The sequence below is a fragment of the Poecilia reticulata genome, chromosome 11 (assembly GCF_904066995.2).
Source record: "Poecilia reticulata chromosome 11, P_reticulata-male-v2, whole genome shotgun sequence".
NCBI lineage: Eukaryota > Metazoa > Chordata > Actinopteri > Cyprinodontiformes > Poeciliidae > Poecilia > Poecilia reticulata.
Window position 1 is genome coordinate 1,670,209 of NC_088840.1, and position 144,179 is coordinate 1,814,387.

The 144,179-nt window shown below is 39.2% G+C and overlaps 6 protein-coding genes across 13 annotated transcripts; 3 read left to right on the forward strand and 3 right to left on the reverse strand.

Annotated features, from left to right (window-relative positions):
• Nucleotides 1-1,639: 1,639 nt before the first annotated feature.
• glcci1a (glucocorticoid induced 1a) lies at nucleotides 1,640-25,877 on the reverse strand. 3 transcript variants are annotated; one of them, XM_008421227.3, is made up of 7 exons: nucleotides 25,580-25,877; nucleotides 20,603-20,742; nucleotides 13,210-13,344; nucleotides 11,422-11,571; nucleotides 11,115-11,325; nucleotides 4,345-4,465; nucleotides 1,640-4,266 (listed from the first exon to the last, which is right to left on the reverse strand). In XM_008421227.3, the coding sequence occupies exons 1-7, from the start codon at nucleotides 25,617-25,619 to the stop codon at nucleotides 3,978-3,980; spliced, it is 1,086 nt and encodes a 361-aa protein (XP_008419449.1). In that variant the 5' UTR covers nucleotides 25,620-25,877; the 3' UTR covers nucleotides 1,640-3,977. The 3 variants fall into 3 exon arrangements, with proteins under 3 accessions (XP_008419449.1, XP_017163108.1, XP_008419450.1); XM_017307619.2 differs by having other exon boundaries at nucleotides 11,422-11,574; nucleotides 25,580-25,875; XM_008421228.3 differs by lacking the exons at nucleotides 20,603-20,742; nucleotides 25,580-25,877 and adding an exon at nucleotides 14,274-14,826 and having other exon boundaries at nucleotides 11,422-11,574.
• Nucleotides 25,878-26,875: 998 nt separating this feature from the next.
• umad1 (UBAP1-MVB12-associated (UMA) domain containing 1) lies at nucleotides 26,876-32,527 on the reverse strand. 6 transcript variants are annotated; one of them, XM_017307285.2, is made up of 4 exons: nucleotides 32,262-32,527; nucleotides 32,038-32,125; nucleotides 30,339-30,424; nucleotides 26,876-28,853 (listed from the first exon to the last, which is right to left on the reverse strand). In XM_017307285.2, the coding sequence occupies exons 2-4, from the start codon at nucleotides 32,117-32,119 to the stop codon at nucleotides 28,578-28,580; spliced, it is 444 nt and encodes a 147-aa protein (XP_017162774.1). In that variant the 5' UTR covers nucleotides 32,120-32,125; nucleotides 32,262-32,527; the 3' UTR covers nucleotides 26,876-28,577. The 6 variants fall into 6 exon arrangements, with proteins under 6 accessions (XP_017162774.1, XP_017162771.1, XP_081468465.1 ...); XM_017307282.2 differs by having other exon boundaries at nucleotides 30,339-30,439; XM_081612339.1 differs by having other exon boundaries at nucleotides 32,221-32,527.
• A 111-nt stretch (nucleotides 32,528-32,638) lies between these two features.
• On the forward strand, nucleotides 32,639-34,389 carry rpa3 (replication protein A3). Its single transcript, XM_008421229.3, has 4 exons — nucleotides 32,639-32,869; nucleotides 32,980-33,054; nucleotides 34,007-34,118; nucleotides 34,204-34,389. The coding sequence occupies exons 1-4, from the start codon at nucleotides 32,771-32,773 to the stop codon at nucleotides 34,284-34,286; spliced, it is 369 nt and encodes a 122-aa protein (XP_008419451.1). The 5' UTR covers nucleotides 32,639-32,770; the 3' UTR covers nucleotides 34,287-34,389.
• Nucleotides 34,390-44,118: 9,729 nt separating this feature from the next.
• On the forward strand, nucleotides 44,119-93,015 carry col28a1a (collagen, type XXVIII, alpha 1a). Its single transcript, XM_008421231.2, has 35 exons — nucleotides 44,119-44,320; nucleotides 45,185-45,317; nucleotides 49,070-49,635; nucleotides 49,761-49,781; nucleotides 49,911-49,970; nucleotides 53,444-53,497; nucleotides 53,597-53,641; nucleotides 55,935-55,961; nucleotides 56,242-56,286; nucleotides 56,382-56,426; nucleotides 61,047-61,100; nucleotides 61,196-61,264; nucleotides 61,833-61,901; nucleotides 63,795-63,863; nucleotides 63,950-64,018; nucleotides 64,109-64,177; nucleotides 64,273-64,341; nucleotides 73,927-73,995; nucleotides 74,075-74,146; nucleotides 77,804-77,872; nucleotides 78,231-78,302; nucleotides 80,163-80,231; nucleotides 82,914-82,982; nucleotides 84,096-84,164; nucleotides 84,259-84,327; nucleotides 84,451-84,519; nucleotides 84,626-84,694; nucleotides 84,893-84,961; nucleotides 85,071-85,151; nucleotides 85,370-85,405; nucleotides 85,482-85,518; nucleotides 85,755-86,309; nucleotides 87,574-87,719; nucleotides 88,750-88,999; nucleotides 90,484-93,015. Exons 1-35 carry the CDS (start codon nucleotides 44,309-44,311, stop codon nucleotides 90,654-90,656), a joined length of 3,519 nt encoding a protein of 1,172 aa, XP_008419453.2. The 5' UTR covers nucleotides 44,119-44,308; the 3' UTR covers nucleotides 90,657-93,015.
• Nucleotides 93,016-93,018: 3 nt separating this feature from the next.
• On the reverse strand, nucleotides 93,019-101,813 carry c1galt1a (core 1 synthase, glycoprotein-N-acetylgalactosamine 3-beta-galactosyltransferase 1a). The gene is made up of 3 exons (XM_008421232.3): nucleotides 100,926-101,813; nucleotides 97,732-98,402; nucleotides 93,019-95,981 (listed from the first exon to the last, which is right to left on the reverse strand). The coding sequence occupies exons 1-3, from the start codon at nucleotides 101,074-101,076 to the stop codon at nucleotides 95,814-95,816; spliced, it is 990 nt and encodes a 329-aa protein (XP_008419454.2). The 5' UTR covers nucleotides 101,077-101,813; the 3' UTR covers nucleotides 93,019-95,813.
• A 3,818-nt stretch (nucleotides 101,814-105,631) lies between these two features.
• Nucleotides 105,632-117,670, forward strand: sdhaf3 (succinate dehydrogenase complex assembly factor 3). Its single transcript, XM_008421233.3, has 2 exons — nucleotides 105,632-105,933; nucleotides 117,269-117,670. Exons 1-2 carry the CDS (start codon nucleotides 105,757-105,759, stop codon nucleotides 117,461-117,463), a joined length of 372 nt encoding a protein of 123 aa, XP_008419455.1. The 5' UTR covers nucleotides 105,632-105,756; the 3' UTR covers nucleotides 117,464-117,670.
• The last annotated feature ends 26,509 nt before the right edge of the window (nucleotides 117,671-144,179 follow it).

Consider the following 144,179-nt stretch of genomic DNA (forward strand, 5'->3'; position numbering starts at 1 on the left):
TGATGTGGTTCCAGACGCGTCATCAATTATTTAGAGTTTGAAAAATAATCTGCACACTTAAAAAAACAAACAGCTGAGTGATTCATTATAAAGATTCACGATTAATGGTTAAGTTATAGAGTACAAATACTAAAAAAAGAAAAGACAATTGAATTTTTAGGTTCTATTCTGGGCTAATTTTAGTTGGAAAGTTTAGTCTTTAATCAGATTAGGGAGGTTGCCCCGCAACGATTCTTGTGAATCCAACTAAGAAAAGGAAAAACTTCAACATGAAGATCAAATCATCTCTTCCATTCATCATAATGATCAGGGGTCATAGCTCTGTCTCTGACTGTACAACCAGATTTAAAGAATTAAATATTTAAAGAAGAGCGGCAAAAACAAATGAGGTGGATCAGCAGAGCTAGCCAACAACTGATGGAGTCATCCAGGACATACTACTGCGGAATATTGTTGGAATATTAAAAGCATGTGTTGTCTAACAGTACAACTTTGTTCCTGTTAGACAAACTTCCTCTAGTTTTAAATTTCATCAATCAGTTCTCAATATTACCTTGTCTAAAATGTTATTTAAAGGAATGGAAGTTGTTGTTGGTTCGGATGTTTAATTCAAATTCAATTTACAATAAAAAAGGCCAAATATTTAGGCATAAAAGAAGCAGAAACTATCTGTTAACCTTAGATTTGAATATTGTTAAAATGTAGTGTTTAAATGAATTTTAAGGAGTTGGTTGAAAACAGAAAACAGAATGGTGGAACACAATGGAGACGTTAGGCACCAACAGTTCAAAGTACATGACGGCACATTAGGGCCATAGTAAACAGAAAAAAAGGAGTGAAAATGTTAAACTTTTGAAAATCTGAACGTTTTTTTCTAGAACACAAAAAGATTAATCTCAAAATTTCTGAGTTTTTTGACAGAAATGTACTCATCTTTTTTTCCCATCAACAATGGCCCCAACATGTCAATGTAAAAGAACTTCTGGTCTGTGTTCTCTGGAAAACTTCAGTCTAGTCCTCAGCTCCTCCTTTCATAAGCTGCCTAAAAGTTATGCTTGTCCATTCTCTCTCTAACTGCACAAGTTTCACATTAAACGCAGGTCTGCTGATGATATTTCAGTTTTTCTGTATTCTTCGTTTGGCGTCTTGTGGTCCAGGCCATGCTGGCAGTTGTTTTCAATTTCCTTCACTGTGACCCTATTGCTGGTCAGTGAAATGGCTGATCAAATACCTCCTTCTGGCAAGTCAAGTCATAATAGTGTTTACTCTCTCTGTGAATGTATGATCAGAGGGAACCAGAGTTGAAGTGACCAGAGAGGAGATGGTGACAGGAGGCTGAAGAAGCCAAGCAGGGGAAACATCTGAGAGCAACTAGAAGTCAGTGTCAGACAGCAGGCCTTCAATCACATCAGCACATGCTGATACTTTCTCATGAAATTGATGTTGAATTAATTATCAGTGTTCTTAAAACTCATACTAAATATTAATTTGCCTAACGTGTTTATATAGCTGTAAGCTGAATCTGGAAGGAATCCCATGGTTTTCATTGCTTTAATTGACTTTTACTGAATTCATGTCACTTTGCTGTTTTATTTGCCAGAAGATCAAAGCCCTCAACACACACACACACACAACACAGTTGGGCAAAACAACCAAGATTTTATTGCCATTGTGCGTGAACTTTGACACTGCAGGTTACACAAGGAAGTATCATGTAGTGAGTTGAGGAACGCCCTTGCCTGCCGGTGATGTGCTCTGGTCACTCGCAGTGCTGGTCTTGTAGATGGCTTTAGCAACAAGCTGCTTGCTGATACAGCCTCTGAACTCAACACCAAAGCAATGCAACATGTCAAAGAACGGGCAACATCCTGGATGACACCACCTCTGTTTTTCTGTTTGTTTTTCCCTAAAATTATTGCACACACTTGTTTACCCATGTCAAGCATATGTGGGATACTGGGAAAGCTAAAGCTCTTGGTAAGGTGCTGAAATGTCCTTATAAACCACAACATTGCATTGAGCCTCTTCGAAAGCCACATATATACAAAATAGGAATGGAACATCAATGCAGGGAGTCAACAAGCATACCAGATAGTAAAATAAATGCAGGTTATGATTCACTCTTGTACAGAATAAATAAGATGCTGAGAGGGTTTGGTTGCTTGGCGGCAGCATCACTGCAGTAACAGACAGACGGTGAGAGGGAGGCAAGCCAGCAGGTTCCTTTAATCTGATGAAGGTGCTGCTGCATCTTCAGAAAATCATCTCTCACATCTTCATGTCACGATTTCACAGCGATGGAATCCAATGGCTGAGAGGAACTTCAGGAATGAATCATCTGTATTTGGGATGGTCAAATCTCAGGAATGTCACTCATGGATCAGGATTGTTCTGGAAATAGAATGAAGACTGGAGGTATGCTCAGCACAAACATTTATTTATTATGCCTACAGTGTATCTAAAAAAAGCAAAAACATGATCCGCGTTGCTTTTTTTCCTTTGTTAAATAAAGGAAATTTCAGATTAAAGTTCCGTGTAAATTTTTATTTAGAGTAAAAGAAATGCACTGATCAGACTCTTCCTGGATAGTTTTTAATATATTTTATCTTAAGATAAGAGAAAAAAAAGTGTTGCAGTTTTTTATTTATATAAATCCAGAGGAAATACAAGCTGATATATACATCACAGCTCAGTTCCCTGAACTTTATCTGTTTCTAACTTTAAAAAGATCATCAAAGGTCTGGCCTATAATAGGTGGGAATGTAGACTGAAAACAGCAGGGTCTTATGTTTGATACATTTAATGACATTTTTTTTAAATCATATTTTTCTGTCTGACCTGCTGAGTAACTGAAACTGGTCTGATTGTGATCTCAGACACGCCGATGGCTGCTTGTCTGGTTAAGAGACAGAGGCCATTCTGTGGAATCTTAATAAACTTAATCTTAGATTAGATAGACAAAAAGGCTTTCCATACATACCAGTGGGAATTCCTCATTTATCCAACTTTAAGATATTCTCATCAACCTCAAAAGGTTATAAGCCTATGATAAGCTATAAATCAGAATAAATGTTTGCATATTTACACGTCCAGTCTGCATTCCTGCAGGACCAACTGTCTGGGTTTGATGTGACGGCCCACCGTCAGCAGGGGGTCCACTACACTCTCAGACACAAAAAAGACCCTTGCTGCATTTTCCAAATCTTGGTTGAAACGCTTTCATCAGTGTGGTCCCTACAGTGCTCCAGCTGCGGGCTGGGAACCAGTCCGGCCCTGGAGCGGGCCCTGGGACGCTCGGAGCGATCCGTCTGGGAATGGAGAGAAACTAGGAATGACATGACAGGGAATCGTTCTGCTTTGTGGAGCTGCAGATACTTTGTATGGACACACATTCCAATTTACCTGAGTATAGAATCTGATTGTGAAACACCTGAAGCCACGCCCAGATGCACACACAGTGCAGTGGCTGTGGTAACAGTTTTCTGTGGTCTAGGCTCTAATTGTGTTCTGTTGGAGTCAGGGGTTCCTGTGAACTGACAGTGTAAACAGAATCCTGAAGTGCAGCGGATTGTTCCGGTTCGTTCCGTCACAGTAAACCAGTCCAGAGGTTTCACCGAGCTGTTCCTGTCTTTCATAGAGCTATGTGTGTCTGGATATATCTGTGGATACGTTTACAGCTTATTCATACTGTGAATGTTGAAACAGAACACAACACATAATTTAATCAGAAATCTACTACCAGTTTAAAATGCATGCCCCTCCCCCCCCTCCATGATGCTGGGGTGTTCTCGGGGACGCCTGGGTGGGGCCTCTCCCCCGGCGGCTCCCTGCACACGGCTCCGAGCGTCTGTCTGGGTGGAAATGAAGGGACATTGTATGTCATGCAGTGATAGGATGGGGGTGGAGGGGGTCAGCACAGAGAGACGAAGCCCTCCAGGTGGGACAGTCAGTGGTGGTGATGGCAGCCCCACCCAGCTCTAGCTGTCTGTCTGGGGGTCTGCAGTCTCTGACAGGGACCCTGGCTCCTCCGGTGGGTCATCTGTGCTGGTGCTGGTGGAAACCTGAGTGGGGGTCCCGTAGAGCGAGGCGGCCCCCTGGCCGGCCCCGGCATTGCTGTCATCCTCCTCGGGCCCCGAGGAAGGGGCCAGCTGCAGGGAGCCGGGCAGCTTGACGGGGCAAAACGCTGAGCCCGTCGGGATGAAGTTGACCTTGTTTTTGTCGGGGCAGGAGAAGAGGGGGGCCGCTGCTGCCACCGCCTGCCGGGAGCTGCAGGGGAACAAGCACAGTGACTGAGGGGGGAGCATTCATTAAGCGGATGAATATGGGCGTGAAACGGGTCTGCACCTCATCTCCTCAAAGGCTTTGATCTTCTCACAGCCTTCTGGCGGTTCACGCTTGAACATGTAGCTGTTGTTTGGTTTGGGCGAGGAGGCGAACTTTGGGAGCGGAGAGCTGCTGCCACTGTCTGAACACACACACACACACACACGCACACGCACACACACACACACACACACACACACACACACACACACACACACACACACACAAGAAGAGGCCTTCATGATCCCAACCAACACAGTGGCAGCTCTGCCTGCTTCAACACCTTAGATGTCAAGGGTAGGAACGTTCAGAGAAGATTTAAAGGGTTTCACATCCAGATTCACTATGAACTTAGACATGTTTACAGTTAATACAATTTAAATTCTAATTTAATTCAAAAATATTTTATACATGTTTATAAATATGTGTTTACTTAAGATATGCATTTAGAAAAAAAAAAATATATATATATATATATATATCACCAGGCAACCCCGACGCCAATTACAACGGTTGAGTGAAGTACCATCAGAAAGTCTCATTGAAGATGTGAATGCAGCATTGAGAACTATCCCTGCCAACACCATAACAGAAACCAATGAGCTTATATACAACTTAGCATCAGTGATCCTTGAGATGCTTGGTTATAAGAGCAACCATGAGACCATGGAAAAGACGGTTAGAGGCTAAGATCAAGATAACTAGGAGGGAAGTGAGTCAACTGTCAGAGCTCCAAAGGGGTGCAATGAAAAGATCAGTACCTAAGAAGTACAGCCAGATGCCCATACCTGAAGCACTCGAAACTGCTAAACAAAGGCTCCAAGCCTTGACCAGCCGCCTAAGGAGATACACAAGAGAGAATGAAGCCAGGAGGATTAACCGGCTCTTCTCCACCCAACCAGCTAAAGTGTACTCTCAATGGCAGGGTAATAACAACAGAGCAGACCCACCAAGGCTGGAGACTGAACAATACTGGAAAGGTATATGGGAAAGGGAGGCGTCCCACAACAGCAATGCACAGTGGCTAACCTTTCTACAAGAGGACTACAGCAACCTCCCTGAACAAGCCCCGGTAACCATCACTGTGGCAGATGTCCAAGACAGAGTCTCAGGTATGAAACACTGGACAGCACCAGGACCTGACATGATCCATCCCTACTGGCTGAAGAAACTCACTGCCCTCCATGAAAGCCTATGACTCAATGCCACACACTTGGATCATTGAATGCTTAGAGATGTACAACATCAATAGTGTCAGGAATGATGGTGTTGACAGGAACCACGAGGCCTTCTCCGTCTTGTCATAATTAAACCTTTACTCTTCATTACAGTTCAAGATATTTCAGGTCAGACTCACCGGAACACAAACGTACAAAACTCACGTAGAGCGTAGAGGATACTCAGACCAGGAAACCCAGACCAGACTGCCGAGACACACCTGCGCCGCGTCAACCATAAATAGCTAACAAAACAGGTGAATCAAATTACTCATTAGTGGACAAAGGAAAACCGGCAGTACTCAAAACTAAACACTTGAAACCTAGAAATCAACCCAAACTAAACGGAGAACACAGAAAAACCCACACAAAAAATCCCAACATATGACAAATAGGACCCTTCATTGCAAACTCAATGGGGCTGTGGAAAACCAACCATGAAGCCAACTGCAAACCACTTACACAAGTGTCCATCAAAGGAGATGCTCTGTCCCCACTGCTGTTCTGCATAGGTCTGAACCCCCTCAGCCAAATCATCAACAAGACTGGCTACGGATACCGACTCAAGAATGGGGCCACGATCAGTCACCTCCTCTACATGGATGACATCAAGCTGTACGCCAAGAGCGAACGAGACATTGACTTACTGATCCACACCACCCGGATCTACAACACTGACATTGGAATGTCATTTGGACTAGAGAAGTGTGGTTGGATGGTTACAGAGAGAGGGAAGGTCGTCCACACAGAAGGGGTCTCACTCCCAGAAGGAACAACAGCAGACATAGAGCACAGCTACAAGTATCTGGGAATACCACAAGCAAATGGCAACCTCGATGAGGCCACCAAGTGGTGGGCATAGTGTACAGAAACATCTGTGCAGAATATGGACTGGAAGCCCCAAGATCAAAGTGGGGAACACCCCCTAAGGTGGTGGAGAATGACCGAGCTAAAATCCTGTGGGACTTCCAGATCCAGACAGACAAGATGGTAATGGCGAACCAACCGGACATTGTGGTGGTGGATAAAGAACAGAGGAAAGCCGTTGTGGTGGATGTAGCAATACCAAGTGATTGTAACATCAGGAAAAAGGAGCATGAGAAACTGGAGAAATACCAGGGCCTCAGGGAGGAACTGGAAAAGGCCTGGAAGGTGAAGACCACAGTGGTGCCTGTGGTCATCGGGGCCCTCGGGGCAGTCACCCCCAAACTGGAGCAGTGGCTCAAACAGATCCCAGGAACAACATCAGACATCTCAGTCCAGAAATGTGCAGTTCTAGGCACAGCCAAGATACTGCGCAGAACCCTCAAGCTCCCAGGCCTCTGGTAGAGGACCCGAGCTCAGAGGATGAGAGAGACCACTCGCGGAGGGTGAGAAGGGAATTTTTTGAATTTTTGAATATATATATATATATACACACACACACACACATATATATATAGTAGAGATGTGCCGATCAAGTTTTTTCCTGCCGATTTCGATTCCTATCACCCATGAGGGCCGATCACCGATACCGATCACATAATTATTATTTTTTTAATCATAAGCACTACCGGTTACACCATGTGGAAAAAGGAACCATGAATTCACCTTAAATTAGACAAAAACTTGTTTTTATTAACTTTTTCCAAGAAAAAAAAAACAGGCATTGTGCAAATTGTACTGCTATTGATAATACTATCTTTAACAGACTGAAAACATATGGAGGCTCTGAAGAGGCTAAATAATAATAAGAGTCAAAATAAAACCTCTCAACATTGCCAAAAAATTAAAATATAAAACTTAACATTCAAAGGGAAATACAGGTTCCATTACAATAAACAATCCAGAGTTACTGAATGAAAACTTTCTGATAGCATGGCGGCTAGCTGATTACTGCTAGTTCTGATTGGCTGTTTCTGACTGAGAGGAGAACAGGGAGGAGGCCGAGAGATTGATTATTTTTTCAGAGATTATCTGTCTCATGTTAGGACAGCAAAAGTTTTAATATGTATGTAAAATTAATTTTTTTAGCTTAGATCCTGCAGCTGCAGAGGTTTGGTGTGAGAGTTCACTACCAGGTGGAGCAGAAGAGGTGCTCCGTCTGCGGTTCAACAGCGAGAACAGAACCAGCGTCTTACATCGCAGCTCGATGACTTAAATAATTTTGCGCGTTATTTATTTGGCTTTCTGACCGTCATGCTAATCCGGGTGAGTGTTTGTAGCTGCGCGCTTCTTTACCTGCTATCTGATCCTCCATATGTCTTTTTAACTGCAGTGAGCCTCGATGTAGTCAAACTCCGTCAAGTATGGCATTGTTTTTATGTCATATTAGATTCGTTGTGTTGATGCATTTTGACCTGCTTCACCCCACGTGCTTCAATTTTCCGCCACAACACGCAAACTTCCCCAGTCACTCAGTGCGTTATAGTTCCACACCACATCGTTTAGGATTTGTTGCTACGCGTTTAAGCAGAGGAGACCAGCTGCACAGGCAGGCTGAGAAATGAGAAGCAGGTAATCGGTTTGTGTGATCGGCAACAAGAGACCGTGATCGGCGATCACCGATCATGCACAGTGGCGCAGTTGGTAGAGCTATTGCCTTGCAGCAAGAAGGTTCTGGGTTCGATTCCCGGCCTGGGGGCTTTCTGCATGGAGTTTGCATGTTCTCCCTGTGCATGCGTGGGTTTTCTCCGGGTACTCAGGTTTCCTCCCACAGTCCAAAAACATGACTGTCAGGTTAATTGGCCTCTCTAAATTGTCCCTAGGTGTGTGCATGGTTGTTTGTCCTGTGTGTCTCTGTGTTGCCCTGCGACAGACTGGCGACCTGTCCAGGGTGACCCCGCCTCTCGCCCGGAACGTTAGCTGGAGATGGGCACCAGCAACCCTCCCGACCCCACTGAGGGACAAGGGTGAAAGAATATATATACAGTGGGGCAAAAAAGTATTTAGTCAGCCACCAATTGTGCAAGTTCTCCCACTTAAAAAGAGGAGAGAGGCCTGTAATTTTCATCATAGATGTACCTCAACTATGAGACAAAGGGAGAAAAAAAAATCCAGAAAATCACATTTTTAAAGAATTTATTGGCAATATATGGTGGAAAATAAGTATTTGGTCAGCTACAAACAAGCAAGATTTCAGGCTCTCACAGCCGTGTAACTTCTTCTGTAAGAGGCTCCTCTGTCCTCCACTTGTTACCTGTATTAATGGCACCTATTTGAACTCGTTATCAGTATAAAACACACCTGTCCACAACCTCAAACAATCACACTCTAAACTCCACCATGGCCAAAACTAGAGAGCTGTCAAAGGACACCCGAAACAAAATTATAAACCTGCACCTAGCTGGGAATACTGAATCTGCAATAGGTAAACAGCTTGGTGTAAAGAAATCAACTGTGGGATCAATTATTAGAAAATGGAACACTTACAAGACCACTGATAATCTCCCTCGATCTGGGGGTCCACGCAAGATCACACCCCGTGGGGTCAAAATGATCACAAGAACGGTGAGCAAAAATCCAGAACCACATGGGGGAACCTAGTGAATGACCTGCAGAGAGCTGGGACCAAAGTAACAAAGGCTACCATCAGTAACACACTACGCCGCCAGGGACTCAAACCTGCAGTGCCAGACGTGTCCCCCTGCTTAAGCCAGTACATGTCAAGGCCCGTCTCAAGTTTGCTAGAGAGCATTTGGATGATCCAGAAGATGACTGGGAGAATATCATATGGTCAGATGAAACCAAAGTAGAACTTTTTGGTCAAATCTCTACTCGTCGTGTTTGGAGGAGAATGAATGCTGAGTTGCATCCAAAGAACACCATGCCTACTGTGAAGCATGGGGGTGGAAACATCATGATTTAGGGCTGTTTTTCTGCCAAGGGACCAGGACGACTGATCCGTGTAAAGGAAAGAATGAATGGGGCCATGTATCGTCACATTTTGAGTGAAAACCTCCTTCCATCAACAAGGGCATTGAAGGTGAAACGTGGCTGGGTCTTTCAGCAGGACGATGATCCCAAACACACCACCCGGGTAACGAAGGAGTGGCTTCGTAAGAAGCATTTCAAGGTCCTGGAGTGGCCGAGCCAGTCTCCAGATGTCAACCCCATAGAAAATCTGTGGAGGGAGTTGAAAGTCCGTGTTGTCCAGCGACAGCCCCAGAAGATCTGCATGGAGGAATGGGCCAAAATACCACCAACAGTGTGTGAGAACCTTGTGAAGACTTACAGAAAACGTTTGATCTCTGTCATTGCCAACAAAGGGTATATAACAAAGTATTGACATGAACTTTTGTTATTGACCAAATACTTATTTTCCACCATATTTTGCAAATAAATTCTTTAAAAATCAGAAAATGTGATTTTCTGGATTTTTTTTCTCCTTTTGTCTCTCATAGTTGAGGTACATCTATGATGAAAATTACAGGCCTCTCTCATCTTTTTAAGTGGGAGAACTTGCACAATTGGTGGCTGACTAAATACTTTTTTGCCCCACTGTATATATATATATATATATATATATATATATATATATATATATATATATATATATTTCATTCTGTATAAAATATTGAACAAAAACTGTAAGGAACTAAGAAAGAAAGCCATGGATGACTGGGTAAATTCTAGGATGCATGGGAATAAAACAGCTATTTCTGTGTTAAAACATCTTAAAAGTTGTATGACTATTTAATTATATTTTCTAGGAAGATATTGTTAACAATGATTAAGCACACACACGGAGTCTTAAAAATGCAAAAACAAAATATCAAATTGAAATAAAATACATTTTTTCCACTAGTAATCAGCCAACTGATCTTAAAACAAGACATTTATTGCTTGTCGACCCAAAACATAAGCAAACTAAGTAGCTGCCGAATTCCTAAAATTTTAACACTGATCATAGATCTAGAATTTATATAGATTTTTATTGTTAATTTGCTATTAAGTTTGAGGTAATGGTTTAGTAGTGCTTTAGTAGTAGTTTAGTAGAAATAAACACCAAACATTATTCATTGTCTACAAAGATTTGCGCACTCACATCCGCCTCAATGTGCGTTCATTGTAAACCCCTAAGCGTGATAATATGATAAATAATATTTGGGTGACTGTAAGTCAATTAAGTAGATTAGCTTTTATTTTTGATGCCTACCTCGGTTCAGTACTCTAAAAATGAGCCTCAGTGGGTTCATATAAATACTAGTAGAGGTGAACCTGCTCTGCAATAATGTCTTCCAAATGGTCCAGTTTGAGTTAAAGGCAGCGTATGTGATCTGCACCGAGGTAAACTACAGAGTCACCACAACACACGAGGCAGCGCTCAGTGGTGTGAACTGTTGCTGTGCGGACCTGATTTTTACCAGCTGGCATTTTTGATCAATGATGTCTGAATATGTTATTACATCTGGATGAAAACACATTCCACAGTCTAACTGTGGTTGTTAAACAGGTACTGGAAAATATAGAAATCCATAGAAGTGAGAATAAGATCTGACCCCGTTTGGTTCTATTTCAGTGATACCTCAATGCTTCAGGTCAAGCCTGGGTTTGGACTGAGACATTAATGTTTTTAATGCTGCTGTTCCTGACCTTTATCCCGGTCATACAGCAGATCCTCTGTGGAGTAAGGACTGCCATCATGTGACCCTGGAGGACAGGCCGGTGAGGGACAAGGAGACAGGCTGGAGCAGCTGCTGGACCGCCCCGGGGCTGAAGGAGTCTGGGTGTCCACGCTGCGAGAACTACTGCTCCGCTGCTGGGGAGGGAAGGGTGCCCGACGTCCATCCGGAACCTCCAGAGACTGCAGAGCAGGAGAGGATGGAAACAGAATGTGAATGAGCTCTGAGACACAACGATCTGGCAGACACAGGACAGAAGCAACTCAACAGGGACGAACCTTGAGCTCGTCCTTCTCTCCGTTGTCTTTGATAAAGACTTTCTCCAGCTCATGGTTGATGCCCTCCATGCTGCTGGGAACCCTGGAGATGGAGGGTTTTGGCACCGTGATGTTGGACAGCGGCATCTGGGCCGACTTCGACATGGAAAACTGCTGAAGTAAACACACACACGAACACACGGATATTAGGGCTGTATAAATAAATCGATTCGGCGATATATATCGATATTTTCTGACCTCGGAAAGTATCGATTTTCCATCCGCGAGTATCGATTTTTTTATCTGCGAGTATCGATCCGTTAAACAATAAGGGTCCATAGCCTTATAGCTCTTTTTAACGTCTAGTTTGTTACAGCGTAGCAGCAAGACTCCGCCTCCCTCAGTCTCACTTTCAACTTGAGCTAAAAGTGCACATTATAAATTACACAACAGTTTTTAAATTGTGTTAATAGGCCAAGTATAACCGAGTTATGCTAAAATTAGTAAACCATATTTTTCCGAAAGTCAGAGAAATGTCAAAAGCGCCGCCATTCCCCGGTTTTTCTGATTATGTGCGAGAGAATGAGCTTCCAAACGTACAAAACGAAATGAAACATTAGATTCTTGTGTTTTTGGAAATGTAAAATCTTCAATAAATAACGATGGGCTGTATTTTGTTGCTGAAAAACGAAGTAAAGTTGCGCAAGTAACCGTGAAAGAGAAGCGGAAAGGAGCAGCGGCAAAAGCAGTGAGATCGCAAAATTAATGCAAATTTCGACTGGTAGCATTCACTTCGTAATTAGTTTTTAGCTTAGCGGTTTCTGTTATTTATATAAAAAATTACCTGAAGAATGAACATGGGTTGATAACATCCAAAGCGGGCGCGCAACGGCGCTGTGTTTTGAGCAGGAAAAAACCCCACCCGGAATCCGCGGCGCAGTGAGGATTTCCATGGTAACAATGGCTGATCGATCATTTTTATTAGCAACAGACAAAGAGTATCAGAGACTGAGAGAACGATGAGATCCTGGCAGTCTGAGAGGCAGCTACTCAGAGATCCAAGCAAGGGAATAGCGGCGCTGCGTAGCTGCAGGGAGTCGATCACTACGGGGTGAGACGGAGCCACGACTTTAGCAGTTAGAAGAAAGCAGCTTACAGCCACGGCTAACTCCGGGAGCCAAGGTGGAAAAGCCTTTTTCCCCATAGTCCAAAAGACTGCATTTGTGGCTGCATTTTTACTCCAAAATGCAGCCACAGTGTCCAAAAGAGAAAACATCAATTCAATCATTTGCATATTGAGAGTCTACACAGGCTGATAATCTCTCCACTCTGCTCCTGGATTACTGTTTAAACTTTTGAGGTTTATGTCAAATCCACATGAATTAAATGACAGAAACTAATTCTCTCACTGCATCTTTGATTCATTTTGTCCAGCTACAGACTGTTAGACTGTCCAATCAGAGTCAGATATTGTGTAGTTGGTGCTTTTAATCAGTTTTCAGTTAACTAAATTCAAGTCTATGGAACACAAAATGTCACTAAAATCACTTTGTCCTTCTAAAATCTTTCAGAAAATTGTAAAAATGCACTGAATTGTATCGATTTGTATCGCTCAACAAATATCATGATACATATCGTATCGTGACCAGAATGCCGTAGATCGTATCGTGAAATTATTGTATCACTACACCCCTAACGGATATGCACATTTCCTTTAATATAATCATGATATCTGATTAATGGTTTCAACCCCATGCGGCACAATATACAAAATGAATGAAGTGAAGCTCCAGGTATTGGTGCAGGTACCTGAATGTAGCAGGCTGCTGTGCAGGTGTGGCTGTTACAGCTAGACAGGAAGGAAGCTGCTCTTCCACTGAGGGAGGAAGGCTGCTCTTCTTCCTCTGGATCACCTTCCTGTCTCCTGGCTTCCAGCTGCTGATCCTGTGAGCAGAACACATGAAAATCAGATGTTTGGACAAATTGGTGGTTTAGCAGCACTCACTTGACAGGCCCACTTGTTTATGGACTACTACACTGAATGATTTGTAAGGAACAACATGATGCATTATATAATGTTTGGTTTGGAACCTATTATGCAGTGGAAATTAACATACACTTAAAACATGTAGAACCTTTTTTCTCTGACATTGTATCAGATGAAATCTCTTCTACTTTATTAATCTCAAAGAGAAATAAATTTAGTTCTACTCATATTAATTAAAATTCTTCAAAGAGTTATTGTAGATAGTGATGGCTGTTGGTAGATCTACTGTAGCAGTCTGTATTACAGTGACTTTGTCTCATCAGTCTCATGAAGAAATGATCAGGGTTGTCCATAATGTTCTTGATTTTATGAAGAATCATTTTCTGCACCATCATATCCAGAGGTTCCAAAGTCGTCCTCATAACAGAACCAGAACAGAACTAGAACAGAACCAGCCTTCTTTATCAGGCTGTTGGGCCTTTTCAGGTCCCTGGTTCTGATGCTGCTGCCCCAACAGATGATGGCAGAAAAGATGAAACTCTCAACAGACTTATAGAAGATCTGCAGCATCTTGCTGCAAACCTTGAAGGATCTTAGCTTCCATAAGAAGTCAGCCTGTTCTGTTCCTTCTTATAGACGCTTCACTGTTACTCAGGTACCCTGAGAGACAAAAACCAAACCTTTTGGACCGGTGTTCATTATACTGAGTAAAACTAACACAAAAATATTTTGTAAAAGTCTTGTAGTTATAGAAACATCACCAAACCTAAGTAAACATTAATTAAATGAAAAGAGCTATGGTAAACATTTTTGAAAAAAACAAAAAACATGATGAAATTATTAGAGAATCCATCTATGAATCCATCTATCTGCTGTGTATACCCACATATCCATGGCTGATAAGCGGCGGCAGGGCCCACTGCTTGTCCTGCTGAGCACCGCCTCCTGGCGCAGGAGAAACAACAACCTTTTCACAGAGCCTGTCCTCCCCACCCATTCTGCTGTCAGATGATGCCAAACCAGATCAACACCATAAACACAGGAGCATTCCACAACATGCATGGAGCAGCGTTACCGACGGAAACCAGTCAAAAATACACACAGGCCAGTTGACTGTTCTGATATCAGATTCGGAACATACAGGGCACTGATCCCAAAATGGACCTAAGTTTAATACATTTTTTTTTTATTTCATTTTCCTTTGGGATCAATAAAGTATTTCTGAATTAAATTGTATTGAATTGATGGTGTAGTTTCCAAGGCAACAGTGCCTCGCCTTCTTGTATAACTGGTCCTGAAAATACTGCTGTTTCTTTAAATCTCCTGTAGGCTTCATGCTCTTCAGCTGTCAGGAGCGTTGTTGGTATCAACTCCATTTAGCTTCACTTCTGTGTGACGATACAGTAGTTACACCTGTCGCAATAAGCAATAAATCCATCCATCCATCCATCCATCCATCCATCCATCCATCCATCCATCCATCCATCCATCCATCCATCCATCCATCCATCCATCCATCCATCCATCCATCATTTTCTATACACCCTTGTCCCTTAGTGGGGTCTCTCACACACACACACACACACACACACACACACACACACACACACACACACACACACACACACACACACACACACACGCACGCACGCACGCACGCACGCACACACACTGACACCGAGGAAAAATTTGGAGAAGCCAATCAACCTGACACCATGATTATTTGCATGATATATCAAATATATTAAAACAAGCTCAGATTTTTAAAATAGATTTTTAATTTCCATTTTTTTTCTTTTTTCTTTCTACCAAAAACTGGACAATGAAAATCTTCAGTGTAGTGCTTTGGTCTCAACTAGCCACATTTTTCAATGCACAATTAAGCTTACAGACTAAAGCGTCCATTTTATTTGTTGTTTCTGTTGTTGTTCTGTTTATTTATTTTGCATATTTAAAATGTCTTGCAGTTCCAGTGTTAAATGTTCCTGAGAATTTAAAGATTATTGATCTATAAAAATGTGTTCTTGCATTATAATGCCATTACCATTATGCTAGTTGGTCTCAAAAAACAATATTATTGTTTATCACGATAACTTCTGGGATATTTATTATCCAGTTAAATTTGTTACAGTAACTGGCCCATAGTTATCCTCCAGAAACCCTATTTAAAGTTTAAAATGGCTTTCACAGTATTTGTGACAGGCATTTCACTGATACTTGGGACTTAAATAAATCAATTTATTGTTCAGATAGAACATGTCAGATGGGAATGATGAATGTGCAAATCTTAAAAAGAAATCTGATCACATTAGTTTTTTAAATTGATCTTTATTTCTGAGTTTTAGTTTTTGAAATTGTAGTCAAAGAAAAATCTAAATAGTGTTTAAAGGTTTATCTGTGTATTAGTGCATTAAATGTAACTCCATTCCAGCTCAGAATGAATATTCTTTGTCACTTTGTCTGTGAGTAAAACTAGACTAAAACACACAATGTGACTCAAACTAAAATCCCAAAAATTGTCAAAAGTCTCCAGACTAAAACTCTATGAAAATTGTGCTGTAAGTATTTTGAAGACATGTTCTGTGGTCTGAGAACATGTGTGGGTGATGTTGCAGTTTGGACACAGATGGGAGTCCTGAGTGGACAAAGTCCCTCAGAACCACCAAGTGAGTCCAAAATGGCTTAAATAGTGGTGCACCGACTGCAGATTTTTGGCCGATCTTTAAAAACGTAACCTGCCAATTCTGAATTTGGCTGATATAATTTTTTTGTCTGAAAAGCTAAACAAAGTGACAAAGCTGCCAAGTTTGTAACAGTGTGGTTACTACTGTCAACCGCGCTCATGCAGACATGACCTGGTGGGTGAGTCAGTCAGTCAGCCCTCTCTCACTGCAGACCAATAGGGGACAGAAACTGATTTTCAGACATTTGCTGAAATAGAGAAGATCGGTTTCACATGTTAGCATTGGCCAATCGCTAGTCTTCCAAAATTAAAGAAATTTTGATCTATTATGGACTAAAACAGTGCAGGGTTTCCCAAAAGGAAATCTAAGAACCCTACCACTGGGCCCCAGATGTTTCCTTGACGTTTCAACCCAGCGGTCCACTTTATGGGGTTAAATAATGTCAATAGCTACAAAATTCAGAGGTACATGAGCAGGCATCGTATGTTCAATGTATCAACTATAAACCTTACTTTATCTATCTTTACTGTCACTATACTGGAGTATAAAAACCCTATTTAAAATAAATAAACAGCGCTAAACAAACCGTCTGACTTATAATACACCGGAGGAAACTATGCAATGCGTGTATGTGTGTGTGTGCGTGCGTGCGTGCGGTTGCGCGTCCGTGTGTGTGTGTTTAGGTGTGTGTGTGTGTGTGTGTGTGTGTGTGCGTGTGCGTGCGTGTGTGTGTGTGTGAGCAAGGCAGCTTATAAACCTGATCCCGTTGCACCGGTTCTGTCAGCAGGTACGGGTCAAAATTCCAGCAAACTACCATGATGTTAAAACAATTCTTTAAAACAATCTCTGGCATTTAGAAAAAGGAAAGCATTGTTGTGAACCTGAACAGAGTAAAAACAAGATATTTTTAGTCACATTTCATGAAAGACTGAGGAAATGAGTGTAAATATGTAGTTTAAGTGTACTGTTCCACTTTTCTCTTCTGTCCACTCGGTTTATTTCACCTACAGTAAGAAGAGTTAAAGGCTGGGTCACCAAATGTCCACCAGGTGTCACTGTTTCCATTGCAGATAAACAACAGAAATAGATTTAAAGCAGACTTCTATCTTTGCTTCCATGACATCTTTGGAAGGTTCAGAGTTAGGAAACTGAGTGTGCAAGTCCCTCTAGACTAGAGGTCAGTTTTCATCCCAGCCTTCACTGTGTATTTCTATGACTACAGGAACTCCCAAAGAACATCTATAATAGGCACCGTGTTCAGACCTGTCCTCCGTCAGTCCTGACACTGACCCTCTTCTCTCCAGAAACAGAACACATGCAGGATTTATCAATAAAGGCAGAGTGTGTAACGGTTGTAAGATGATCTGTGGATGTGGGCCACAGAACCAGTTCCACTGCATGCGCTGCAACCACTGCTGCTGCTCACATTTCAGATCACTGGATCAGATTGAAGATCTCTCCCTCCACTTTCTGTCAGATCCTTGACATTTCAACCCAGGAACACGTTTTGATGGACAGCAATAAATGGGGGAAATAACAGCTTAACAGAACGGGTGCTGTCACTGTCTGGTGAAATGACTGCTGAGACTAAAGCCTACTGATTGAGCAGGAAGAAGAAACAGAAATCTACCCGACACTTCAACCAGATCAGATTCACAGCTTTCCCGGAGAGAGGTTTGACAAGGAGATTCTAACTTTGGATGATTTGGTCCCAAATATACCACAGAATGTTCACAAACAATGCACCACTCTGCACAAGAAGTATTTTTTAAGCCCTTCATTCTAAAGAGACTGCAACATTACCTATAATTTTAGAGGAAAACATCAAGTCAAGTCAATATTTTTGTGAAAACAACAGAAGGTTTGGAATTTGTTAGAAACACAATCAATACAATATAGGAACAGCTGAAACCAGAAGTTTACATACAAAATAAAAAGGCATCCGTCTTTTTTTCTCACAGAGTTAAATCTGAGAAAATGTTTCTTGTTTTAGGTCAGTTAGAATTACCTAAACTATTCATATATGATAAAGGCCACAATAATGACAGAAAGAATCTGTTAAATACTTTTTTTATGAATGTCTTCAAAATCTTTGAATTCAAGTCCACTCACGGAAGGGATGAAAGAAAAAAAAAACAACAGAAAATTGGAATTGGTAGGAAGGACATTGGAGATTTTATTTGTTAGCCATATCACCAGGATGTCAAGATTCACTAGAATTAGTGACCTATGTGAAGCCAGGCAAACTGGGGGCTAGTTGCTTTAACAAACTATGAGTTTTAAGTTGTAGACGTTTTTACAGTTTTTATGTAATTTCTCTTTATGTCACACAGGAGATGGAAAAGGGTTCTGAAAATTTTCAAACTGTTTCTAGTTTTTATGTTAGAAATACCTGACAGAAATGTGTGAAGTTTATTGTTTGCCACTGGTCTGACTAGCTGCCTGTTTTTCATCAGTTCAGATTTCTGATTAAAAATAGCTTTTGGCAACAGAGAAATAGCTGTTTCCGATTAGTCTGCAAATGATTCCATCACAGCAGTGGTGTCCAAAGTATGGCCGGGCCCATACAATTTGTGTTCTGCCCCCATATAGCAGTTCAAGTATAGTTAAAATGTTGCCCTCCAGCAAATGGAGCCGATATAGATGGACGCATTTTCTAATGTTTAAGGATTACATTTTGTATCTTCTTGAATAGAAAATGTTAGCAACACAGGCAAATGCGACGCAAATCTAGTTTGAACGACCAAATTCCAATCTTTAACTCAAAATATCCAATCTTTGTCATTTTCATATCCTGAGCTGCATCAGACACATATCTAATTGTTTTCAGATTTCAAAATGTCTGCAGTCTAAACGGTCATGTCGCATTTTATCCGACTTTTATGTCGTTGAAGCCAAGCAGGGGGAAATCCAGAAGTAAATTGTAAGTATGAAATGACGGAATCAGTCTGTGTGTAGGATCACAGTCCCTTCACTCCTGGCTTTGACAACACATCTGAATAGGTTTCTCTACTGAAGTTGCAGTCAATTCTCCACTAAAGGCCGCTGCTATTATTTGTGCTTTCATTGTGTTAGCTTCCTTCGTGTTATGATCTTGCGACTATATTGTTGATTCTCCTTACAGAATAACTTTAAAATCCGTCTACAAATGTCTTCCATAAACAGAGCGCTGCTGTGTGATGTCAACGTTATTTTTTTGTGCATGCAGTTTGCTTTTGGGATGAAAACCGTTCATACAGATGTCTGATTGTGGTCGCATGGTTCAGGCGTATAAATGACCACGAAAAAAAAATCTAATTCCAGTAAAAAAAACTGCATTAAGCACCAAGACCTGCTGTGTGAATGTAGCCTACGTATTTCTCTTTTATTAGTCATGCTTACCAAGTAAATCACCTTCTATGGTATAAAATGCTCATCTAATAACACTGCTAACTTTCTGTTATCTGACCTTTTCTGCCCTGTATCTCCTGCTCCACATCAGTAAACCACTGTGGCAGCTCTGCTCCTCCCTGCAGCTCTGTAACGCCCTAACATGCATGTCCACACATGGACTGAGCTGTCATCTGGCACAGCCGCATTGTTTCCTTTGCTGCAGGAGGCAAAGAAGAGCCAGCTCGGGCACAGCTTGCCATAAAATGCAGCTGCTCAGACCACTGAAAGGAGGGGAAGTGGATGCTCAAGAGTGAGATAGTGTTATCTGCCACCTGTGTTGCTACTAGGCATCAGGGTTCTGTAGCCGAGCGAGACTGGTAGGATTGGGCTGAATGCAGAGCCATAAGCCATCACAAGTTCAATCTTTCTACAAAGAAACAATTACAACAGTATTATTTCTGTAAGGAAGATCTTTCATGTCGCACTTTGTCATTGAAGAACAATATGCCCACTGCTGTGTTTCAGATGCTATTTAAGTAGTTGGTCATATTTGTTTGTACCTGCTCCCTCTACATCTTAAAAGCAACTAAAAACATCGACTTACAATTCACAATGTGTCTTACCCTACAGCCTGTACTACTGGGCCTGCTGGGTGGGTTGTAGTTCTGGAATATCCCGGGATGTCCAGGGAGAACCAACACACACACCGGGAGAACATGCTCACTTCATGCAGCACATCATTGTGACACTCCCATAATGATGGACTTTTTCACTGAGGAGAAAATGTAATTTTTGTCTTTGAAAGTTGCTCAAGTTTGAACTGGGGAATAATTAAATATATTTTCTCTCTGAGCTTAGGTGATGTCTGTTTTATTGTTTTGATTTCTGCCCTTGTAAGGTGATTAAATTATATATATATATATATATATATATATATATATATATATATATATATATGTTATGTTTATTAAGTTGTGAAGGGAACTGGGTGGTTAATGGAAAATTAATCAGCAATGGCATTTCTTCAGTTCAAAGTATTCCCTTTTGGGCAAATCAACATAATAAGAAATATGTCATCTCTGCTTTTAGAAAATGTCTACATTTGTATTGTTTCTGCAACACCCAGGAGAGCAGATGGCTGAATGTAGGCTCTGCTCACCTCTGTAAGTGTCTCTTTCAAACAACAGGAGTGATGCGCATTGGTGTGATGAAGCCGGCAGCCTGGGAGGAGAGCCCCATCAACACTGATCTGAGGAGAAGACCACCAGCTCCACACCAGCTGCTTCGTTCTTCCTTTCACTGCAACAATAACAAAGCAGCAGAACAGAATTAGTCTGACATCATGAACCTGAATCTTTATTCTCTGCTGTTTGGTAAAACTTCACCCAGGAGACCAGGGCCAATCAGTGAGCTTATTCATAGCCAAGTGCATGAACCCCTATTTTTTCTTAGAGAGGCACACTGACACTAGGGCTGTATAAATAAATCGATTCGGCGATATATATCGATATTTTCCGCCCTCGGAAAGTATCGACTTTCCATCCGCCCGGATTATTAGCATGACAGTCAGAAAGCTAAACAAATAACCCGCAAAATTATTTAAGTCTTCGAGCTGCGATGTGGTTCTGCTCTCGCTGTTGAACCGCTGCTACGCGCTACAGGTAGTAATATTTCACAGACGGAGCGCCGCTTCTGCTCCACCTGGTAGTGACTCTCACACCGAACTTCTGCTTAAAGCTGCAGCATTTAACTTAAAAAAAAAAACATTTTACATACGTATTAAAACTTTCGCTGTCCTAACATGAGACAGATAATCTCTAAAAAAATAATCAATCTCCTCTCTGCTCTGCATAATTACTCCTCTCAGTCAGAAACAGCCACTCAGAACTAGCAGTAATCAGCTAGCCACCATGCTATCAGGAAGTTTTCATTCAGTAACTTAGGATTGTTTATTGTAATGGATCCTGTAATGGATCCTGTATTTGCCTTTGAATGTTAAGTTTTATACTTGAATTTTTTTGGCAATGTTGAGAGGTTTTATTTAGGCTCTTTACATTATTTAGCCTCTTCAGAGCCTTCATATGTCATCAGTCTGTTAAAGATAGTATTACCGATAGCAGTACAATTTTCACAATGCCTGTTTAGTTTTCTTCTTGGAAAAGTTATTAAAAACAAGTTTTTGTCTAAATTAAGGTGAATTCATGGTTCCTTTTTCCACATAATGTAACCAGTAGTGTTTATGATAAAAAAATAATAATAATTATGTGATTGGTATCGGTGATCGGTATCAGCAGGAAAAAACCTGATCGGCACATCTCTAGTAGATACAAAACAGTAAGACAAAACTACCATGAAGAAAAACAATAACATTACACTTCTCCTAAAAAGAGGTTAGCAGTTCTTTCCAGAGACTCTTACTCATATTTGTCTTACAGGCTCACCTGTGTAAGTGTCTCTTTCAAACAAAGAGACACTTACACTCTTTGTTGTAAGTGTCTCTTAAAAAGATAGAAAAATCAGTCCTGATTTTTCTATCCTAAAAATCAGGACTGTTGCATAGCAGCAAGAAGGTTCTGGGTTGGAATCCCAGCTTGAGATCTTTCTGCCTGGAGTTTCCATATTCTCCCAAAATGCATTGGTTCTAACCAAGTAATCCAGCTTCTTCCCACAGTAGAAAACATAAATGTTAGGTTCATTTGTCTCTGAGTGTGTGAGTGGTTGTTGTCCTGTGTGTCTCTGTCTCTCCCTGTGGTGGAGTCTCAACATGTCCAGTTTGAAGCCCGCCGCTGATTGATGCAGATAGGCACCAGCCATACAAGCTCAAGCAAAGTACACCAGGCTGCAGAAACCAGAAATCAACGGGGGGTGCACTAAGCATCAGATCCGTACCACATCTGGAAATAGCACCATTGTACTCTGGAACTAAAGTGGTCGATATATTCTCTATGGCCCTAGTGTCACGTTTTTTTTTTTTTTTTTAAAGTGATGAAGAGGTTTTTCAAAGGGTTTGTTTCTTTTAACACAATGCAGTGTGAAGCTGAAAATGTAACAAACGTTGCAACTTTGGTACCCAATCGAACAGAGACCACAAGACTACCAGGTGTGAAAACACACTAATGCAAGATGTTGTTATGCCACCTAATGGCCACAGACCAGAACACTACTGGAACTCTGGTAAACAGGAAGTCCTTTGCATCAGTTTGAATCTTCTGGTTCTCAATAGCTGCCTGATGGGGCTGTAGAATGAAAACAGACTGGAGTGTTTCAAAGTTTTGTTATAATCTGCATGTCCATTGCAAGCTGGGGTACGGCGATATATATAGTCAAAGTTAACGTACTGATTATTCAGAAGTGTATGTTTTTACAGTAAGTGTATGAAAAGCCATAGAGCCACAGGTAGAACTTCAACTTAACTGGTGGAGGATTCTTTCTGGGAATGTTTTTGCTATGAGGTAACAATCATAACACCTGACCTAATGAATCATGCTGAAAGTTCAATCCAGAGAGGGTCAACGTTCTTCTAGTGACCTGTCCACTTCAGTCTCTGCTCCTACAATAGAGTATCATATTAATCACTGCACAGACAGCACTACAGTTGCTACAAATCCATGGGATAACAGGTGAACTCTGGAAACTCAATTAGAGTTGGGTTGTGATCTTCTGCTAATATGACCAACAAGTAAGTAAGGACTTGTATCCCATGATGAGCATGTCTTTCCATTTCATTTGCTCCTCCCTGGAAACACTGAGGAGCAGCTGGAGCAGAACACAGCACCTCAAATTCAAGTTATGTGGTTTTAGTTGAAAAGGTATTTCTGCAGAACTGGGTTTGTCTGGATGACATTTCAAGTAACTCCCATGGGCAAGCAAAGCCAAAACTCTTAACTGTTTTGTGCTTTTGAGTTTTGTATAACAACTAGTTCAAAGCTCAGCTCAGGAATTCTGAAGCTGATTTAACATAGGGGCCTTATCCACTGAACAGGTTCCAGTGCATGTTGGTGCAGCAGTTCTTTGTGTTGGCACCAAGACAAACCCAGACCCAAGACCTCAAAACCAAAGTTGTCCCAGCCTCAGTTTTCTGTTGGACTAGAGGAAAGAACCACCTTTGTCAGGAACTAGGGGTGGAAAGAATGAAACATTATAGCTGACTCAGTTCTTTAACTCTGTTTGTCTTAGTGTGGGGCAATAAATTAATTACAATATTTATAGAAAATCAGAAAATGTAAAAATAAAATGTGAATTTAAAAATTCAAGACAACAGACAATAGATGTGGCCTAAGAGGCAGCATGCAGGCCCGTTTTGCTGTACAGAATCACAGTGAAATTAGTAAAGTTGAAATTAGGAAAAGAATGTCAGATTTCCGACTTGGAAAATTGATGGTATTTCATAACCTCTGACCTCAACACCTAATAAAGTTGATGTGTGCATACCATGTAGTAACAGTTGATACTGATTACTGCTACTTGGTATCTAAATGAAGGGCACATTTATCCAGTCATGCTTCAGTGCATGACTGGATAAAATGCAAATAAATATCACTGACATACATACTTTGGCTGCTAACAGTAGTTCATCTGCTCACGTAGCAAAAGTTAGCAGATCCCATTGAATTTCTAAGTTGCAACAAGCATATGGTTAAGTCAGATGTGATGTCATTCTTAGATGCACTTCAAAGGTATAGGAGCAACTGAGGTTTGATGCATGTTAGCATCAAAAACAGCCTGGTTCTGTCTAAGCAGCCAACAATAAAACCAAAAGAGTAAAGATGCAAAGTCCGTTGCATATAGCAACATTCACCTCCTGATCAGGAAGAGGGCTCAGTGATGTTTACAGCCCTGCTGAAAACGTGTCAGTCAGGACACATGCTGGATTGCTTTCAAAAATATCAACAATATGGGCCACTGTAACCTTTATTGTCATGTATATATACTGTAACTCAGATTATTCTGTTCTAGATAGTATTATGGTGTGTGTGCATACTTATTTTCATAGCCTGGCCTGATTGCGCAGAAGGCTCTGTAAATGTCTCAGGAACTGCTAGGCCAGAATGTGACCACAGGAGCCACAAACCTGTCAGCTGACTACCTGCTATCATGAATATTTGGGTCTTCTGATGGGTTTCTCAACAGGAAATAATCTTAATGACACGCACTAATGACATTGGATCAGTTTGCATTGCTTGCTGTGAAAATCTCTCATATTAGATATGTAGATCTGTAAGGCTTGTTTATGAACGACAGAAGCTGCATCATCACGCAAGACTCAACCATAACCAACAATATCTACCTCATCAGTAGCAGCTTATTGTTATACTGTTGTAGTAATAGATAACATCACTTTAATTCGTTCAGATCCATTCCGTACGCCGAACAGATGGAAAACATCATCTCAAATAAGCTGCGCGAAAATAAACAAAAATCAAAATGAATAAAACAAGAGTATGGCGGTTAGAAATAAATACGAGGCGGAGGCTCGGCCTCGATGTTTTTAGCATCAAGCATCAGATCCTGATGTGTTTTGACCTAATTAGACAGCTAGCCAACTAGCCTAGCGCGCGTGAAGCCTTACAGCAGCTACAGGCAGAGGACTTCGGCCGGCCAAATCTAGCTTAAAAATGTACACAATTTTGAGTTGTCAGTCTTATTAGGGACAGCTAACTGACAACTCAAATGATGATACTATCTGAATATAATTAGAGATAGCCAACCTTACAATTCGGCCTCAATGTTATTGGTATAACCACAAACGGATGCATGAAAATGTTTAATTTTTAGCTGCTTCGCAGTTCAGCTCCATTAGCCCGACGCACCAAAACACAACGTGGCGTTTAGTAGAGAATGGTAAAAAAAGAATCAAAAGTTTTAATTTCTTGGTTAAATAATATCTAACAACAGGAGATACACACGACGAATATTAGCTTATGATTAACAAAATATTTAATTTGTTGTGTTTTGTTTCATAAACTCAATATTGACTTATTTACAGGCGAAAGCCTTCTATTACTGTGTTTTTAAGCTAGAATGGCGTAGGAGTACTTGTGGAAGACAGAACCGTACTTAGCATACCACCGAAGTACCTAATCGTTAAATGTATGGTTATAAAATAACATGTTTGAATTGCAATGAACCAAGCTACCTGTGAGGGAACGTGGACAAGTGTAAGGAGCTCTTGTCATCCAGCGGCAAGCTCCAGCCTCCCGTCCGAGCCGCTTGCACTTCGGTTGGCGGGACTCGAGCAACGGGATGTAGTCGGTCCAAGGCTTAAGGAAGGAGGAGGGAGCCCGGCAGGTTGGGCTCTGATGATTTCCAAGCACAAGCTGATACGACACCGTATCACTGTGGAGGTGTCGTTACCAAAGCAATAGTTGGAGGCTGGAAGGATTCCACCGTGTTTACCACCTGCGGGGATGAGCTTGTGGATGCTGAGAGGTCCATCCACCTTCAGTTGTTAAAGATGAATTTGAGTGTGAAATAAAGATACAATTACAGGGTCCTGTTCAATGATGCACAAACGAACAGTTTAATATTTCAATTATCCTACGTGCTATCAAAAGTTTAAACCTAAATTAAATTGGATATTTTAGGTTATGATTAGATGTTTTAAAGAATGAATTTGAACAATTCCTCTTCATGCTGGTGTGAATATGATCACAACCTACATACAATTTATATGATCACCTGGCCACAGGTTTGAAACAAGTGGTTTCATTCTGTACTTCAGAGTGATAAAATGTTACATCCCATATCAAATATACTTCATATATATTCAGTATTTTTGTTAAATGTAAAAAAAAAAAGTTGCACCTCAACCACATTATTTTAAGTTCAATTGAAAAATACTTTATTTTCATCCCAAAGGGAAATTAAATGTTCTTGTAACTGATAACTGTGGAAGAGTAGCCATGGATAGTGATGCTGTGGACAGGAAGAATCTCCACTTCCAGTCATTTCTGCAACAAATCTGAAGAAACCTCTGATTGAAGACACTGTCTCACGACAGTCAAGACATGCTAACAGGTCAATATCTAGGAACAGAGACAATATTGCACAGTAACATGTCCTGGATGAAACCAGCAGTTGGCAGCTCTCCTAATCCACCTCATTTGCTTTTGATACTGTTCTTTAAATCTCTGGCTGTACAGTCAGACAGCTGAGCACAGATACTCTGAAGTCGGGGTTCTTTTATTGCCAGGTTGCCGTTATTATTAGTATAATTGTTATTATAAAATGGAAAGCTCTCAGAGTAAAAATATATTGAAGTAGTGATATTCTTAACCGAGTACAGGTTTTGGGTACTCTACCCACCTCTGGATCTGATTAAGGTTCTTGTCAAGTAATTTTATGCTGGTGCTTTGCCATATAAATGGAATAGAATTTGTCAGCCATAATTTCTGCAAAAACTAACATTATTTTAATAACCTACAACGTAAAATGATATATGAAAAAGACTTTATTGGGTAGTCTGTATGATAAAGGCACAGGTGGTAGAGGAGTAATTTTTAAAAAAGCTTAGTAACAATGGCTAAATGTAGAACATCAACTAGAAAACAGCGCTAAACACAACAAAGGCAAAGAAAAAAAATTACATCATCATTACATCTACAGTGTTTCTAACTGAGGAACACAAGGTTGGTATCTTAGCGTGTACCTTGAAATTCATGATTGATTCAAACAAGTGTGAATACTCAGGTAGAAACGACACAAACAGATCCACTTGGTGCTCAGCGCATTGGAAAAACCACACATTTAAGCAGGTGATTAGCCATGCCTTTTACTCCTTATGGTAAATTAGCCACAACTGTTAATAAAGCCTCATTTTTATGTATTGCACATTTGCTTCCCCTATTGTTCTTCATTTGCAAATAACATTACAAAGAGGAAGACTAAAAAAATTGTATAGTGCATCTCTGCTTTAAATGAAATTGCCTAGCAATTAAAAGGATCTCAAAAAAATAGTTTAAGCAGAAGAACCTTGAAGTTAAAAGTGCTGAGATGTGAGGCGGGATCAAATCGTGATATTGTTCCACTGTGGGCCTCCACTACATCCTGCCATGTATTGCAGATTTTGCAGGGATAACACATGCCTAATAAATCACATTTGAACTAATAGCATGTGTATTTGACTCCCCTCTATTAAAAATAGGCAGGCCATAAAAATATACTAGAAAAATACACAGACAAACTAGCAAATGGCTCCAAATTATGGAAAATTATGGAACAGAAGGAAAAAATGCTTATTGAGAGCAATAAAAAAGGGGTGAAGACAGTAGTGGGAAACAAACCTTCATTTTACTATGTTTGTCACTGTAAATGTAAGGTTTTTTTTACTAGCGATTTGTTTGACAAAATTTTTACCAATTTTTTCAATATATAACCATTTATACATTTGTTTTTTTGTTTGTTTTTTTTCAGTTTATTATCTCTGTTACCTAGGTAAATGAATCTATTTACAAATACATTTTGAAACATCATTAATAGTGATTATTTTTAAGCAAATCTAACTGCAGCTAAGCTCTGATAGTTTTGATCTTCACAGTTCAAAGATGTGGACAAAAGGCTGATTCTGAGCCGTTTGTCTGTTTACAGTATTTCTAAGTCACAGATGTAGATGGTGTCAGAAGATTAGTAAAGCTTTCACACCAATATGATTCACTCGATTCTTAAAAATTAACCTACATACAAACACAACCTTGAACTCATTTCTTGTAACATTTCCGGTAACTTATCCTGACAAGGATATTGGTAACAACAGGACCAATAATCAGACTGTCATACAGCTAAACATGAGTTGGGGTCAAATCTGGGGTCAAAATGGGACTTTTTCTGGAACAAATGACAGACAGCAGTACTGACACAAATGATACATTATTCTTCACTGAGCTACAGGTAACTTAACTGTTGAAAGAAACTGTCCAGTAACATGGTGTGAAAGCTGAATCAATTATTTCCCATTTCAGATTAAAAAAGAAGATAAAAAGGAGCCAACTAGAGAATGGTAAAGCTATACGGTTCTCTGCAACTGTTTAATCAGTTTCCTTTTTCTTTTGATTAGTTTAATTGTGAACTGTCAAAATCAGCCAATGGGCCCACTTCTCTAGACTTGGAGCTCCTAATGATGTCAAAACCCAAACAGACTAACTGTTGTGGAGGACAGAATTTTCTAAGGTGAAGTCATACTGGAAACTAGCCAGGTTGTAGTTTACGTCTCTGGACAGCAGGACATCTGGGACCACGCTGGACCCGGCCTGCATGGCCAGGACATGAGGAGCTAACGTGAAGGGGACGTCTCCGAGTAGATCCGGCAGCGCTGAAGTGACTTCCGCAGACTGAAGACCGCCTGATGGTCCCACATCAGGTAAAACTGGAGGTGGATTTGCATCAGCTGTTTGAGATGGAGCTGGATGGGGTAACTGTGAGATAAAACACACATCCAGTGTACAGAAAAGTCAGACAGATACGGAATGATCCAAAAACTGTATTTGCACCTTAGTTTGGCAGTTTAACACAACGGAAATAATATTCTGTTTGTTAGATGAAAATAAATAAATACATTTGATAACACTCCTTTACAAAGGGTTGACATAGATCTCAATGCCATCTACAGCATGATAGAGACCATCATGATGCAGCCGGCAGCCTCTCTCTGTGGGTCATTTACTGTTTTGCCAAACATACTCTGTGGAAATTTACCTTAAAGGTAGATTGGTAGATTTGATCAAGGATTGGAGGCTTCGATATCTCTACGCACAGTATCAGACTAACGGCTAGCTGCTAACAACAATAGCATTGTCATCTTCTTTGAAATCAACCAAATCAACATATTTTACGAGAATAAATAGCTATTTTGCATTTTTGAGAGCAATTGGGAAATAATGACTGAATTTGGCTGTGCCAAGTTATAGAATATTCTTACTTTCAATATGTTAGCAAACCTGGAAGGAATCATTCTACACCAAGCAGTTTCTTTAAAACAGTTTGAGGAATGTCTTTCTTATGCAAGGAGATTCTTTTAAACTCTTTTGGCTTCCAACCCCACCTTAGAGTTTTCCAGGAATAAAAATGAGCACAAGCGGAACCTAACATTTTTTTTATATCAGAACATAAATTGGTTTCCAAACTTAAAATATTACTTTATACGAGGACATAAATTGCATGAGTTAAATTTACTATTTAACATATGAGCTGTAGACTGTTTTAAAGTGAACAAAAATAAAACTATCCCATGGATATTTGTTGTATTATTTGGTGCATAATTTGAAAATGGTCGTGATTTTTCACCCTGGATATGAAGTGGGGCAATAAGAGCTCCCAAGTTTCGCCCCATGGGATCGAGCACATTGACTATCAGATTTATTTTGATTTGTAACGTTTTTATAAATTAATCATGATTAAAATGATTTCACTTTGATTGAAGCTACATTTCTACTGCATGATTGTTGGAACTGATGTCTGTCCCTGTCTCAGGTTACTCTCAGACTCAAAGCAGAGTGAAGGTAGAACCGCAGTGGGTTTTCTTCACATCAGCTCAAAGACCCAGAGCATCAACGGACTGGCTCAGAAAAGTAATTTTCTGATTCAGTTTACCTAGAAAAACCCGGTTACTGCTCCCACCACAAAACTGACTGCATCAGCCTGACTGCGTACACAGAGCCGGAGAGAAACAGGTGGCAGAACCACAGAATGTGATCAGCTGTGCAAGTGGAACAAAGGAATCGTCTCCATCGTAGATGAAGATGGCATGGTCGCTCAAATAACTGCCGTCAAAATCACAAAGTTACCATAACAGTGACGAACTGACCAAAATGACTTTACCGTGACTGTAAAACTGAGGTACAAACCCGGCCCCGAGTCTCAGAGGAACAACTGAACAGCAGTACAAACATCCACAAGCTCACCTTTGATGGCTGGACTATGACATTTGTTGAGGGCTGTCCAGTGTTTACAGTCTTAACCCTCTGCCTTCGTTCGTCAGTCGTCTCTCCTGCAGGAAAAAACACTGGAATAAATGTATTTCTGTTATGTAAGGTCACATACGTTTTTCTGATTGATCTCTTCTTTTGGAGAGAATAACACCAAAGAAAAAAAAAATCTGAGCAAAAGAAAAACCTGGAACATTATGACTGTTTGATAAAACCCTGCTCTGATTTACAACCATTACATGCTCATGTTTCCCAGTGAAACTAACTGAAAATGTTTCAACTGGTGAACTTCAGTTTTGGCCCAACCCAACTGTCCTTTGGCCTTTCATTATGATACCAAGAACATTGTGAATTCAGTGAGCAACCAATTTTGAAGCTGCTGTTACATTGTAGCAGCACCAGATCAGAGAAGAATATTGCAGCTGATTCTCCTCAGTAACTTACATTCAAATATGCGTCATGATCAAATCTATTAGAATGTGATGTTTCTTAGGTGGCGGCTATTTTCTTGGCCAGGCAGTGAATTCATGAGCTACAGATATATTGAGACAGGAATAAAAATCGCCTGTAATATGTATTTTTAGCTGTGCTCTGTCTATTCTTAGGTTGAGCAGAGTGCTGGACCTTTCAGTTCCAGGTACACTGTGACATGGCACTGGGTGAGCCAGAAGAGAGTCTTCCTCAGAGGTTTAACAAGAACAAAAATGTGTTGTTAAGAGCTAAAATGGGTTATTAACAGCTGAAAGTACTAATGCATGACTGACACCCACAAAGGAAAAATTGTGGAGTTTTTATTTTAAACTGTCTACTTAGAAAACACCTGAGACCAGCTGGACATACCAGTGGCCTGCTTGGCTAACATTCTCATTTTCCTATTTGCCCTGATCTTCATATATGCCAGTACATCTCAAAAAAATTTAATGTTGCTAAAAAAAAGAAAAAAAAGTGCAGTATCTCTTGACAGTCATCTGAGAAAGTGAAACAGTCATTTTATGAAGATTTGTTACACAGAGTAAGATATTTTCAAATTCAATATCTCACAACAATAGAGTATCACAGTGGGCCAATCAAAAACAGATGTTTTAAACACAAATGTCAGGCTTCTGAAAAGTATATGTACTTCTCTATGGCTGGGCTCCTCTCCCATGTACTTTTGCTTTAAGTTACAATAAATTTTCTAGTTGCTTTTAATGACGAGAATATATTGTGCAGCAATAAACCTGACCTTTAGATGAAGTAAAAGAGCTACTATATGGTCGGAACTCAATATAATCACTGCAAGACAGGACATTCGTCAGAGGCTGTTGCTGGACGTTTTCAGTCAATGTTTTTTTTTCTTTTTTTTAATTACATTTTTGGTAAGAGTCAACTTTTAACAGACTTTAATGTGACCTCGAGGGAGAAAACTCATCCTAAAATTTGAAATTACAAAATGTTCCCGTCTTGGTCCCTTTCTAAAGTTATATTTTCATCTGTCCTATGAAATATGTTTTGACACACAGACTGTAAGGTCATCGGATCTAAACCTTCATTGGAATTTTATGTTACGTGAATAAGCCGAACAGAACTTCTATAATAAATACAACACCGACTGTGACTGACCCAAACCCCCCTGTCTGGATTCGCTCCTAGCAGCTACAATCTGCCTTTACCACAAACTAAACATTCTTCTTACCAACAATGACGAAGCCTCCATCCGCTTCCTTGTCAGATGTTGACTTCTTGGCGTCCTTCCGTAGTCCCAAAAACTGAAGCATGGTTTCCTTTAATGGACAAAAGATAAAATAATTTAATTTTAAACGCTACATCAACTGAAGACAGCTTTACACAGTTAATGATACCAATGAAAAGGCTTAACTTCTCCCGGTCGCTTTAATGTTTTCGTAATGTCGCCCTTACTGTTGAGCCTCCTGAAGTCGACAGAGCGCTGACGGTCAATTCATCATGGCTCCTCTGGACGTTAACTTCTTTAAAAGCTCTAATATTATCCTTCTTTGTTTGAAGCTATCGACTCTACAGATCGAACTACCTTCCGTCAGCACTTTCTGCAATAAAACTCCGTGATGTGTTATTTTGGTTCTATGGTGCTCCGTTTGTCGAAGGAAACTAATAATAACACCTGTAGTTCTGTTCCAAATGAATCTGTTTGAGACATTCAGCGGAACTGTTTATTGTTTCTAGGGACTCAGATCCTGGAACACAACGGATATGTCGTAAAAATGGTTGGAAGCGCTCGTTTTTGTCAACATGTAAACGTTTACTATGAGCCTCTTCAGGGCATTCAATACTGAATGTAGGCGCACCGCCCGCGCGGGCTAACGTAGCACAAAATACAAGCAACGCGAAACTTCCCGCGACTTCTTGTCTCATCTCCTCAGTGAACAACGTCGCAGCAGCAACCCGCGAAAATGGCAGGCATATTGGACGTTCCAAAACCGAGAATAAACTGCTCCATGCTATCGCAGTTCATCAACCGAGCCGTCTGCTTCGTCGGGCGTGTTGAAAAGGTCAGAGTGGTGTGCAAGACAATGAGTGAAAGTGGGGTTTCACACAGTTAGAGGTGTAGATAACGTTCGGGCATTTTAATGTCTAACACTGATGCTGCGTTCTGCTTTAGGTTCACCCTACTGGGAAAATGTTCACCGTGATGGATGGAGAGGGAAAGACTGCAACAGTGGAACTAAATGAACCTGTAAGTACATCTCAAACACTCGTGCTGTTTAAATGCAGGGGCCTTAATGTAAACTGAAGTGAAATATTTTAAATACATGTTGTAATAATTATTTATAAATAAGTATAGTCATTTCACCGCTTATTATTTAATTTGGATTAACCCTGTAATAAAATCTGGAGATTGAACCACGTAGCAGTTGATGTTTATAGAGGTGAATTTTTCTCCTGCTCTTTGTCTCTTCATTATTGTTGTGGTCTGTCTAATATGCTGCTTGAAGCAGATATAATTTGTCTTATAATCATTTCAGTAAAGTCGAATGTCAAATAAGAGGGATATCTTGTTTTTCCCCTAATCTAGAGGAAATCTGATGCATACAACTACACAGACTGGCACAAGTCTCAAACAAAAACTTATTTTTGAGAAAGACCGTTCAGATTCTTAGACAGAAGTTTGTATGAGACAAAGACACTTAGCTGGTGTTCTGCAGGAAAAGCAGTAAATTATATTATTGCATCACCTTTATCGGATCAAACTAGTGCTTCTCAATGCCACAAGACAAATGTTTCTTTCTCTGATGTGCTTTACCTCTGCACTCCAGAGGGTCACCACTCCTAACAATTGATGATTTAAAGTGACATTCTATGTATGGAAATAATTTGACTATGACTCTAATAAAAACTATCCAACATCTACCAGCAGGAGGCCCCCACAGGTATGCTGGATAGATCAGGGGTTGCAATCTCTCACTTTTTAAGAGTCGGTATTGATTCCAGTCAAGAATCAATACCAGAATAGATGGAAATATTTTGTGAATGTTTAATCACTTATCATTGAAGTTCATTATAAAAACCTAAATATTCAACCAACACCTAATGCATATAGATATCAAATGGTTTGTTTACGACAAGGTGTAAAATGAAAGGTTGAAGAATGAGTTGCACCTTAGCCTAGATATTCATTTCTTTTTCAGCTTGAAGAGGAGCTGAGTGGAATTGTGGAGGTTATAGGAATGGTGTCGAACAAAGGAGAAATAATGGCCAGCACATACAACCTGCTGAGAGAGGACAAGGGGGTTCCCTTTGGTACGGCCCATCTGACTGAAGAACACAGCTGTACTCAGTGTGTTTGAGCAATGCTTACTAATGACCCGACGTTTCTGTCTGACAGATTTAGAGCTGTACAACGAAGCACTGAAGGTCATTCATGACTTCCCCCAGCATTACCCTTTCCAGGTGGCTGCAAGCGGATGAAGAAGAGTGTATGAGAAAATAATTTTTGTTTTGTCTTTATTTGTGTTGGAAGATGAGGATTGTACAAAAACGTTTGCAATAAAATGTATATAAATGCAACAAATGGTGACAGTTTGGATTATTTGTGAAGTACCTAACCTATGTACAGTGTGTACACCACTTGGGCGTTTTCACATTTTGTCCTGTCGAATGATGTGTTTGATGTGATGGTGCAGCACATCACATCAAACACATCATTTGACAGAGAGAGCGTAAATATGAAAATGAAGCATGACATGTTAATTTTATCCAAAGTAGTCAGAAAAGTGGTATGATTTAGTATTTAAGCCCTTCTGCTATGAGGTTTATTAGAGAACAGATGTCATCATGGAAACCCAGCATTCAGGTCAGGTGGTCAAGAGGTGGTGAAGTTTAAAGATGTTCTAGAACAACATCTCAGAGCTCTGATCAGTTCATCATCTGTACGTAAAGACATCATGGGCCACCTGCAGACCTAGAACTGCTCTCACCAGCACAGATCTGCTGGTGAGAAAATGGGCCCACTGTGTACAGGGTGCCAGTGCATCACAACAAATTGATGCTAATTTTATCATAAACTGTAAAGTCTGTTTTAAAGTAAGGACAGACGTACTGTATAACGGCAAATAGGTGAAATATGTTTTGGAATATTACTTTGTATTATTGCATTATCATTAGACCTGTCACAGTATCAAATTTTGCAGAATAAAAGATAATGTTGTTTTGAGACAATTTTCAAGGAATATAACCCTCTGATGTGTCAGTGGGTCCTTTTGGACCCGGTGAGGTCATCTTTTCGCAATATCTTTGTAATGAAAAGTTTTCATCACTTCATATTCCAGGTATTCCTCAAGAAACATGTTACTGATATGCAATTACATTTTTTATTTACCTTTTATATATTTTAAGAAATAGCATGTTTTATGTTACTACCCCATTCTTCCATAAGTGGGTCCAAAATGACCCACATCCATTTCTTATGGAATTTAATGGGACAGACATTTGTTCGTCACAAATGTGTTTGATTTGTACAGGGTGTTTGCTTTAGATGTTTATATTACACACTCACTTCATATATTTTACACTAGTCTGATTGCTTAGAAATTATTGTCTTTGGTCAGGGAAAGTGGAAGAGTAGAAGTATATGACCAAGTCCCTAATTTACTTACGAAATCATGAACACACAAAGCATCCCTCTTATCCTTGACAAGTCCCTGGGCAAATATTAGGGCTGGTGCCTATTCTCACTGACATGTAGAAGGTGGTACATCTTGCACCTCTATCACAGGGTAGAGGTGGATAAACAATCATCCATACAGTCATTTATAGTTTTGAGTATTGGCAGACAGCAGGAGTACCTGGAGAAAGCATTGGAATAACATCCAAATTCCATGCAGAGAGAAAATTGCTGGTTTTTGAATATGTTGCTACGAAGTTACAGCGTTAACAAGTAACCAGCTCCGCAGTTTACATAGTCCTACTCTGTCACAGCTTAGACACCATCGCTTGCAAATGAACTTATTTTTCTTGAACATTTACACATTTTGTGTTTCAACCACAAAATTCTTTGTATATTATTGGGGGTTTTATAAGTAAATGGAAGGAAACAGATAAATAGAGGAGCATAAATCACAGAAGCAGCCAGGAGGCCTTGGGGAAGAGGTTCTTCTTCCATTAGGACGACGGCCCCAAACATACAGCCAGAGCAGTAATGGAACAGTTTAACTCAAAGTATATTCATCTGTCAGAATGGCCCAGTCAAAGTTCAGACTTAAATTCAATTGAAAACCTCTGGCAATACTTACAAACTGGCTATAACAGGCAATACCTAACTAACCTGACTGATACTGATCTATTACTCAAAGAAGAGAGAGTATAATTTTCATTGACTGATTGATTCACTCATTCGTTCATTTTGTGTTGGTCTATCACATTATTGTCCTAAAATACACTCAAAAGTTTGTAACCGAAAGAAAGAAAAAAGGTTGAAGGTATGAACACTTCTGCAAGGCATAAGAAAATAAATGAAATGAATATTGATGGATATTTTGCTGCAATTTCCTAAATGTTATTCATTTTTATCTTGACAGTTAAATTTACAATGCTGACACAAATCAAGCTGGGAATGACATAAACTTTAGCGCTCCCTAACGTATGGCTGAATGGATGTGTTTTTTGAAAAGTCAGGGTGAGAATGTCAACTGCTGTCAAAACCTTGAGTCTGTCCCTGCTGAGTGTGGTGAGCTGGGTGGGAGAGCTGTAGCCTGGAGGAAGGCAGCTGCTGTGTCTCTGCACGTTGAGACATTGCTGTTTATGTTGCTGCATCTGATCCATCTGCCTCCATTCACAGAAGCCATCACCTCCATCTACCCATGGTGTGTCATGGAAACATCTCGGCTTTCTGAGCAGTTCTCAGTTCATCTGGATAAAGAAGCAGCAACATTTGGCCAGAAGCCGGGGCCAAGGAGAGAAGAGACTGAGGTGTAACTCAGTGGTCCCAGTGTATGTCGGGCGAGTGGAGAGGAATGTAATCCAACGTGGGCCAGTGAGATGCTTCTACAGTCTGTGATGCTTTCAGGATTCATGTTGCCTATGGATGTTGCTCCTCTGTACTTTATCAAATCCAGAGAGCAGACATCTGCTAGGACATTTTAAGGCATCAAGGCTGGTAGCAGCCTTGAAGACTGCTACTAGTCTTTCCTTGTCTTTCCTTTTTATCTCTCCCTTCACTGCTAATAAAAGACGAGCTCTAACTAAAGGTCTGCAGAACACCCAGTGAGCGGCTTGGACAAGCAGTTCGCTGAGTATTCTCGCTTTTGCAAAAGCGTGGTTGAAACCTAATATATGTTGTCTGTGGTTCTTTTATGCAAGTTGAGAAAATACCTATCAACGGAGAGCACCTTGACACCTCAGCAGAACCAAAGTCTGGAAGGACATGCTACCAAGTACTGGGTTCTGATATGGATACACTGTTCATTAGGTCAAAATTTCTGAATTAAAATCCTTTTATTTATTTTGAAAATGAATTTGGGGTTTTAGGACTGGAGAAATTTCTGCTTAGAGTTTTTGTTGAGCTTATTTTATTTAAATTTTTTACCAAGGTGGTTTATTTAAAACCTGTGAAGTAAAATTCTTTAGGGCAAAATGAGGCATGTTTTATAGCAGGTTTTAGTTACTGGCACTCCTGAAACTGTCAAAAAAATAATTATCTTGATGCATTGATGACCTCAATCTCACTGGACAAAATCCTGTTTAGGATTTAAGAGCAATTATCTTTCCAATCCATCACCACATCTCTGAGTTTATCGGTTTCACTTGTCAGGGGGTTGAACTCATCATCAGTCATTATGAAGTTCCTTCACTTTGATGCACTGGATGGCCTAGCTTCAGTTCACTTCTCATAAACCTTCATCATGACCTCAAAAGCTGCTACTCTGAACAGGAGATCCTGTAAATCTGCCTGTCTTCTGCTTATTACTATTCCTTCACAGGTTATTAGTTCATAATCAGCATAGCAATCTGCGCACTGATTTTTGGTTATCCTAACAGGACATGAACTCATCAGTCCAAAAATCAACTACATGTCCAACATGTGGGAACCTATTAGTGAGGCTGTTGGATGGACATGAAGCTGTGATCATGGTACCAGGCTGAAGAGCCTCAGGAGTGGCAGCTCATGATTTCAGTGAGTTCATAAAGACTCCATATCTGTGCTAACTTTTAGATTTTATGCAAGAGGTGTGTCAATCTTTATGAAATGGACATAATGTAATTTGCTCAAACTAATACATCTTTATATATACATATAGGAAAACTCCCTGTTAAATATATGAAAAATGCACTATTTGTTTTAGTTCTAACAAATGTCTTTAGTCATACAGACATACAGACTATGTCTGTATGTCTGTATGTCTTGGTGTTAGTAACTACATGACTTTAAAGTTAGCTAAATTACTGTGCTAAGTACCAGAAAGGGATTTGACTCTAATTATATTTATCTTAATGTTAAAACTAAAACATTGTTTGTATGTGATATGGTTCATTTGAGCCACAGTTAATGTCCGTTTTAAGTTTTGGCCTTCTTTATATTCATTATTGTTATCACCCAGCCTTTGGCTCTCTCACTGCTTTAGTAATGTTTCATCTGAATGGAGATTTTTCCCTTTTTTTCTTATGCTTAGCTTTTCAGTAGCAGCCTTTTTCTTTTGACTTTTCATTCTGCATCCTCGATCTTCAAGTATATTTATGACTTCAATAGACACCTAGCGTGGAAAAATACGGACGTGACAGATATCCAGTATGCACTTTTTGTCATGACAGTGGTATAAACAAATCGGGGAGAGCTTAACTTCAAGAGGTCTGGAAGACTTGCTGCTCTCCACATAAACTCTGTTAATTAGCAAAGTGCCAGGTCCTCATGCCATCCCCCAATCTGTGTATGGTTCGTTCTTTGGTTTTCCCAAATTAGTTTTTTGTTGTTGCTTTTTTCTGAAACTCAGTTTCTGGATGCCATGCCAGGACTTTGTCTCATCACTTTCTGAAATAACAATAACAATCTTTATTGTCATTATAGAACCATGCAATAAGTGTCATGTATTATAACAAAATTGCTGAAAAAAATAGTGCAACAGGGTATTTAATGCTCTTATGGCTACCAGGTATAAACTGTTCTTCAGTCTGTTTGTTCTTTCTTTAATGCTCCTGTATCTGCAGCCAGATGGCAGCAGTTGGAACAAATTGTGAGCAGGGTGTGAGGAGTCTTTTAAAAATATTCCTGGATTTCCTGAGGCAGTGGGACCTGTGGAGATCTTTGAAAGAAGGCAGAGAGCAGCTGATGGTGGATGAATGAAATGAAATGGTGAAATGAATCTGAAATAGGTGTCTTGTAATACTCTGATAATAAATGTCATGTTTTCATTAACAGGAAGTGGAAAATAACCACAATTAACAGTAATAAAGCCTTAAAAACACCAGTCTGTGTACTTAATTTATATTAGCGGTTCTCAACGTGGGCGGTACCGTCCCTCAGGGGGCACCAGTGGAAATTTTTACAAAAGGGGGGCGCTGGGATTCCTTTGGGGGGCGTTTGGTCGAAGGTAAACTTTACACCTTAAATGCACAATAATACCAGTTTAGACTTTGAGCAACTTGGTAAAACTGTATTGTGTAACATTAAATCATGCTTGGCTGCAACTGTATCGATGGCAGCTCTTCTTCTATTCAGTGTTTGTAGCTTCTTGGCGCAGCTCCGCTCCTGGTAGCTTCACCGCATCAGTTCAGCGTTACACCGGCTGATGACGTCGCTGTAATTCACTTTGTCTGGTATTTTTGTGCATATGTTTTGGCAGTTCTGTGATCATGTTAAGCAGAAATTTATATTAAAAAGTGTTTTATTTCCATTTGAAGGCTGCACGCTTCCATGGAAGGACAACAGAAAACCGCTCTTATAAACATGTAATTACTAAAATCAGATACCCTGACTTTGTATCCCTCTGAAAAATGAACCCATTTAAATAAAGAAATCCCTCCATGGGTGATACCTCCATAGACAGTGTACATTTTATAGCATTAACACCGGTGCTGTAAGTGGTCCGGTATGGGTGTGGTAGAACAACACAGCACTTTTAAATTTCAGTAATCAGAATGCAGAAATTGTTTCCGTTGTTTTAAAAGGTTTATATCAGTCTGCCTTTTCCCCATCAATACGCTTCCTGACCGCCCTGCACCTTAGGGGGTAAAAAAACCCCAACAAAAGCAAACAAAAAAATACCCGACGCGCACAATGCGCAAAACTAGTGTCATAAAATGGAGCGACGAACTAGATGTGAATTATGGCATAAAAACGGAGAATCCGAAGCTGAATAGTGAAAAATGAGCACATGATGTGAAACACATGACAATTATGCGGCGCAGCAGGTGATGAGTGAAGATTACTGATAGTCAATAAATGATAAAATAAATCTAGCAACAGAAACGAAACTAAAGTGGACATAGCAATAAACCAAGAGAGGATAAAACTAATCAAATGAATGAAGAACAAAATGCAAAAGTAATCTAAGAAACTAAAGTAAATACAGAGGAATAAACTGGTATGACAAGACCTTTCGAGCAATAATTAATACAGAGGACTGTATGGCAAGAATAAAGAGACACTATTTCAAGATAAAAGGTAAAATAATATTGTTGAAATGTCATGGGTTTGTTGAGACCATATCTAATATTGAGAATAAATATATCTTACGGATCATAACAGTAAAGAACTGATCACTTATTTATGTTTTTAATTAGATTTGATATATTTATTTCTTCAATATTATTTTTCATATCAGTGTTAATGTCATGAGGCTGATGACTCCATGACACTTTCAATTTGACTCATTAGGATTTGATTAAGAACCAGATTTGTTCTTTGTAATTTCTGTCCAGTAAAACTATTAATCTATAATCAATAGACAGGTCTATATACAGATATAATCCATGTTTCTGTCTCATATTTCTATGGCATTAAAAGGACCTGGAACTTTTGTTTTTCCACTGAAAGCTCTGGTTAGCACAATAAATGCCATGTGGGTGAAATTTTATGGTTGATACTCTGATGTCCCATTCTCCTGAAGGCAACACAGAGCTGCACCAACAGAAACTGAAGAGAAGAAGAGCCATGATTAATATAGTTACAGTTCTATCCATGTTTTAATGTTGCAGAGCTCAGTTGTTTTGCAAATAAATCAAAGTTTAAACTGGCATGTTGAACATCTTTTATCTGGTCATTTTGTGGAATATTTAACAACTAGAAAATGGCTGGCCCAAAAAAGGTTGAGAAACACTTCTCTATATAATGTGTTTTACTCAGTGATGGAGTTCTTAAAATAAATAAACTTTTCAATAATATTTTGATTGATTGAAAGGGATTTTGACATGAAATAAAAACTAACAACAGTTTCAAAAAGATTGCAAATGGACATGTGGGAACAATCTACTGATGTGTATGTGACATAATGTTGGAGGCCTTTTCAATAGTCTGGCTGAATTAACGTTACAGTTGTTCAGAAAACTCACCTTTTGGGAACAATCTTTCTAAAATGGAAAAGTGCCGAGTCATCCAGCTGTGGCCTGATGAATACAGTCTTTGATGAAAAACAGGAAGCTGTCTGTCTCTTCTACCAGAGCCCTCAGAACTTAAAATCCCCAAAAGGTCAACTTAAAATAATCAAAATGGATCCAAACGCAGCAGGTGGAGATGTAGAGTAGATTCTTCACGGATAGTGAAACATGGACAGAAAAACTTACAAAAACCACAGTGAAGGCAGGGAGTCAAACCAGGGCAAAACCAAAACTCCAGGAGAAACACAAGAGGAACCAGCGAGGCGTGGCTGAGTATGGGGAGTATATAAGCTGGAGAGTTTAATTACTGAACAAGGAACAGATAGTTGATTAGAAATGGGTTGCAAGTGTGAGGAGCACCAAGGTGTGATCTGATAGGCTCATGGTAATCAGACAGTTTAACAGGCAAATCTGCCTGATCTTAAGTATTAAACCAACATTTGCCTGGAAATCCTTGAATGAAATCCAGAATGTTACCCTGACCAGTGTGTTTGAGATCAGTTTTTTCCTCAATCGGAGCATATTGACAAGTTCTTTAAAACAAAAGCTGAGCAGGATTCAACAGTTTCTTTTCTTTTTTTCCAATAACCTTTCAAATTTTGATTAAATTTAATATTTTCTTCCTCAGGAGCTTCTGAGGCAGTTCACAGACAGAGCAGTGATTTATGTCAGGAGTTGGGCATGAGTCCTAACTGAGCCTGTCTGTTTGAAATATGGGAGCAGCTAATAGAAACTGCATACTGGCATCCCCCAGGTACAGCTTCTTACTGCAGCTCAACATTCTCCAGTTGCCTTTCCAAACACGACTCCATAAAGATTAGACTTGAAACATCTAAAGTCAAGCTGATCTTCCTCCCAGCCATGAATCAAGCATGTTTCACTATACGCAAGGACGCTGGCCAACATTCAGTCTCTACTGTTCAGTCAATCAATACATTTGTTCAAGTGTTCAAGATAAGTGTCTCATTTTTAAAGTAAATAATTAAGGTTTATTTCTAAAGCACTTTTCACAGAAACAAAAGTCACAAAAATGTCTTAACTTGAAAACAAGATCAGAGGGTGAGCCTGTCCCCTTAGTTTTTGACTAAATACATGGAACAATGAGAAGATTCTGGGTTTGGGATGGAAGGCCATGAGCAGCAGAATGTTTGCTTAAAATCTGGCCATTCATGGTGCAGCAGGTGAGAACAAAAACTGTAATTCTAACATCCACTTAGAGCCAGTGTAGAGTGTACAGCCACAGCTGCCAGAGCCAGTCACTGATCTGAGATAAACATGGGACAACGAACAGCCTGTCCATCTGATGCTGTTTTGAAGATAAATATAGTTGGATGTCAGCAGCATATATGTGATAGGAAATATCAGAAAATACTTAATCAGTCTAGCAAGATGAAGGATATTAAAAGATAATAATCATGGGCAGAGGAACAGAGTCAGAGGAGAATCTGTCATGATGCAAAATGTTCTCTCAGACAGATGGGAGGAAAACTGGTCCAAGATTTCTTCTTTTTTCTCCCACAATTAATTACTTCACATTATGAAACAAGTTTTAAAAGGAGACAAAGATGAATATCAAAGGTGGTTTTTAATGTTCATTCTGTATATCAAAGGGGAAAAAATGAGCATCCAAACCAACCTGGCCTTTTGTGAAATGTAATTTTCCCTAAACTAAAAACTGGTTGTCCACAATGGCCAACAGTCACACAGTTGAACCATACTTTAGTTTTGGGTTCTAGAGTAATTTTGGTGTTTCCAGCCACTTCTGGAAATGTTGTTCATTGTTCCATGTTTTATCCTGTTGTTGATAATGGCTGTCGTTTGCTGTAAGACTGAAGCCATGGAAATAACTCTATGAGCTTTTCCCAGCTAATAGAGTTAAACCTAAAGTTACTCATCATGGTGCATTCAGATTGTGAAGAGGGGAATTAATTTTCAAGTCCTCATATGTCCAAAAATAGTTATTTTCCGGTAACATAATTTAGAAATGAACCCAGTTAGAGAGACTACTAATATATGTGTTTGTGTTTGGTTTATTTCCGAGCATCAATATTTTTTTATCCTATTCAATGAGGCCTAAATCCATAGAAAGCCCTTGAATACGCACCATTTCCAAGTAGTGGTCAAGTAGAGAAATAAAGACATGGAGGAGATAGATGTTGACCTCAGGTAACCTGCTTGCTAAAACCTCACAACCATGTGCAGTAGAGACAGAGCAGAAGCTCTACACACAGAGAATTCAGAAACTCAGTCCATGGTTTTGCTCTGAGCCGTTCTTAAATGTTTTTAGTTGTGTGTTTTAGTACAATATAAAAAATAATCAATCCATGTTCTTAATTTCCTGAAAACCTTGTGTAGTTTGACAGCTACTGTGACAAACACGATTCTTGTCTTGCCATGAATTCTTCCTACAGTCTCATCTCCCATCCTTCTCTCCCAGTTTTCAGGATCTGGATCTAAAAAGCAGCCATAACTTGATCCACTCATTATTGGATTGGATTGTGACAGGAGTTATCCTATGCCCTCACACAGTGTGTGATCTGGTCACACAGTGTGCTAGCTGACCAGTGGTTAGCTCTTAATAAGATCAACACTGTAAGCTACACATCTTTTTTTTATTCTTTTTTTTTTAAGAAAGAAAAAGGTCTGCGTAAGTCTGTGCATACAATCATATATATAATATAAAAGAAATGCAGTTTTATGTTGAAATAAAGAACTTGCTGTAAAATAAATTCAAAACTAACACAAATAATAAAGCTTTATTGTGAAGGCAACAACAGGAAGTAGCTGTGAGTCTTGCCTCTGGTTCGATCCTGAGTCCAGGTCTTACCCAGTCACTGCTCCTTGTCCCTCCAGGCAGAACTGCTGCTTCATCTCACTCATGGATTAACCTGGTGCTTCTTTTTATGAACAAACAGGTAAAAGTGCATTTATTTTCTATCACTTTTGTTAATACCATTTCAGGCTCTATATTTGCAGTAGAAAAATTTTATTGCACTGTTGTAAAAACAAGACACTTTTATTTTTTTTATTTTATTTTTACTTTTATAAGAACATATAAGCAAGGCTAACACAGAGAACAAGAGAGAAATGACTAGAAAGCACAACCACCCATGGAGAGGAACTATTTTCCACAAAGCAGACACAATAATTCATGTAATAATCAAATAATAACAATAGGAGAGATACATTTGTGATAGGAGTAACAGTGTTATTTGAAATTCTGGTTGTGATAGACGGCAAGAAGACTACATGGAGTTATGCATCATAAAATAATATCAAAGCAATTTAGGTGTTTCATAAAAATCAAGACCAGAAGCAAATTCTGTAAATGTGAATACACCGGGGCGTGCTGTGGTGGCGCAGGGGTTAAGCACAACCCACATATGGAGGCGTTAGTCCTCGACGCGGCTGTCGCTGGTTCGATTCCCAGCCTGGCAACCTTTGCCCCTTCTCTAAATACAGCCGATAATAACTATCAAATAAAGGCCACTAGAGCCAATAAAACCTTTAAAAAAAAGTGAATGCACTGAAATGTGTAGCTTTGAATTCACTGTTCTAACACAAGCACACACTATGGAAAAAGTGAGCAAAAAGTCTATAGTTTCATAGACAGATACAGTGTAGGAGAACTATCAGGGACTGAAATTATATCCAGCAGTAAATCTGTGTTCAGTCTGGATACTCATGTCTCCCTCATGTGTCCACATCAAATTACTGCAGCTTTGCTACCTACCACAGATTCTCACTAAGTACATCTCTGCATTTTTCTCTCTCTGCAGCTCACTACAATGAATGTGCTGGAGCTTGTGAAGATTTTTGCGCTAATTTTGGTGCTGTCATGTCCAATCAAATGCCAAAACAGAAGGAGGAAAGATCAGAGAGACAACCAGGTCATCACATACAAGGCCAAACGTGAGTGTTGTGCAACTGATCTTTAACGAGTATCTCTTTGTGAAGGCAGTGCAAGTTTATTTGAATGTTTAAGGCTAGGAGGTTGGATAGTGTGGTCTACATGTGTTTTATGTATCTAGAAAATGTTTGTGACCATGTCCCTTGAGGCATTCTATGTGGAGTGTTGAGGGAGTATGGCATACTAGGTGGCTTTAAAGCACTACCTGGTCCTTGATTTGATCCCAAAGCAAGAGCTGAGTTCACATTCTAGTGGAGCTGGTTCTCAGTGAACGCTGGATTCCCCCAAGGATCCCCTCAGGTTACTGCAACTCTTGGGTTATGTGCAGTGGTGGTGAGGAGGAAGCAGACAATCATCAGGACAGTCAAAAACTCACAACCACACTGGCAATAGGAATTCCTCAGTATTTGTCCTTTAATAAACACACTCTTCAGCAACCTTAAAAAGCCTGGTTGAATGGCTGCTGAATTGTCAGACATGAAATAAGCAGAGTCCAAACAGTCTGCAACGTCACTCAGAGTTAGGCAGATAAAATGTAAAGGTCAGTCTCAGACCATGAGCCCATCTGCAGCACGTTTCTCCCACACTCTTGACAGCGGAGTAGAGACACATACAAATAACATCACCAGGTACAACATAGGCTGTCTTAAAGGGACATCACATAGTTACAGCTGTTACTGCTTGTGTTGTTCCTGGGATAGAAGAGCATCTGGTTTGGAAGCCTCAGTCTCATTAATTGTTTGGAATAAAGTGTGTTTGCACATTATGTAGTTCTTTTGGTGAACTGAGATGAGGACCTTCTGTGTGCACTAGTTCAGTCCACATCCAAGTGTGAAGTAGCCTGGTGACCCGAGTCTAACTCTGTAAGCTAAAATGAAAGGAGTTGAATTGCTTCATCTAGATCAGGGTTTAACCTTCACCTCAAACAGGAGAGTTCAGGTATTTTAGCATCTCGTTATAAGTGACCATAACATATGGACCATGACTACAAGACTGAGATCCCACATGCCAGCATTAAAATGGCCTTCCCACTACAGATTAGTTGGACTTTATTTTTGGTGTATTTGTGGTGTAATTAAGATGAGTCATCCAGAGGAGCCTGAAATTGTGTTGCTTATCTGCATTAAAAGGAATCCGTTAATTTGGTTTGGGCATTGGATCAGGCTACTTCCTGTAAAGATTTATTGATCATTTCCTACTGAGGAAGTTCCCTGGGCAGAACCAGAAAACAGAGACAGACTGAACACCTACTGAGCACCTTGTGATTGCTGGAAAGCATTGATTGGAAGTGGGAGGTCTGGTTTTATCCCTGGGAGCTATACCCTGATGAACGGACGGGAAAAATGAAGTGAAAAGCAGTTTTTATTCTTTGTTTGGAAGCTCCAGGAAAAGTTGTGATTTCAGTTCTAACTTAAAGGAGGTTTTTTCAACTTTTAGCTTTGCAGTTTGTTCCAACACTGAAAGGCATCACCTTGTTTAGTTCTAGTCTTGGTAACAGAGAAAGAAAAGATCTTTGATAACCTAAATAGTCTTGTACAGTCAGGAAGCTAAAATTAGATAAAATAATTTTAGCTGACAAAATTGCTGAGGTACTGATTAATTTTTACAGACCATTAATATAATAAATATAAATATGCACCAGTTTTTCTGTGAGGAAAACCTTTCATATAGAAATGTTTTTATGATGTTGGCAGCAGATTTATCAACAGTCTTTATTGTTCAACAGATTCATAAAAAAAAAAATAAAAAAAAACATTAAAAAAATGATGGTACCTGTAGCTTAATATTTTGTTCTGCCACCCTTTAAGGCAACCACTGCAATCAGATGATTTCTGACTGAGACTTCTGCAATGATGTATTACATCTTGAAGTTCACCTTTGATGTTTTTGGAGATTGTTCTGGGCTGTTTTCCTATTATCCTTCTCTTCACTTCAATTTTCCTGTTGTGACCAAGGTTAGGGAGGTTGGCTACCATCCTGTAGACCTTAAACTTCTGAATAATATATACAACTGTAGTCAGATGAGCACCAAGCTGCTTGGAAAGATTCTTCTAGTCTTTACCTTTAACATTCTGGTCTATCATTTTTTTTCCAATCTCCTTCCCTTCCCATGATTGATTTTCACTTTAATACATTCCCTTCACCAAGCAGCACAATGACTATGTGTCAGTCTTTTAATGGGCAGAGTGACTGATTACAGGTTTAATGACACCTGGAAAACAAATAGTGGACAGACCTTAGTTTAACATGCTCCTATGGTGAAATTGATTTCTATCTTTTCAAGAGGTGCCATTACTTTTGCCCAGGCCTTTTTTACTAGTTTACTAATCGTAGTTTTTATGAAAGATTTTGTTGAACCACAATTTAAATGCAATTTCTGATTTCCATTGGTTAATTTTCAGTAAACTTTTATGTATTTATTTATTCAGTTTAAAGTTATTTCAGTGACTGTTGTAGGTTTTTCAGTCATCAACAGGGGGCCAGCAGCAATTTTGTGCAAGTGTTCACATGGAAGACGCTGTAATATTCCGAACTAAATGGAGTATAAACAATGAACAAACATTGCTCTAAAACACAGACTTGAGGAAACCCAAACATATTTGTTTCCTTAGATTAATAATGACAAATTACAAAATGCTTCACACAGTACCATTAGGTCCCACACATTTTTCACTCAAACTGCTGGGACGTAATGACCTCCACTTGATCATAACGTCCACTTAGAATGCGGCCCTGCAATGGAGCAAAAGACACACAGAACGTTTTTGTTGCAGAGAAAGAAAAGTCTTACTTATTGGTCCAAATTGTAATGTTTGGTCCATAAAGGGAAGGATTTTGTGAAGTTGGCAGCTGCCAGAAGTGTTATTGGAGTTAGTGTGTGACAGCATTTCCTTTCCCTCACCATCTCATTTGGGTGGCTATGTTTCACACAGTCTCAAGCAGTGTTTTGAACTGACAGCAAAAAAAAAGATTTTGTAGACATTTCCAGAGATATGTAATTCTGTTTATTTTCTGTGGTCATGTGCTTCACATGCTACCAGTAGGTTCCACATTATTTCGTGTAAGATTTTTGGATCTTTTCCAAATCCTGGTTTCATCTGTCGAAGCGGATTGTTCCGGAGGTTGAAGATGATTGGGTTGTAACGTTGTAAGTGATGTTGCCATTTTCTTTTTTGAACCAAAACATATTTTTCCTGGCAACCCTTCCACACACGTCAAGCTGCTTCAGTGGTAGTTTTTGTGCTTTTACAGTCACACATCTTAATATTTAAACTCCTAACTGAGGCTTATAGAATGTGGGATGAAGCTCCTTAATCTCAAAGTATTTCACAGTGTGACGTTGGGTGAAACTTACTGGAATGTCCACTCCTTAGATGATCAGCAGCTGTTTTAAATGTCCATTTGTGAATAACTGTCATGAACTTGAAATTGTTTAGATATGGCCATTTCAGATTTATGGCCAGCAGTAGTGGTGTCTGATGATAGATATAAAATAGTGTAGCTATTTTTGATTATAGACCTTTTTATAAACTGATGTGGACTGAAACCATTTAGCTCTAAAATGAGTGGTCATCAGCTTCAAGAGGCTGCCTACTGTTGAAGTGAATCTGTTGGCACTGTTTCACCAAACAATATCAGTAGTAACAGAGAGTGACTCAAAGGAATTCAATCATATTTGACCGGTGGAGCCGCAGTTAAATGTTATTGTTTCAGTACTATTTGAATGTAATAAGACTGTTTTCTCTCTGGCTAGCCTTGGCCTGCCCAGTGGATATCATGTTCATAGTGGACAGTACAGAGAATGCCCAACCTGTGCTGTTTGAGCAGCAGAAGACATTCATCCTGCGCTTCAGCACCAAGCTCATGCAGCTTCACCCTGCAGGCTGGCGTCTGCGCCTGCGCCTTGCTGCCCTGCAGTACAGCAGCAAAGTATCAGTAGAGCATAACTTCAGAGACTGGCAGGACATGGATGTCTTCCAGAGTCGGGTGGCCTCAATGACTTTCATTGGCCATGGGTCATACTCTGCCTATGCTATCACCAATGCCACCAAGATATTCAGGCAGGAGACGTCCCCCAGTGGTCTCAGGGTGGCGCTGCTCATGACGGACGGAAGAGACCACCCTCGCAGCCCCAGTGCCATCACAGCGGCTGCAGAGGCCAAACAGCACAACATCAGGGTGTTCACCATCAGGCTGTCTGCGTTGCCCAACCCAGATACCATGGGAACACAGCTACGATCCATTGCCAGTGCCCCCCCACAGCAGCATGTGCTCAGTCTCTCTGACAGCCAGCTTGATGAAAAAGTCTTCAGTGAAATAGTGAGTAAATTTGCTGTGGTGGAGAGGTCTTGTGATCTTGTTCCATCACAAGTACTATGATTTTATTCATATTTCCATTTTTTAAAGGACAGATATTTAGAGACTGATTCTTTTCCTTCTTGCAGGATACAGTTGTTACAACAGGGGTAAGTAACATTAGCTCTCAGATTATACATATTTTTCAGTCAGAGACTCTTTGCATCTTTGATTACTATATATTTACTATATATTTACAGTGTGTCGGTTAAGATGTGTTCTCTGTATCTTTATTTCAGTGCCCACAGCCAAAGAACTGTAGGTGTGAGAAGGGGGAGAGGGGTCGCCCTGGCAGTCTAGTAAGTATGCTGTTGTTGACATGTATCATACTAAGTAGGTTAGGGGCATTTCTGCATGCTGCATGATCTTAAGGCCTTTGTAAATTAATATATAGAGAAACACCGCCCGCCTAGTTATGGTTTAGTATTCCACATTACCCTGAGATTGTCTGCTCTGCACTGGCTGTATGTTGGATTTTAAGATTTTTCATTTTGATCTTTAAACTTATAAATGATCAGGCATTTTTTTATTTATTTAATAGAACTTATAAACAAGCATATTTCCAGAAGAAGACACACCAGTGGCTTCTGGACAGGACTCATCTTGTGACCAGAGTGTTGTTGTGTTGTTGCTCCAGAACTCTGGAACTATCTCCCTTTTATTGTAAGAATGTCTAATACTTTGTGTGAGGATTATGGTTTTCTAGTACAGGCTGATCGATAAATTCAGTCATCTGGTGTCTTGTTTTTCCCTTTATTGGTTAATTAGTCCCTGTGTTATCGTGTTGTACCTTTGATTGTACCGTCTCTGTCGTGTCCCCTCAATGTTCCTGCGTGTTTTTAACCTCTAGTGTTGTGCTCTGTCTTTGAGGGTCCTTAACAGTTGTTTGAGTTTATCTGAGTCTTGGACATTCAGTTTTCTGTGCTACCTGTTCTCAACACATTGTGTCAGATCCTGCTCATAGTTTGACATTAAAGAAAGAAGTTTTCTACCTCACCCTTGATCTGAGTGCTGCGGCTCTTCTATAACACTACAAGTCATGACACTGAATGTTTTTTAAAAATTTTAAATCCTCATCTTTTCAAGGTAGCTTTTTATTCCAGTTGAGCAAATATTGTTGGGCTGTGCTTTTCATTCATGCTATATTTATTTTTTCTGTCTTTGGTCTGATTGATTGTACTTAATTTTTTCTGTTCAGCACTTTGGTCACTAGATGTGTAAGATGTTCTATAAATAACATCTTACACATTGATTGATTGATTGATTGATTGATTGATTGATTGATTGATTGATTGATTGATTGATTGATTGATTGATTGATTGATTGATTGATTGATTGATTGATTGATTGATTGATTGATTGATTGATTGATTGATTGAACAGCACAAATGAAAGTTAGCATCTTCCTTTTATCTGAAGGTTGTGGCTGAGTGGGTAAAGATGGTTCTGTCAGTCTAGCTCAGCTGTTTGAGAAAACGTATTGGTTCAGATAAGTTCCATGGTGTCTAAGCTGTCATATATTGGCACGTATAACATATCTATCTATCTATCTATCTATCTATCTATCTATCTATCTATCTATCTATCTATCTATCTATCTATCTATCTATCTATCTATCTATCTATCTATCTATCTATCTATCTATCTATCTATCTATCTATCTATCTATCTATCTATCTATCTATCTATCTATCTATCTATCTATCTATCTATCTATCTATCTATCTATCTATCTATCTATCTATCTATCTATCTATCTATCTATCTATCTATCTATCTATCTACCTACCTACCTACCTACCTACCTACCTACCTACCTACCTACCTACCTACCTACCTACCTACCTACCTACCTACCTACCTACCTACCTACCTACCTACCTACCTATCTATCTATCTATCTAATCACATGTGGCTGTTGGCGCCAGACCAGCTGGTCTGAGGGCTTCAGAAACTGGTGAGCTGCAGGGATTTTCACACGCAGCTGTTTCTCAGTTTACAGAGAAAATGTCCACAAAGAAGGTCTGGGACATGTGTGCCAACTGAGAATATAGACAATGGTGCAGGACAATGGATAGGCAAAGGTAGCTCAAAACTGCCTGCTACTTCCAATATATGGCAAATACCATCCAACCTGTTTAGTCATGAAGCAGATGGGTTACAGCAGCACACACTGGGTTCCACTCCTATCAGCTAAGCACTGCTACAATTCCTACAAACTCACCAAAATTGGACAATAACAGATTGAAAAACGTCATTTGGTTGATTGAGCCTCAAATTGAACTGTAACATGAATGAATGATGATCAATGTGCCATGAGCTCCAAAATCCTGTTAGGTTTACCTAATGTGTAGTCAGAGAGTGAATCTGTTGGCCTTTCTGATGCTTTTAAATGCAACTAGTTCTGTAGCAACTTTACGGCCAGGTCTGCAGGTGTCCTTCATGTTCTTTAGAAAAGGGTTTAGTCAGATATTCTCTCATCCAATCAGGCCACCAGAATAGCAATTCTGGTGGCCTGATTGCAGGTGCAGCTGTTTGATTCTAATACACTGGGGGATAAACCATGAGCAAAGCTCCAGCTTGTGTTGGAGACAAGTCACAGTCAGGTCACTGATTTAAATGTACTTTTTGCCATGTGTACATTAGACCTGCAGGTATTGAATATTTCCGTTGTTGGCAAATTGGTCACAGTTCTTACTATCATGCTGTTATTATTTTAACTCACATTTTAACTAGGTTCCTTGCTAGTTTCTGTTCTCAGTACTGGTACATGCTTTTGCTAAAACTAAAGCATGTACACCATTTGCTGTACTTTGTAGTGTGTGGAACCAAATATACAAATGTAGAACAATTCAGTCCAGGTTTGACCAGCCCGTATGTTTTAGAGTGTGAACTGAAGCTGAACAAAAGTTGAGATTACTTCTAAGAAGCAGGGAAATATCCCTTTACTCAAGTATCGCATTGGAGGCATACTCAATGTCATTTTATTCACTTATTTATTTATGGATTTGCTAACATAACTGAGATGGTGTTTGGTTAGCAAGCATGACTTGTTAGGTCTTATTTAAGCTCTACGGTTCAGAGGATAACAGGAATGTCAAGTATCTGTCCTCCTGATGCAGAACTCAGTTTAAATACATTGGGAGTGTCTGATTTATTTAAAAAAATATATACATTTAATAATAGCAGTCCAAAACAGAGGCAGCTGACTGCTGTCCATTGCTCTACAGTGTGGTTCCCAGAGATTCGGTTCCCATGTGCAGGTGTACTCTGCTTATTGTGGTGCTATGTATTCAAGGCATGTTGCAGTCCTCTCCTTTCCTCCAGGCTGGACTACTGCGATGCTCCCCTTGATAGCAGGAGCATTCAGAGGGTCCAGCATATCTAGAGCAGTGCCAGCAGGATGCTGACCAGGGAACACAGATGACCAAACCACAGCCGCCCTCCACTCTGTCCACTGGCTCCTGTTACACATGAGGACTCAACACAAACTGTCTTCTCACATATCAATACCTATATGGCAAGGCAGCATTCTACATTAGGGATCTCATCAAATTTCCAACAACCATTAGAAACATTCTTCATTCCAAAGACACTGGGATCGAGTGATCCCAGTGTGTTTTTTCCTTTGCCTGTTCATCATTGGTAGACATCTCCACCATGCTTCCATTTTCAATGCTCCTATGTTGCAATAATACCAGGACAAATGATCAGTATGTTTTGCAGTCTGGAGTTCTTGGCTGCATAACTGATTCTTTTCTTTGATTCAGGGGAAACCAGGTAAGACAGGCTTGGATGGTGCTCCAGGTCCAAAGGGGTCTCAGGTAAAGTTTTATCTGTCGTCATTTTCTGTTGTTTATTAGCTGGATCAATCGATGAAAAGTTGTTTGACGGGTTGTTTTGTTTGAATTCGTTGAATTCAGGGTGAACCTGGTACTAATGGGCGTCCAGGAATCTCGGGTCTTCAGGTATTTCAGAATATTTCAATCTTCTCCTGCTACTTTCCTATGATGGCATTACTAGCTAGGATAGTGGTTCTCAACGTGGGCGGTACCGCCCCCTAGGGGGCGTTCAGAGGACGGCAGGGGGCGCTGGCGGACATTTTTACAAAAGGGGGGCTCTGGGATGCCTTTGGGGGGCGTTTGGTCGAAGGTAAACTTTACACCTTAAATGCACAACAATGCACAACAAGTTTAGACTTTGAGCAACTTGGTAAAACTGTATTGTGTAACATTAAATCATGCTTGGCTGAAACTGTATTGATGGCAGCTCTTCTTCCATTCAGTGTTTGTAGCTTCATGGCGCAGCTTCGCTCCGCATCAGTTCAGCGTTACACCGGCTGATGGCGCTGCTGTGATTCACTTTGTCTGGTATTTATGTAGGCTATGTTTTGGCAGTTCTGTGATCATGTCAAAGCAGCAATTTATATTAAAAAGTGTTTTATTTCCGTTCGAAAGCTGCCCGCTACCATGGAAGAACAACAGAAAATCGCTCTTATAAACATGTAATTACTAAAATCACGATACCTTCACTTTGTATCCCTCTGAAAAATGAACCCATTTAAATAAAGAAATCCCTCTATGGGTGATACCACGATAGAGAGCGTTCATCTTATAGCGTTAACACCTTTTAATGCAAAGTTGCTCTAAAAGTTGCATTAAAAGTCCATTAAAAATGCCAATTTTGCATGATTTTGTAAATAATGACAATTTAATGCAAAGTTGGCATTTTTAATGGACTTTTAATGCAACTTTTAGAGCAACTTTGCATTAAAAGTGTCATTCTTTACCGAATGACAGTATATTACAACAGTCATAAATATTCATAAAGACTTCTTTATGTTCATGACAGGTGTTATGACATGTTTAAGACAGTGTCATGTCAGTCTTATGTACACCCCTTCAAATAAAGTGTTACCCATGATGCTCATCTAGTTATTCCTGGACTGTTCAAAAAGTCACCATGTTTTGTGATGTCTTAATGACCAATGACCACCACTTCTTAAGCAAGCTCTGCACTGATGGCAACAATGTTGTATTGGGCCTTCTTCAAGAACAGACCATTCAGATGCTCATCGGAGCCTTTTGGACATTCAAAGTCATGTGCACAGCAATTAAACCCTCACCATAAAGTATGGTTCAGGATTTCAGGTGCAAGAGTATCAGCAGGATTTTTTTTTGTTAACACAAGCAGGCAATAGTTTTAAGCACATTTATTCCTGTTCATTTTCAAATTCTCTTCTATTTATTTATACATCAATAATTCACAACAGAAGTCATCCCAATATATTTTATAATACAAGCAGATTCAAATCATATGCACTTTTACAGGATCTGGTCTTATCCAGTGAGAATATTGTTTTGCTAGACAGTAATGAAGCTCTGACAGCAGTGAGAACTTTCAACAAAAAACTGAAGCTACAAAGTTTGCAAAGCACAACATCTGTGTGACTGCCAGCTACTGTCAATGCATGAGCAGAACTCAGGCATTGACAGTAGCTGGTAAGAAACACCAGACCAAAAGAAGGATTTGGATGACCCAACTCTTGGCCCAGAGCCACCTGGGAATCTGCCTGCTCCTGACAGCAGCTTCTAGCTCTGGCCATTTCACAACTCCTCCTGACTCAAGTTAAACTCTGTGCCACAAAAGGCTGGGTTCTGGTTCGCCTCCTACTCTGACATGTACAACTGAGCTACACCAAATGTAAAAGAGGATATTTTCTGTTGAAGCAGTGTCAGGAAAGGCAAAGTTTTTCTTTCAAGGTCAGCATAGCATATTCATATCTTCATTCGTCCCTCTTTGAGGTGGCGGGTGGAAAAAATCATGACATGAAATTGTAACTACATTAACACAATATTAGGTTTAAATTCTGTCAACACTTCAGACCCCTTAGTACAAACCAAGTCTGAGACAAACCTGGCTAAGAAAACAGCAATAACTCAGTAGTTACGTGGTTTCTGTTGAAAGATTATATTACACACAAATATTCCACCAATATAAATATTTAGTCATTTTCAGGTTGAATTTAGAATGTGTAAAACTTGTTAAAATGTTCTGAGCCTCTGCTAACCTTCCACAAGTCTGGCAATTCACTTACTTTCCTGCAAAGTCAGCGGTATATGTGTCCACTACAGTTCAAGGAACTGGTAATAACATTAAAGGATATTACTTCAGGAAATCTGAACTACTGCAATGTTTTATGATAATGTGGCTTGTACAATATGATGGAAAACAAATAATGTAAGATGGTTCTTTTGACAGGGAAGATCTGGAAGGAAAGGTGAAAAGGTATGCATTTCTAAATAACATATTTATGGAAAATTTTGACTGGAACTATGTGATGCATATTTCTTCATTACAAGCACAAAGAGCACATTTTGGGCTCATTTGTTTGCAGCTATGTCATGTTTTAATCAATGGCTTCCCATCATAAACAAATAAGTTCCTCATTTAGATATCGTAACCAAAAAGCAGTCAGCGCAGCTTTGGTTTCAGTTGGTTTGACTTGAGTCAGTGTCTGGGTTCAACAGATGTGTTCTCTCCTCTGCTGTCTGTGTTCATCTTCCAGGGGGAACGAGGCAAATTTGGAGCTTTTGGTGCAAAAGGAGGAAAAGTAGGCATTATTGTTGTGTTACATCAATAAACTGTTATGATAAAGGCTCACTGAAGTGCAAGGAAAAACTGAGATATTGTTTTGTTTCTCCACAGGGTCTGGCTGGACCTGCTGGATTAGCAGGCCGTAAAGGAGAGGAGGTGATGTCTAAATAATATTATTACTTTGATTAACAATCTTTACACATGGTTGCAAATTATTAATAATCAATCCAGTACATTCCAGAGTTGTGACTCCTGGATGTTGAATTTAAGGAGGGTTTGTTGATATACTTAATAATGAACAACCTTTGGATTTAAATGAACTCAAAAAAAATAAAAGTAATACTTTCTTTAGAATTGAGTTGTATCATTATCTAAACAATGCCCTAGACAAAAGATTATGCAAAACATTTTCTCAGATGTTTTGCATAATCTTTTGTCAGCATGCAAGTTTCAGCTGAGCACAGTAAAAAAAAAAAAAAAAACAGACTTATGATCATAAAACAAGTAATCTAACTATGTTATTACCCAAATTGATCCAGTGCATTTTTGTGGAACTACAGATCAGTAAAAAGAACAAACCGAAGGATAAGGTCTGTATTACGAACAAAAAGATAGGGAAAAAAAATACAATGACATCTAGAGCAATAATGACATGTACATACAGTTAAAAACAGTATTTTTTTTGTTGTTTGACATGAACTCAGATTAAAGTCTTTGTTCTTGCAGCAGTTCTGAAATAGACCCTCTCAAATCCCCTCACCATCCTTCCACACTGAAAGGCAGCACATCCATCAGCTCTTCATCATGGCTGGACTATACAACCAGAATGTATTTATGTCAAATTTAAATCATTATAATTCGTATAAATGATTAAGATGAAGACAGCAGCACTGGGATCAGAATAAAGCATACATTATTCACCTTTTTCAGCTGTATTACGAACAATACATTTCATCATTTGATCTTTTTATCTTGCAGTGTGTTTTTTGTAAAACTGAAGACCAACTTGTTTATTAGCTTAAGTGCCGATACCTGCTTTGTGTGGAGTCTTAATGTCCCCATTAGGGCTGTAGTGATACAATAATCTCACGATACGATACAATGCACGATATTTTGCTCATGATATGATATATATTGCAATATTCAGCAAACGATACAATTCAATGCACTTTTGCGATTTTCTGAAAGATTTTAGAGGGACAGAGTGATTTTGGTGACATTTTGTGACTATTATAGAGTTGGACTGAATTAATTTAACTGAGAACTGACTAAAAGCACCAACTACACAATACCTGGCTCTGGTTGGACATGGACACAGACTTAAAGTCGACAGCTGGACAAAATGAATCAAAGAAGTGGTGAGAAAACATGTTTCTTTTAAATGAAACAGTACAAACTGTAGCTTACATGCATTTGTAAAGTAAATAAAGTGCACCAAGTACCCTGCTCTGAATAGTTTGATACTTTTTTAACCTTGACACTTCAAGGTTAAAAAACATCTGAAGGAATCACTCTAAACCTGATGACCGAATCACTCTCCCAGCGAAGCAAGCAGTGAGTGAGCAAGGTGACAGTTGGATGTTACGATACTTGTGGATGAATATCGATTTTTTTTTTCTAGGAAAGAAAATATCAATATATATCACAAAATCGATATTATTACACAGCCCTAGTCCCCATGAGTCTGGTGCCCCCCACCCTAGCCCTCCACCCACCATATACAGTTTGGGGGATTTGGATTTTGTGCTGCTTGTATGTTACTTTTACCCCCCTTGTGTGTTGTGTTTTTCTTTTTATTGGTTAATTGATTCCATCTTAGTCTTCTTGATGGTATTTCCTGTGCCTTGTTCTCTGATTATGTTCCATAGGTATTTAGTCTTTCATTTCCTTATTCTGGGTTGTGGGTTCCTTGTCGATGCTGACTGTCATTTGAGTTACCAGAGCTACCTGTTGTCGAGCCTGTGTCCGTTCGAGATCCCACTTGAAATATTAAAAAAGCTGAGTTTCATTACCTCTATCGGTTGTCTGAGTGGTGGCATTCTTCTCAACTAGTGTTATCTCTAACCAGCATCATCTTCTCTGGTCTCTACATTGTCCAGTTCCATTGAACTCCCATCTTACCTTTGAATCTCATGTAAACCAACTCTGCTAAATCTCCTTCCATAACTTTATAATGTTGCCAAACTAGGCTCCACTCTCATCCTACCAGATCAAACTGTACCTTTGGGTCTATTAGACTGGACTGTTGTAATGCACAGCTCCTTACCATGTGTACCAAGAGTCTACAGAGGCTCCAATATGTCCAAAACTCTGCAGTTAGTGTGTGAACATGTGAACACATTACTCCTGTCCTTCACTCATTTCACTGGCTTTGCATCTCTCTACTCACTCATGTATGTATGGACATTCTCCGCCTCACCTCTGAGAACTTCTCCCCCTACAAAACACACCATTGCATGCATCCAGAACCTGACTGGGCCCCATGGGGACAGAGCTTTCTGTCCCGCTGGTTCTCGTATGTGGAATGACCTTCTTGATACGTTGAAGGCACCACAAGCCACAGAGTGCTTTAGAAAAAGGACTAAAGACATTTCTATAGTAAAACATATCAATCTTTTAAAAGATTTTTAAGACCTGTCTATAAACATTTTGAGATTTTGATCATGTAGCATGCAGTACAAATAAAATGTATTATTATTAAAACTCAGCATATTAAAAGTTAGAGTATAAGGCATGACTTCCTGGACTCCTGGCAGTCATTGAAGCAACCATGAATTGATCTGTATACTAAAAATATTCCAAGGTTAAATGAAACTAGGTCAGCAAAAATGTCCCCAACCAAACTGAGTAAAGATGTTGCTATGTCATTGTTCCTTGTCTTCATGCAGACAAGGTGCTAAAGTGAAGGCTTTTCTCCATAAAGCATTTTAGTCCCAAGTTTTAGTGGCAACTGAGCTTTCTCTGCCAGCAGGAAACAGACTCATTTGGTTGTGTGGAGTAATTGAAAGATTCCTGTCTGCCATGTGCGCTGCAGACTCTTAGTTCATCTCCTGCTCTGCACTTGTGGAATGTGAGATGTGGATTAGGTCTTATCCTGTTCCCAATGTAGCCTTTCTAAAGCAGGGAATCCAAGCTTCCAATGTTTAGTTGGGGGTCTTTGAGCCGACTTTGTTCCAGAGGATGAGGATTTGGGCATATTATCCATTCCCTGTCTTTTTAAATGGTTGTTGCCCCTTTCAAGGTCACTGAAACAACAGGATTCATCATCACAGTTCCACAATGTTCAGTGTTAATATAGTCTGCCTCTAGTTCCCAGGACAGTCACTTACATCTGCCGCCAAAGCTTTATTTAGGTTTTTTGGTTTGATGTTTATCAAGTATCAAGTCTAGTAGACATCTATGGCAGAGTTATGAGAGTTTGATTTGTCTCAGTGAAAACCAGACAGAAACTTTGTTTCTGCTGGTCTGCTCTAACAGAGGGAAGGTGGGAGAGCAGAGCAGACGACCAATAAACACCAGACCACTGTTTTCACAAAAAGATGGGAAAAAGTTTGTATCCAAAATCCCCTCCTATGTGCATTAATGCTTTCAAGGATTGAAATTATTTTCAAAAAAATACATTAAATAAGAAATTAAATAAAGATCACCAATTGTTCAAATAAAACTTCTTCCCAGTCATATGACTTTACAGTGATGAACAGCTATCACAAACTTTGTTTCTGCTAATGGACTTTTAAAGCTGGTGATCATTGTTAATAGTGAAGGAAATGTTATTCCACTTATTAATGGAACTTGTGATTTAAAAAATAAATAAAATCCTGGCTTTGGTCTTTCTGTGGAGTTTTCATATTGTACGTATGATCCTTCTGCTGCTTGACTAGCGATTCCAAACTGCCCTAATTTAAAAGTGAGTGAAACGAGGACAAACCCATGTCTGCAAAACATGGGTTTGTCCGGGTTTGACTCTGACGATTATGTCACTGACTCCAACAAATGTTTACATACAGTAAAATAAAAATAGCACCATTCATAAAATTTGTTTAAGTATAATATAACTCACAAAGCAAATAATTTATGACTTAATTTTTTTGTTGCTGTCTGGTCCTGGAGGACAGAAATCGTAGATCTCTCGTGTGAGGTTATACCCTTCTAAATCATCCAGGTGGCAGTAATGGCTCACTTTAAAGCTTCATTTGTTACACAGGAAAGCAGCCAAGGCCAATAAAATCAGGAATGTGGTAGTGAGAACATTTTATTGCTCTAATGATTGCTTATAGGGACAGCTTGTTCAAAAGGCACCCTCAAGGTATTCCTCAAATTCAAATTAAAAAATACTTTATTAATACCAAAGAGAAATTAAATTATATTACAGTGTAGAATGTCTCATGGTGACTAAAGCTGACTCATGTCGCAGCGTGAGGGTGTTGCAGGTGGACTATGAGAAGCTACTGAATGAGTTTCAGGAAATGGATAGAAACAATTTTAAAGATGTGAAAAACAAATAATAGACAAAAACACCCAAACCTGACTGAACCTGATCAAATGCACAAGAAGGAAAAAGACAGTCAGAGTACGCTTCTGCACTTTATGGGCACATTTATCGATTGTATGTTATGTGTAATTTTGATGTCATTTGTGTTTGTGATTGAAATATTACATGAATAAATGAATTAAACTAAGAAAAAAAGGCGACTTCATTTGCAACAGCTTGCAAAGAAAGCATTTCAGCATGCAATGCTTCTTGTTTTTAAATTTTCGCTTTGTTCTGTTTTCCAGGGAGACAGAGGGCCACCAGGAGACCCGGGACCAGAGGGACCATCGGGGCCTAAAGTAGGAAAATTATTCAAAAAGTCTTGGATACTCTGAGTTTATTTTGCTCCCAAGCTGAGGTAAGATTCAAATCTTCCTGTTTTTTGTTTGAAAAGGGCGATCCAGGAACAAGGGGGACACCTGGACCTCCAGGAGAAAATGGTGTTGGCTTCCCGGGTCTCAAGGTATTTTATGGCTTCTTTCAATATTTGAATCAGAAAGCACTTAGTTGTGAGGGCTGGGAACATGAGGCATGCATTTAAATATCCATCCATCCATCCATCCATCCATCCATCCATCCATCCATCCATCCATCCATCCATCCATCCATCCATCCATCCATCCATCCATCCATCCATCCATCCATCCATCCATCCATCAATCCATCCATCCATCCATCCAGCATGCATGCATGCTGGATGGATGCATGCATCCATCCAGCATAATAATGGATGGATTGTCCCTTAGTTCCAGAACTAAGGGACAATCCCTTAGTGGGGTCGGGAGGGCTGCTGGTGCCTATCTCCAGCTAACATTCCGGGCGAGAGGCGGGGTCATCCTGGACAGGTCGCCAGTCTGTCGCAGGACAACACAGAGACAGACAGGACACACAACCATGCACACACACACTCACAAATAGGGAGAATTTAGAGAGACCAATGAACCTGACAGTCATGTTTTTGGACTGCGGGAGGAAGCCGGAGTATCCGAAGCACTGAAATATCTCCTACCTATAATTAATGACTCTTTCAGGGTGACAAGGGAAGCCAAGGAAGACCAGGTTCACTTGGTCCGATGGGTTCTGGTGAGCCGGGAAGTCAGGTCAGTTGACAAAAATAAACAACACTCTGACAACAGCTAAAGAGAATATTACTTCTCTCCAATGTTTCTATTTGTTCTCAGCGTTATGCTGTTAACACATGACAGTTCTTTGAAAAATTATTTGGTACGGCTAGTTTCCTTTGTTGTCACACTTATTGTATAATGCTTCAAATTTACTTCAAAATTTGAAACCATTCTTAATATTAGGCAAATATAACCTGAAGAAAAAACAAATTCTGTTTTCAAATTCTGATTTTGTTTGCTAAAAGAAAAAAGCCTCTTGGATGTTTGTGAAAATGCCGTTGTCCCTCAAACATTATAGCTGTGTGATCCACATGGAGGAACCACTTCCCTCCAGTGTTAGTGGCAGCTGCCACTGAGTCTGCTGCACCATGTGAAGGAGCTCTGCTCCATTATTCTTTGCAGAACTGCTTTAATTCAGACATGTCTGAGGGTTTCTTGGCCTTCGATGTGGATGTTGAGGCCTTTGTTGTATTTTTTGAGATATTTTGGATATATTGGATCATTGTTCTGCTGCAGTCTGCTCGAGTCAGCTCTCCAGGAAAACAGCACCAGACACCATCATCAGTCCACAGAATAGTTCCCCAAAGTCTTTGGGATCATCAACATGTTTTTTGGTCAATGTGAGACAGGCCTTCATGTTCCTCTTTGTCAACAGTAGTTCTGACCTTGAAACTCTCTCATAGTGCCATTTTTGCCTATTTCTTTCCATGAATCATGACCTCTGACCTTAACTGAAGCAGTGAAGCCTGCAGAGATTTAGATTTTAGATCAGGGTTCTTCTGATGAAGTGATGTTATGCTGAAGGTTCACTGCTGTGTCGAGCCTTCCTTGTTCTGTACTTTCTGAACTATTTACACAGTTCAGACGGCAGCTGATGGAACCATTCATTCTTAGTTCTTTCTTTTTATTTGAACAAGTGACAGATCATTCAGTTTTTATAAAGCACCAATCAGGAATAAATGTCCAGAAAAGTGTAAAACAACTGAAAACCCCTTTAAGTCAAACTCACCTGTTTGGAGATGTTGTCAATAATAACTGGAACATTGATCAAGGTATTTTATGTGTATTTGAAGATGATCAAATGCACAACATTGATAATGACATTTGGCAAATTGTAATGTTTTTTGATTGTTTCATAACTGGTTACTTTATTATATTTATATCATGTGAAGCACTCTGCACTGCCTTTTTGCTGGAAGGTGCCGTAAATAAGACATGATTTGACTTGATTTAAAATTCTAATAAGCAATGTAAATGATTGAAAATCACATTGTCCCTTTAAGTTGCATTTGTACACAATGTGGATTTGATTAACCCACAAAACTAAACTCAGCCAAACCTTCTCCACTCACCCAAAACCAAACTGAGAGCCGTTCCACTTCTATGGGACTCCATCACTGACCACAATCCAATCCACTGGCTGTTTTAAAAAAGATCTTCAGACATTTGTTTTAACAAAATGTTTGGTTCACTTTCTGAGGTATTTGTTTTGATCGCTTTTATTTATTCATTCATTTAATTATTTTTATCCATTGTAGCTACTTGCTTTTGTAGCCTTATGAGATACAAAGGAAATTATTATTAAAACCTATTATTATTATTATTATTATTATTATTATTATTATTATTATTATTATTATTATTATTATTATTATTCAAATTAACATTTTTTGCCTCTTAATCGACTGGACACATGTCGCTATACACTCTTCAGTTTTTTCTGCTGAGGTTGCCATTTCTTGGAGTTTTACTACTCTGATGAAACATTCATGTTAACGAGGCTTGGTCACTGTTACAAACTGTGTGCAACAGTAAACTTCCACAGGAGAATAATGTCTGGTTTTGTTTTGTACTGGTTCTAATGTTCAGGGTCCGATGGGGCCTACGGGAATACAAGGGTCTCGTGGTTTCCCTGGTGAAGGTCTAGTAGGACCAAAGGCAAGTTCATTGGAATTTGTTAAGTCAACCTGATCTTTAACAAATAACACAAAATGTGTCTACTCACAGTTTTTTGTGTGTTACAGGGTGACAGAGGGTATGAAGGCCCCAAAGGCAGCCTGGGACCCCCTGGACATGGGCACAAAGGTGATAAGGTATAATTAGCCGTGGCTGAACTCATAGCTCATGTTGTATAAAACTGAAAAGTGTCACAGTTTACCATATCACACCATTCTGACTGGCAGGGAAACACAGGCGCTCCTGGGGTTCCGGGATTGACCGGGGCACCGGGTTCAGGGGTCCAAGGAGAAAAGGCAAGGCCAACGAAAACTGTACATTCTTCACCTCTATATATTTGAATTTTAACATTTTAAATGTAAATGTTTAAATGTTTTTCCCTGGCATTTAGGGAGAACAAGGACCCATTGGCCCCCCTGGTCCTAGAGGACCTCCAGGGCTGGCAACAGCTGGGTCAAAGGTCAGTGTCAGAATTTTATCTAGAGTTTTTACAGTAGTCACCATAACATCGGTCTTTACACCTTTCTGGCTGTCTGTGTAAGTAGGTAAGTCAACTTTGTTCATACAGCTATGGAGAGCCATTTCAGGCAAAATTATATAAACAAATAAATGGGTGAAATAAATTTAAAAAAATGAGTAAAATAAATCAATAAATGAAGAAAATGAGTAAAATAAAAAAATTTGTTAAATTAATTTTTTTTATTAACCCAATTTTTCATTTATTTATTTTTCATATCAATTTCTCAATTTCTCTTTCATTTGTCTATTTTTTTATTTATTCCTTTATCCATTTACCCATTTTTCATTAATCTATTTTTCATGTAACCACTTTTCAATTTCCCTTTTTCATTAACCCAATTTTTCATTAATTTTATTTTTCAGATTATCAATTTCTCAATTTCTCTTTTTCATTTATCTATTTTATTCATTTAATCATTTTTCATGTATCTATTTTTCATTAACCCAAATTTTCATTTATTTATTTTTCAGATTATCAATTTCTCTATTCCCCTTTTTCATTTAACTATTTTTCATTTGTCCATTTTTCATTTATCCCTTTATATATTTACCCATTTTTCATTAATCTATTTTTTAATTTAACCATTTTCAATTTCCTTTTTCCATTAACCCAATTTTCTATTTCCCAGTTTCATTCATCAATTTCTCATGTATCCCTTTTTATTTACCACTCTTCTTTTATCTATTTTTCATTTAACATTTGTTTGGAAAAAAATTATTTTCCCATTTTCCAATTTTCCTGATTCATTTAGTATTTCCTTATTTTCTTATTTATCACATTCTATTTTCCCAGCAAAACTTGGAAAAAGAGGGGAAAGAATAAATGCAAATGAAGAGGGGCATGTCATCAGGCTACAACTTCCCCTATGGACCTTACCACAGGGGCCGCGTTTCATTGGCTAATGCCCATTTTACGTCACAGCGCAGCTACCACGTGCATGACCGTCTCACAAACGCAAGCTACAGTGGTAAACACATGCTAATGTACATTGTTGACTAGCAGACCGGCAGAAAGTTTTTGCGTCAGGAGTCGAAAAAGAAGGGTTCTCCACTGTCAGTGGGGTATCTGCACAGGCGATGTCAAGTATCCTGATCGTATTTTTGGAACTAAAATTCACAGATTTCCAAAATCTGAAACGGAATGCCTTGCTTGGATCAAAGCTTGTGCACGGCCGCATTTGCAGCTCAACCATCGTAGGATCAATAAGAACAAAGGAGTGTCTTCTGGTGTGAGTATTATTGCTTTGCTCTCTTTGTGTTTAGTGAATGAAAAAAGAAAGTCAATAATAAACACATCCATTATGAAAACCTTTTAGCCAAGTACAGCATAATGGCAGTACTGATACATGGTAGTACTGATACAACTTCTACACCTTTAAGCCTGTACCGCATCTGACATACATTAAAGATTTTATTTTACCTGAAAAGGCTTTTTATTAAACTGTAATCATATTAGCCACGCTAGCACCGAGTACCGTGTATCAGGGCTAGGCACACTCAAACATTTGCCAACAGAAATCACTGGTTTCAAAGGTAACCCTCCAAACCATGAATGCCCGACTTACCCAGCCTTGCAAGAACAATAGGCATCAGCGATCTTGTCCACAGCTATATTTATGCTGAGGTTGTGAGGATCTGCTGTTTTCCTCATCAACCAGTAGCATTTAGCTGTGACGCGCACAATGTTGGAGGCATCGCGTGGCTCAAACACCTTAATGTCGTCCAAAAAAAATGACATGAACTTGTTAGTTCCCCAGTCCATTGTCGTGGCTGATATTATTTGAAAATCCGGCAGAAATGCTACACTAATCGACTCAGAAACGCTCTGCTGAGAGTCAGTCGAAATGAAAGACGCCATGTTTGCATAGAAACTAAGCACCGCAAGGCTTTGTTTGTGAGATATGTAGCCACGTGGAACTTTCGAGGGGCATTTCTGGGCGGAGCTTGGTAATGTCCATTGGTTGGTTAGCGTCGCACTTTGCTTCAAGAAATATGGCGATCTACTAACGGGTTATCAATAAGCTGAAGCTCATTAACTTCCTTAGAAAATAGTGTTATTACTCCTGACTTTATTTTTCGTGTGGCCACTAAGATAGAGCGTGTTTCAGCTGGCGGCTCTCATGGACTCAGAGCTTCACTGTCGGGGGTTTTTATAGTTTGGACGAAGCGGCCGCTGAAGTTGGCTTACGATTGAAGGTTCGGGACACCTTCGTAGCTACCAGCTGTGATCCAACTATAAGGAGCAGACTTTACTGTACATCGTAAGTGAACTGCAATATCCAGAGACAGCTCTACGGAGCATCGAGCTGAATGGGAGTGGCAAGCCTTGGAGATCTGCATCGGAGGCCATCTTTCAGACATGCACCACTGCTGTCCGTCCAGGAGTCCTCCGGTTGCCCAGAGGTTGCACGGTAAGCTAACGCTGATGTTTGTTTTCCAACTACAGTCATATTTAATCAATAGAGCTGCTCAATTACGATAGCGGAAGGTTTTGAGCTGATCTCGGGAGTAGGTGACAAACTGAACACCGCCAGGATGTTGAGACCAGCACGTCCTCTGATCTAATACATCTTAAACAAGGTGTTGCGCCTTTCTGTGCATTTCGGTACCATTACCAAAATAAAAAGTGACTCAAAGACCCTGATGAGCAGAGCAGAAGTTTAAATTGGCTAATCAGCCACCGCTGTATTCATGAGAGGAGATGCTTGTTAACCGAGAAATAAATATGAAGCCTGGAAACCTAATATCTTAACGGACTGAATCCGTTGTGTTTTTATCTAATCTCTGCTGGGTTTGTGGGGCGCAGGTGGTTGCCACGGCAACAGGTTGATTAAATGACAAAGAGACAAAAGGTAGGAGAAGTGACGATACGTGAAGGGTAAAACTCGCTACATTTACCTCGTTATGTGCACGAGGTGAAGGAGTGTAAGGCGCGCTGAAGTGTACGGGAAAACATCATCGGCGCGCCGCCCCCTCCAGACGGGGTTTTGGCGCCCCCTCTGGTGATGCGCCCCTATGCGTTGCATACCCTGCATACCCACTTTTTGCGCCACTGCCTGGACAGACATCAGCGGTGCATGTCTGAAAGATGGCCTACGATGCAGATCTTCAAGGCTTGCCACTCCCATTCAGCTCGATGCTCCGTAGAGCTGTCTCTGGATATTGCAGTTCACTTACGATGTACAGTAAAGTCTGCTCCTTATAGTTGGATCACAGCTGGTAGCTACGAAGGTGTCCCGAACCTGGACATAATATAAGGATAGACGCCTCATGGACCGCTCTCGTCTATTGTCGCTGACGGGATTTAGGGCGGCCATCCTGGAGCGGTCCACCACTCCCCTCAGCTTTATGTGTTTAGCAGGCACAATGAGGTATCATAGCATTTAATCGACCGATGCATCCATTTTCTTTACACCCTTGTCCCTTAGTGGGGTCGGGAGGGTTGCTGGTGCCTCTCCAGCTAACGTTCAGGGCGAGAGGCGGGGTCACCCTGGACAGGTCGCCAGTCTGTCGCAGGGCAACACAGAGACAGACAGAACACACAACCATGCACACACACACTCACACCTAGGGACAATTTAGAGAGGCCAAATAACCTGACAGTCATGTTTTCGGGCTGTGGGAGGTAACCGGAGTACCTGGAGAGAACCCACACATGCACAGGGAGAACATGCACATTTAATCGATCATAACACGCTTTTTTGTTACTGGAAACCATATTCAAACATCTATCAAAACTACATTTATAAACAATTGTATTTTTAAGTGTCTTTTTAATAGGAATGGAATATTCTGATATTGATGTATGAAGAGCATATTACAGAGCACACAGCCATTCATAATGTATTTAATAAATTATTTAGTAATATAATACATATTTATATAACTATACAAACACAAATAATTAATGATTAATGACACAAATAAATAATGATTAATACTGAATAATATATATTGGATACATGTTTATTTAAATATATATATATATATATATATATATATATATATATATATATATATATATATATATATATATATATTCCCTTCTCACCCTCCGCGGGTGGTCTGTTTCATCCTCTGAGCTCGGGTCCTCTACCAGAGGCCTGGGAGCTTGAAGGTTCTCCTCCAGTATCTTGGCTGTGCCTAGAACTGCACATTTCTGGACTGAGATGTCTGATGTTGTTCCTGGGATCTGTTTGAGCCACTGCTCCAGTTTGGGGGTGACTGCCCCGAGGGCCCCGATGACCACAGGCACCACTGTGGTCTTCACCTTCCAGGTCTTTTCCAGTTCCTCCCTGAGGCCCTGGTATTTCTCCAATTTCTCATGCTCCTTTTTCCTGATGTTGTAGTCACTTGGTATTGCTACATCCACCACAACAGCTTTCCTCTGTTCTTTATCCACCATCACAATGTCCGGTTGGTTCTCCATTACCATCTTGTCTGTCTGGATCTGGAAGTCCCACAGGATCTTAGCTCGGTCATTCTCCACCACTTTTGGGGGTGTTCCCCACTTTGATCTCGGGGCTTCCAGTCCATATTCTGCACAGATGTTCCTGTACACTATGCCCGCCACTTGGTTATGTCGTTCCATGTACGCTTTCCCTGCCAGCATCTTGCACCCTGCTGGACTGTCTCAGGGGCCTCCTTGCACAACCTACACCTTGGGTCTTGTCTGGTGTGGTAGATCTGAGCCTCTATTGCTCTGGTGTTTAGGGCCTGTTCCTGGGCGGCCAGGATGAGTGCCTCTGTGCTGTCCTTGAGTCCAGCTTTCTCCAGCCATTGGTAGGTTTTCCTGACATCAGCCACTTCAGTTATTTGTCGGTGGTACATCCCATGTAGGGGCTTGTCCTCCCATGATGGTACTTCTAGCACCTTGTCTTCTCTTCCCCATTGCCTGAGACATTCGCTGAGCACATCGTCCGTTGAGGCTTTGTCCTTGATGTATTTATGGATCTTGGATGTTTCATCCTGGACAGTGGCTCTCACACTCACTAGTCCTCTGCCTCCTTCCTTACGGCTCGTGTACAGTCTCAGGGTGCTGGATTTTGGGTGGAATCCTCCATGCATGGTTAGTAGCTTCCTAGTCTTAACATCTGTGGCCTTCATCTCTTCCATTGGCCAGCTAATTATTCCGGCAGGGTATCTGATTACTGGTAAGGCATAGCTGTTTATTGCACGGATCCAGTTCTTGCCATTGAGCTGGCTTCTCAGGACTTGCCTTATTCGTTGGAGGTATTTGGCTGTGGCTCCTTTCCTTGTGACCTCATCGAGGTTGCCATTTGCTTGTGGTATTCCCAGGTACTTGTAGCTGTGCTCTATGTCTGCTATTATTCCTTCTGGGAGTGAGACCCCGTCTGTGTGGGCGACCTTCCCTCTCTTTGTAACCATCCGACCACACTTCTCTAGTCCAAATGACATTCCAATGTCAGTGCTGTAAATCCTGGTGGTGTGGATCAGTGTATCTGTACGCTCTTGGCGTACAGCTTGATGTCATCCATGTAGAGGAGGTGACTGATCGTGGCCCCATTCTTGAGTCGGTATCCGTAGCCAGTCTTGTTGATGATTTGGCTGAGAGGGTTCAGGCCTATGCAGAACAGCAGTGGGGACAGAGCATCTCCTTGGTATATGCCACATTTGATGGACACTTGTGCAAGTGGTTTGCTGTTGGCTTCAAGGATGGTTTTCCACAGCCCCATCGAGTTTGCAATGAAGGCTCTTAGAGTCCTATTGATGTTGTACATCTCTAAGCATTCAATGATCCAAGTGTGTGGCATTGAGTCATAGGCTTTCTTGTAATCAATCCAAGCGGTACACAGGTTGGTGTGTCGGGTTTTGCAGTCTCGGGCGACTGTGTGGTCTACAAGGAGTTGGTGTTTGGCTCCTCTGCTATTTATGCCTATGCCCTTCTGTGCCTTGCTCATGTATTTATCCATGTGCCCGCTTATCTTAGCTGCTATGATGCCTGACATGAGCTTCCATGTTGTAGAGAGACAGGTTATTGGCCGATAGTTGGATGGGACTGAACCCTTCGAGGGTTCCTTCTGTATCAGGATTGTGCGCCCTTCAGTTAACCATTCAGGTTGAGTCCCATTTTGTAGCAGCTGGTTCAGTTGAGCTGCCAGTCGCTCATGGAGGGCAGTGAGTTTCTTAAGCCAGTAGGCATGGATCATGTCAGGTCCTGGTGCTGTCCAGTTTTTCATACCCGAGACTCTGTCTTGGACATCTGCCACAGTGATGGTTACCGGGGCTTGTTCCGGGAGGTTGCTGTGGTCTTCTCGTAGAGAGGTTAGCCACTGTGCATTGCTGTTGTGGGACGCCTCCCTTTCCCATATGCCTTTCCAGTATTGTTCAGTCTCCAGCCTGGGTGGGTGTTATTACCCTGCCATTGAGAGTACACTTTGGCTGGTTGGGTGGCGAAGAGCCGGTTAATCCTCCTGGCTTCATTCTCTCTCGTGTATCTCTTTAGGCGGCTGGCCAAGGCTTGGAGCCTTTGTTTGGCAGTTTCAAGTGCTTCAGGTATGGGCATCTGGCTGTACTTCTTGGGTACTGATCTTTTCATTGCACCCCTTTGGAGCTCTGACAGTTGACTCACTTCCCTCCTTGTTATCTTGATCTTAGCCTCTAACCGTCTTTTCCATGGTGGGTATTTTGTCTCATGGTTGCTCTTATAACCAAGCATCTCAAGGATCACTGATGCTGAGTTGTATATCAGCTCATTGGTTTCTGTTATGGTGCTGGTAGGGATCGTTCTCAATGCTGTATTCACAGCACATACATATATATATATATATATATATATATATATATATATATATATATATATATATATATATATATATGAGATTGAGTCCAAAATCCGATGCGAGATTCATCCGTGCTGCAGTGAATCCGTCTCCCTTTAAAGATAACTCCCTCTTCTTCCTCACATTATGAAACCTTCAAATCAAAAACGGAAGATTTGGGATGTATCTTACTTTTGACAGAGTGAAAGAATTACATATAAATAATAGTCTTTACCACATGTGTAAACTTTGCTGGTGAATGTTATAACACATAATACAAGTTTTATAATATATGCTACATTGTTTCATTTCTAATGTAGGCTCTTGTGTCAGATAATCTAAGCCAATGTTAGAGAATAATTAATTTTTTTAGATTTACGGAATCTCAGTTAGCCTTCATAGTGGGGCTGAACCCCGTATTACATCAAGCACTGTAGCTAATTTTAGCTGGTATCTCGCCTGTGGACAAAAATACAGTAAAGTAATATTCTAATCACAAAATATACACAATAATATGTCCATCTTACTTGTGAAATGTTGTCTGAGGAGCCCTCACATCAATAATCCGTCGATCCGAACAACAATATCCCTCAGTGCTGAGGCATCTTCTGCTGTTTTGGTTGAGCAAAGTAGGAGGGACGACCGCTCCAAGATGGCTGCCGTTTTTCCTGCGCCGGAGCAGCCAATGCGGGGTCTACTCTTATATTGTGCCTATGGTTCCGAACCTTCAATCGTAAGCCAACTTCAGCGTCCAAACTATAAAAACCCCCGACGGTGAAGCTCTGAGTCCATGAGAGCCGCCAGCTGAAACACGTTCTATCTTAGCGGCCACACGAAAAATAGTCAGGAGTAATAACACTATTTTCTAAGGAAGTTAATGAGCTTCACCTTATTGATAACCTGTTAGTAGGTCGCCATCTTTCTTGAAGGAAAGCACGACACTAACCAACCAATTGGGGAAGTTGTAGCCTGATGACATGCCCCTCCTCATTTACATTTAGTCTTTTCCCCTCTTTTTCCGAGTTTTGCTGGGAAAATAGAATGTGATGAATAAGAAAATAAGGAAATACTAAATGAATAAGGGAAATTGGAAAATGGGAAAATTAAAAAATTTTCAAACAAATGTTAAATGAAAAATAGATAAAAGAACAATTTTTAAATAAAAAGGGATATATGAGAAATTAATGAATGAAACTGGGAAATAGAAAATCGGGTTAATGGAAAAAGGAAATTGAAAATGGTCGAAGAAAAAATTGATTAATGAAAAATGGGTAAATAGATAAAGGGATAAATAAAAAATGGACAAATGAAAAATAGTTAAATGAAAAAGGGGATTAGAGAAATTGATAATCTGAAAAATAAATAAATGAAAAATTGGGTTAATGAAAAATTGGGTTAATGAAAAAGGGAAATTGAAAAGTGGTTAAATAAAAAATAGATTAATGAAAAATGGTTAAATGGATAAATGGATAAATGAAAAATAGATAAATGAATAAGAGAAATTGATAATCAGAAAAATAAAAAAATGAAAAATTGTGTTAATGAAAAAGGGAATTTGAAAAGTGGTTAAATGAAAAATAGATTAATGAAAAATGGGTAAATGGATAAAGCGATAAATAAAAAATAGATAAATGAAAAAGAGAAATTGAGAAATTGACAAGAAAAATAAATAAATGAAAAATTGGGTTAATGTAAAAGCAACATTATTTATTTAACTAATTTTTTATTTATTTTACTCATTTTCTTCATTTATTGATTTATTTTACTCTTTTGTATTTATTTCACCCATTTATTTATTTTATTTTGGCTGAAATGGCTCCATATTTTCTGCCCTGAACTAACAAAATGAGATTCTGGTGACCTCTGTAGTTTATCTGTGCACATTTGCTAGATACCTTAAACCATGTAGAACACACCTTGTTGCCAATACGCTTCCAAAGAGCAGCCAGGCTGTTGCTTTATGGACCCCTTAAACTACCTGAAGGCCAAAAAATCACACAGCGATTCAGTTCAGTTTATTTCAATTGTCTCAAACAAACCTTAAGGAATTTTACCAGAGTAACTGGTCTTTAAGGTTTTTTGCAAACTTATTTATTTCTTTATTTCGGCATTTTGCCTCCTTGCAACCACAACAGAGTTGATGTCGAAAATGGTTGGAGCTGAATAAAGGGACAATCCTGGAAGAAAACCTGCTAGGCTGAAAAAGACAATGAGCCTGAACATGCAGAATAGTTTAGATTAAAGTAAATTCATGCACAAGAATGGTTCAGTCAATGTCCAGACCTAGATCTAAATGAGAATAAAGTCTTGAAAATAAATGTTTCCAAGTGGCATCCATCTAACCTTGTTGAGTTGTTTTGAAACGCTTTCCCTGAAAATAAAACCGGGTAAATGTTTGTTTAACCCTTGTGTTTACAAATGGGGTCCAACCGACCCCTCACCCATATCACTTGAATCAGTTGCCTCAGTCCTCACACGCACAAGGGTTAAAGCACAAATGAAATCTTATCTTTGAAGTGAATTTGTTAAAAGCTTTTAACAAAACCTGATTGTATGCAAATTAGCATTTTGAACATGATCTGTCAGTTCTTTACTGCAACTGAAAGATGAAACTGCCAACAAGCAACAAAATGCTGCAATCTCCTTGTTTACTTCTTTCATGTTTTAAAACTAGAATATAAATAATACATATATGCTAATTCAATCAGTTAATTGCTTGTATTTCAATTTCTTTTCTTTTCCAGGGTGACCAAGGTTTTCCCGGAGAGCCAGGTCATCAAGGAGAAAGAGGCACAGGTGAACCAGGGGCTAAGGTAAAGGAGCCTGAGCTTGTTTAAATGACAGCATAAAGTTGATGGCAACAGACTCTACAGATGGACTAATGATCTTCAGGGTCAGTCGGGAACTGATGGGGCCCCTGGGATACCTGGCATTCCTGGTGAAGATGGAACCGTAGGGCCTAAGGTGATTCTGTGTTCCTTTAATTTAAGTTGACATTTAGACTGGATGATGCTCATTTTCCAATAGTTACTTTACAGGTAAATTTGCCTTGTAATGATTATTGTGAATGTGTCATAATGAAGAACATGGAAATGTATCTTCTCAAAACACTAAACTAGACAGACAGATCAGATCCATATGCAGCAATAATCATTCAGATGAATTCAATATAAAACAATCATATAAAGATTCAAAGTCCATTTCATAAGTTTTAAAATTAGTTATTATAACACAGTGTAGTCAAATAATGCCAGCTGGGTAAAGGTCAGCTGGTGGCATTGAATATTTTGAGACAAAAAGGAGCAAAAAGATGAAACACAAGTTGTGTGTAATTCAATATAATTATTACAGCCAAATTAGTATGAGACAAAATTCAATGAAACAAAATTAATATTTTGTTCTATTTATAGTGATTCAACACCCACTGCAACTGGCAATGTGCCCAGATGTTTGTGATAAAGAAGTGACACAATACCTAAAATAGTTCAATAACAGTTATAATACAATGTTAATCTAGATTCTAGACTCAATTTCAAATATTAGACAAGCCAATGATTAGAATTATTCATAGCATCCATGGTAAATCTAGATTATTATTATTATTATTATTATTATTATTATTATTATTATTATTATTATTATTATTATTATTATTATTATTATTATTATCCCTTTCACGCATAGTAGTTACTACAGTGGACAGCTATCTAAAAGCCATTTTCCTGTTTCTTGTGGATTTTTATGTTATAAATGAACACAGACCACTAAAGTGGACACTAGTTCATCAGGCAAAACACTGCCAACTACTGTCCTTCTATTGTAAGTGCAAGAATTTTTTTGTTAAATCCAATATGGCGGACAGACGGAAGCATATCAGACTAACTGGAATATCCAGTCCCCTCTCCTACTGTGTAAAACTCTTGCAGGTAAAAAAAATAAATATTATGAAACCCCTAAAGACTAATACTACTGATGTATTTTCTAAATAACAACTTTGTATTTGGAGAAAATTACTGATCACGTATCCAGTGAAGTGGACGGCATGCACCAGTGACAATATTTTGACCGATATTGATATCAATACTCCCTCTATAGATCTACAATATGCAACATTTCCAGCAAATATTTTGACTGTAAATAAACTGACATATTTTAGTTCTTAACTTGATGTCCATTGTTGCCATTAAGAAGTAAAGTTTTTATACGTTACCTGCCAATGGGAGCAGTAACTGCAGTGGAGATGAGGATAATGAAGAACCTTTGATCACTGAGGTAAATCAAGATGTTGAGGGATATGAAATAACTGGAGATGCAAAACCTACAGAATACAAACCTGTATGCATCCCAAAAAAGAAAATAAATTCTGACCTTAACAGATCAGGAAGTGAAGACATTTCTAGTAATAAATATGGAATCATGTCATACCTCAGATACCCGAGGTCAAGAAAGTATTGATTATCAGAACCAGGTCTTCATCTTGACATCATACTAAGTTTTTTTTCACTTCTTGGAGAAGGTGAATCTCTTACATTTCAAGGCATCTGTAGCTTGTGTGCTAATAAATGAGGGATCCATCCAGACATGCTCAACAGTGCCAGTGCCATCCAATCACCGTTGAAATGCAGACTGGTGCATAAGGCAGTGGTGTCCAAAGTTGGCCCTTGAGGGCCGGCATTCTGCATGTTCTAATTCTCTACCTGGTGGTAGCAACTTCCTCCTCAGCATTTCTCCTGAGGTCTTCTAATGAGCCACCATTTGATCCAGGTATGTTGAAAAAGAGAGAGAACTAACACATGCAGGATGCCGACCCTCTAGGACCGACTTTGGACACCACTGGTCTAAGACAAACCCATGAGATCAGGTCTGGAGAACACCTGCAACCAAAATTATCAACATGCAATGACCCAGCCTGCAGACAAAGCTAAATACATCTGCATCCAATGTCTTGTTTGCAACCTGGGTGCTTTGCGCATCTTCATACAAGATAGCCTTGATCTTTAGAAGTCTGAAACTGAAGAGACAGTACTGTTACAGAACACAGAATGGCTGAAGTGTCATATTCAATGTTAGTTTTATAAAATGAAAAATATCCATAATAAAATCATACTGCTTGAGAAGGAGCCAAAATAAGACTAAAATGAGATCAAGCGGTTGAATGAGAATGACTGAATTAAGGGATCAGATAATAGTGAACATTAGATTAGGATGAGAGTTGAATACAATTTCTATATTCATGCATTCTGTTAACAATGTCAAAATATATTCACATTATAATATACAGCATTTTGTTAGTAGAATAGACGTAAGCGCATGTTTTCCACCTAAGTGGACACTTGGACAAATCCTAAAAAATATTTTTTTTTTACAAAAAAAAGTTTCCCACCTTATTTTCATGCCCTAAGAAAATCAAAAACACGTTTGAAAAAAATCCTGACTTACAGGAACATAATTCATGCATGAAAGGGAAATCCCTTTCATGCATGAATTATGTAAGTTATGACATAGACTAATACTGAAGCCTGGCCTTATTCTGCAGTAATACCATTTTTTCATTAATTTCCCCTTTTTACCAAATCCACCACCTAATGGTACCTGTCATATTGTAGCCTTCCTGTCTCAGTTGAACAAAGGATCCCCACAGCATGGCGCTGCCACCACCATGTTTCATAGTTGGGATTTTTTGTCGGTTGTTTTACAGTCTGAATACTTTGACCAGTGAGTCTCTGCAGCTCCTCCAGAGTTACCAGGGCTCTGATATTCTCTCACCAGTGTTGATAGTAGATCTGCAGTTTGTTCCTCCTCTCTCAGTGCTTGATATTTTGCTTGGAAACAGACCCTGCTTTAAACCTCTCCACATCTTCCTCCTTGACCATTTGCTTTGTTTCTTGGTCCTCTGGATGCTAGTTTCTCTAATGTTCCCTAGGGAACCTCTAAAGCCAAAAACACAATAGCTGATTAAATTACTCATTGTTGGACTTACCATTAGCATCAGAGTGTTGGTGCCTGAACACAGTTTTCAGATTGTATTCAGACTGTGAACACAACACACACAATCAGTAAATATATGAGCCCTGCATTTTTAACCTCCTGCTTCAATGTTGTTTGCTACTCTCAAGTTTTGAACCAAAACTTCACCATGTGACCAAATTTAGAACATTCAATGAGTTTGGAGACTTTTGTGAGAGTGTATTTTTCTTGAAAAACACACAGCAGTATAGTTAAAACATTAAAACACAGTCCAAACCCCAAAATGAATCTTAATCTTGGAAGTTAAAAACGTTGCTGAATGACATTCATCTGTTACTGTCAGAGCTGAAATTAAGTTTGACATGAAATTCACGTCACAATCAACAATTACTGTCAGGATAAATCAAATAACAGCAAAATAGAAATATAACTCAGCTGTTGTTAACACAACAGTTTTAATGGTTTAGAGGAAACCTTGTCATTTCCAGACTGGTCAGCTCTCAGCCTAACGTGATTTGTGTCACATCTGGATATCCAAAATATATTCTTTATTTATTAAAAAACACAGCACATAAAACAGCAAAGAGCTGAATGCTTTTACTTTTTCAGGACATTGTGTAGCTTTATGTATTATTTGTTTCTTAATGACAACAGGGAGAGATGGGCTTGCCAGGACCCCAAGGCCCAGAGGGAGCACCAGGAAGAGGCACATCTGGAGAAAAGGTAACATTCTGATCATCAGCTGACACACACACACACCCACACACACATGCAGACACACCCATGTTTGCGTGGCTATCTTTCCATTGACTTACATTCATTTCTACAGCCTAAACCTTACACTTATCCTAACCCTAACATTACATACCTAACCAAAACTCAATCCATCTTTAGTCCTAAATCTGACCCCTGACCCAAAAACAGTGTTTCCCCTTGTGGGGACCAGGCTTCGGTCCCGACAAGGAGCAGTGGGTCCCCACTGTCAGGAAAATGGTCTCTACAAAGTATTAGAAACAAACACAAATACACACACACACATCAATGCACAGTATGATCTATGATAAGATGTTTAATGTCTCAGGGTGATAGAGGTGACCGAGGTTCCAGGGGACTGTCAGGCTCTCTGGGCCCCATTGGACCTGCTGGAGCTAAGGTATGGAAAACAGGACCTATTATTATTATTATTATTATTATTATTATTATTATAACATAATCAATCATATTCAGCTCTACAGTATCAGTGATATTATTACCAAAGGCGTTCAGTAGATATTGGTCTGTTAAGTTGTATCAATGTTTGTAAATGTTTTGGTTTCAAAACTACAAAAATTATTTACATTTATAATGTTTGAATTTAAAGGCTTCTACTGAGATGTCATAGAAATGATCGAATAAAAAAGGCTTCCTGTTGCTGGTTGAAGCATGAAGAAGTGGTCCTGCCCCTCCCCTACATATTGCATTGCCCTGTTGGTCTGCTGGACAAAAGAAAGTTACTGACAATAATTCTCCACTCCTAATTCTCTACAGTTGACACTGGTTCATAAGTGTAGTAGGGAACCTGCAGGTTTTCCAACTGTAGGCTGCAGTTTGTCAGAAAACCAGATTAAATTAATTTGGGCTCATCCTGTCATCATCCTTTGGACTCTAAAGTTGTGTTCTGTTTACTGTGCATTAGTTTTCTTTCTTCATATAGTTCTGTGGTGATTTAAGTTTTTGTGTCTATTTTAGGTTTATGTGTCTTTTAGAAACAAACACACATACACACAAGATGAGTCTCAGTGTTGTCTGCCCTTTGATTGTTCCCAGTTGTGTCTCGTTCCCTGACTGCCCTCTGTAATGTCGCCTGTGTTTCTGTGTCTTTGTCGGGTCCTTCTCGAAGCTGTCTTGTCTAGCTGTCTGCATTCGTTCCTTTTCACCAGTTGCTACCAGTTTAGAGCCTCAGCCTTCTGCTCTACTGTACTGCCTGGATTTGGGATTATTTGTGTACTTTTCATCATTAAACCATAATTTTCATCATTTCACCGGAGTCTGCTACGTTCTGCTTCACCACCTCCACCGTAACTCATGACAAGTTCCCAGTTCGGTCATATGTGTTCCATTTATTCACTTCTATTTATTTCTTGTTTTTCAGCTCCTCCTGTTTCTCAGTGACTTTTGTTACTTTTTGCTTAACCCTTGTGCGTGCGAGGACTGAGGCAAACGTAGAGGACTGTGGAAAATGATACAAGTTTTACGTGTGGGGTCGGTTGGACCCCATTTCTGGACACAACTGTTATGGACTGTTTAGTTCTCTGGTTTCTGCTCTTCTGTGTGTTTTTATTCTTCCTCACCTTGTCAAGATTTTCTTAGTTTAACTGAATCTTGCTACATTTCCCCACAACTGCAGCCTTTTGACAACCAACCACCTGCTTGTTCACTAATTGCTGATGGTGTGCCACCAATTACATCTGTAAAAAAACTAAAAGCAATTTGGAAAAAGGAGATGATGGTGGTAGTGGGACGGTCTGAAGCTGCTTCTTATTGTCAAGACTTGGAAGATTTGCCAAAATAACTGGAACCATGGACTTTGCCATTCGCCTGAAGTTTATGCACACTTGTGTTTATGTTTATGCAGTTGACAGTTTTATCCCAAACAGCTAACAAATGAAGATGTAGCAATGCAGTTAATATCAAAGCTAACAATTATCTGCTTGGAAGTAGAATCAGTGCTAATAAGAAACAAAGTGATGAGAGAAGAGCAGAAAGAGTCACTGCAGCAGAGGAGCTAGATGTTCTCTGAAGAGCCAAGAGCTTCTTCAGAGGAGGCCACTTGAGATTTCCTTTAACACAAGCTCTAACATCTGATGGCTATGACTAGCTGTGGTGTTTAATTCATATATATTATTCATTTAATTAATTTAATTCATATATTTTTTATACAGATGATCACATCTTTTCTTTTTTCCACATGGTTTAAATTGTTGTACTTATGCTTTTAATAAAAGCCTGTCTGTTTAATGTGTTCCTGGCTCAGGGAGAGCCAGGCAGCTCAGGAATGGTGGGCCTACCTGGACCTCCTGGACGGAGCTACCCAGGAACAAAGGTAGAAGAAAACCAGACACATAGACGTATGTATGTATGAATTGAAGGAATTATTTAAGCAAAGATAAGCAAAGATGGATGAATTCCACCATTGGCTGTCTGCCCGTTTTTCTATTAGTTGTGGCAATAGCTAATAACTGACAGTAATAGCTAAATATTACTAATGAGAAATACAAACATTTTACAAACTTCATTGTGATGGTATAAATGATGGTTTAATGTTCATTCAAGATCAAAACTCAGCACAAAAAGAGAGAAAAACTGTATTCAATTTATTTACATTTTTGGTTATAATAATACATCTTTGGCAGTAAATTCTTTGATTCGGGAGAGTCTGCTTATTTCCGCTTTAGTGGTGCCACAATTGAAAGGAAAATGCATTTGTAGAATAAGGAGCAGAATTAATTGGGTTTTTTTATGGTAAGCAAAGAATCCTCTCTGGCTCCAACATCCATCCACAGCATTTTGCACTCAGATGTGTTGATCACATGTCTGAATACTCTAGATCAGTGTTTCTCAACCCTGGTCCTCACCACCCCCCTGTCCTGCATGTTTTAGGTATTTCCTTTCTGCCACACACCTGAATTGTATCTCTTGGTGATTAACAGGCTTCTGCAGTACTTGGTGGTCATGCAATCATTTGAATCAGCTGTTTTGAATAGAGGCACATCTAAAACATGCAGAGCAGGGGGGCTGAGAAACAGGGCTGAGAAACACTGATCTAGAACAGTGTTTCCCAACCCTGGTCCTCCAGACTCACTGCCCTGCATGTTTCAGATGTTTCCCTGCTTTACTACACGCTAGTGATGGGTAGATGAGGCGTCATGTATCGTTTCGACTCATAGCAAAACTGTGTCGATTCTGTGTCACTGAATACTGACACCGGCTGGACATTAAAAATTACTACAAGCATCGTAGTGATTTGATGACCTAGTCTATACAATAAGATTTAAGTTTTTGTATTTTATTGAATATTATATATTGTATTATGTCATATCTTCAGTTACATTTAAAATATATTTGATATACAGTCAATAAATAATATGAACATGTACCATAAAGTGAAAATGTAAGTTTATGTGTTTGGAATGAGGATGCACTGTTTCTTTTTCCACAAATTTTTATTAAAAAAATTTTTTTACAACATTTTGAAATTTAGCCTGTTACGCTTTTTTGATAAAACTTCTGCTGTAGAAAAAAATGAAGTAAACACTACATTTACAGCGAACCCTTGTTTTTCTTAGGAGTTGCGTTCCGAAAATAACCCGTGATATGCAAAATCCATGAAGTTGTTATCTTTATGTTTTACAATTATTATACAGCATAATTAAATACTCTACATTGAAACCAAAGAACAAAACCTGTTTTCAGGTCAGCGGATGTGGTGTGCTTCAATCGGGCCTTATTAATGTCATCAGCAGTCATGTCATTAAAGCGTCTCATCCAAGCTGCCCCACCAGATTCACAGCTGGCAGAGCGATGGATCTCGTCAAACGAGCCTCCGGTCAGGTTTTGCGCTGACTCCTCTGGCCAGTTTTTTTTCCAGCTGGCATTCAAAGTTTCAGTTTCCATCTCCTGAACGGCCAATCTGTATTAAATACCGTAACATTATTGGCACTCAGGTAGGGAAGAAGCGCGGAGACTGTTTTTACCAATCATAGGGTCAATCAGGACGCAGAACACTGTGGAAAAAAAACTGCACGAAAAAATCTGCGAAGCAGCGATACAGTGAAAAGTGAACCGCGTTACAGCGAGGGTTCACTGTATATGAAATAATTTATAAAAAGCAACTGAGTAATTTGTAGAATGGCATGCAGGGTAATGTGGCTTCAGGACCAGGGTTGGGAAACCCTGCTTTAGAGAAGGGATCCCCACATCCAGGCCTCCAGAGCCGGGACCCTGCAGCTTTTAGATGTGTCCCTGGTTCAACTCACCTCGAATGGCTGCATTACCTCCACAGTGCAGTCAGGCCCTCCAGAGGTCTGCTAATGAGCTGATTATTTGACTCAGGTGTGTTGAAGCAGAGAGTTCTGGGCCCTGGAGGCCTGGATCAGAGGATCCCCGCTCTGCTAATGGGTTCAAGGAAACTTTCTGAGCTTCCAAAAAAGGTCATAATTAATAGCCTTACTTGTTTTTCTACATGATCTCAAACAAATGTGTAGCACATTTTCCATTTCACCAAACAATAACAGTAGTAAAAGCATAGACATGTTGTTTTACACATGTCTAATGCTTGTCAAAAGAAACCATTAACTTGGTTCCCTCAGATGTGAGTTAAATGTTACGCAAAGCAGGAAGGTCACTGATGCATTCTGAACTTATCAAAAAGCCACCACTGACCTAACAAGAGGGTTGTTAGAATTTCTTTCACCTTTTTTTCAGTGCTGCCTTATTTAATTTGGCTCCAAGTGACATGAGTATGAATTTTTAGAAGTGAAAGGCCATAGAATCATAACACAGAACCAGTGACAATCTCATTTACTTCAATTATCTAACACCCTGACCAAGTTGTTGATTTTTTAAAATAAAAAAATTTTAAATATTTGCCAAGTATAATGACCTTCCCATAATTACTGATATGGTGATTTCTGCATTTATATAGAATCACCAACCTTTATGTAGGTGGTATTTGTACTTGTGTCTTTCCTGTCATGAATCTTTTTGGTTTTGTTGTTCCTGGCAGGGAGAGCCGGGCCCCATGGGACCATCTGGACCTGTTGGAGAGCCTGGAGTGGGAATAATTGGATCCAAAGTAATATGATCACAGATTCTAGTGATTATTTACCCATGGAAAACAAAAAAAGACTTAAGAGTGATGAAACTAAAGGCAAATGGAAATCAGTTTATGCATCATGTGTTTGTAGTTTATTCAGTATAAAGGAGGTCCAAAACAGCCTGTTCACAGGGGGCCTTTTGCCTCCCCTGCTCTGGTTCTGCCTGGCAAACGGTTTGGTTTCCTCACCTGCTCATCCACTGACTGACTGGTAAAAAAACCAGATGACCATCCTGTACATACAGAGTTGCCTAAAGCCTTGAATTAGCCATGGAATTAGCCAAAGAAGGAATATTAAACTGAAATTTTCTTGAGCTTAACTCAGGTATCTCTACATCAGGGGTCCCCAAACTACGGCCCGCGGGCCGGATCCGGCCCGCCTCAACATTTGGTCCGGCCTCCTGAACAGAGAGCATTCAGATTTTTTTTCATATATTGTATTTTTCAGTTTATATGTGGATTTTTCTTCAACCACCAGGGGGCTCTTTAGCAGGAAGTGTGTCCTGTAAACTGTGGGTGTTTTGTTTTGCATGGCGCTTTGCTGCCATCTGTTGGACTTTTAGGGAAAAAACTGCACGATTCACGGTTGTTTGCTAGCGGTAGAGCAGATGAACACACGTTTGTTATGAACGCCGCATTCCAGGTCGAGTTCTTTGAAGCAATGCCTGTAAGTAGCAGCTTATACTTCAAAGCTTCCCCCCTTCCCCCCACCTTCACATTCTGCCTTTTACAACCGTTCTTATGAGTGTTGGACTGAGCGGTGGTTGGTATGATGAGCTCAGCTGACGTGCAGAGTTATTGCTGCAGTCAGAGGTTTGATCCACGCTCCCTCCATCTCAGACGTTATCTTTGGGTAAGACACTTCACCTGCCTTGCCTGCTGGTGGTGGTCAGCAGGCATCAGGGCCTTGCCACCAGCAGGCAAGGCCCTGATGACCTTCAGTGTGCGAATGTGTGTGTGCGAAGCTCTTTGGAGTTCTCTGGACCTGAAGAAGCGCTATACAAGTACAGGCCACTTGCATTCTTATCTCTCATGTGCAGTAGACCTGTTGATTCATGTTGGTGTTCTGACTGCTTCCTACTCCATCGCCAGGGAAACAAAGGTAGTGTTGGACCTGTTGGGCCACCGGGGCCAAAGGAAGACTCTGTGCCTGGACCTCAGGTAATAGAAGAACAGTGGGGTGTACTAAAGTCACATTTTTCATAGTACAGAGTGTCAGAGGTTAGTGTCTAAACATCTTTGACTCCATCTCCAGGGTTTGCCAGGTTTGACTGGACTACGAGGAGAAATGGGACCTGAAGGAAAAGGATTACCAGGAGCAACGGTGAGCTGTGTTTTATAAATTCATAAACTAAAGTTTGGAACGTTTTTTTACAAACTACTGTATTGGAGAGTTGAACTGCCCATGAGGTGGATGTGTTCAAATTTTGTTGACTTTTTTTGTTAGGGTGACAGAGGCTTACTGGGTGTACCAGGACCATCAGGATCTCCTGGAACTGGACTTCCTGGGCCAAAGGTCAGAGTGGGAATTACAAAAATGTGTGTCCTTTTGAAGTGTTTCATTTGATTTTTAAAATTCTAGAAATACATTCAATGGTTTCCTTAATATCTTTGATTTACAGGGTTCTACAGGACAGCCTGGCCCACCTGGCATGCATGGGCCTCCAGGAGAAGGACTACCTGGACCAAAGGTATGAAGGAAACAGTAATGAAGTCTGAATGAGAGTCATGTTGTTATGTGAGAAAAGGTCAGAACTTTGGACCCAATCAGGGTGGTGAATTCAGACATTTTGAGTCAATCATTTTTCAGTTTGGCCAACTGGCCTTCAGTCTTCCATGTGATCTGATGCATTGGACAGTCTGACCAATCCATCCATCTTTATCTCCAGGGAGAGCCTGGATTTCAAGGTCCAATGGGACAAAGAGGGCTTCCGGGAGCAGATCTCTCAGGACAGAAGGTACAGTAACTCTGAGGCTGCAGGTGGGAATAATTTCATACCAGACTTCTACTGCATTCACTTACCAGTGCTCCAAAATGCTATCTTAAGGAAAGCTTTTATGCTTCAGGGTAGTCAAGGATCTCCTGGACACAAGGGGAAAAAGGGAGACACGGGGGACCTTGGACCACCTGGCTCTCCTGGAAATCCGGTAACATGACAGGTTTAGTTTGTTTAAAGGGCCAGTTTATTAATCACTATTCAATCTATGATATCAGGCTGTTTTCTACACTTATTCATTTTATACCAATCTAAAATTTCTGATTGGTATGTATTAGTGTTTTTCCACATAATTTATAACTTTGTTTTTTTTCTGATAGCCTATATTCCAGTCATGATATCGTACATAACCATTTTCTGATCCTCTAGGGGAGACCTGGAGAAAAAGGAGAGTCAGGACTTGCGGTTAGTACCAGACTGGGACAAACGGCTTAATGATGGACTTCTGGGTTTCTTAAACATTTTTGTTTCCCATCCACAGAGAGATGAAGTCATCCAGATCATAAAGGAAATATTTGGTAAAACTCTGAAGGGGTGTATGTTTAAATAACTGTTGTGTTAGCAGGAAATAGTCAAGTTCCTATCATGAGCTTATGATCTATCATGTAAACTATATAGTGAAGTCAGAAAGGTATAAAATTATGACGTGATGGTTTTTGTATAATTGTATGTCTTCTCTGTGTACATAAAGGTTTTAAACTCTTAACTTTTCCCTTTCCGTGATGTGGCGTCATGGATGTGGCGTCATTTCTAGGATGTGGCGTCATGTGCAGAGAGATTCCACTGGAACTGGTATTTGTGATTGACATCTCTGAGAGCGTGGGGCCGGAAAACTTTGAGGTGGTTAAGGACTTTGTGAACGCGATTATTGACCAGTTCACTGTGAGCCAGGAGGCCAGCCGCGTTGGGGTGGTGCTCTACAGCCATCTGAACACGGTGGTTGTCGGCCTACAGCAGCAGCCCAGCAGGGAGGAGATCAAGGCTGCTGTCAGAGCCATGCCCTTCCTGGGCGAGGGCACCTTCACCGGCAGCGCCATGCTCCAAGCCAGGAAGGTGTTCAGAGACTCTCGACCCCATGTGAGGAGAGTGGCTGTAGTTTTAACGGATGTTCAGTCAGATCAGCGTGATCTGGTGCAGTTTAAAGAGACAGCCTCAGAAACCCATGCAGAGGGGATTGAGGTGTTGATCATAGGTGTGGTGAAAAAGACTGATCCTCTATATGAAGAGTTCCTGAGTGAGATGAAGACTGTCGCCTCTGATCCTAAAGAAGAACATGTCTACATTATTGATGACTTCCTATTGCTGCCTGGTGAGTTAATACACAACAGTTCCTTGTTATTGTTGTAAAGTGTGTCGATTTATTAAAAAGACACAATTACTGAAGTTCATTTAAGAGGTTAATTAGAAGGGTCATACAAACAACACAATCAAGCGTAAATATTGCATACATGCACCAGATTTATTATGAAGGTTCTGAAAATCAATGAGCTGCTTGGAAAGTTGTTTTTGTGATGCATCAGGCAGAGGATGTCTGAAAGAACAGACATGACTTCAGTCGTTTTCGCTTTCATTGTCATTGTAAGAGTCAATGGCTCAGATTTCAAACAAAAGTGATTCAGTAAGCACAACACTGCATGTAAAGGTAAGCATCAGTTGTTTTGCAAGATGTTCACAAGAAAATATGGTCCAGTTGTTAAAAACTTATCATGCTAATCAGTTGTTATTTTGGGTGCTGCTAAGAAAACTACAGACAGAATCCAACAAGACGTATCACAAGTTTATTTGTGGATTCTGTATTTTGAGCATTTAATGTCGTTATTATTAAGAACCTGATCTTTTACATTGAATAAGACGGAAACAACCTTACCAGCAGCATGCTGGTAAGGTATATTAAAACAACCAAAACTCTGAACATCTTTCTCATCCTTTAACCCATTCCTCTCCTTGATCTAAAACCATTCAAGCATTCCTATCTGGAGGTTTTATTATAGTAACACTTTGTAAACCATGGATTTGCTGGATGTAGCTGTCCTAAATGTCATTATACTAATGATTTTGTCTTTGTTATTATATGGAATTCACAAGTCTTGTGAATTAAAGACCTTAACTGAGAAATAACTATCAACCTGAAATGCTTCAAAGTTTTGTTTTAACAGTAAATGTCCTTAGTGAATTCAGTCAGAATGAGACATTGATGTTGAATGAGGAGGAATCGTTCCTCCACCATCTATTTTATGTTCATGATGGGGACTGCTGCCTTCTGGCCTTACATGGTCAATTATTGCTTTGTTTTTAGAAGGAACTTTGGCATTATTTAAAACATCGCGTTGTGGACTATTATTTTTCACAGAGTTGTAAATCTTGTCACCTTAGCTACTATCATGAGAAACAAAATGTGTTTTAGTAAGTAAGTAAGTAAACTTTATTTATATAGCACCTTTTACAGACATAAAAATCACAAAGTGCTTTACAAAAAAGGAAACACATCAATAATAAAAGAATCTAAAATCAATGAACAAAATTAACCAAAAGCCAGTCTGAAGATACAACTTTTTTTTTCATTTCTGACATAGTTCTGGAGAATTATATCCTGAAGCAGATTTGTGATCGAGATGCAGCGGCACCATTTAGTCCAAAATCATTTTCATCTGCGGAAACCCATCCGAATGGACCAGAAGACACAGAGTCTAAAAAGATCCCGGAAGCAAAAAACACAAGGGTAACATTGCTGTTGTATTATTATTATGGTACTTGTGTAAAAAGAATTAAGTCACCATTTATGATCATGTATTGTATGATTAAACTATAATTTAATAGCAATCATTATTTGCTATATAGCTGACATACCCTTCACTCTTTCTGAACAGAAAATCAGTCACAACATGGATGTTCTTTGGGCAAAATTTGCAAAATGATTTAAAGCAGGAAGAACGAAGCGTGATAAAAACCACCTACTTGTTCTACACTTTGCTTCATTCAGAAGGTCTGGACCCACAGATGTTAGTGGGTTTTATGCATCTTGTATTTTAATAATTAAACACCAAATATGTTCTGCTGTGGATCAATACGCCCAGTGGAAACCATCTGTACGCCACCATAGAAGCTAACGTCAATAGTCCTCCTTATCTCCACTCTTATGGGTACAGCCAATCATCACCAAGCAAAATGACTGGGGCTCTTTGATTGGCTGCATTGCGAGTAACATTGTGGTTAGATATTTCATCGTCCCAAGCTGCATTTCCTTTAGAATGCAGCTGCAAATAAGCTAATTTTCTGATCTTACTTTGGAGTTCAATTCCACTGAACAGTCCACAAATACTGAATTGTAACAAATGCATCCTGTGATGGCGCTTGTGTTGGATGGTGGGTGCAGTCAACAGATGAAATTACACCAGGAAAACTGTCAAACTGTAAACAGGGCATCACTGTTGGCCTGTTTGCTCCATCATATGGAAATTTGATAAGCCTGACTTATGATTTAATCCAACAAAGTTAACAAGTTTTACCAAGAAACATTTTTTGTCCTTTGCATATACACCTGTGTGGCACAGAAAGAGAGCAGATGGCATGTAAAACAAGAATAATAGGACACAGTCAGTGAACCTGAAGGGCCTGTTTGTGACTCTGTTGCCATTTTCTACATGGATGAAGCGCTGGAACATGGTGTGTGTGGTTTGACAGTAAAAGCTGGTGACATGGTGAATCAGAACCTGACCGTTTTGTTCTTTTGCTCATCCGTTTCCCTCTAGCCCCCTGCTCCACAGCCCACTGAGTCACAGTGGTCTCATGAGGACCAGTTTGACCCTGAGGTGACGGTGGAGCCCTCCAACAAGCAGCCAAGTCTACCATTTACCCCTCATGGTGAGAAGGGAGAGTCGGGCCCAGGGCAGAACTCTGTGGTGCAGCGGCAGAGTCCGACTGACTGGCCAGGTGAGGTGGAGAGCTTTCATACAACCTTTGGCCCTCCACCACCAACTCTGACTGTGTCACCTGCATCAGGTAAATAGCAGAATCATAACACACTAACATGTCACACCCCTGGTTAAATTCATATACCTGAAAAGAAACAAAAAAGATGAAGAGATTTTATGTAAGTTTGAACAGATGGAGCTCTGACACATACAGTGTGACCACAAATCTTCATGTTCCTTATACACGGAGAAGCAAACAACTCTGAAGCCCAAAGAACAGATGTTACATTGGGTTTGCATGAGTGATAATTCACTTCAGTCCTAGGATCCAGTGTAATAAAGGTCAATAAAACATAACTGAAAACTGAGTCTGGTACACATTCTCTACAGTCTCCAGAGGAGGGGCTGTGTTTGGTACCGACAGGCAGCTTTGGATCTGAGTGAACGCTGCGCTCCTTCCTCATTGGCTGGCTGGTACAGCTGGTCCCCACAGACACTCTTCAGCACCAAAATACATTCAAGAACTGTTGTGACATAGTCCTGGAGAATAATATTCTGATGCAGATTTGTGATTGAGATGCAACTGCACCATTTAGACAAGAATATTTTTTTCTTCCAGACCTCTCAGGTCTACTCTGCATCCCCAGAACCAGAACCTGTGGTTCTGATGAAGGAATTTGACAAAATGTAATCTTCATTGCTTTCTTCATAATTGATGACTGCTCTTAACTGCCATGTTGCTGAAATGTTCCGTACAAATAAACTTGACTGGACTAGTTCTTGTGGTTCACTCGAAGGAACTGCAGTAGATGATTGAACTGCAGATGTCTGGGAGTGTCTGGGTTAATGATTCATTTGTGCAGTTTTTTTTTTCAGGTTTAGAAATCATATTTTCATAATTTTTCAAGATTTTTATTTTTAAAAATCACGAATCATGAAAAAGAATTTTTTGTCACAATGTCATACTTGTGACCAAAATGTTGCAAGTATATTATTTTTGTCATACTTGAAGTCCTCCCTGAAGTCATAATGGGTGTATTTTTACATTAAAGTCTTTCCTCTGCCTACATCTCCCAGAATGCTGTGTGTTTCTGGATCAGAGTTCAGTGAATGTTCTATACATTGAATCTTGACTGTCCTGTCAGATGCATTATGTATTGATATTACTCATGTGTCTGTCATGATATACATAGTTATTGATTTATTGTCCAGTCCTATTAGATAGGCTGTAAGTTCACCAAGCATCTACTGCCAACTGAGCTGGTAATTTACTGCAACCGGTTTTATGTGTGTGACTGTGAAGCAGAGGTGTAGCTAAATGCTACCACACTGGTTTGGGAATTGGTAGCTATTGAATTGTAAAATACTTGAAAAGGGAAAGGAACATGAAGTTTTATGAGCAGTGGGGTAGTTGATTAAAAGTTTATTTAGATCAATGTAGATATTACTAGTTTATTTGCAAACTAGCTACCAACAGCTAGGTTATGTGTGTATTAACCTGCCATATTGGATCAATGCATGAAAGGATGGTGATGATCCACCAAAACAGTTATCATCTTCTTCATCCTCCAGGTGAGGGGTGCAGCCAGCCTCTTGAACCCGGTCCATGTCGGCAGTACAGGATCAGGTGGTACTACGACCCGGAGGCCAACGCCTGTGCACAGTTCTGGTATGGCGGTTGTCAGGGCAACGCAAACAACTTTGAGAATGAAGCCAACTGCAGGAATACCTGCATCTACACGTAACAGGCTGTGCGGTGGAAAGTCGGTTTTGGTGCTAAGCAGATTTCATTAGTTCCAATAACAGCAACATGAAAGAGCAGTGCCTGAAGCAATACCTGTCATGTTCCGACTGCTGAGGGAAACATGATGCTGCAATCTGAAATCTGTTCTCACTGAACTTTTTCTTCCTTTCTGTCATGGCTGTTAACTGACTGTTGGCTTGAAACAGGTCCTTCTGGTCCTACAGGCTCGTAACACTGCCCAATGGAAGCCCATTTCCACAACTGTAATGAAAAAAAATTTTATTTCATAATTATATAATTATAAAATACAAGTAGCTATCTCATAGTTATGACACAGCTATTAATTATAAGAGTTAAGTGAAGCTTAAGTGCTAGTTTAAGCACAAATTTGTATTTTTTTCATTAGTGATGGAACTGGCCTTCATACACCTTGTAGATTCTGCTTGTTTTGGTCTCAACTTCTACCTGCAATTCAGGCTAACATAAAACTTTATTCAGGTTCTAAAGCCTCACTAGTTTACCACTAATGGTGGTAAAGCTGCGTCAGTAAGTTACAAGACATTTGACTGAATTTCAATTATATTTATAAAGCACAAATTCAGGACTAGACATCTCAGGAATATGACACAAAGAAAATCTGTTGAATTCTTGTCAAGTTAAACATAAAGTAGTTCCTTTTAACCTTCATCTGTATCTGTTTTTGGTCTAATTCAAGTAGAAAATGTTTTATGTAATGCCAACTTGCAAAAATGTGTAGAACAAAGAAGACCAACATATTACATCAGAACTACAGGAATTTCATAAAATACAAATAAAATAAGTCAATAGCCATTTTTGTGTAACTGCGTGAGAAAAAGATTTAAAATAAGGCCATGCTGACAATAGCAGCATGTTTCCCTGAAAGCTGAAGTCTTTAACATTCAGTTACAGACACAAACCTTGTGTTTGATCAGCAATTCATGTAATAAACCAACACAAAGTAGCACATTACTTGGAAGTCTTGACTGCACTTTGCCCACAAGTCATAAAGGTGACACAGCAGAATTTGTTCTATGGAACCAAAATGCTACGTGTGGTGGGAAACTGACTAAAGTCCCAGAGGGTTACAGTTCCAGTTAAACGACGTTTAACTGAAGTCCTAAAAGGGGTGCGGGTTTTAATGTTTTTATCTTTTTTAAAATCTCTTTCTCTTTCTCACTGTTTATTCAATGTCACATGCTGTTTTTATTTTAATTATGTAAAGCACTTTGAAATGCCTTGCTGCTGAAATGTGCTATACAAATAAAATTTGATTTGATTTTTGATTTTACCAATATGAAGACCAGTCAGAGCTTGTCTGGGTAACTGTGAAGTGTGACAGCTACTGGGAAAGAAATCTGATGAACTTCTTTCTGTTTCCATTTTCTTTTCTTTTTAATATCCGACTCCAATAATAAGCATTTTAACCAAAGACTGATATGTCTATCCAATATGCTGCATATGCAACAAGTTGTGCAGCCTGCCATCTTCCATCGTGCTCTGTGACATCAGTTACTACCATATCAAGCTTCCACAATGTGGCATATTCATTTTCTGCCCAATTTTTGAAACTGCAGAGTGAGTCCGGCTCATGACTGCACATTATCCTCCAGACACCATCCCTACAGTCAAAAGTGAAGCTGGAGTTTCACCAGATACAATGGGATGTTTCAAAGAAGAACGTTAGAATGGCCAAGTCAAAGTCCAGACCTAAATCTGAGATTCTGAGAATTCATATTTCCTCTAGAAATTGACACTCTCAAGCCAATTTGATTGACAATGAGCTATTAAAAAAAAAGAAGGTAACATTCTCAGCCTGTAGATGTTCAAAGCAATTAATCAAAGTTTATTTGTACAGCACATTTCAGCAGCAAGGCAGTTCAGAGTGCTTTACTTCATAAAAACATAAAAAATCAACAAATGAAATATTACATTTTTCCAAGTTGGTTGTGGAAGTTTGTTCCACAATACATATAATTATAACTATGCACTGCTACGTGTCAGTCATTTACCTGAAATACCTGGAAAATAATTGTGGTTGTAGTTTAATAAAATGTAAAAACCTTCAAGTGGTGTGAATATTTTTGCCAGTCACTATCTTTACTGAATTCTGTATAGTTGCTAGGCAATAGACAGATGATGAGGTCACCATCTCCATAAAATGAAGTTACTAAATAGTAATTTAACAAGTTTATGTCAATTTATTAAACTAATTAATTAAAACTGCAAAACAGAATCGAAATTCTTTTACTTGCTCTTTGAACATGATTTTCGATATATACCATTTTTTCATGCGTATAAAATATTTTATATTTAGGGAATTACAGTATAGGAAATATTTTTGGTCTAGTCGGTTTATTGTAAAAGTGATTATGAGTACTAGTATGTTTTACAAAATGTTTGCATAATGTTTTATCCATTCTTGTACTTCAGTTTGTCTTCAGTCGGCAGCAGCTTTATGGTGAATGATAAAACTCTTCATTGTAAAATGTCTTTTATTGTTTATCCTTGTGTATGTGTCTGAAGGAACAGCTTACAGATGAGCAAAATAAACCTTTTTTATATAGTGATAATATTGTCTAGACTTTGTACTTTTTCAATCCAACAAGTGCAACTTTTGGTTTTAACAACCTTTACCAATCATGAGTGCTCTTTTATGCTTCGTATCAGGAAATAGACCTTATATTCCAGACTTTAACAACATGTCCATGGCAGTATTATATGACATGTGCTCTTTGAACACATGTTCAAAGGCACTTTTCAAACCTGAGACAGTTGGAACAGTTTGAATTTGAGAAATCAGGAAAAATACCTGCAGACAGGACAGAAATTCTGACAGTGACACTAATCATCTAATTGCCTTGAAAGTTCACACAATAAAATATTAAGGCAAGTAGCATCATTTTTGTCCACATCTGTTTCATTAGTTTCTTTTTTATATATATAATTCAGTTGAACCACAGTTCAAAGATATTGTCTGATTTTCATTGGTTAATTTTCAGTACATTTTTATTTATTATTACTTTTTTGAAGTTTTCAATTATTTCAGTGGCCATTGTGGACATTTTGGTCAATACTGGTCCCAACAATTTTGTCCATATGTGGTTTTCAGCATATATCCTGTGGTCTGATGAAAATAAAATGAAAGTGTTCAGTCATAAAGAGCAACCTTAAATTATAAGGAATTTATCATTTTAATTCCTTAAATTATAAGGAATTGAATTCCTTATATTTGACAAAACCTGAGTTCACCAGGTTTTCTGAACTCATTCATGAAACCTGGATGAGGACAGTCAGGAGAAATATGGGAGCAGCAGTACAATGGCTGCCTCGCTGCAGGAGGAACTGGTGCACTTTCCAAAACAGAAGGCATCGTGGGCAAACAACGTGATGCAGAAATATGAAAGCAACATCTAAAGACCTCAGGAATCTAGATAAAACTTTTCAACTCAGGCATGAGTTGAAAAGTCCGGCATGACCATGGAAGCCAACAAACCTGACCCGGTGCCACCGGTTCTGCCAGTAGGAATGGGCCAAAATCCCAGCAAACCATTGTGAGAAGCTCATTGATGAAATGTTTGACTGACGTCATACAGTTTAAAGGAAACTATATGAATAACTTAGGAAATTCATTATCAGAAACGAAAACCTAAAGATGTACAGAAAGTTGAAAATAAAATCTATAAATAAAAACAATCTGCCTCTCATCTCGGATTTTAGCAAACTTTGGTCATTTTAACTGGCCTAAAATAGAAAAATGTTAGTCTATTTTATTGTCAGACAGTAGGAAAATGAAATCTATTTATTTCTTATGTGCTATGTTCAGAAATTCACAGTACAAACGTCCAGCACATGTTTGTACAGTAAATTTCTGGTTTTAGTGAGTCAACAGGAAAACTGGGAATTTGATAAAACAGAAAGAATAACTGTATGAAGTTCAGTTCCATAAGTGGTCTCAGTTTTTAGAATAACCTCATTGTTATTGAATTAATAATATAATCTTGTTGTTTAAGAGCTGCACAGTGGCGCAGTTGGTAGAGCTGTTGCCTTGCAGCAAGAAGGTTCTGGGTTCGATTCCCGGCCCCGGTCTTTCTGCATGGAGTTTGCATGTTCTCCATGTGCATGCGTGGGTTTTCTCTGGGTACTCCAGTTTCCTCCCACAGTCCAAAAACATGACTGTCAGGTTAATTGGCCTCTCCAAATTGTCCCTAGGTGTGAGTGTGTGTGTGCATGGTTGTGTGTTTCTGTGTTGCCCTGCGAGACTGGCTACCAGTCCAGGGTGACCCCGCCTCTCGCCTGGCACACTAGCTGGAGATGGGCACCAGCAACCCTCCCAACCCCACCAAGGGACAAGGGTGTAAGAAAATGGATGGATGGATCTTGTTGTTTACCCTCTCAAGGTTTCAGACGTCAAACTACATGCCAAACAGAAAACATGCATTAGTTTTCAAAGCTGTGCTCCTACATTTTTTTTATGTTGTTTTACTTTATTGCAGATGAAAATGGAGGCAATTTACATAAACATTTTTTTTCCTGATATTAATAACAGGCCTAGAATATCAAAATTTCCATTTACCCTCACACTGGGAAAAGCAAGACAGGGAACCGAAAAGAGTAAAAGTAAAAAACAATACACCATTAAGAGAAGTCACAATAGGTTTGCACTGTCCTTCATAGTTCTGATCTTCTGTTGCAGTTGAGAAGTTTAATTCGCATCCAGCTGAATAATGTGTAGTTGCGCCACTGACTGAGAGTCCAGGTGGCTTAATCTGCTTCCCTGTCTTTTCTGGCAGCTATGAAACATTGCTGTAGTTTACCAAAAGGGTGGGTTGGAAATCTAATTATTCCTCCACTAATGTTTGACTAAATGACGTTAAGTGCAAACTGGGCTTCTACAAACAACTGTGGTTCTGTTTGCTCTCATTCTCACCTTCTTTCTTCTTATCTATCCTTTACTGTCTTCTCTGTCCTGCTCAACTCTTCTGTGTTATACAAGTGCTTCTACTCATCCCTCTTCACACTCATTAAAGTGGCTTCTGGACCCTTTTCATAATGATCCACATCCCCCATCACAAGTCTTTGCCTCCCCACTCATCCACTTCACCCCACTTCTTGATCCTTTCCCATTCCACTCATCTTCTCATCCTCCTTTGTTAGTTTTGTTGTTATCTTCCACAATTTCATCAGGCCTGAATCTATGTAAGTATCCATAGGGTCGCAGATGGTAGGTAAAATAGTCCAGCACATACTGCTGAACAGCATAAATGTAGTGAAAAGATACAATAAAATCTGAGCAGCAGTTTGGACCCTGTAGAAATGAGGAAACAGAAAAAGGGAAAGAAAACATTTAGTAGCTTCCTGAAAAACAGGTGTTACATAAACAGGTGTTTCATAATGTTTCATGTAGTTTTGACTCAAAATATGCAATGAGAGGTTTAGGATTTAGAAAGCAGTCAGAAAACATCATGCAGAGAACGAATGACCTCTGGGAGCAGAGGCTTGTTTTGGATTATTATTACTATTTTTATTAAGTTAAGGTTCAGCTTATTAATTAATACTGTGTTTAATATATTCAGTACTTTAGAGATTTATACATCCAATGGGAAAAATGACTTAAAAAATGTTTATATCATTTAATTTCATTCAACCGTAGCATGAGCTCAAAGTTCACACGTCTTTAACAACCCAAGTAATCTGCACATACAGAGGAATCAGCATAAATGAGCCTATGAATGAAGTTGTATGTAATACATCAGAAGAGCACAAGCAGTAAGTACTGACATTTTGAAGAAAAGGCACTGCCAAAAAAGCTTTAAATGTAAATATGACAACTAAAATCAGTCGTCCTTTCTTCAGTGCAACTTGTGAGCTGGTTTAGTCCTAACTAAAGCATTTCCAAGTCTGAAGAAGAATCTCATCATGAGACAATGTTGTTTCAGAAAGGGGCAAAGCCTCCAACATACACTCTGCCAAACAAGATTAATGTTTATTCATAAAAGTGAAACATCCCTAGTTTAAGCAAATATCTGGATTTGAAAGGTCAAAGCAACATGCTTTATCAGTCCACAGTCCGTAAAATGGGCATTGAACACATTGATATTCTTTTTTCATATTTTCATTGAAATTAATTTTCACACCATATGATGGCGATAACAAAAGTCATGACATCACGCAGAGTTCAAACGTAATGTTACACAGAGAATAAGTATCCAAAACATAAAGAAGTTGATGTGCAAAAAAGACAGAGGAAACCAAGAAAACAGCTGGAATTTGTCAGGATTTAGAAAGCTTTCCGTCTGCTACGTGGAGATCAATATCTGTTACTCGAATATCAACTGATCGGCTATGAAGTGGTAAGCGATAACTTTTGCACAGATTGGTTCTGTTGATAAAAGGAAAGTCTTACAGTTTTACAACATCCCAACAGAAACAGTAACAGATACATTTCTAAACTTCTGAATCTTCCAATCACTGCCATTAGATGGATAATATGGAAATATTTATAATTTCATCATAAACCAGCCACAGCCAGGCGTCCTCATAAGACTTCTGAGACAGGACTTCATCAAAACATCAAATGAAGACCTATTTAGTTTTCTTTGACATTGTTTTTACATTGCATAGCAGGTTTAGTTTGATAATAAAATGTCTGGTCAGAGACTGAAATGAAACAGGTTTGGAGCTGGGAGCATAGAAGTTGCTTCAGAAGCTGGTTTGTGTGAAGAAAAATCCCAGCCGAGCATGAACGTCTCTCATTTCTCAGCAAACAGGACCAACTGGGACTTTCTATAAAGTATTTAATCGTCTTTTGTAATGCGATTGTATTTAATACTTAACACTGTACTATTGCACTTTATTGCACATACATTCACAGATGGAATAATTTGTGCTGATTAGTTTGTATGTGTGGATTACCTGGTGTGTTATGTCAGATTTACCATTAGAAATATATTTAGTGTGTTACGTCCCCCTGTTGCAACCAGTATAACATTATATTTCCATGATACTGTTACAAAAAATATAGACTTTCCTATGAACCAGTGGTTTGTGTTCCTTACCTCATTTGGAACATAGTAGTCGTAGATCATATGCCACGGCCGAGGTCTTGGTTGTTGTCGTATGACATAATGGTCTAGAGGAAAAGCATGGAATGTTTGCCTGCCCTTCACATCCCTGGTGTCCACTGGCTCCACTTTCATCGTCTCCATGCATTTCCCCAGAGCCATGTCTTCTATTGTGGAGAAATGAGTACACTGTCCTGTTTGAAACCCTTTGACGAATCTTCTCAGTGCTTCTTTGCTCAGGACGTAACCTGCTCCTCCACTCATGTAGCCTTGGCTGATGAAAGGCTTAAACCTTCGACCAAGGTACAAAGGTTTTTCTGGGTCAAGCTTGGATAAGATGTACTGCAGGTTCTCTATGACCACAAACGTATCATCATCTGCTTTCAGGAACCAGTTGGCTTTGTCCTGATGATGCTGGTGGATGTACTGGAATGCTCTGATGGTCTTCCAGTACAGGTTTTCCCTCCCTTCACTCACGTTCAGCTCCACAGTTGGGAAGTCTGTCTTCTCTGAACTCATGTACAGAATGTGGTGGCAATGCTTGCCCCATGTTTGCTTGACATGTTTGGTCCGTGATTCCAGGTTCTTGGGTCCCGTCATAATCCAACACAAGATCCGTGTAGCGTTAGGGGGATTCACTGCAGAGTTGTTCTTCTGACTTGCCTCTAAAAATTCAAAATGATAGAAATGTTTTGTGTAAGGTGAAGTGGAACAGTGCTGAGTCACATCCGTAAAGCCATTGATCAACAAAACGTCACATTTTTTCAAAGATTTATTTAAGCAGAAAAATAATGAACTGAGATTTCATTCAAAATACAAGTTCAAAACTTTTGTATTATGTTTACAGCTTATTTTGCTCAACTTAAGGATTCACATCAAAGCCACTTATCTTTATGAGGACCTTAAAGTGGAAGTTTTATTAAAACAATCTTATTTGCTGTAGTGGCTGAAGTTAGGAAATGAACAGGCTAAACAAGCTAAACATAATTAAACTAGAGTAAATAAAAATGACTAGACACAAGAAATTAATATAAACCGCTGTCTCTACACTATAAAGCAAAACAGGAACAAGACTGATCTATCAAAATAAGAAACTAACACAGAATAATAATGAAACTAGACTCAAATCAAAGTACAAAGAAACCTGAGATCCTGACACTATAACTGTTTTTCACCTGGAACAGCCGTTATACTGCTCTGCTACCATAATGCACCATGTATGAAGCTATCTTTAGGAAGCTTTGAGGAATCCCAAGGAGTTTCCTGACCAACCTCCCTCAGTGTGTGTTTCAGCATGGCTTAATTTCACTAAAGTTCCACATTCACAGATGACTCCATGACAAAGACTCACCAAACAGAAGCTCACGGCCTTATTAAAAGATGGAGCAAAATCTGAAAACTTTTAAAAATACTTAACTGACCATATAAACCAGTCTTAAGCTCTCTTTTGTTTGGACTGCACATTTCCTCATTCAAAGCCTCTCCCAGTCTTAAGCTCTCTTTTGTCTGCACATCTTCCGTATCATGTCTGTTGACAGTCAGTGCACATGAGTGGGTTTATTGCAAACTACAGTATATGATGAACCTTTGTTAACACCACTGGGCTGTTCATCAGGTTTGGGGATGAGTCTCAGTCTTGGTCTCAGAAGAACCAGTTCATCCCCGCTCGCCAGCATGCCTCACCTCCAGAGAGGGGACTGCATCCAGCAGAGAAGAACACTGTTTCTATTGCTATTACACATCATAAGGGATGTGATGGGCTGCACTGTGTCTGATCCCTCACTGAGGACCAGTTTGCCATGGGTGACCCTACCATGAGGGATGGAGTATTTTCAGTCTCAGCTGTTCAATAAGTTTAAATAAATATCCAGCATGAGTCAAATTACTGTTTTTTCACATTTTCTCTAGTTATTGACATCTGCCTTCATTGTACAGTATACACATCATTCTGCTGAATCTTTCACACCTTTTTGTATTTTGAGCTCAGTCTGATTCTTCTTAACCTGTCTTCAAACTATGACTCAACCAAAAAGTTGAAAAAATGGAAAACTCAGAAAGATCAAACTAGGATAGTTGAATTTTATTTTACATTCATCAGAGTCAATAGAAGTGAAACTGGAAGTGAACTTAAGAGGGCTGAATACTGAAGATGAATCAGAAGGAGCTTCAGAAATCACTATACTTGCTCAGCAGTTAGTTAAAAGTGAAACAACGATTAATATATTGTTTTCAATGTATTAATATAAATTCATATTATTGTATGCATGCAAAAATGACACTGTGTTAATCACAAATGTTATTTGTACTGAAAATTGCGACATGTCAGCTCACCACAGTGTGAGTGAACAAGCAGATTTAGTCTCTATTTTAATGTGTATAACTTAAGAGTCACCTGTTTTCATCTAGTTCACACTTGCTAAACCAAGTCTGTGAGAAACATGAAATTAAATACATTTGAAATGAACATATTGCATTCAAAACATTACAATTCTCTCCTCTCATTATTTCTGTATGAGGAGCTCACTGAGGGTGGATTGACTTAACATGGAGAATGTTACTAGAATTGGAATCCTTACTCATTCTGATATGGATTTAAAATCTCATTGTTGAAATGTAACTCTTATAGACAGAACATTTAGATGACTTTGTTTGAATAAATATATGCTCTACCATCTAAATGCTCCCTAATCAAAATCACAAGAATAAATGATGTGATTTTGAAGCGCATTCATTCATGAATATGAATGTTGTCAGTTTGTCAGAGTGCTTACCTACCAAACCTGTACAGCAGCATGTTTATCTTTTTTTAACATCTAGTTTCCTTGTTGTCAAAAATGATCCACTAAAATGAGCCATACAAATTATGGCTCGTTAAATTAGCCATAATGACAGCCACTTATTTTTAAACATGTTGTTCCTTTGTAAAAATGATGATGGCAGTAATGTTTAAATTTTATTTGAGCCAATATAATTTTAACATTTTATTGTTAGACTGCACCTTCTTCACTTGTTTCCACTAAACAGAAAAACAGCTATAGTGACAACCATATGAAATTCTTAAAAGACGGATCATTTCTACTTTCACAGTAAAACCACAAACCATTAAAGCCAATGCATACATTCTGATAATTACTCTGGTCACTTTAAGCTCACTTTTTATAACCTGGAGTTACCAAGTAAGAACGTACCTGTGTGTACTTTGTAGGCATGAAGTCGATTCTTTTCATTCCTCACTAAGTCTGAGACCGGCTCTACTGAAAACATGGAGGTCAGCAGCAAGCGAAGAGACAAATATCCAAAAATCAACCCGATGGTGAACGTCACACATTTAGGCCTCATTCTTCAAAAGAAATAATACAAAAAAATACAAAAAATTAAATGAATAAAGACCTGTGAAAAAGATATATATTCATAAAGGAGTCACCTAAAATATTAAGTTTTCAATTATCTGATTATCAATCAAACTAAAAAACAATAATAACTACATCTGAAGACAAATAAATAAATAAAGGTTTTACATAAATGAACGGATGAAATCTAGTTCGACCAGCGATGAGCTGACAGTTTTCATAGTGACTGAACAGCAGCAGGTGCTAAACTTACTTGTATTCAAAAGGCGGAGCAAAAACCAGCATTGAACTGTATCTAAGCAATCAGAGGGAATAGAGAGAGGGGGAGTTTGGAGGCGGGTTATGCTGCATCAGAGTTCTGAACAAAACAGGTTGAGCTGCTGTTCTGCCATAAACACTCGTTTATCAGATAACAATTGTTACATTTCAGACATGGTTTCATAGCAGGGAAGAGTCTTAGCAGGCTCATGAGAAATGGTCACCTTCCTTTCTTACCTTTCTCTCTCTTTCAAGCTCACATCATCAGCGCACCATGAAATAACTTAGAAAAAGCTCAGATATCTAATACATAATGAACATTCAGAATCATACAAATGGGTTTATTGCTACCTACCGTGTGTATAACAGTACTCAATGAAAAATCATTTATGTCAACCAAAAACAAATATGTGTCATGCAACATGTATGATTGCGGGTTTAATTTGTCTGAGTTTTCCTTGAATCCTGCCTTTTATTGTGTACTGACTGAGATCGTTGTACTAACATGTGAACAGCAGATGGCAGTGCTGCACCGTCTGGAGTGGCTGAAAGGAGTTCAGCTGGAATGTTTCCAGCTCCCTCGTTCACCTCCAGGGTGATAAACTAATCAGGTCAGTTAAGATTTAATCCATGCTTTAATAGCACATGGAATGTATACATTTTTGCTTTCATTTTTCCTCTGTGGTGTCATCAGCCATTTTTTATAGTGTTGTTGGTTAGAGAAGCAGCAGCTTATCTACAAGTACATTTAAAAAATAATATTGCATAAAAGTTCAATATTTTTTGCCAGTGATTTTAGAAAGTGAAACTGTTATTTAATAGATGTTAATTACACATAGAGTAAAATATTTCAAGTTTTTATTTATTTTTGCAGTTTTAATAATTACAGCTTACAGGTTGTCAAGAAAAGTCGAGCTCATCCCACTTCCCCATGCTGAAGATTTTAGTTTAATAATAACAATGAATAAAGTTATCTTTAAAATTAATTACACAGGTGACATCAAGACCCAACAGTAGAGTCAGACGGTAATAAAATTAATCTGGTTGTGTTTGTTGTTATTGTGTCCTGCAAACTTAGCTTTAATTCTACTTTTTTCTATTTAATCATAAAAAATCATAGTCAGGCAGAAAGAGAGTCATGGAACAGGAAGAGCTGGTTTCCTGAAGAAAGAGGAAGAAAACTTCCAGTTTGCATCAGAATAAAAATAGTTCAGACCATTCCTTATTTTAAGCATTAAAGGTTTAAAGAATAAAATCTAAACATTTTGAGTAATTGGATAAAACCCAGAGTAAATTACTTAAATTAATAGTAACAACGTGTAATTAAGCCAATAATAAATATTGGTTTAATCAGTGGTTGATGTTGGTTTGATTATAAGAATACTTGTACTTACTCTTACACTTGTGGAAATACTTACAGGGGAAACAAGTAACTGTAACTTGGTATCAAATAATTAGAATAATGGATTATTATTGGTTTCTTTTCAGAAATGTCTGTAATAACTCACATTATGATTATAATAAGAGTAACTAATAAGTTATGGTTACTATAATATTATAAATGAATGCTAAACCAGAGAAACTAAAAGGTTATAAATGTGATTTTGACATTGAACTTGAAATGGTGTAAAATGTGTAACTGTAATTAAAGAAGTTGTGTTGGAGGTAGATGGTAGGTGAAAGGTCAGGGGAAAGGAGGAACTGATGGGAGAGCAGAGATGACCAAGGCCTGATTGTTGAACTTTAACTTTCCTAAGAAAAGGTCGGGCAGGCAACAGACGTAGGAGGACTGTTGAAGCAACCTTGGGACATTAGCAGAGACATCAGGACATAATGTCTCCAAGGTGACGGACATGAGATCATCTGTCCAAGCAGTCAGCCAATGAGAGGCACAGCAACAAAGCTAGCCAATGCAAATGCACCAAAAGGTGGATAAACCCTTTATAAGGTGGGTGCAAAAGAGGAATCTTTGGTTGGATCCTTCAGGCAGCTTCGAGCCAAGATCAAGATGGACAAAGAACTCTGCAGCTGAAGACGAGCCGGGGCCACAGAGCCGAAGACTGTTCTGCACATGGGGACCAACCCGTCAGCCCCACAACATGTGGCTTCAAATCGCACTTCTCTCATCAGCTGGTTCAGACCCCAAAGATAAAGACCAAGGCAAAGAGGAAGAACTGGTGTGTTCCTTCCCTGAGACCAGCTCGTCTACATCTCTTGGGACCAGAAAGATCATGAGACGAGGAGAAGGGAGCTACAGAGCTGCAAGACAAGAAGCTGAGGACCGCTACGCACATGAGGAAGTCACCCTGAGGCCCGAGACCTGCTGCTCTAAGTCAGTACTCTTCCTGTACTGGGAACCTCCTGCTGCTGCCACACCTTCTTCATCATCAGGCCAGTTCTGGGGTTCAAGATGCCAAACTCTGTCCGTCTCTCTCAAAGTTTCCCTTTTTTAGTCCACAGTGTCAGCATTAGGGAAAGATAGGCTAGATTATTGATTTTACTTATCTGAATATTTCTGCTACTAATTTAAGCTGTACTGACCCTTGCAAAATTGCCTTACTAATAAAATAATTAATATTAAGAAAATCTAAAAGATGTTGTGGACATTCAATTAATGAGTCACCTTAAAGTTCTTTGATGGTCATAAAATAGCTATGAAGTTTGATTCTGGGAGGAAAAAGTGGAAAATGTTTTATAAGTTGCTTTTAGCCAAAACAACATCCTTGGGACTCGCATGAGTCACTAAAACCAACCTGGTTCAGTAACAAGTGCAAGTTGTAATAAAGAGAAAGAGCGACCGTTAACAGGTGTGCTCTGTGAAACTAGCTGATTGCAGGATGCTCAATCTGGCTAATTCACAGGGTGAAGAAGGGTGGGACATCTGGAGGGAGGTCGTCAGAAACCAGGCTAGTCTTTCTCGATGCCAGCTTAAACAGAGTTTACTCATTTCTGAACAGGGTAAAATCCCATCATTTAGGAAACTCAATTCACCTGTTAGATGGAGAGCTGGCTGAACATCTCCCTCCTCTGAGAAGGGGAAGTAGAGAGAGAGAGAAGGGGGAGGGGGGTGTTGCGCAACAACAAGGTATAGAAAATCCAAATTCAGCGACTCAGCAAATTAGAAAATGATATTAGACAAATTAAAAACATGTTTTAAGCAAAAACGTCAGGATTTTGAAAACTTAGTACATCTCTACAGACTCAATACTTGGCAGGTCTCCTCGATGCAGTGTGGCATGGAGGACAGGTTGTGGTTCTGATAAGGTTCTGGAAGCCCATATTTCTCTGACAGATGCCTTCAGGTCATCTACCTTGGTGGGTCTGATGTCTCTCATCTTCCTCTTGGCAATAGCCTAGAGATTTTCTAAGGGGTTAAAGGTCAGGGGAGTCTGCTGGCCATTCAGGAACAGGAACTCCATGGTCACTGAAGCAGTTGTTGGTACCTATTCCATGCTATTCTTAATAAAGACTATAGGATTAATTTGTAACCTACCCATAGAAGGCCTTATTCCTCTTTTACTGAAGACACACAATCCAACTGCATCAAAACATTTCCCAGTCAAATTTAAGAAACATATGAGCAGATTGTACAAGTTCATAAATAATAATCCTGTTTTTCCTGTTTTATGCATTACAAAAAAACAGCAAATCTATGAAAATCTGCTGATTTGCATAGATTATTAACAACTTGTTTTCTCTCAGTTATTTTTCTCTCTACAGAAGCTACACCTGGTCTGTTCTGGTCTGGCATTCCGTTTGGCTGTGATTATTTCCTGGAGGAGGACAAAAGTTTGACAGGTCAGAGTTGCAGAATGAATAGAACTGACATAACAGATAATATTACAGTTTTCATGCAGTGGTTTATGTAAGAAAATGAAGAAGATTAATGTATCTGCAGACTGCTTTTAATTATCATCTTAAAATACCAATAACAGACATTGTTTAGTGATGGATTAATCACAGGCCCTCAGGTGGCGGGAATGCACCTCTTACATAAGATGAGAGGTTTAATGTCACCTTGAGAAAAGAGCCAATAATGTGCAGTTTTTTATAGTACCCAGCCACTCATTGGTTGGGACATGAGATTGATTAGTTGTAATGACGGAAGTGAAAGTAAAGAACTATAAAGAATATGTGTTAAATTTTTAGTTTATATTTGTGTTTGTTTTTAAACTTGTTTCCTCATAAAATTAGATCAGATCCCGACTTGCTTCCTCCTGTACAGTAGGTGGCAGTATGTTTTCATAGAGTGTTTTAGTCAACCATTAAACACAAAGAAGAAGAAAAAGAAACACTTCCGGGATAAACAATAACTTTGGTGTCCTTGTAAAGGCAGCTGTGTGTGGTTGGTATGTCAGCTTCAAGCGCTTAGAAACACCGGGTTCGGTTCGGTTCGGTTCGGTTCGGTTCAATGGCGGCGTCTGCTCACGTCTCCACCATCCGCTCCCTGTACAAGAGGATCCTGGTCGTGCACCGCTTCCTGCCCATTCACCTGAGGGCCCTGGGAGACCAGTACGTGAAGGAAGAGTTCAGGAGACACAAGAGCGCAGCTCCAGATGAGGTGAAGAGCTTCCTGACGGAGTGGGAGGTAAGTGACAGCTCCACACACAGGGGCGGATCTACCAGCACATGCCAGAAGAATATGTGCCAGAGAGGAAATGCTAAAATTAAAGCTGCCATTGTGGAACAAAGACATAAGGTTTGTGGCTGTTTCTTTAAAACATCTATGTAATAATTATATTAAACACTGTACATGGTTACTACATTACACAAACATAATTACTACATTTAATAATTTAAGTCATTGATAGAGAAAATGTAGTTACAAAAGGCATATCAATTTTATTTCAACAGTATGTAATCAGGGTTTACAACTTAAGAAGACATCCATGTAGGGTCCTTGGCAGGTGTCAGTCTGCAGTGAACTGGAGTCAGTCTGCAGTGAACTGGTGTCAGTCTGCAGTGAACTGGTGTCAGTCTGCAGTGAACTGGTGTCAGTCTGCAGTGAACTGGAGTCAGTCTGCAGTGAACTGGTGTCAGTCTGCAGTGAACTGGTGTCAGTCTGCAGTGAACTGGTGTCAGTCTGCAGTGAACTGGTGTCAGTCTGCAGTGAACTGGAGTCAGTCTGCAGTGAACTGGTGTCAGTCTGCAGTGAACTGGTGTCAGTCTGCAGTGAACTGGTGTCAGTCTGCAGTGAACTGGTGTCAGTCTGCAGTGAACTGGTGTCAGTCTGCAGTGAACTGGTGTCAGTCTGCAGTGAACTGGTGTCAGTCTGCAGTGAACTGGTGGATGACAGAGGCAATGCTATACTGTAGTGAGCAGTTTGAAGCAGAAGTCCCACCATGTGATCCACAGGGTTTTCCCAGCTGAGCACAAACTTCATGCACTTTGTTTCCACAGGCACCACAGGAGAATCAAGTGTAACCTGTTAAAAGGGATATAAAGTTGTTATTCCTATGTTATCAATTTTCTACTGCCAAGTCTACAACCACAGGAAAACAAAGTATAAGAAACTTAACCTTTTAATCATAACATTGGAGAAATGTGAAGTTAATGAGCTAATATATAGATAGCTCATCACATTTCTCCAATGAAACGTTAATATCTATATAGATCTATCTAAAACAGCGTCTTCCTCATGTCTCGATCGTAGCAAGAGTTTAACTTCTCAGGATGTGGTGGAGCAGCAGGTGTTTGGCATAAAGGTTTTGGACTTGTGGCTTCAGGTAATGTCGCTACTGAGCAGGAGGTGAAACTAGCGTAAGTGAGGAGGGTTTAATACGATCAAGCATTTTACATGACGGGTGGCAACCCCAGTCTATACCATAAAAATCTGATTAAGATTAGAGCCTAAATACGTTTTATTTCCAAAACAGAAAGGCTACGTAATGTTAGCCAGCTAACAAATTACTATTGCTGTCCTAGCATGTCAACTAAAGCTAGAAAAAAACAAAACACGTAGTCAAACTGGTATCAATCAGCGAGGAATTTGTCCAGCTTAGATTATGTTGATGAAGAAAAATTGTTTGCAAATAGTGATATATCTTCAAATCATATTTGTGGCAGCAGCTTTAGAGTCCAGAAACAGCGTTAACTACACACACCGGAACGGGCTCTTTGCACCTACGCCGTTGACGTCACATCTCCAGGAGCTACTGCGGCTCACTTGTTTCCGCTTTGAGTTACCATGACTGCTAGAAAAGACTAAGTGTATGAACATTGTTGTCTTCCTAATATAATGGGCTTTTAAGTTTTCATTGATTTCCAAGCGATCCTGAATTAAGAAGATGGTGGCTTGTAAATATTTGCCACTACCAGTTAAAGCTAACGCTGCACAACACAAAGTTTGCAGCCTTCACTTCACTCCAGATCAGCCTAAAAATACCAGGGATACGGATGGTAAATAAAGGAGCCTTCCTGAGTTATTTCCATGGAATCACTTCTGTATTCAGCCTGAAAGAGCGAGTTTATGGGAACGAGTGAGCAGACCAGAGCCAGACAGCCGAGAAACAGATCCACCTGTACATACTGCTGTAAACACCGTCCTATCTGAGCTCTTCATAAGAAACATGCAATGGTAATAAAACGAAATAACACGGAGACCTTAAGAGACACGGTCATATTTTTCTAAAAGCAGCAACTTTGAACCTGGACGGTCAGCTGAACCAGAACTCTGACACCAGAGCTGCTCTACTGTTAAGCTATAAGGCTTGTTGTGCTTTGTCACGCTTCGGAAGCTAAAAGCCTGAACCGTAACCTCCCCCGTTAGTCTCGGACACTAACGACAACAAACACACATAATATGCTTGAAAATAAGATAAAAAACATTGTCCGTTAGAATGTTTAGAAACTTAAATAGCACATTTTCACAAGAACAATATCTGAGAATATTGTCTACTAGCATGAGCTAAGGTTAATGTTAGGCACAAAGTTTAAGTAAAACTCACCTTCGTATCAGTGAATGCATAACGAGGCGTACATCTTAAAACCTTTCTCCAGTTTACTTGTTGGAGCTTCGGATCGATGTACAAACCTTGGCCAAGCCCGGCAAGCACCTACTGTAAAATTATATTTTTATTGGATCGGAAACAATCGAGCCGTTTTTCCCCGAACGCGGAAGCTGAGGTGCAAAGAGTCCACTAAAGATACACCGTTTCGAGCCATAACGGAAGTTGTGTGACGTCATGTGAAAAGGGTCTATTTCTGGACTGGACATTACGTGCCTTATCGTGCACCACACATGCGCCATTGCTGTCCATTGAGTGAGGAATATTGGTGGTCAGGAAAATACCACACTTACGCAAAGAATCTGAAAAAACGACACAATGTTTAGCAGTTAATTTAACCCTATGACAGCCATAGATAATAAGGTTGAAGGTGAAGGGTTTCACATTTAACAGGTGAGTAAAAAGTTTTAATTTAGAGAAAATATTGAGAAAGTGAGCAGTGAGTTAGTTACGCTAGCCTATCTGCTGCTGGCCTTCTATTGACTTTGATAGCCTTGTGTGTTTTGGTTTTGGTTCCGGTTCCGTTAGCACTAAACTAAGACAACCCGCACACCAAGCCATCAGTACAGCAGGTGTTTAAATCAGCTAATCAACCACCCGCGGTGGTCAGGAGAAAACTTAATAATGACAATATAGACATCAAGCCTGACAACATAACATAACAGACTGAATGTTCTGTTTTGGTGTTTTTGCATACTTTGTGTGTGGGAAATGTTTATTTTTTGGTGTTGATTCCCTTGATCGGTAATCTCTGCTTCATCTGCTTGTTGAACTGTTGTCTGTCGGTTGCCATGGCAACGGGTCCGCATGTAGAGTAATGTCGACACAGAGCGAGAAAAGGCAAAATAGAAGTGGTTTTGTCTAGTTGGTTCTTCACCTGGGGCTGCACAGTGGCGCAGTTGGTAGAGTTGTTGCCTTGCAGCAAGAAGGTTCTGGGTTCGATTCCCGGCCTGGGGCCTTTCTGCATGGAGTTTGCATGTTCTCCCTTTGCATACGTGGGTTTTCTCCAGGTACTCCGGTTTTATCCCACAGTCCAAAAACATGACTGTCAGGTTAATTGGCCTCTCCAAATTGCCCCTAGGTGTGAGTGTGTGTGTGCATGGTTGTTTGTCCTGTTTGTCTCTCTGTTGCCCTGTGACAGACTGGTGACCTGTCCAGGGTGACCCCGCCTCTCGCCCGGAATGTTAGCTGGAGAGGCACCAGCAACCCTCCCGACCCGACTAAGGAACAAAGGTGTAAAGAAAATGGAGGTCCTCCTCTCACGTCCCTGTTGGGGACAGCTATGCCTTGGATTTCCAAGGCATAACGTAGCAGTGTATCATGATTCAGCCAAAGTAATGAAATAACAAACTGTGGACTGATTTTTATTGTCAATGAGTTTCTTCCTATTGAACAGTGAAAATAAATAAAACATGTTATATGTCTTTTGCTTTAAGCATTTACTTAATGTCAGATTTTTTATTAGTGCTGCAGAGCCACAGCTAACAGCTAGCTCCTCACTTCACCGGCTCTAATGGAGCATGTGTAGTTCAGCAGCGCAGCTATTGCTCCTCCTACACTTTGGACTCAACCATTGTTCTAACAATAGTTTTGGGGAGGGGAAAACCTAAAAATGTATTCTTATTTTTTCCTTAGATGAATGGCAGATTTACTTTGTTCTTTGTTTCTATTGCCTTTTTTATATTGATATTGTTTAAATACAAGGGTTTCCGTCATGATTTCTTTGGGGGGGACAATTCTAGACTTTTTCAGGATTGGGGGGGTCCAGACCCTAACGACTTTTTTAATTTTAGCAAATGGCTGCAATGAAACAAAGAGTAAAAAATGTGAAGGGGTTTGAATACTTCCTGTACCCACTGTAAAACTAGAGCTTCAGGACTAAGAAGCAGGAGATCACCTTCTGTTCTTGATCACTGAAGAAATGACTTGACGGTGCCTCCCAGTTACTGGGCCTGTGGTACCACTGGTCACTGCTGTGGTAACGTCAGGGTCAGTTGGTGTAGCTTCTGCACCCACCAACATTCATGATGTTTCATCATCAGGTCAGTCCTGTTCTTAGAGAGCTGATGTCATGCTTTATTAGTCTGTACCCACATGATGGCAGCGCAGCTTCATGAAACCTTCTATGAACAATCAGACCTGAATGGAAAAGTTACTTAATAACAGCTCTGATAAATATGGTTGTAAGAAAACAAAACCATGTGAGTGTTTTGTGAATTGGAAATGCAGTGGCAGAGCCTCAGGCTGCTCTGTTTAAGCCCATGTCAGTGTCTCTTAATGTCTGGAAGCTTTTCTGTAAGAAATGGAACCTTATTTGCATTTTTATTCGATTAATAAATTGTTAAATCTGAACTAGGAATTACTGACTTCTTACAATGAGCTAACTAACTGCCTGCAATGAAGCGACTGAGAGAATGTCCATTTTGTGGTGAAGTGTTAGTCATTTTTAGGAATTGGTTGCTTTAATTAACCTAATAAAAATCTGTTATATACCTTCCTTAGTTTTTTAGCTATACCATTAAAGTCTTGCCCAAAACAAACACTAAACAGAGAATATTCTAGGTCCTCCTCTCACGTCCCTGTTGGGGACAGCTATTGTTCTCCATGATAATCACGGACAACTGGGAAATACTAAATTACCCATCTGCAGGTAATTTATCTAATCAAGCAGATGATGATTGCAGCTGGAATCCTAAGAGGTCACAGTCATTGGGGAAGAGGCGTTCACTTTCATCACGCCCGCCACACTATTTGTATTGATTTGAAACCCAGAGTCCATTTGATCTGGTTCCAGGCAGTGGATGATGAGTTTCTCCTCATATCTGCTCACTGCTTTGGCTGCATTTCAAATTGAATTGAGTTTGATCAAAATCCAGCTTCTGCGTAGCTAAACGTACCTTCAGAACCGAGGATTGTGGGCCAACGTCTCCGACGAGCAGAGAGGCTGATGATGAACGCAAGGCGGGGAGCAGCCTCTCTCTGTTCTCAAGTATTTTGGCTGACTACATGTTTCTGATCAAAAACAGTTATGATGTAGAAAAAATAGACTAGGAATATCTACTTTATAAAAGGTATTTTCATATTTCAAACTTGAGACTGACAGTGTGATGTAACATAAGTGTTTATGACGGCCGCCAGTTTAAATTAGCAGTTTTTTTATTTTATTTATGTAAAATGTTTTTTTTTTTCTCATCTGTTTTGGCACTTAATTTTTTTGTAGTTCTTCAAACTTGAGATTAAGTGATTGATTTATAAGCACTAAAATGTTTTATTTAAAACAGGAACGGAATTGCTTTTATTAGTATTTTCTCTTTCATATGTTTCTTTTTGTAACTGAAGTAGCTTTTTTTTTATCCAATTAATCGTTAGAATAGTCAGTGACACAATTTCTAAAAGAATCATTTACAACAGCTGTAAGTTGAATAGAGAGCAGAATGACCAGAAGAAACTTGGGTCTGAAATAAGTATGTCTTCCACCAATGTGCATAAGTTTTTAAATAATCATAAAACATGACTTTCATTACAGCTTTCCACTACATAGAAGTACAATTTAATCTCTGATTTCTCTCAATATCTTTACATTTTATAAATACCTCGGTGCAACACTCTGAGCCCAACAATAAATTGGTCATCAACAATATCATTGTATATGTGATGATCAATGTATTATTTAACTATTGGAAATGTCATAATTTCTTCAGTCAGATATTTTTGTGTTAACTCTTTTCTACTGTGAAATGGAGACATTTTGAGTTATGAGAATCTGAGCCCACACTTTAATCACATCGGAAAAATTTGAAATTGGCATTGCAGCATTGGAAAGCACTGATTTTCCTGTCATCTTTCCCTGAAATTAAATTATTTTAATTGAATTTATTATTTTGGTATTTTAATAATTTATTTTTATTTCATTTTATTTATATTTTTTTACATTTGCTGTTCTGTGTTCATAGATTATTTTGTGGGTTTTGAAGGTTTTATGTTCTTGTTCTATTCTTCTTTTGGGGCTTCTCTTGTAAAGAGACCGGTGCTGTTAAGCTTCTGTTTGTAAATGAGGTTAATTTGAACACATTATCCGCATGATAAATTATGCCAATATTTACCATATTTTAAATATCAGCCACTGGAATGCCTGCTAACCAAGCAGGTGTGTTTGTTGGCATGGCAGCACAATGCCAGAATATGGAAGAGTCTGAGTGAAACTATCAGCAGCCACCCTGGAGCTGAGAGCAGCTGCTGGTGTTATCATTGGCACCAGAGAATCTGTGAGCCTCGGTTACAGGCTCTGTGATCTCCAGAGGCTGCAGCCAATTCTTTATAAACTTAATTCATGTTCAGAAAATTATGAATTATGATCTGAAGTCAGAAACATTAATATGGAATATTGGGCTACTAACTGCACTGATAAAAAAAAAAATACCAGTATTAGCAATGGAAAAATACCCAACAAATTGGCAGATCTCTTGCTCTCTTTACATTAAAAATTACTTTTAACATGTTCCAACTTTTTTTTAATGTTTCTTCATGTTTTAAGAAACTCTCCTGTATTTCCAGTGAGGCCCCAATGAGCTGCACTAATACTAAACATGATAAACTTCCCATTTTTAATAACAGATCGGTTTAAACTACGGCTGCATAGTATAAGTTAAACTAGAACATTTCTGAAGAAATTTAAATGGGGCCTGCCAAAGTGTGCCCGTCGGTTGGAACCCAGCGTTCTGATGCTCAAAATTAGAATCAATGCTAAAGTTAGCTACAATATACTCAATAGAATGTGGACAGTCACAAGCATGTTGAGCAACATTGACTTACTGAATACAGTATGTTAAAATTAGTGTATAAGCTAAAATTAGCCAAAATGCTAATGTTAGCCTAAATGCTGACAGTGGCATGTGGGGTATAAGTAGCATCTTTTCTTACATTGACTTCCTCCATTCAGTGTACTAAACATGGCTAATAAATAAACAATATACCTAAACAGCTTATTTTAAGGAAAAGGCTAACGCTACTGTTTGTGCTAATGTTAATGCACTACTTTCTGATTTTTACTTTTGCAAAAGTAAAAATCAAATGTTTACTTAATAGCACTTGGTTACGAGAAAACACAGTCATCTCTTAGCAACAGATTAACAACAAATACTGTTACTGTTAAAAAAACATAAGATTTTCTCTTCTCTTTTGAAATACTACCTATACTACTTAACAAAAATTGTGCAGTTGGTGAATTTTTTCAGAAAAGTGAAAATGTGTTGTTTTTTTCATTCTTCGTGAATATATTACAAAACTGTTCAATGCAAAAGTAATAATCTGATTTATACTTTGTGGCAGTTCATTAATAGAAAAAAACTAATCTCTTAGCAATACATTACCAACAAAAATTATTGTTAAAAAAACACAAGATTTCCTCTGCTCTTTTGAAATACTAATAAATTGTAAGATATTACAATACCTGGCAAGAATTGTGCAGTTGGTGAATTCTGCAGAAAGGTGACAATATATTTATTTTTTTTCTTTTGTCATTGGTGGTGAACATATTATAAACCATATACTTTTGTAGTAAGTATTCCACCAAGGTGTCGTCTCTGTAGTTCTAACTGGAAGCTTTGCCCTCTTCTGTTGAAACTGAGTGTTCTGCAATCTCTGTAGTTCTGTACATCTCTGCCCTCCTTAGTGTTCTGTTGCTATGGTAATAAATCCTCTATGAAAACTGTCATGTGTGACTGAGACACAGAGAGGGAGACAAAATTCTGCCTCTGTTTTGAGTCAAACTGACACAAAACAATGTCAGTTAGATTTTGTTTTGATTTGAATTTGACTCGTTTTTCGATAATTATGTCGTCATGGTTACTCAAAATGCCAACAAAAGTAATAGCATGCCGAGATCCAGCCGCATGTATTGTGGGAGTGCACGCAGCGGTACAAGCCGCATTAACGGTGAAATTAAGCAGCAGTTATTTTGAGGTGTAGAGTAATAGGTGCCTTCCATGCATTGCATGGAGGCAGTGAAATGCCTTGCATTACAAGGCATATCAATGCTCTCCTATGCTCTGATGTGGCAGGCCACAATAATAATTACTACTGCTGAAAATATAGATGATGATGTGAAATATGGTCAACCCATCCTGACACTTTCCTAACCCTTTCCAGTTGGTCAGGTATATCATTGATATCCAGCATGAATGTCTGACATTTGCAGCATAATATCCAGCCAAACACCAATAGTCCAACAATTTGACATATTGGGAAGCTGTAAATAAAAACATGGAACTGTTTAATTGGAACTATTAGAGAAAGAAAAGTCAGTTCACTAAACTGATATGAATCTGTAATACAATATTGGTTATCTTTTTGTCACAAAGTATAATGTTAAACAGAGGAAAACACACTCGACTCGACTCAACAGCAAAAAAGTTAGTTTGTTTTTTATCCACATCATTATACAAAGCAGTAGGTTCCAACATGGCAACCCACCTATCTGCCTCATCCAGTAGTCCATCTGTCCAGGGGATAAGATGTTAGGGTCACATTCACTCACACCAAATGAAACCTACCAATACTTGATACCCCATCTAACATCACATAACTGCCTATCCTAATAGTTCAAACACCAGATATACCTCAATATGCATTAAGTTTAAACAAGCTAATCACTACCACAAAAGCTAACTTCTACTGTATTTCTGCTCGTGGTGGTTCAGCCAATCGGTGTCAACCCTGGTAACCAGAACAGGCTGCAACCTGCAAAACTCCACTTTCTTCTATGAAAAATGAACCAAAGAACTATGAGGAAACATTTCCACTTTATCTTCCGCTTCCTCAGTGAGGCACAGAGGAGTAGAAACAGATGAAGAGTGAGACCCAAAATAGGATTACATGGCTTGAGCGTTCAGTGGTTAATCCATTTATATCAGAGGTACCCATGGGAGTACGCCGGATAAATCACCTCCAGTGGGTCCAAACTGGCTCTCCTGAAAGAAACAAACACAAAAATATGAGAAAGAATGGAGAAATGACAACGTCAGCCACTGGATTTATGTAGGAATACACAGTGAATAGTTGGCCATTATTACATCCAGGAAAACACTTTGCTCTATGCAGGATATAAATATTCTAAACAGGAAGGTGCAATGTGTTTAAATGTCATCTGATCTTCAACAGGTCTTAAAGTAAGGTTAATTAAAATCAGATGAACATATATACATATATATTCTAATCCTAGTGCACTTAGGTTTTTAACAATAGATGACTCTGACAAATATCCGCCTTGTTTAGCGGCAGTGCCACTGACTGGACCTTTTTCAGCTGTCAGCAACTGTAGAGAAAAAATTATTTTTTTTGGTAAAACCTGATTGGTGTACCTGGCCTGTGCTGTATGGCTTATTTGATGATTGTCAGATTTTCATCAAATAGTGCTTCTCGTAAGCAAAGACCAAAACTGGCATGACAGAGAGTTTACATCTGCACTCGGGCAGTGTGACTTTAAAAAGTCTAGGTAAAATCTTGGAATATTCCTTTAGGCTGTGACCCTCCCACTTTGGCAAGTATTCAATATAATTACATTATGTGCAGGAAGAAGCCTTTCAGATAAATGGCTTGTTATTGCTCACAGTGAGAGCACTCCAAACCCAAGATGCTTTGTGAATGGGCAAACGGCAGACATTGACTTGGATGATGGATGGCTTTTCAAAACAGGAAAAGGAACACATGGGGGTGGGCCACCGTTGCTCTTTGGATGAGTCATATGCAGCACTTTTCAGCTTTGACTCATCATGTATGTAATCAAGTGACTAGAAAGGTTGTTTATGCTACAAGATCAGTTATGTGTGACTATGGATAATCTATAGGAACCTCAGCTTAAGCTTTATTTACAGCATCCTTTCCTAAGTTATTTACTACCTGTGACTATTTGTTGAGTGTGTTTTATTGTTTTGTTTTTTTTAGAAATGATACGCGTGTGTGTTTCTAGTCATCCTGCAGACTTTAGAAAGGGCTCAGAGCTAATATTCTCAGTTCTGTTTCCCTGTTAGATGAAGTTACTACGCTGTTCATTTTTCAACATAGATTAGAAAGTACTCCTAGGTCAGTTCTGTGTGAGTGCATGTGTCTGTCTTCTCAAAACCCCAGTTGGTCAAAGTCGATGGCCGTGCACACTGAGCCTGGTTCTGGTTCTGCCGGAGATTTCTTCTTGCTGAAGGGGATGCTTCTTAAACAATTAAAACTCTCATTAAAATGGTTTCTCATGAAAACAAGAAAACCTTGTTAATAAACAACAAATAATTATTGATATAACCAGTGGCAAAACTCATAAAGAGTTTCTAACAGGTTGTAATAGTTCGGAAACTCCCAAAGTTTCTGAAAGAAACACTCCTAAGGAGAAGAGTGGGCCACAATTCTTGCACAGTAATATAAGACACATGCTGTCTGCTATAACACATTTGAAGGCACAACCACTTTTTAGGTTTGGGAACCAGTTACTTGTTTCACTAAAGTCCAGATTGGTTATGAAAGCTTTTTTTCTCTAATGAAATGAAATCATTGTTGAAAACTACATTTTTGTATTTCCTCTGGTTATCTTTGTCAGATAATTCAATTTCTTTATGATCAGAAACATTTCAGTATGACAAAAAAGTTAAAATAGAGAACATCTTTAAGGAGGCAGTAGCTTTCTTTCAGCTCTTTAGACCTGGACTTGTTTGCCCCAGAGGGGGAGTTCTAAACCTTACAGAAACAAACACTTCTAGGACACATTTTACGTCTGACAGGAGAACATTTGCAGGCTTTTTCTTTAAGAACTCCTGTACTCTTGATGGCTGACGTATGAAGTGTTTAATGACTTGCAGAACCGATGAGGCAGAAGAGCAGGTGTTCAGCTAATCTTTGCTTTGTAAAAAGTAATCTTTGTGTGCTTCCTTGCAGAACTACAAGAACACCCTGCAGGCCCAGGTTCTGGAGTCAGCAGGGAGGCAGCGTGGCGCCGTGACGTTCGGGGCTGACCTGCCTGAAGAGACGCTCAGTCAGTTCCAGGACGAACAGATCGGCCAGCTGTACGAACTCATGCTGGAGTCCACCAAACCCAGCAAACAGTTCAACATCCATGAGGACAGCCGGTGAAGAAGAGGAACACAGAGAATGGATGAACAGGACAGGCTCATTCTGACTAACTCATGAAGTTGGCATAATAACTCTGGTGACTGACATGCAGACTGGACTCTGGGCCCAAGGAGAGGCTCTTAATGGTGCTCAAGTGCTGTGTAGTGGTTCTGTTTCTTTGCTGAGCCTATTTACTGTCAAAATAAAAAGGTTCCTCATGCTCCTCCACCAGTTTATTAAGATCTCATTCATTGGTTTCTTTTGTCAACTTTTCTCCTTCTGATATGCTGAGGTTTGTGGTAAAAAGACATCTAAATATGCCACTTCAGCAGTTTCACCAAGAAGGCCTACTTCAATCCTTTCATAAAACCTGGCGCTTTTAAGAGTTATAAACATACTTATTACAAAAAGCTCCCCAAAAGATATAGTCATTAGCAGATTTAGGTTTCTGTTCAGTCTCCATCAGGATATTTTTTATTAGCAGTTACATCTCAGCTTGCTACTATACAGGTCATCTAAGGAGAGTTTTAGTTCTACACTCCAACTGACATCCAGCATGATCCCAACGTTTCCATTTAGTGCACTGTTTCCAAAACAGTTCAGTCCATCAGGACAACAGTTCAACCACAAACGTGATGTCATGTTTCACATGAGTTCATTTGGATATTATGTGAGATAGAGCAACAAAAAGTAACAATTGTGACATGAAAGGAAAAGTTTATATAGTTTTAACTTTTTTCTTTAATAAATAAAAATATGTAAAGTGAGACATCCATTAATATTTGACCCACCGAGTCAAAACCTTGTGAACTGCCTTTGGATAAACTACGGCTGGATAAATGCCCTTAAGAAGCCGGAGAAGGTCGGCAAGATTTCTGTAATCAACAAGGTTGGAGGATAATTGTGGCTGAACATGTTCTTATCACAATCAAATTAAATTTGTTTTGCTTCCTCTGCCTGGACTCTGCATTTTTAGCACAGAGCACAATGTTTCATTCTGTTCATGTCGGGGTTGACCTGGTAAAAACCGGCTCCGTCTCCTGAGCTTTGCTTCATTCAGAGGGTCTGGACCCTCTGATAATGAGAAACCATTGGTTGCTGAGGTGTGGACACTGTTAAAGCTTTCAATTTTACCCAGTTTTCTGCCTCTCCTGTTATTAACGTTTTACTTCATGAACATCAAAAATAATATTACATCACTTCATCTGCTTCTTCTTGTGATGGCTGCTTGCACTGACTGAGCCTTGGTTCTGCTTATGCTGGAGGTTTTTTCCTGTTAAAGGGAAGTTTTCCCTCTCCACTGTCGCTTCATGCACACTTGACATGATGGATTGCTGTACAGCCAACGACACAAAACAACTGAAGTACAAGACTTCCATAACTCTACACAAGTGGTTTCATTTCATCATGAGTTCATAGCAGGTGGGTAAAGTCACAAAACCCATGTCCATTAGGTGTTCTAAATATGAAAACAATTTACAGAAACATTTGTATTTTGGAGTTCTCCCTTGTTAAGCTATTTTTTTTTTATTTATTGTTTAAAACCAAAATGTTTTAAATGTTTAGTCTTGCATATGAGCCATTATTATTAATATAAAGTTTATTTGATATGGACAGACACATCAACATAGACAAACTGGATAAAACAGCAGTCCCATGTTTGCATCATGGTGCAACAGCTAATTCGCAGCACTTGTCCCTAGATGGGCTTTTAAAAAAATAACTTTAAAAATTGAAGTGATAAACATTAAAATGGCACAACTTAATATATACAAACAGAAAAATGTCAAACATCAAAAATGGATACAGTTCTGTTTTTGACATAACCAGAGTTGTGTTTGATTTTTGAACATACTAAAACTGGTTACAGACTTTAAATGAACAGGAAGTGAGTTCCAAACTGCAGATCCTCTCACAGACAGAGCACTTTGAGCAAAAGTGGTTCTTCGAAAGGGGACCTTACAATTTCCATCCAAAGCCGCTCTTGTAGATCTGCTGTTGCCCTGCAGTCTCTGTACGCAATCACTTAATGGCGAAGGTGTAAGTCCATTTAAACACTTAAAAATCAATTTTAATGCATTATAATTTAGAAAATTTGTAAAATCCAAAACGCCAAATTTAGCCAAAATGTGACAGTGATGGATGGCTTTTGATATAAAACCTTTAAGGCCCGATTATAGAGACTTGCTAATGGTTTGAGTAGTTTGATTAGTCTGAGACCAGACAGGAGCTCCATAGGTAAAATGTGAGGATCAGTGAATTCAAAAACGTCTCTGCACAGTGAAGTGTCAAACAATGTCTAATCATTTTAAAACAATTTTTATTCGATATAACAGTTTTGCAGATTTTATCAACATAGCTCCTAAAATTTAACTGACCATCCAGAATTATTCCTAAATATTTTTCTTGTGATACTTGTTCAATAGGGTCCCCATTGATCTGAATATTCAAGGACTGTAATGATGTTTTCTTGATTGAAAAGCAAATGCACTTTGTTTTCTTTGTATTGAGAGTTAAGCAAGAATCCTTTAGCCATGTTGGTAATCTCTGCAGACTGTTCTGAAGTTTTTCACTGACAACAGTACCGCTTTTGTCCGATGTGTAAACAATGGTGTCATCAGCATACATTTGCAGATTGACTTCAGGACAAATTTCAGGAAAACTATTAACATACAAACTAAAAAGGACCGGACCTAAGATGGTTCCTTGTGGAATCCCTGTTACAATTTTGCAGAAGACAGATTTACTGTTATTAATGACAACATATTGTTCACGATCTTCCAAATATGATTTAAGCCAAGACAATGACCGTTCTGAGAAATTAAATGATGAAAGCCTTGAGATCAGTAAATTGTGATTCACTGTATCAAAGGCCTTTTAAAGTCAAGAAAAACTGCACCAGTAATTTGTCCCTTGTCAAGTGATTGTTTAACCTTTTCAAGCAGCAGACTTACAGCGGTCTCTGTAATGTTGTTGTCTGAAACCAAACTGAAGCGAATGAAGAAGATTGTTACTTTCTAAATGCAGTAGTAGTTGTTCCAGAATAATTTTCTGACATGACCAGAACCAGACTTATTGGCCTGTAGTTGCTGATTTCATGTGGACTTCCTGATTTAAAAATCGGTTTCACCAAAGCTTTTTTCCATGCATCGGGAAATTGCCCTGTTCTGATGGAAACGCTAACTATATGAGTTAAAGGTCCTACTAAAATGTTACTGTATTTTTTTTTAAAACAAAGCGTCTAAATTATACATATCCTTTGCGTGAGAATTACTTAAGCTGTTAATGGCTTTTTGAACATCAGAGTAATGAATTTCCGTAATCTCAAATAAATCAGAACACTTTTTGGTCGGTTTTGTACCGCGTGTTTCCATTGGAGCTGGCAGAAACTTTGATGCCAAGTCTTTAACTGAAGAGAGGAAAAAATCATTAAACATTGTTGCTAGCTTAGCAGGATCAGTTATGGTTTTTCCTGCTTTTGCAAGTTCATATTTATATTTAGTGCGTGCATTGGGATTCAGTGAACTGTTTAGTTGTTTCCAGATCGTCTTACCATTCCCTCCAGTTTCTGATAAGACATTTGTGTAATATTTAGCTTTAGATTTGTACATTTCTTTAACTACTCTGTTCCTCAAACTTTTAAAAAGCAGTCAATCCGTGGTCCTTTTATTTTTAAGAAAAGATTTTAGAGCATAGTCTCTCTTTTTTATTAACAGCCGAATGTCATCCGATACCCAAGGTAGCTGTATTTTTCTTCGTCCCTTCGTATGGGTTTTAAGAAACTTATTCATAGCATTACAAACATTAAGAATACATGTATTGCAGCAATCATTTATCTGATTCTGGCTGGAAACGTCATCCCAATTAACCGTAGCTAATTCGGCCTCAAATTTGTGTACATCCTGTCTTGGAATTTGTATTACTGTCTGCTTCTGTGTATTTTAGCGACTGACAAAACGATTTTGAGATAATTTTCTTGCAACGAGAGTAATATTGTGGTCAGATAAGCCTCACACTAAGTTATAGGATTTTATGATTCGACCAGGTTTATTTGAGAAAATTAAATCTATTAAAGTTTGACTGTTTTTAGTGATACGAGAGGGACTATTGATTAACTGGTGAAAATCAAATTTTGCTGTCAGTTCTCCAAGTGGTTTTTTCAATTTATTGTCCATCCAGTTTATATTAAAATCCCCCAAGATGATTACTTCACTGTCATTTCTAAATCCTGTTAACAATTCCTTTAAGTTATGATAAAAAGTTGTGCTGCAACTTGACGGTGGATTGTACACCACCACAATATTAAAATTCATATGAGGTGAAAGACAAACATTTAAACATACAGATTCTATTGACATATGTTCATCTATGACTATCTCATTGACGTTAAATAAGTCTTTTATGTTTAAGGGAAAAACATTCCAAAGCTTTTTCATCCACAGACTTTGCGTTTCGCAGGAATAAGGAAGGGTTATCTTGTGAAGACCAGATCCACTCCTGGAAACTCCAAATAAATTGGTTAGTATTGGCAAACACACCATGGTATTACTGTGAAATTAGGGTGTTGGAGAACAAACAATTCTGAAGAGCATCAATCATGTGAAGAAATAAAGAGAAAGGAGGGAATTATGACTAACAGCAATGACAGATGTTGTCCCTCTGCTTCTCAAACAGTAAATTACTTTTTTTTTTTAATTAAATTGAAATATTTTATGTTTGCTTTATGTTCTTCTGTTCAAATTGACAAATGAATTGATGTCTATGTGTTGTATGCAGCACTGGCTGCATCTCTGTGAATCCAGGAAGCCACAGCTGATTCCACTTTGCCTCTGATGAGCATTAAAACCAAGAGAAGGGCCGGTTCAGCGCCGTTTGGCAGAATGAGCTTGGTGAAGGCTTCAACTGCCTACTACTTTTAATTATTAAGTAAAGTTAAGGCTGGTCAACAAAGGGTTTGAGTTGGCTATGAATAACTATTAATTGGCGCAAAAGGTGATTAATTTTAATCAAAATGATGAAGTCAGGACACCATCTGATTATCAACAGCTCTCAGTCTCTGTTAGTTATTATTTTACGAATGTCTGCCTGGTTAAGTGTTGTTAGAACACAACAATACTTGACTTGTGTAATTATTGCCAATTATGATTAATAATGTATTAATGAAATCGGAGTTAGTTTCTTGAGTTGAGATTTGAATTCAAATATGGCCGTCTATTATGAAGGAATGAAATCGAGGCTACCCAACAGTAGAAAACTCACAAGGAATGATTACAAGTCTCCAATTAACTCTGAGAATGTATTAATAAAATACATAAATTATGTCTTCCTGTACATACAAATTAACTACTGAAGAAAAAGACAGAAAATATTATATAGATTTCCATTACTGTCTGCTTGTTCTCCCACAGTGTAGGGAAATCTGATGTATTTACTGGTCATGTTAACGATGCCTCCCAGGATGGCAGCCATTATGGCACTTAGAGCTGGCTGTGAAATCCCAGACCAAATCCCAGACTTCTGTGAAGTTCTATAACTTCACAGAAAAGAAGTTCCTCTGATATGTACGGGCTAATTCAAACTTGCTGATGTTGTCTGAACCACATGAAAGCTAGTGGGCAATATCAGAGTCTGGCAACGCTGCATGGAACACGTCTCTAACTCGCTCATATGACTTATAGCAGTGGTCCCCAACCCCCGGTCTGTGGACCGGTACCGGTCCGTAGACCAATTGGTACCGGGCTGCGCAAGAAATAATTAAATATTTCCGTTTTATGTATTATTTGAGTCTGGAGAATCTTTTATTTTGAAAATCCTTTAACCGGATTCTCTCGGTTACTTGCGCGCCTACACTGAGCCAACAAGCAGCAAAATGAGTAAGAAACAGATCAGATGTCTTTGGAAAGTTTATTTGCTAAGGGGAAAAGGCCCAGAGAAGAGACAAGAGAATGGATTTATCCAGGACCGGTAGGTGAGTCCCACATTACAAGCCGCTCTGCGTAACATGCGGCGACCGGCTGCTAATGAGGCAATGAAGCTTCAAACTGGTACGCCATATAGAGACCAAGTACGCTGTGCATATAAGCAACACTTCGGGTGTTATTGTCTCCCATCACTCCCAGATCGGACACTCGTTGCAGAGAAACAAGCTCATTACTCCCGTTTGTCATTATCGTGAGTTAAAATTTTCAAGAAAGTAAAATGTTCGTTTTTGTGGCGCATCTGTATCTTATTTTGAAGGGATATTTAAACGTTACCATAGCGACCAGAGTCAGAGAGCGTTTGGGCAGTGGTCGAGAGGAGATGAGTAGATCTTGTGAGTCTTCAGTCTGGTTTAGACGGAAAGATTTAAGAATTGTCGGCCGATTCTCCAAATCTCTGTGACCACAGAGCTGATAAAAGAACAACAGGTTTGATTGGTCCGTGTCTCCGGCCACAAGGCAGGAGCAACACGAACCGATTCCAGTCATGAACATCCCGATTCCAGAAAAAAATCCACAAAACTCCCAACATAGCATATGAGAATTTAGAATAACCAAACACGGATGACGATGTAGAAGCAATAGCGATAGTTTGTGGAGTCATTTTAGAGATAAAAGACGTAACAAAAAGAAAAGGCGGTGGATAAAAGACGACGGGAGCAGCCGCTCTATTTGCTGCACTATGATTTGGAGGTGACTGTGTTTTTTCATAGTTAACATTTTTAACTGAATAAACATGAACATATATAATAAGGACCTGTACATATAATAATAAACATTTCCACATATCTCCGATATCCACCGGACTCTCAGTTGCGCGATATGTCAGCTGTTTGGGATTCCCCTCTGTTCTTACGTCACCGCGCTATCTGATTGGTTACCTGTCACATTCAGCAGGTTGTATTCTCGTTCCCAGACCGAGTAAACCCCGCAGGCTGCGATAAAAAGTCCAAGACAACCCAAATTGGGTATATTCAGGATTTAGCGGGAACACCAACACCGCCTTATCTGACGGTTCGCTCCCCTCCCCCCACCAGGCCGCAGCAAAATTTTCCAAGTCTTGACCGGTCCGCGGTAATAAAAAGGTTGGGGACCACTGACTTATAGGATTCAAGTTTTGTCAGTGTTGTCCCCTATATCTCTACTTTACAGTGGTAGCAGTAGTTCATCCTGCAATCACTGTCTCCATCATTGTGTCCTTCGTCAGCTGTGGTTACTGTCCAGCAAGGGCTGAAACTTTGACTTTCTTTAAGTCAAAGCTAAAAACCCACCTGATTAGAATTGCAATGCTGATTAATTGTAATCTGGAGTGCAACTTTTTATTACTTCTGCTATTTTGTTACTGTAATGTTTCCTTTGTTTATTATGTCATGGTTTTAATGCATTTTGAACTTCCTTTCTTCTGAAATTTGCTGTGCAAATAAACTTGAAGCCTGAAGCCTCGTTTTTAAAAAGAAATGTTTTAAAGAATTGTTAAATAAAATATTGTGCACTGCTAAGTCTGTTCGGGCTCATCTTGTCACTTTTAAAAAAGATTTCCACCTGCTGGTCACAGATTCTTAATAATTTCTTGTGGTTGTATTTAATGTTTTTTGAAGTTTTGATTTGTGTTTTGGTTCAGCGTCATCTTCCCTCTGCTCCCTGATCTGCACATTTCCTCACCTGTTGAGCGTTCCTCATATTGAATTCATAAAGCCCTGGTAGTTTCTGATATTCTATGGTTTAATAGTTCCAACCCTGCTGTATTATTTGCTGTACTCGTCCTTCAGCACCATGGGATCAACCAAATGGAAAAACTTCAAGACTTGACCAGAAGAAGCCCTTATTTGAATGTAATCAAGTTAGATATGTGACAAAATCACTTGTTTAACAGTTTCCATTTGAGAGAAGATTAAAATTAGAGCTCAACAACCTTTTTCTTTGGAACCGAGGTGTAAACATGAATACATTTCCTGCAAAGCTGTGTATTATATGGAGGGTTTGTGTGGATGGACTTACTTTTGGAGCTGGTCTCAAGTGGCCATTAAATCAACTGCAGCTTTTGGTACTTCTGCATTGGCTTTGCTTTCAGCCCTTCATGTAGGGCTTGATTAGCACCTGAGTGTGCTGCTGGCAGTGTGTGCTTTGTTTACACGGCCTAATGATGGGGCTGTTTGTGGTTTGTAATCAGTTCGCCTTCTCCCAGCAACCCCCTCTGTGCTGTCAGGAGCTCCTGTTTAAATATCATTTCTCTTTTGTTGGGGTTATAAAATATTTTACTTTGTTTGTCAATGTCTTTATTTTACAAACATAAAAATCTAACTGAATTTAGTTAGCATATTATTTGGTGTGGTTTAAAGACTGGTGATTCATTCACTTTATAATGTGTGCAAATAAATTAATTACTTTAATTGGTTGTATCCCTTTTTGGCACTTAACACCTTTATTTAATTTTAACTATACTTAACTTCCCATTTGAAGCTTTTATTTTAAAGGGACAACTTCTGGTTCAAAAAAAGCAAAAACGGCTTAATGACAAGACAGAAAAGTTGGAACTGAGCTCATAAAATTGATCTTTTCAGCCCTTTATACAGGAACAAGTTGCCTATCTGATGTAAATAAGTAAATTTTAAATGTTGTGTGATTAAACTGTACATTTATTTAGTTATATGCAAAAACTATAGTTACTTTTTGGTTGTAAATATTTTTAAGGTGCAGGTTTTAACGGTTGCAGGAGTATAGTTTTTGATAAGATCATTTTATTTATATAGCATATTTTCAGTAACAATGCAGTTAAAATTGCTTATACTGTGTTTATTCTGTGCTTACATATTCAGCTCTTATAATGAAACTAAGGCTTATTGCTTCAGTAAGAGCTTACCTCAAGGTAAAATGAGAGAGGGATGTCTGCGATCTCAAGTAACAGCAAGGCAACAAACAGTATGAAGCTTCAGCAACGGTGCAGTCACACCATTTACTCTCAAAATGGAAAATATGGAAGAACAAATCAATGAAAGTGAAGAACAAAAGGAAATGAATGAGACAGTTAATGAAATGTTATAGAGGTGTCCTGATGGCCGACTCCGCTCACGTAGATGTTTTTATATTAAAAGCATGAACAAAAAAAAACAAAAAAACAGAAGAGAAACTGTTAACTACTTCTGACCAGCGGAATGACCAGGTCAGAGTATACCTGAAAAGTAATTTATGACATTTACAACTAGCAGATATGTCTGGTTACATAGAAAGGAGAGTAGATGGCATCCCAGGTGAACTCAGAGCAAAATGGGCTGTTGAGAATCTGTGACAGAGGACATTATGAATATTATCTTGGCAGCATGGACTCTAAGCTCTGCTTGCTGAAGTCTTGGCTGCTTTTTGTCATAAAGATTGATAGAAACACCAAATGAAGAGTTTCCCCCAAAAAACTGAATAGGTCTGGTAGTTGGGTTTTAGATAAATATTAAACAGGAAATTGTAAAATGAGCTTTAATTTTGCGCTCTCGTAAAACTTTATTAACACTTGAACACAAACTATACTCTAGAAGGCACATTTTGAAATATTGTTTTAACAAACACAAAAATACAGTTATAACCAACATCAACCGTTTGAGCTTAAGTTAAATCCTAATGAAGTAATCAGCCAGGGTAACTTAAAACAAGCCACATAATGCTGGTCAAACTTAAAAATAAATTAACATTATTATGAAAGTGGAAACAAGGAAGCAATAAACTGATAACTTCAAGGCCAAGGAATAAAAATGAAGAATTCATAGAAAAAGACATGCTTCACTAAGTTTTGACCTATTCTACTTTTTCTGCACAGAATTTTTCCAAAACCTTCTGGTATTCCATCTTAGATAATTAACCTAAAGTTTAGAGAAGTAGTTGCAGCCAAGGAATTTGGCCAGATCAAGCAAGGCTCCATAATTGTCTGGTGGGCAAATTCATGTTTTAGCAGCCAGTAAAGGCATTTAAACTCACTGATTATTGACCTCATGATCCAGGTTAATCACTGACTTTGATGGTTGACGAGCCTAGAACATAAACAACAAAAGATATTTAATTTGATTGATTGATCAATAATTTTTAGTCAGTGTTGTATATTTAAATTATTAACTCCATACTTTTTGCATGCTGGCATCTCAAAGCCACTGTAGAAAGAGCCAATATGTACAGTTCCATATTGGCTGTAACTTGTTCAAGTAGCTTCAGTGAAGATTTTGGTTGAGGATCTTTGCATTGGTTGCTGGCAGGAGGTGGACTCGCAGGGCGACCGAGAGCAGGTCAAGGTTCGACCACCCCCACTTCAGTCTGAGTGGCATAGTTAGTCCCAGGCACAGGCTGTTCCCCTTCTTTTACCCCCTGCTGTCCCAATGTCCAATTCCCCCCCTCCCAGTTTCTCCCCAAGCCAGGTCCGGGCCTGACATCTGGGCTGTCATGGAGCAGCAGGTCTGGGCTGGGGCATCTCCAAACCGCAGCAGTGTAGCTTCGGTGTGGTCTCGGTGGGGGTCTTCTGAAGACCTCCTCATTCGGTCTCGGTGGGGGTCTTCTGAAGACCTCCTCATTCCTTCTGGAATCGTAATGGTGGCGGTTGAACGCTGGGATCTTGGTCCATCTCGTCCTCGTAGCGTGGCATCACGAGCCGGTCAGGTGAACCCGGAGAGGGATTATGAATAAAAAGCTAAACTTAAACTTATTTTTAACTGAAAAATTAAATCTAAACCCAACTAAAGTGGAATATGAACGAAGAAAAAAATCGCCACTTCCAGTGGCGCTGGATTCATTAAAAACTCAAATTGAATGCCGGTGGCAAGTAAAACTGAAAAACAATGCTCTAGGCAAGTAAAATATAGCGCTGAAGCAGGCTACCCCACAGTCTATTTTACAGAACATGGATGATATTTGATCATTTTCTTCTCAAAATCTAAAGTACTTTGATAAAACTCTTAACTGTATTATTTTTTCACAGCGTATTTCTTCATTGTGTGTTTTTCCACATTGTGTGTAGGAAGGCTCTTACAAGCAACTAGCAGAAAAAGTTTTGTCACAAAACGAATCCAACCCCAGTAATAAAGGAGCTTTCCAAGTCTTTCAGCACATGAGTCCAACACTCTTAGTCTCTGCCTTACTGTTAGCATCTGGACTGGAACCAGGGGAGTTCTATTATTCTTCTTGACCTTGGTGACGGTCTGAGTTAGGTTGTTTAAGAAGTCAAAAAATCAGCTGTAACCAGCCAAACCTACAATCTCTGTGTGACATAGTGAAAGCATTGTCTTTTGACAACATACTGCCCTCATTCCTTTGTGCAGGCTACTCATGTTCATCAGCTGTGTTTGATCAGAGGAAGTCTTTCTCTCCTTTTCTAATCCTTTGCCTTTCCAGCTTACTAAGTGAAAGTAATTTCCTTTCATCACATGCGGATCATTGACATTAGGGTCTCTAATGGATGGCATCACTTACTACTTTCAGTCAATGTGGCTTAATATCTTTTCTTTTACCTTTGCTGAACTGCTGTCTGCCTGTACAAAGATACATGATATTGTGTGAAAGATTATGATCCATCAGCATTTTCCCTCCTCAGTCAAAAATAACATGAAGCAATCCTTTCCTTTGCTTCTCCTAAAAATTCCCCCCAACCTTCATAAAAATGAATAAGAAACTGTGAAAAGCATGAATATTTTAAAGTTAATTACTGTGCGGTTCAGTTTTTCTCTTTACAACACACTTAGTTTTATCTTTTCAGAGAATTTCATATCAGACTTTAATATCTGGATGTCTATGACACAATCCTGCACTCAGTATTAGTTTTGGACTTAGTGTTACTTGTAGACTTTGTTAGTCGTACAAGTTGCCCTAGATTTCCCATGGCCCATAAATCAAAGCGACATACTTAAATACTAAATGGATTTATGTTACACTAAGCAGCACTTAGAGTCTTCTTATTCATCTAGATTAAATGTAATTCCTGCTGTTTACCAGCAAGCTTCTGAGAGCATCTGGCAAGACAAGTGGGCTACTAGAACTCTCCCAACGCCTATCTCTGCTTTCATATCTGACGCCTCCGGGACTGGGACCATTTTTGTCACAGATGGCATCTGTTCTTTGGCAAAAATTAGAATATTTTCAAAGTGGCATTTTTTTATTATTCTGACATGTCTGAAAATGTTTCCTCATGTCGCCACCAGCACATCTTTCTTCTGGTCACAGAAGGAAGGCCGAATAAGATACTTTTTTACTTGTGTGCAAAAAAGAATCTGCCTGTCCTTATTCAAACTTCACACCCAAGGATTTCTTTAAGCCATGGTGAAAACGTTGTAAAACTAAAACTTAAATCCTTTCAACTCAGGTAAAACGTTGCAACCACAGCTGGGACATGTGTCTTCATTCTTTGTCAGCTAAAACAAAACTCTTCTCCCAGACAACAACCATTATAACACCTTCAGAACCAGAAGGTGTTATAATCACATTTTTTCTGACCGATGACCAATTATGTTGCTACAAATTTAGAAAACACAATAGTGAAATGAGTGCAAGATGCTATGATCATGTGACAAACCTTTTAAAGATCAGGCCCTATGTGTCGAGGAGATGACAGAGAAAAAGCAACAGGAAACAAACAGGAACCAGGTGAGATTAGGAGTCTGAACGGGCCGGTGGCTGAGCGCTGGTTGATTAGCTCATTTAAACACCTGCTCTACTGATGGACTGTCAGAGTGGGTGTGTGGATTGAATGATTTTTGTTTTGTTAACTGAACCAAAACATACCAAATTACACAGCACAAAGTCAAGCTAGCATAACTGATCTACCTCCCACTTTCCTACCATTTTTTTTTTATTAAAACTTTTTACTGACCTGGGAAGTGTGATACTCTCGGATGTTGTTATCTAGTTGTTCTACTGTTGACAATTAATAACACAACACTATGTCCCTTTTGCAGATTCTCTGTCAGCTTTTTAAGTGTCATGGCATCACTCTCACTCAACATTATTCTGGTAAGAAAACTTTTAATGGTGCTTGCCATGCCCCCATCCTGACCCCATATTAACATTTTTACAATATTTGTAATAAAGATGGCTTGTAATTAAAGTTTGTGTGTGTGAAAAGGATAATTACCCATCACTATTGGCAATGTAGTGCATGCATCCAGTTCTGATAGAAGAGCTACACAGAGTCCAAAGACAACTAATTTATTCACACAATTACAGAACAGAACAAACAAAATATCATGGGAGGTGTGGATGAGTAAAATCAATGTGTCAGCGCCTGAATGAGTGTCAAAATAACGTTAGAAGGGTGTTTAGTCCAGAAACCAAAGACTTAGGCAGCAGAACAGGATGACAGCACGAAGGAAGAGATGAGAAGGTTCAGGCAGATTATATTCCTGGGAGAACTGGCCAGATGTTCCAAGTCAAGCTGATTAATCCCAAATTTAAGAACCAACAGAATATGAGCAAACACACATATTGAGTTTCTGTAAGGACTGTGTTATTTCAGGTAAGATAGAAATGAAAAATGAAAGTGGTTTTTAAAACTCAATAATAAAAATCTGAAAATATGTGATAAATTTGTATGTAGCCCCCTTTACTTTGGTACCTTTAAATAGAACCCAGTAACACAGATTCCCTTCAGGTCCACCGGTTGGTCAGCTAATCTCAGCTGTTCTGCTTCTGGAACATTAGAGAACAACCAGCATCATGAAGACCAAAACCCCCAGCAGACAGGTAAGGAAGTCAAACGCAGAGTTCTGAACAAGAACAGAGGATGGAACCAGCTTTAATAGGAAAAACAGCAAAGAGACCCAGAGTAACTCTGGAGGAGCTGCAGAAATCCACAGCTCAGGTGAGAAATGATGGACTAGATATAGTTTAAACCTGGCATACATGCAGGAGGGGCAAGACTAAAGACACTGAAGAATCAAAGTTTTAGCAATTCTGCATTTCAGAGACATGTCCCTCTGAGGATGGATGGAGCAACTGCAGAATGGAAAACTTTCCATTTAGTTCCTTAAATTTAGGTCTAAAGAACAAACAGAGGTTTGAAGAATGACAATAATCTACAATTCAACTTAATTGTATTTGTTGTCATACGCAGCAATCAGAAACATTTTCATATTCTTGATTATTCTAGTGCTCTGATATTCTTTATCCCAAAGTCTCTGATGAATCTGCAGATAAATGGAAATAGAATTTCTAAAAAAAAAAAAAAAAACTCAACTGTAGTCTCAGAGACAGAAAAAAAGGTTGTTTCAAACAACATTTCCTCTGCATCAGAGTTTATGTAAAATTATTATTATTTTAATTCTGATACCACTGCAAATGTAGTATTGTTATGCTTTGTGTAACTTTCTGTTTTGTGTTGCTTGGATGTGTTGGAATTGGCCAGCGTAGCAGGAAGGTTTAGCCTGTGTAACAGTAATCAGGAGCTAATATGAAGAGGCAGCGCAGAGAATAGAGTCTGTGCTCTGAGTGACACGTTCATGAGAAGGCATGACATTTCATCTGGGCATATTTCCGCCAGCTTACCACAGGGATGTGCTGCAGCAGAGCGCCTGCCAGCGACATGCTCAGCACCGCTGAGCTGAGTCAAGCAGGACATCTCCACATTTTCCAGTTTTGGTGCCCCACCAGTGTGACATAACATGTTAGTTTAGCTGTTTTCTTCTCTGAGCAAAATGATGTCTCTGAGATTGTGCTGTCACACTTTTCTGTCTCATGTCACTGGAAAACGGTTAGCATGAGTTTCACATCAAATTCTCACCTTAAAGGACTCATTAGTTTTTATTTGGAGACTTTTGCACTGTTAAGATCTTTCCTGTTCCTTAGCTTACCAAGCTCAGATGATTTATTTGTTATGAACATGAGTTAAAATCAAAAAGACATTCAGAACAGGAGCAAGTGGAATTAAAAAATGAACCATTTCTCACCCCTTTTGATTATAACTTTTGTCAATCCTTTGTGTAAAACATAAACTCTGCCATCCCAAAATACCAATTTGCTGGTCATCAACAGATGAGACTGATATTCCTTGATATCCTGCTGACAAGAGATTTTTGTTTTTATTGTATATTTTTGATATGCATAAAATATTTTTTAATGTATTACTTTTTAAAGAAAGAAACTCAAAAAATTATTTAACCAGAAAGGTTACAGAGAGGAAATATTTTTGCACCAATTTTAATGGATTTTGAAGCTACTTTAGCTGGGATAGATGTTTGTGGGTTCAAATGCAGGCCAGACTTTTCTCTGAGAAATGCCCACATTCTCCCAGTGAAGGTGTGGGATTGTACAAATAAAGCACAAATAAAATATCACATAATGTTAACTGTTTTTTGGTTCATTATTAGTGTTTGGTGATTTGTCCAGGTTGCCCCTCCACCAACCCCTTTAAATTATCTTCTTTTCAAGTAGAAACAATTTCTTCCAAATTAATTCAGTAAAGGTTTTTGATCAAAGATGGCAGACTAACTGAGCCTGCAGCTAACGTCTGCTTGGTGATTACTGTTCCAGGCGAAACCCTCACGAGATTTTTTGGACTCTTCATTAAACTGTGAAGAGTTTGAGGAGTTCAGACATGCAGGAAAGTTTAGAGAGGCACCTCATCTCCTTTGGGTTGAAACAGGCTGGCTGACATGGATCAAAATGTCAGAAGCTAATTTAAGCTGTTGCTTTGAGGAGAGGTTGAGATGTTAGGTTTCACTCAACCTAGTTTGGAAGGCTAACAAGTTCTCTCAACTTTTAAAAAGAAAACCTCTTACCTACACGTTTATTGTTTAAACAACGATGAGCCATCTCTTAGTGCTGTTCATATGCCCAAAAATTCAAAATGTGACATCATCATCACATTAAATTCTACTTTGCTTTTTTCTGTTATGAAGAACAATCTTATTTTACTGTGATGGCAAAGTTTTATATATGGGATTGTACAAATAAAGCACAAACAAAATATCACATTATGTTAACTGTTTTTTGGTTCATTGTTAGTGTTTGGTGATTTGTCCAGGTTGCCCCTCCACGGTTTTATTTTACAAAAAAATAAAAACTTATCATGCACATGTGAGCTCATCTTCAGCCTTCTACAAGCATAAATGGTCAATGCAAAGCACCTCATTGTCACAATGTGTTGTTTGGCTGGGAGCAGACTGAGGCAATAAATGTTGAATGATTTAATAAAAAAATTATAATGAAAGATGAACTCACAAAAATTGAAAAGGAGATACAAAGAGCAGGAACACAAGAGAGTCATGAAGTAAACAGGGGAAAAAACAGGAGAATCCAGCAAGGGGGGAGAAGAGGAGAGCTGTGTAAATACCAGAGTTAATACTGGAACAAAAGACCAGGTTGATTAGCTAACGGGTTGCAGGTGTGAGGGAGAAAGAGAGAGGAGCAAGGAGTAAATACAGAGGAACTGGAACAATAAGTCTAACCCAGACAAAAACAAACTAAACACAAGAAAGAAATAATAACATAAACTAAAATAACAAAGACTAGACTGAACAGAAGCAAGGCTGATCTTATCAAAGAATAAGACATAAAGGAACAAAGAACAAATGAACAAAACTACAAACCCATAAAAACCCCAATACAAACCATGATCCCAACACCGTTGAATGTCAGTGTGTATTTAAATCAGTGTCATTTTATGATTAACATTGGGAACCAAATGGAAAATAGGGGAAAAAAACTATTTCAGTGAGGCACAAATAGTTGTGTTGGTGGGTGCGGTTGAAAATGGTAAACATCCTGTTTGGCTGCCACAGTAGGGACATGACAAGCAAAAGGAAGTACGAGTGGCAAAACCACCGTTTCTGCAGTGAGTTCAGTGAGTTCAGAGGAGACCATGGCTGAGGTGAACAAGTGAAGAAGTGGTAAGATTTGAAGGTGGGTCATAAAAAAGACCACCATCACCCCAGAGACGGGTACCCAGAAAAATTCCCTTTGGGAGAAGAATGACCTCCACACTATGGGAGACCAGCATGTGTGGCATAGTGTCAGACAAGCCAGGTAAGGCACAGTTACATTAGTATTTAATGTTAAAGCACAATGTGGTTAATGTATTGTTCTCACACGTTTAGAATGAACAGATTGTGTGGAGGGTCCAACTGAAAAGAGTCCAGGCGAGGGGGAGACGGGCACCGAGGGAGGATTGGTACTGACCAGTGCTGTTCTGTAAAAGCAAAGAGAAACCATTGATGAACTCAGAGTACTGAGAACTGTATTACAAATTATGTGATGTTATGTGTGTCATATACCAGACATTAAAACTTGTTAAAAAGTGATCCATGACATCCCTGAGGAGCCATGCATGATGGTATAACTCAGTTTGTCAGGGAGGGGCAAAATAATTATTAACTAACTGGTAATAAGCAAAGAACAGCAGCCATAACTGTGGTGGGCATCATCGTTCTGAGAAAGACGGAGGCCTGAAGGGAGATGGATGCCAGACCTCAGTGGCAGATTGTACAGCACATCACATGCCCTGATGATAGGGCCAAACACTGCCGCTGGGATGTTAGGAGGCCAGGGGCACACTCCACAGTTAAGTGTGTTCATGTGTAATTATTTTTAAAATGTGCTCCTTTAGAAAGGAGGTTAGGCTTAGAGGAGTGAGGGGACAGACAGTGTCCCCTGCAGGTGATAGAGGAATAGTTCATTATGCAAACAAAAAATGCAGCTTCAATTCTAAACCAAGGTGATGACTGGCTTCTTGGTGAGTTTTTATGGACTCACCAAGAAGCCATGGTTTAGAATTGAAGCTGCATTTTTTGTTCATGTGAAAGGTCGTCATGTATAGTTATGGTTGACCAGCTCAAGCATCCCAATCAGTTCACAGTGTTTCTGGTTATGAAGTGTCCGGTGGCTGTTCTGTCCACCAGCAGCTGGTTCTTGGCTCCCCTGGTATTTTTACTGATGCCTCTTTGTGCCTCTGCCATGTACTGATCCATGTGCCTGCTCATGTTACTACAGCTGTGTTTCCATAATGTGCACCAATCTTGGTCTATTTTCTGCTAATGGTTTAAAAATTCAACTTTGTAATTGCTGTGTTTCTACTAAATACGAAATTAAATTAAAATCACACATGAATAAGATTATTCATACAATAAGTCATTAATATCATGGCAGCAACAAATATAAACAGTTACATGAGATATATTCATAATTCTTCATCTTGCTAAAGCTCATCAACTATCAGCCAATCAGAGGAGACATCAGCATCATATTGGAGCAACAAGCCCCGCCTATTTTGGCTATGAATGTGGCCTTTGGGTAGATTGTAGTTGGTGATTTTACAGAAGAATTAGTCATGGATTCAACATGTTGGAATGACTCGCAACTGCTTATGACTGGATTTCTTCAGGGAGATTACTGTGGTTTGGAGTTTATGTCTACTAGCCACTGTGTAAAACCTGGCAGTCAAAGTAATCCATATTTTGACATAATCAATAGAAAAAAATAAATAAATCTTTTACAGTTAGTCAATATTTTGTAATCAATATTAAGCCAATAAAGACATTTTCATCTCACCAAACCAGATAAAAAGCAGAGTTGCTCAGCTTGTTCACTGTGCATCACCACACATAAACAGTAACGGGTGAGAATCCATCAGTCACAAAAATCCTGTTAACATGGAAGGTGTTATTCATTCTGGGGTCAGAATGCAGAATGGGGCAGGTTGAAAGAGCCTTGACATCTTTAAACAAGAGAAGATTACTTCTAATCATTTCTTACACCAAATTAAACATATTGTTACACATTATGTTTCATTAATATTTTGAATATTTTGATTATTTGTGGAGGGCTTTTGTGTATAAAACTTTAATGAAAATAAACCAGGTTTCTACGATGGTTGACATGTTTTCTAAAAAATTAGAGCAAGAATCTAAACAGCATAATAACCAGGCACGTGCAGAGGAGGGGCTGGGAGGGAGGGAGGGGGGGGGGGTGCTTGAGCACCTGCCCCTTTTGCTCCTTGTCCCCAAGTGTCCTTTTGGTCAATTTTTGTTTTTTGTATTATTGTTTTCTAAGCCCTCTTCTGACACATAGTAACATGTACTAAAATTATTATTATTATTATTATTTATGTATTTTTTTTGTACAACATAATAAGCCCCCCCCCCCCCCCCCCAACTGATTTTGGCGACCGGTCAAAGGTCGCCAGTTGCCTCTTTTAAAAGAGGCAACTGCGTCTCACGCAGTGCGATAAGGCGGCTAACTGGCTCAACGTAGCGAACATTCCAGATTACAGAACAGTTTTTGGTGAATAAAAAAAACGTTTTTGATTAATAAAGCGGAGTAACTTGCTACTTGTCAGATGACAAAAAATTTTCAACACGGATCGCGGTTTAAGCAGAGAGGTAATGACATCATGGTGACATGCAATTCAATTTTTGCTTTTGTTTTTTTTTTTTTTTCTGCAGTTCCACGTTAAAGTTTGTTGCAGCTCTGCTTTCCTGAATGGACCATCTTCATCTCCACTGCAGCAAACAGGCAGCTCTTTTTATAGATTACAGTCACTAAAAGGTTGCATTGTGCCCTTGTTTATATTATTATAGTGTAATTCTGTAAAGACAAAATATGTCTGGTGGTCTAACTTTGATTTACATATCTTGCTAAATTGCGGGTTTGAATATTGCAATATTTTCCTATAACAAAATAGACCTGCAGAAAGAAATTACTAATAAAATATATTGCATATGCATAGTTGTATGCTTTATATATAGATTTTCCTTAGCTTTGATTGTATATCTCTGACAGGCCTCTGTTTATTAAATTACTAATAAACAGTAGTTTATTATTGTTTATTAAACTGAAAGCTGTGTGGCTTTAATATTCTGAATGCAGTTAGATGTGCCCTTTTTTGTTGTTGAGCACCTGGCCCTTTAGTGGTCTCTGCACGGCCCTGATAATAACAGTATAATTTTTATTTGAGTAACTGATGCCAGCAGCACAGTTTTTACAGCCTGATCAACACTGCTGCACCACCCAGGTGTTTTGTGTTCATTTTGTTTTTCATTTGCATCTGTATAAAACAAAAGGTTGTATTTAATTATTTAAATGTATTTTCAGAAACCCAATGAAGATTTCAAGTCCTTGAAAAGAAAAGGTAAATGCTCCATCTCAGAGTTTTGTTGTCACAAAGAGTGAACCTTTGCTGATGTACGCAGCTGAATCAAGATTCGCCCTCACAGTCAGATTTGTAAATATTTTTGTCACTTTTCATTTATTTCTAAGAGTAAACATTGAAAACCAATTTCTGACATGTCACTTTTTGTGACAAAAACATTTAGGTGTGATATAAGAAATTCCTTCTCTGTGAGGCAAAGCTTAATTACCTTGTGATGAGAAATACCAGGCTTATTCACAGCCTGTGTCCTTGAGAATCTGTGCCTCCAAAGAAAACTCATTCAGAGGAACTCTCTGGAACATTTAATTCCCAAACTTCTGAACAGCTGCAACAGAAACATCCTTTATAATGCAGATTTTGCTGTTATTTCAGATTGTTTTGGTAGGTTTTAGGTTGAGGTTGAGGTGTACTCTGAAATCTTGCGATATTTTATAGGAGATGAAATCTTGTATTTTAAAAGTCAAATCATGCCAAAACAGAGCTTAGAAAAGGAGTCCACAAGTCAGAGGACGCTTTGAAAAACTGTCATATTTTTATGGGAAACTGGAAGCATTCACAGAAAAATAATTCTCACCTTGCACCTGAACATCCTGAAACAGATTTTCAGCTCTGGTCCTTTACAAAATAAATCAAATGCCTGTCAGTGCACCTATTCAGCGACGCTGCATTTAGATGATTGAATTTCTAACTGGACTCCTGTGATCGGATGTGTTTTCCAATGGACAGTGGCGGAGCTAGACTTTTAAAGTTGGGGGGGCAAAGGGGGGGCCAAGACTACCGCTGGGGGGCAAAATTTTAAATGTGTGTGTGCACATATATATAATTTTAAAAAATAACCAAACTGAATATTTGGTTAGTTTTTAGGCCCCTCTGTCATTTGACATGTTATAATTAACACCTTTGACTGCCGCACATGGAGACATGATAGACTTTATGCAGAGTTCATGCAGAGGAAACTAAAATCAATCAAATAAAAGATCCTTTCTGAATATCATCTCATGGACACTGAACTAAATGCATCTTTCTGACCGGGAGCTGACAGCGTGTTGAAGAGTTATGGACACCTTGGTTAGGAAGCTCTGGTTTGACAGGTAACAATATTTCGGGTCGGACCAGAATTATTTGCCTGATGGTGGTTCGGGCTTCTAATGAGTTTACATTTAATGAGCTTGCAGCACACAGAGAAAACCTAAAGAGAATGTGATCTACTTATTGTAGTTTAAGTAGAGGAATAGCAGCTGACTGTTGAGAGAGGAAAGAAATTAAAGTGCAGATCCGTTAGGCAGAAACAAGCGCAGAGCGCTGGGCAATAAATGCTCCACGGTTACGCTCCAATTAATCACACATGAGATGACAAATGCCAAATATACAATATATAGTTACACTGCTTAGTTAATGGTGTTTTAAAAACAAAACCAGTAAAAACTTAACCTAGTTAATATGCCAGATTCCCTCCTCAGCCTCGTCTTGATGAGAACAGAGAGCAGTTCCCTGGTTTCTGTCCAGAATGTGATCAGCTGACCACTTGGTGCGCAGACAGTTTCAACTTTACGCACAGAGAACATCGTGGAGCTCATTATTAATCAGACTAAGAACAATATCAGTCAGAGAATCACCTCTGATCTGGTCGCTTTAACGGACCAGAGACTTTGGAGCGTCCAGCAGCTGATCCGCTTCTGCTGGTTTTTCTCCCGCTGAGGGATCAGGAAACGATCAGAGTTCTGCCGTCTTCTAATCACGTCATTTCGTGAAATGTTACCTGATTTCAAAAACGTTCTAGCAGAGAAATAATAAATGTTTCGTTTGATGACTACAAATTGGAAATAAAATAATTTTTTTCTTTGACGGACAACGAAAAAAACTGTAGCGCCACCTCTGATCCAAACTAGGAACATTGTCGGCCCCTCTTTGTTTTTTTCTCTTTTTTGCGGAGGATCAATAAATAACTTATTGGTGTTTTACCATCACCACCAGGTATGAAGTGCTTTAGCCTTTGAATTGCACCACAGCGCAGCACAACTGAAACACCCAGGAGAAGAATATCAGCTTGTTGTTATGAGTATAAAGGAGGCTGGTATCGCGCCTGATAAAAATCTATTTATTTATGTCATCACATGGACTTATATAAAGTTTTATACATTTTCTTTTGATATATTTATTATTGTTTTTCTTCTTTAGATATTAGGTTGACTTAGAATGATTCCAAATAATGTACAGGAATAACCTGGTGCTGTTACATGTCAATCATCTGGGGGGGCCACTAGGGGGGCCAATCAGATGACTGGGGGGGCACTGGCCCCCCTGGCCCCCCCTCTGGCTCCGCCACTGCCAATGGAACTCGGTTTATGTAAAAGTGAGAAAAAATGACTGAAATTAAACTATTAGAAGTCAGTTTATGCTCTCAACAAGTTGATAAAACCAGCTAGAATGTGATTGATATAGACCTGTCCATGTTTTCTGGGGAGTGAGATTCCCTGGAGATGCTTCACTCCTGCTCCAGGTCACATTTATTCTACCTCTGTCTTTTCTCGTTTCTTCCATCACATCACCTCTGCCGCCGTCGTCTCCTAACTTCATCAGGGAAAACTCTGTGCAACTTCTCCTCAGGAAGCAATAACCTCATGCAAGGCTCATTGAAATCTCAGCAGAGCAAAAGGCTAAAACTCTTTATCATCTGCAGCAGTTATCCAACTTGTTTTAAATACGCCATTCTAACTCGGTCTGATGTGAATGTTGGGGTTGCTTAATGCCAAGTCCCCACAGACTCTTTTTAAAAATGTTTTGTTGTGGCTGTTGTTGTTGTTGTTGTTGTTTTTGTGAGTATATAATTAATACAAATGTTGAACCTACTGAACACATTGTGCACAAGTTAGGATCTTCTCTTGCTTCAGGACTTTTGCAGATTGCTCCAAAACATTAATATTACTTCCAGCCAGAGGAAAGATCTCTATGAGATTAAAAAATGAGCTAAAATCTAAATCTGTGCAGATATGAATTAGTTTGAGTCTGGTAGTATTTTTCTTTCATTGCATATTCTGATGTAAAACCAGAAAATGATTAAAATCTTTAGATTGTACTTTATATCTTTACATTTTATTTTTTATGTGATATTGATGTTCGTCTTGGCTGATCCAACTTGAACATTTCCTTATTGTTTATTTAGTTAATTTAGTTTGGTTTTCTGTGTTAATTTTGATTAGAAACGTGTTTCCATAGGTTCATTCAAATTTACAGTGGCTTGCAAAATTATTCAGACCACTTAAACTTTTCCATATTTTTGTCACGACTCCAAACATAAATATTTTATTGGAATTTAATGTAAATGCCCAACACAAGGAGTTATATTTTTTAAAAAAAGACTTGAGACTGGGGAAGAGCTTCAACTTTCAGCAGGACAACCAGCCTAAACATAAAGCCAGGCTACAATGGAATGGTTTAAACAACATAATCGTGTTAGGATGGCCCAGTCAAAGTCCAGACATAAACACAATCCATCCAGAATCTGTGCCAAATCAGAAAACGGCTGTTCACAAACTTTCTGCATCTACTCTGACTGAGCCTGAGCTGTTTGGCAGAAAAGAATGAGCAAAAAAGTTAGTCACTAGACGATCAAAGACAAACTCTAAAGACTAGCGGCTGCAACAGCAGCAGAAGATGGTTCCACAAAGTATTCACTCAGGGGGGTGAATACTTTTACACATCACACTTTCAGTTTTTTATTTATCAAAAATGTTTTGAATCATGTAGAATTTTCTTTCTACTTCACAATGTATACCACTTTGTGTTTGTGTGCTTTTTGCATCAAATTCCAATGACAAATAATATGTTTATGATTGTGATGTGACAAAAATGACAAAAGGTTCAAGAAGTATGAATAGTTTTGCAAGACACTGTATGTAAATAACAACACCATATGTTTTGTGATGAAATAAGTGAAGAAAATGTGGCTCAGGTGATTCTAACCTTGTTGTTAACTGAATAATAATTTGGTTCAAATGAGGCAATGAATTTATAATGTTACAGAGCTGTTGACGTCCTGATTGCTGCTCAGCTAACAGAGCACTTTGTGCCGTGGTTACGGGTTTATTTGGATGTGAAGTGGGCAAAGGAAGTCAGATCGTCCAGGATTGGCTGCAGTATGAGATGTTTATGGACATGAACAAACATGAAGTATACATGAAGTCTTGTGAAGACTCGTGACACCACGTGAAGTCATGTGGTGTCAAGAGTCCAGTTATGTCATTAATCCCCCTCCCCCAAAAAAGGTCAAAGGTCCCGTCAACATTTTTGTTGGAATGGTGTACTTAATGTTTTTTGACGTGCTTAACTCTGTGTGCTTTTATCCACGTTAGTCACCACATGTTACTACAAGCTCTGCACAGGCCAATTGTTCCATTTCATAAGGTTTAGCTGTTCTGCTTGAACTAAAATAGCAGAATGACAATTTTCTGCTAAAGCATTTGACAGTTGGACTTGCATATAATATCACAGTCTAGAAAAATAATACATCATCTCATCAAGGAACAATGACTGAAAACTTCCAGACCTTTGAAGTCTAATCTCACCACCTGTGTAAACTGAAGCTAAGTCAAAGGTCAGGACTCAGGGGAAGCAGGGCACATGAAAGGAGCAGCTAGTGGAACCCTAGTGGACTAATTAACCCACAGACACCAGCAGCTCTCTGAGCTCTCTGTGATCTGACAGGAGAGGATCCCACTCAAGAGCACATGCCACCTGATGCCCTGTTTAAAAAGTGAAAAGTGCTTTGTCAGTGGATGCTCAGCAAAGCACACTCATTCATGTTTTCAGGATATTTTCAACACTGAACCATCATTGTTCACCAACTCAGAATACTCCCTGTGGACTTCATCTTCCATTTGACTGGTGAAGTGAGGACCTTTCCTTTCCTTCTCGATCAGTTTTTTTTTTTTACTTACAATGAGCTTGGAGAATGTGGATGGTGTGGGCACGGCCTCCAGTCATCCACCCTTCATCACCAGTAATTGATTGGCAAAAGCAGTTTTGATGGCTCTCAGTCAAGCTGACAGACAGCGTGTCACCCAGCAGCTTCTGACTGTTAGAAGACAAAACAGAGTTATGTGAAGGCAGGAGCTGATTGACTAATTTAACTTGACAGAATAAAAATGTGAGAAGACAATAAATGTAGGATGTTTGCTGTTGTTGCCTCTTACCCAATGGGACAATCATTTCCACATTTAGACTTACAGTATTCATTCCCCCCTACAAAGATTTGTTCTGTTATTTCTTTTTGTCACTTTTAAATGTTTCAGAAAAAACAAACAAGTACCTGGCTCAACCAGGCAGTTGCCAAATAAAGTTGCTAAATTGTTGTCCTAAAACATTTTCAGTAACTGGCAATGAGCCTTTTATGTCACTTGAAAGGAATTCTGGAGATGTTGTTTTAATTTAGGTACATTGAGACCTTTCAAAAATTAGCAGTTTGTTTAGGATCATGTCATAAATTGGATTTAAGTCTGGACTTTAATTCGGACACTCCAAACCCTTAATTTGGTTTTAGTGCATTTATTAGTGTTTTGAATCATTGTCCAGAACAAAACTCCATCACCATCATCATCATCACCTTCATCATCATCATCATCATCACCTTCATCATCACCTTCATCATCACCATCATCATCATCACCATCATCATCACCATCATCATCATCATCATCATCATCATCATCACCTTCATCATCACCATCATCATCATCACCTTCATCATCATCATCATCATCACCTTCATCATCACCTTCATCATCACCATCATCATCATCCCCTTCATCATCATCATCACCTTCATCATCATCACCTTCATCATCACCATCATCATCATCCCCTTCATCATCACCATCATCATCACCATCATCATCATCACCTTCATCATCACCATCATCATCATCATCATCACCTTCATCATCACCTTCATCATCACCATCATCATCATCACCATCATCATCATCCCCTTCATCATCACCATCATCATCATCACCTTCATCATCATCATCATCATCATCATCATCATCATCATCATCATCATCATTACCTTCATCATCACCATCACCATCATCACCTTCATCATCATCATCATCATCACCTTCATCATCACCATCATCATCATCACCTTCATCATCATCATCATCATCATCACCTTCATCATCACCTTCATCATCATCATCATCACCTTCATCATCATCATCCCCTTCATCATCATCACCTTCATCATCATCACCTTCATCATCCCCATCATCATCACCATCATCATCATCCCCTTCATCATCACCATCATCATCACCATCATCATCATCCCCTTCATCATCACCTTCATCATCACCATCATCATCACCATCATCATCATCATCATCATCATCATCATCATCATCATCATCATCACCTTCATCATCACCATCATCATCATCATCACCTTCATCATCATCATCATCATCATCATCATCACCTTCATCATCACCTTCATCATCATCATCATCACCTTCATCATCATCATCCCCTTCATCATCATCACCTTCATCATCATCACCTTCATCATCACCATCATCATCATCACCATCATCATCATCCCCTTCATCATCACCATCATCATCACCATCATCATCATCCCCTTCATCATCACCTT

What these genes read in the sequence shown, in the direction of transcription:
- umad1 (XM_017307282.2), bottom strand. Translation starts at nt 32,119, where the DNA reads ATGCTTCAGTTTTTGGGACTACGGAAGGACGCCAAGAAGTCAACATCT. An exon ending in TGGAGGCTTCGTCATTGTTG is followed by an intron (nt 30,440 to 32,037) that starts GTAAGAAGAATG and finishes CATTTATTCCAG; the next exon opens with TGTTTTTTCCTGCAGGAGAG. An exon ending in TCATAGTCCAGCCATCAAAG is followed by an intron (nt 28,854 to 30,338) that starts GTGAGCTTGTGG and finishes TTTATCTCACAG; the next exon opens with TTACCCCATCCAGCTCCATC.
- col28a1a (XM_008421231.2), top strand. An exon ending in CTGGAAGGAAAGGTGAAAAG is followed by an intron (nt 55,962 to 56,241) that starts GTATGCATTTCT and finishes TTCATCTTCCAG; the next exon opens with GGGGAACGAGGCAAATTTGG. An exon ending in ATGGAACCGTAGGGCCTAAG is followed by an intron (nt 74,147 to 77,803) that starts GTGATTCTGTGT and finishes TAATGACAACAG; the next exon opens with GGAGAGATGGGCTTGCCAGG.
- rpa3 (XM_008421229.3), top strand. Translation starts at nt 32,771, where the DNA reads ATGGCAGGCATATTGGACGTTCCAAAACCGAGAATAAACTGCTCCATG. An exon ending in CAGTGGAACTAAATGAACCT is followed by an intron (nt 33,055 to 34,006) that starts GTAAGTACATCT and finishes TTTCTTTTTCAG; the next exon opens with CTTGAAGAGGAGCTGAGTGG. An exon ending in GGACAAGGGGGTTCCCTTTG is followed by an intron (nt 34,119 to 34,203) that starts GTACGGCCCATC and finishes TCTGTCTGACAG; the next exon opens with ATTTAGAGCTGTACAACGAA.
- sdhaf3 (XM_008421233.3), top strand. Translation starts at nt 105,757, where the DNA reads ATGGCGGCGTCTGCTCACGTCTCCACCATCCGCTCCCTGTACAAGAGG. An exon ending in GCTTCCTGACGGAGTGGGAG is followed by an intron (nt 105,934 to 117,268) that starts GTAAGTGACAGC and finishes GCTTCCTTGCAG; the next exon opens with AACTACAAGAACACCCTGCA.
- glcci1a (XM_017307619.2), bottom strand. Translation starts at nt 25,619, where the DNA reads ATGACAAGAGCTCCTTACACTTGTCCACGTTCCCTCACAG. An exon ending in TTGTCCACGTTCCCTCACAG is followed by an intron (nt 20,743 to 25,579) that starts GTAGCTTGGTTC and finishes TTATTGTTGCAG; the next exon opens with TGAAAGGAAGAACGAAGCAG. An exon ending in CAGCAGCCTGCTACATTCAG is followed by an intron (nt 11,575 to 13,209) that starts GTACCTGCACCA and finishes TGTTTACTTCAG; the next exon opens with CAGTTTTCCATGTCGAAGTC.
- c1galt1a (XM_008421232.3), bottom strand. Translation starts at nt 101,076, where the DNA reads ATGAGGCCTAAATGTGTGACGTTCACCATCGGGTTGATTTTTGGATAT. An exon ending in TGCCTACAAAGTACACACAG is followed by an intron (nt 98,403 to 100,925) that starts GTACGTTCTTAC and finishes TTGAATTTTTAG; the next exon opens with AGGCAAGTCAGAAGAACAAC. An exon ending in ACTACTATGTTCCAAATGAG is followed by an intron (nt 95,982 to 97,731) that starts GTAAGGAACACA and finishes TCATTTCTACAG; the next exon opens with GGTCCAAACTGCTGCTCAGA.